General features: G+C 47.2%; 2 protein-coding genes across 3 annotated transcripts; both read right to left on the bottom strand.

Annotated features, from left to right (window-relative positions):
• Window positions 1–1,615: 1,615 nt before the first annotated feature.
• Window positions 1,616–57,613, bottom strand: LOC129693576 (immunoglobulin superfamily member 1-like). 2 transcript variants are annotated; one of them, XM_055630375.1, is made up of 10 exons: window positions 57,167–57,613; window positions 56,118–56,411; window positions 42,567–42,860; window positions 40,110–40,403; window positions 38,585–38,878; window positions 35,818–36,111; window positions 16,347–16,640; window positions 10,956–11,249; window positions 8,771–8,884; window positions 1,616–5,963 (listed from the first exon to the last, which is right to left on the bottom strand). In XM_055630375.1, exons 1-10 carry the CDS (start codon window positions 57,480–57,482, stop codon window positions 5,896–5,898), a joined length of 2,556 nt encoding a protein of 851 aa, XP_055486350.1. In that variant the 5' UTR covers window positions 57,483–57,613; the 3' UTR covers window positions 1,616–5,895. The 2 variants fall into 2 exon arrangements, with proteins under 2 accessions (XP_055486350.1, XP_055486351.1); XM_055630376.1 differs by lacking the exon at window positions 40,110–40,403.
• A 10,140-nt stretch (window positions 57,614–67,753) lies between these two features.
• Window positions 67,754–107,496, bottom strand: LOC129693579 (deleted in malignant brain tumors 1 protein-like; the record flags this gene model as incomplete). The annotated part of the gene is made up of 6 exons (XM_055630378.1): window positions 67,754–71,008; window positions 73,314–73,772; window positions 76,279–76,756; window positions 102,178–102,489; window positions 104,708–105,019; window positions 107,247–107,496. Coding segments are annotated over 6 exons (2,274 nt in total), but the record flags the coding sequence as incomplete, so codon positions are not given.
• Window positions 107,497–107,500: the final 4 nt, after the last annotated feature.

Here is a 107,500-nt window from a genome sequence, read left to right as displayed (position 1 = left end):
AGCGTCGATCACAAGCCTATTGCGTACCTTCGTTTTCAGAGTCACCATGACTGAGAATCCAGCGATAAGTTGAGGAGTCGACCAATAGGGTCAAGGCTCTCTTTGAATGAATAGGACAGTCCTTTATTTTCAGCCAAAACGTGGTGAGCTCTTTTTCCATTAAATCAATCCTGAGTTACGCATCGACACGAAGGAGCACTTCTCTGGCTTGTTTAAAGGAGGAGGACTGGTTGAACCGTGTTGTCTTCCACCAAAGTGAAGAATGCTGTGTGTTAAATTTCATTGTGTATTATGTGTTCTTTTTAAGAGCTTCGCTGCTGGCAAATCAATTCCATTGCACCTTCGGGTGCATGTGACGAATAGAATTTACGTTGGCTTTGAATACTTAGCCTGGCCAAACCCACAAGACTTTCCTGAGACATTGCAGAGCTTAAATAATTCTTAATCAGCTTGGGTTTGCTAAATAACCTCTCTGCAGAAGTTATTGTTGCTGGAATTGTTAATAGTATTCTTAAGCTAACACAAACATTTGGAAACAGGTCACCAAATCTATACTGTGTTAACATTCAGCAGATCGAATGGTTTTTAACTGCATTTTCAAAATTCATTTCACCCCTCCCACCAACACACACACACAGACACACACTCACACACACACACACACACACCACACACATGCACACACACACACACACACACACACACACACACACACACACACACACACACACACACACACACACACACACACACACACACACACACACACACACACACACACACACACACACCCACACACACACACACACACACACACACACACACACACACACACACACACACACCCACACACACACACACACACACACACACACACACACACACACACACACACACACACACACACACACACACACACACACACACACACACACACACACACACACACACACACACACACACACACCCATCCACACACACACACACACACACACCCACACCCACACGCACCCCCACACACATCACACACACACCACACACACACACACACACACACACACCACTCACACACACTCCCCACACACACACACACACACGCACACACACACACACACACAAACACACACACACACACACACACACCCACACACACACACACACACACACACACACACACACACACACACACACACACACACACACACACACACACACACACTCACACACACACACACACACTCACACACACACACCATCCACACACCACACCGCACAAATCACCCACTCATACACACCCACACCCAGTCAGGCCCGGACCATTAAAACCGCTACGGGTGCCGAGTCTCACCACCTCCACCCCAGCCACTGTCGCCGACCTTCACTGTCTTCAGAAAGCCACCGATGCTGATGCCCATATCTCTTCTCCAGCTCCACACGGACCTCCACCGGCGACTCAGCCGACCCTCTCCTCTCCTCTCCACCGGCCACCAGCGGGCCAGAGCCGTCACCCCACCAGAGCTCCCGGCGCTGCACCAGGCCCACAACCTCCACCATGCAGACAGTACGTGGTCTGTCTCTGCTGGGTCCCAGTGCCACCCCCCCCCCCCCCCCCTCCTACAGGCAAGACACATATGTAGTGATGATTCTGCTGGGTCCAAGCGACCTCCATCCTACATGGAAGACCCATACAGAAAATGCCAGTCCCCCTCCCCTCCTTTGGCTCCCGGGCGCCCTTTTGGTCTCCGGGCCCGGATACGATGTACCCCCTGCACCTCCCTCTTTAGGTTATGTGTATATACGCGAACAAAATAATGTGTATGGTATGTACCTTTGTTAGGTTCCTAATAATGGGCTCAACAAATTGATGTTATTTACAACCCCTTCATGACCCCCGGAAAAACACCAAACGACCCCAAGGTTAACCCACTGATCTAATGTGTTATAATCTCATGTTAGTACCTAGCCTTCACTGATCTTGTCCAGTAAAGTCACCATACATTCCCTTTATTTTTCGTTGCCTGCACTTTGTGCTTTTGATACTACAACTTATTGGTGCTGGACAACAATACGGAATCTACTCCTCTAACTATAGGTGGTAAAATTAAACATACTCATATTGTTGACGGTCGTCCAGTGTAGTATTCTGCTGACTACGCCAATTGCAGGAGGGAATCGTGTGCGATATTTTGGGAAACCCGTACCTATATCTGACTTTAGTCAAATAGGCACAGACACAAAATAGAACGGCTCGTAGATCAGTGATGATTGTATCGAACATGTGCATTGTTCCAATGCTCACCTGGATAAGCCGGGAAGCACTGTGAGAGTCATGTTTGTTTACTTCTCCAGTACTTTTATTACGACCCGCCCTGCACTGCTAGGAAGCAAATTGACGAAGATACGGGTGGATGCTCCATTAGTGTCCTGGATCACCAATTACCTGACGGGCCGACCACGGTCTGTCAGGCTATAGAAGAACTGTCTCGGACATGGTGGTGAGCAACACAGGGGACCCTCGGGGGACTGTCCTATCTCCTACCTATTCATCATTTACACCTGGGACTTTAGATATAACTCAGTCTCCTGCCACCTACAGACGTTTTCAGATGAATCTGCAATTGTGGACTGGTCCAGAAACGCAGAGGCCCTGTGCAAGAAGGGGCAGAGCCGGCTGTAATTTTTCACTACGCTCGGCTCCTTCGACGCCAACAGTAAGATTCTGCAGACGTTCTTCCAATCTGTGGTAGCCACTGTCACCTTCTTCGCTGCTGTGTGCTAGGGCAGCAGCGAAGGCTGCGGACGGTAATAGGATCAAGAAACTCACCAGGTAGGCTGGCTCTGACCTGTGGGAGGAGTTGGATTCATGCTAATTGCGGAGAATCCTGGAGAACACAGCTCACCCCTCCATGACACAATGGTTAACCTGAGGAGTACGTTCAACAACAGAATGGTTCCACGAATATGCAGGACAGAACAACACATGAAATTCTTATTCCCTGTGGCTACAAAACTTTACAACTCCAACCCATTCTGTCGTGGGGTAGACTGAGACTGACCCCCCCCCCCCCCCCCCCCACAATCTTTGCACACCGCCAAAATCTTTTCACTTTTCCTTTTACATTTTGTGTTTCATGTATTTAATGCTTTTAATGACTGTGGCAGATCAATTTCCTTCCAGGGATAAATCAATTGTATCGTATCGTATTCCCATGTGTCTGCAGTTATCAATTTAATTTGCGTACAAATAGTAGAGATTAGCAACATTTAATGGAGATGTTATTAACAGTACAATTAAAATACTGAACAAAGCGTTGGTCAAATGAATGTGATATGTTGAAGAAATCACAGCGAATTGTGGACGCAGCCCAGACCACCACACAAACCAATCTCCCTTCCATTGACTCCATTTATACCTCACGCTGCCTCGGCAAGGCCCCCAGCAAATCAAAAATGAGTCGCACCCTGCCACCCTCTTCTCCTCTCTCCCAACGGGCAAAATGTACATAATTGTGTAGAAGCTCACTTACAGATTCAGGGGCAGTATCTTCCCAGCTGTCATCAGGCAACTGAATCGTCGTACCACGAGTAGAGAGCGGTCCAGAACCACAATCTACCTCATTGGTGACCCGCGGTCTATCTTTATTGGCTAAACCTTGCAGTAAAAGTTATTCCCCACGATGTATCTGTACACTGTAAATGGCTCGATTGTAATCATATATTATTTCCAATGATGGGTTAGCACGCAATTAAAGCTTTTCACAGTACCACGGTATGTGTGACAATAAACTGAACTCAACTAATATCACGTTAAAAGAAAACTTAGATTAATGATAACTCTTTAAATACATAAAGAGATAATATTGTCAATCCGCTGACTGGAAGGCATGCAAACAATGCTTATCACTTCAGTGCAAAAAATAAACTAAACTGAACATATTGTTCTTGAAGGAAAATATTGCTAACAAGCCTTAATTAGTAAGGGCAAAGGTCAAAGAGTACGGGTTCAAGGAAAGAGAACGGGGTTGATATGGAAAGATAAATCAGTCATGAATGAATGCCGGAGTAGACCCGCGGTCTATCTTTATTGGCTAAACCTTGCAGTAAAAGTTATTCCCCACGATGTATCTGTACACTGTAAATGGCTCGATTGTAATCATATATTATTTCCCACATCCCTCTGCCTTGCTAAACTCCCTATATACCGGTGATGGGAAACTCCCTATCTACCGGAGTAGACTCTATGGGCTAAATGGCCTCATTATGCTCCTGTGTCTTTTGGAAAATTGCGGGAAGTTTTGGACCCGATATGTTTGCTGGCGAGGGAGGGGGTCTAGAGAATGGTTTCAGTACTGATCCCAGGGATGATTGGGTTGACGTTTATGAGCGTTTAAAGGCACTGGGCCTTGACTCACTAATGTTTAGAAGCATGAGGAGGGTCCTAATTAAAGCGTACCCAATAATGGAAGGACTGGATGATGTGAATGTGGGGAGGGTGTTTCCAGTTGTGGGAGAGTTTAGAATCAAATGGCAGAACCTCAGAATAAAATGAAATTTCTTAAGAAAGGTGAATAGGAATTTATTTGCCAGAGGGCGTTGATAATGTCGAATTAATTGCCACAGCCGGCAGTGGAGGCCGAATCAATAGGTATATTTAATAGCGGAAATTGATAGGTTATCACTTAAGAATGGCGTCAACGGTTCCGAGGAGAAGGCAGGTGAATGGGGATGAGAGGGAAATCTAGATCAGCCATGATCAAGTGGCGAAGAAGACTTGATGTGCCGAACGGTCTCATGATGCTCCTAGGTCTTGTGGTCGTCTGTTTAAAAAAATGTGGATATTGGAAAGGTGAATTAAAGTAACTTACATGAGCATTACATCAAATCAGGTCAAGAGCTTCATAGTGAATAGCAGTGTCCTGGAGCAGAGTTTGTGAGCAGAGGGATCTAGGTGTGCAGGTACATGGTTACCTGAAAGTGGCATCACCGGTAGATAGGGAGTTTAGCAGAGCAGAGGGATGTGGGTATATAACTCCATGTTATGCATCACCAGTTAGGGAAGCCAAGAAGATGTTTGGCACTTTGGCCTTTAGCAGTCAGAGTATTGTTTATACAAGTTTGTGTTTCATGTTGCAGTGGTATAAGACGTTGGTGAGACTGCATTTGCAGTATTGTGTTTGGTTTTCGTCATCCTGTTACAGGAAATATATCGTCAAGCTGAAGTGGGTGGAGATAAGTCTTACGAGGATGTTGCCAGGAATTGAAGGCCTGAGCTATAGGGAGCGGTTGAGCAGCCAATGACTTTATTCCTTGGTGGACGGGAGGATGAGGGGTGATCTTATTAGAGTGTGTAAGATCATGAGAGGAATCGATATGGTAAAATGCACAAAGTATTTTACCCAGCGTTGGGAATCAACAACTAGAGGACATAGGTTAAAGGTGAGAGGAGAAAGATTTAATTGGAACAGGAAGGACAACTTTTTTCACACAGAGAGTGGTGGGTCTGTGAAATGAGCTGCCAAATGTGGTTGTTGATGCAGGTACTATCACAATGAATAAAATACATTTGGACAGGCACATGGAGAGGTTTAGAGAGATATGGGCCAAACGTAGGCAGATGGGACTAGTGTCGATGGAACATGTTGGTTGGCGTGGACGAATTTGACCAAAGGGCCTGTTTCCATGCTGTGTGCCTCTATGACGTTATTGACTCTGGTTAGCTGCATGACTGCTTGTGGTTTATGGCTTAACGAGTCTTGAGCGGCCTTTAAATTCTTGAAGGCAGGCAGATGTGATTGTGGTTTCAAGCTGGAAAGGGTGCAGTTGGGCCGAAGGGCTTTTTTTCCACGCTGCATGACTATGAAGTAGAAAAATCCCATCAAATTGCACTTTCATGTTTCATAAGGTTGTCTCTGCCGAACATGGAGTATTAGTTGCGTTTAAGTCGTAAAAATGGACTTCATTCCCTGCACAAAACAAAATATATTATTAATATTAGGCAGAAATTATGTTCATGTTCATAAGTTCAGGAGCAGAATTAAGCATTTTTGCCCATCAAGACCACTCCGCCATTCAATCATGGTTGATCAATCATTCTCTCCCCACCCCATTCTCTTGCTTCCTGTAATCCCTGACACCCGTACTAATCAAACATCTATCTCTTCGCTAAAAAATATCAATTGACTTAGCCCCCACAGCCTTCTGTGTCAAATATTTCCACAGATTCACTGGCCTCGAGCTAAAGAAATTCATTTTCATCTATTCTATAAAGGTACGTCCTTTTATTCTGCGGCTGTGACCTCTGGTCCTAAACTCTCCCACCAGTGGAAACATCCTCTCCACATCTATCCAGGACTTTCACTATCGATAAGTTTCAATTAGGACCCCCACTCACCATTCTAAACTCCAGCCGAAATATTTTCATCATACGGTTTCGAGGGATATGGGCCAAACGTGAGCAGGTGGGATTATTGTAGAGGGACCAAGTTGTTCAGCGTGGGCAAGTTGGGTTATAGGGCCAGTTTCTGCTCTGTATGACGGGCGTCATAGTATCATAGAGTCTTACAGTGTGGAAGCAGACGGTTCGGCCCAACTTGGCAGCACCATTCAACATGCCCTATCCATATTATTCCTACCTGCCTGTGTTTAGCGTTTTAAATGTTGGGGTAGTCCCTGCCTCAACTACCTCCTCTGTAAGTGCGTTCCATACAACCACCAACCTTTGTGTGAAAAAGTTGGCCCATGTTATCGGAAAGCTGTTGTAAAGCTGAAAAGGGAGCAGATACGATTTACGAGGATGTTGCCAGGACTCGAGGGTTGTGGCAACATCTTCAACATGTTCCATATCTCTCTATATCACTGTCTATATCTCTCGGTTCCCTCACATCTGACTACGTCTGAAGAAGTGGCTAGAACCGAACCGTCACCGATTCATTTTTTCCGTCACCCATTCATTTTCTCCAGAGATGCTTCTGACCCGCTGAATACTCCAGCTTGTTGAATCTATTATCAGTATAAACATTGATTTATTTAACTTCAAGTAACCTTTGCTTTCCCTCTCCCCGTCCCTCCCCATTTCTAGTTCTCCAAAAAGTTCAACTGTCTTCTTGATTAAATATTACGGAATATTTGCCTCATTGTCACCTTACCCTCAGCTAACTATGTACCATTCTAGATGTCCCTTGAGCAGCATCCCCTTTGATCTGTGTCTTCACACAGTAACCTTCCATCTATCCAGTTTCCCTCTCCCCTGACTCACAGTCTGAAGAAGGGTCTCAACCTGAAACGTTACCCATATAACCATATAACAATTACAGCACGGAAACAGGCCATCTCGACCCTTCTAGTCCGTGCCGAACACATAATCTCCCCTAGTCCCATATACCTGCGCTCAGACCATAACCCTCCATTCCCTTCCCATCCATATAACTATCCAATTTATTTTTAAATGATAAAAATGAACCTGCCTCCACCACCTTCACTGGAAGCTCATTCCACACAGCCACCACTCTCTGAGTAAAGAAGTTCCCCCTCATGTTACCCCTAAACTTCAGTCCCTTAATTCTCATGTCATGTCCCCTTGTTTGCATCTTCCCTACTCTCAGTGGGAAAAGCTTTTCCACGTCAACTCTGTCTATCCCTCTCATCATTTAAAAAACCTGTATCAAGTCCCCCCTTAACCTTCTGCGCTCCAAAGAATAAAGCCCTAACTTGTTCAACCTTTCTCTGTAACTTAGTTGCTGAAACCCAGGCAACATTCTAGTAAATCTCCTCTGTACTCTCTCTATTTTGTTGACATCCTTCCTATAATTAGGCGACCGAAATTGTACACCATACTCCAGAATTGGCCTCACCAATGCCTTGTACAATTTTAACATTACATCCCAACTTCTATACTCAATGCTCTGATTTATAAAGGCCAGCACACCAAAAGCTTTCTTTACCACCCTATCTACATGAGATTCCACTTTCAGGGAACTGTGCACAGTTATTCCCAGATCCCTCTGTTCACCTACATTCTTCAATTCCCTACCATTTACCATGTACGTCCTATTTTGATTTGTCCTGCCAAGATGTAGCACCTCACACTTATCAGCATTAAACTCCATCTGACATCCAAACTCCACCCATTCAATATCTCCGGAGATGATGCCTGTCCCGCTGAATTACTCCAGCATTTTGTGTCTATCGTCGGTGTAAACCCATCATCTGGATTCCTTCCTACATAGGACGCCATGGTGGCGCAGCTGTGGTGTTGCTACCTTACAGTGCCAGAGACTGCGTTTGAGCCACACTATGGGTGCTGTCTGCACAGAGTATGTGACCTGCATACAGGCATTCTCGGGCATTTCCAGTTTCCTCACATACTCTAAAGTACATTCATTGGCTTATTACAATTGTAAATTGTCCCTTGTTTTGGTAAGATAGTGTTTGTGTTTGGAGATCGTTGGTCAGCGTAGGCTTGGTGGGAAAAGTGCCTTTTCTCCAGAAATGCTGTCTGAACCGCTGACCTGCTTTCCGGGGTAAACCGGGAACGGGGTACTGATTCTGGATGATCAGCCATGATCATATAGAATGGCGGGGCTGGCACGAAAGGTCAAATGGCCTATTCCTGCACCTATTTCCCATGTGTCTATGTTTCCAGGCTGTATATTTCGATTAAACTAAACACACTATAATATGGAGGGCAGAAGAGTTTGTTTCCACGCTGCATTACTGAACTAAACTCGTGTTGGGGCAATTGTTTTATTTTAGTTAATGGTCATTCCGTTACCTTTTTTCCTCTTGATTATAATTGCAATAGGAATTACAGCAGCTGTGAACAGCAGTAAAATCCCCACAGCAATCACCGGGCTGTATTGTGTCATTATCTTAATCCACACATTGTCTGTAAAATAAAGAGTAGTAGTGTTAGATGATAATTAATTGTAAACATATTTTGAAAGACATATGACGTTGGTGAGGCCGCAGTTTTCCTGTGTATTTTCTCGATTTGAAGAAGGGTCCTGACCCGAAATGTTACCCATCCTAGTTACCCAGAAATGCTGCCAGACCTGATGAGTTACATCAGCGCTTTGCGGCTTTTCTTGATCTGAAGATGTCCCGACCAGAAACCACACATCAATGCTGTCCACAGATTCTGCCTGGCCCGCTGAGTGAATCCAGCACACTGTGTCGTTTCATTGGTGAAATACAAGGAAATGCAGATTCTAGTCTTCAAAAAAACACAAAGTGCTGGAGTAATTCAGCATCCACCAGCAGTATCTGTGGAGAACATGGATAGGCAAATATTCAGGTCGTGACCATTTATCATACTGATTGCAATAGGTGGGGGAGCTGTAAAAGAGTTGAAGAGGATGAGTGATAGGTGAATACGTGACGTGGGGGGGGGGGGGGGGGGGGGGGGGGGGGGGGGGGGGGGTTGGAGTTGATAGGCAGATGGCAAAGGCCAGAGATGAAAAGACTAAGGTGTGAGGTAGAACAAGTGAGAATTGTGAAGTCAGTGAAAGTAATACAAGGAGAAACCAGGATCTGCAAATTCTTGCAGCAAAAACACACCAAGTGTTGGAATCTCAGCAGGTCAGGCAACATTTCTAGTGACCCTGGTAGTATTTTCTGTGTTCTATATTCAATGTGCTATGTTCAACGTTCAATACTCAACGTTATATATTTCCACTATATTCTATATTCTGTGTTGTATGTTGTATGTTCTGTCCTGTACATTATGGAAACAGGTCCTTTGGCCCACAAAGACCATGCTGAACAGCGACCCCCATACACCTTCACTTTCCAGTCGTATACAAGTTGTGTGGAAATGTTGCATTTGTACAAGACCTTGGCGAGGATACATTCAGAGTATTGTGTACAGGATTGGGCACCATGTTGGAGGAAAAATGTTGGAAAGCTGGAAACGGTGCAGATAATTTTTACGAGGTTGTTGCCAGAACTCGAGGACCTGAGCTATATGTAAAAGGGGAGCAGACTGGGATTCTATTCCCTCGAGCGCAGGAGGATGAGGGGTGATCTTTTTGAGGTGTATATAATCATGAGGGGAATACATCACAAGTCTCTTGCCCAGAGTGGGCGAGTGGAGCACTAGAAGACATAGGTTTAAGGTAAACGAGGAAAGGCTTAATTGTAATCGGAGCGGTAACCTTTTGTCACGGAAAGGGAGGTAGTTGTTTGGAACGAGTTGCCAGAGGAGATATATATATATAGTATGGAAACCTTCCACCCACCAGGTCTGCACCGACCAGCGATCATCCACACACGCGTTTAATTTAGAGCTACGGCGTGGAAACAGGCCCTTCGACCCACCGAGTCCGTAATGACCAATTATCATCGATTCACACAAGTTTAGTTTAGTTTAGAGATACAGTATGGAAACAGGCCCTACCAGCGATCCACACACGATAACATTATCGTACACAGCATTCCAGCGACAATTTTTATCAAATCAAAATAAGCTCCAAACCTGTACATCTTTGGAGACTGGGTGGAAACCGAAGCAGCCGTGGAAAACACAATCAGTCATAGAAACGTAGACACATAGAAAATAGGTGCAGGAGTAGGTCAATCGGCCTTCCAGCCTGCACCGACATTTAATATGATCATGGCTGATCATCCAACTCAGTATCCCGTACCTGCCTTCTCTCCATACCCTCTGATCCCTTTAGCCACAAGGGCCACATCTAACTCCCTCTTAAATATAGCCAATGAACTGGCCTCAACCACCTTCTGTGGCAGAGAATTCCAGAGATTCGCCACTCTCTGTGTGAAAAATGTTGTTCCCATTTAGGTCCTAAAAGACCTCCCCCTTATCCTTGAACTGTGACCCCTTGTTCTGGAAGTCACAGGGAGAAGGCACTATCTCCGTACAAGCAGCACCCGTGTCCCAAACACTGTGAGGCAGCATCACCTTGCCCCGCTGCTGCATTGCGTCAGTGAGCCGTCCTTACCTTTTACGGTCACCCGCTTACGTGCTCTGGCCGCTGACGTTAACACCTTTCCGTTGACGACTAGTCTACACACGCATGAGTATTCCCCTCCATCGGAGAGAGTCACGTTGTCCATCTTGAACGTCAAAGAGCCACCCTTCCCCAAGACCTCCCAGCCGTCTGAGACATCTTCCCCAGATCTCTGCAAGACGGCGGTAGTCTCCGTATGGACCTCCGAGCAAGCGCACTCGAAGGTGATGCTACCTCCGACCTCAACATCGGGGGAGTCAACACTAAAGAGCGGATTTGACAGTTCTGTAGGAAGGAAAAAGAGTCATAGAGCCATAGTCATATAGCCATTGAGCAGAGCATAATAAAACTGTTCAGCATGAGGGCTACGTTATATATTTGGCACATGTTTGCGGACCGTAGAAAAAATAAATAAAATGTCACACACACACACTGACATACACACATTGACACACACACACACTAACACATACACACAGTGACATACACACATTGACACACACACACGCACACACTGACACATACACACACTGACATACACACACATATCGAAACGCACATGCACACGTGGACTCAGACATGGACCCGCACACCGATACTCACACACACACACACACACACACACACACACACACACACACACACACACACACACACACACACACACACACACACACACACACACACACACACACACACACACACACACACACACACACACACACACACACACACACACACACACACACACACACACACACACACACACACACACACACACACACAGCCAAACAGACAGACACAGACACAAGCTCAAACTCACTCTATCTCTCTCTCCGTCACACATACACACATCTCCCTATCTCTAAATCTCTCTCACTCACACATACACATGCACTGTGATCACCCCTCAGGCATATTAACAAAATCAACGAACGCATGATGCTCACCCATCGGGCACACAAATACACAAACATAGAAGCGGTTATCGATCCGCCGATCTCCACGGCGAGAGAGAGAGAGAGAGAGAGAGAGAGAGAGAGAGAGAGAGAGAGAGAGAGAGAGAGAGAGAGAGAGAGAGAGAGAGAGAGAGAGAGAGAGAGAGAGAGATGGAGAGAGAGATAAAGTGGAGAGAGAGGGGGAGCGCGGGAGAAGCTGGAAGAGGGGGGAATGAAAGGGTGAGAGCGGGAGACGGGGTAGAGAGACAGTCAGAGGGAAAGAGGGGGAGAGAGTCAGATAGAGGGGGAGAGAGACAGGTAGATACGGAGGGATAGAGAGAGAGAAAGAAAGATGAAAAAGCATTCCCCTGTCTGCACCGTGACGCGGTCCAAGTCAGTGTGGCTCCACGGGGCGGAGCAGTTCACGGGTCACCCTCACGGGCGGAGACCGCAACACACCAACCCTGGCCGACCCTGCGGTCAACTAGTCTGACCGTGGTGTTTGGAGGAGGGAGACGTGGCACAGACCTGCGCTTCATCCGCAGCCAGGATCGATCCCGGCCGGCTCTCCGGCACTGTCCCGTCCCCACCCGTGTGCCCCCCCCTCCCCCTAGCTCCACTCATCGGGTGGCCGGGAGGTCGGCAGAAAAGATCCTCCGCTATATTTTTGGTCGGCAGTCAGACGAGCGGAGCAACAGCGCTAAACCCAGCTATCTCTGCCTGTCCCGCCAGGTGAACTTACAACTCTTCCTGGACAGCGTGGAGAAGCAGCGCTGGTATCTCGTCAGTCCAGACAAGGCTGTAGTTAACCCTTGAACCCGCAGAGGGTAGTTGAGGCCAGTTCATTGGCTATATTTAGTGGAAAAGCTTTTCCCACTGAGAGTAGGGAAGATTCAAACAAGGGGACATGACATGAGAATTAAGGGACTGAAGTTTAGGGGTAATATGAGGGGGAACTTCTTTACTCAGAGAGTGGTGGCTGTGTGGAATGAGCTTCCAGTGAAGGTGGTGGAGGCAGGTTCGTTTTTATCATTTAAAAATAAATTGGATAGTTATATGGACGGGAAGGGAATGGAGGGTTATGGTCTGAGCGCAGGTATATGGGACTAGGGGAGATTATGTGTTCGGCACGGACTAGAAGGGTCGAGATGGCCTTTTTCCGTGCTGTAATTGTTATATGGTTATATGGTTATTTAAGAGGGAGTTAGATGTGGCCCTTGTGGCTAAGGGGATGAGAGGGTATGGAGAGAAGGCAGGTATGGGATACTGAGTTGGATGATCAGCCATGATCATATTGAATGGCGGTGCAGGCTCGAAGGGCCGAATGGCCTACTCCTGCACCTAATTTCTATATAACCCGGTGAGACAGGCAGAGTAGAGCTGCTATCAGCGTTGGATTGAGCCTCCGAAGCCTCACGCACGCGTGTGTGTGAGTGTGCGCATGTGCGCGCGGTCGCCCCCCCGTACCCTGGTCCCCTCCATATTTGACAGCGGTTTCCGTCTCTTTCTGCGGGTGCTATGGTTTCCTCCCACACTCCACGTTTGCAGGTTAATTGAATTTGTCCCGAGTACGTGTAGGATAGTACTAGTGCACACGGGCATCGCTTCGCCGGGTTGTAGAGTTTTAGAGACTTACAGTAATAGAGTAATTCGAGTCACGGAGACGTGAGGTTTTGGAGACATGGACACATGCGTGTGCGGACGTGACGTCGAAGGGCGAGAAGCCGAATCAAAGAAGTGGAAGCCAAATAACCGAATGGAAAGAAAGCCGAAACGCCAATTGACCGAAAGGCCGCTCTGCAGAAATGCCAAAAAAGTCAGATAACGGACATGATGTAGCCGGGGTGGGGGGGGGGGGTATGTGGCGACACTTCTCAGCGATTGGTCCAGAGCCCCGCATCCATCACATCACTGGCCGATGGAGGTTCATTATACCACACGCCAGACATGACTGGGCACCGTGAACCCGAACACCAAGTTGTAAGCGGCCGAGTGAGCGCATCCCTTGGGACTGTCCCCACTCTCCCACGACCATGGCCGCCCTCCGCCTCGTCTCCCACGTGCGGCCGCACTGTGACGGGCTGTGCGTCGGCAGCGCCGGGTGGAGGAGAGGTGTGGGACAGGCTGGTCCCTCCGCACACCTAGAGTGACTGACTGCGATGCACCGCCATTGGCCCCAACCCCCAAACCGAGTGATTCACCCGGTCCGCGGGGACAAACGGCTCGGGGAATTGTCAGCCATAGTAAATCGCATTTAAACCATGGGGGGGGGGGGGGGGGGGGGGCACAAATTCCCTGGCGGGCCGATGACAAGTGTCCATGCCAACGAGCAATTGTGTCTCCTCCCACTCCACCCCCCCCCCCCCCTTGACAACAAGAAGAACTTTTTATTGACTGTTGCCAGCATGCGGTATTATTGTGGACACAATCTCCCACGCTCAAAACACCAGCTAATCTGTACTCTGTTTTAACCGAAGATCGACACAAAATGGACCTAGTAACTCGGGTCAAGATCATTCTTTAGACCTGAATGGGCTCAGCGGATGAAATGAGACAACTGTCACACCAAAGATGGACACAAAAAGCTTGAGATCTGAAGAATTGTCTCGATCCGAAACGACACCCATTCCTTTTCTCCAGAGATGCTGCCTGTTCCGCTGAGTTTCTCCAGCTTTTGTGTCCATCGTCGGTTAAACACATTGCAGATATCTGGTGTTTTGAGCGTGGGAGCTTGTGTGTGTTACGCGGGCAAACAGACGGTATTACTGTGTTTCAACGACAAATAAAACATGCTTCTTGTTGTCATGTGGGAGTGGGAGGAGATAAAATTATTCGTTGTCATGGACACTTGTCATCGGCCCGGTTTGGGGGTTGGAGCCAATGGCGGTCAGTGACTCTCGGTGGGCGGGGGGACCAGCCTGGCCCAGACCTCTGCTCCACTCGGCACACAGCCCGTCACAGTGCTGCCGCATGTGGGAGACGAGGCGGAGGGTGGCCTTGGTCGAGGGCTGTCCCAAGGGATGCGCTCACTCGGCCGCTAACAACTTGGTGTTCGGGTTCACCTATGGCTTATGTGGGAAAATGACCCCCACCCACCCGCCTCCATCGGCCAATGATGTGATGGATGCGGGGGTCTGGCAAGCCCCGCCCCCCGTCGACGTCATGTCCGTTATTTGACTTTTCGGCAGTGCAGCCATTAGGTGAGTTGGCTTATAGGCGACGCACCCTTTCGAGATGGAGACATGTAGTCATGGGGACATGGAGTCATGATGAAATGGAGGCAAGGAGGTCTGGAGCCATGGAGTCATGTAGACATGGAGTCATGAAGATAAGGAGGCATGGAGGCATGGAACATTGGAGGCATGGATACATGGAGTCATGAGGACATGAAGACAATGATACATGGAGTCATGAAGACCTGGATCCATGAAGATAAGCAGGCATGAAGACATGAAGTCATGGATACATTGAGTCATGGAGTCATGTAGTAATGGAGACATGGATACATGGAGACATGGATTCTTGGAGGTCATGGAGATATGGAGACATGGAGACATGAAAACTTGGAGGCATGAAGATATGGCGACATGTATTCACAGTCATGGAAACACGGAGACATGGGGACATGGAGTCTTGGATTATTGGAGTCATGGGGTCATGGAGACTTGGAGGCAGTCACCTTAAACCTATGTCCTCTGGTTCTCGATTCCCCTACTGGGAAGACTCAATGCGTCTACCTGTTCTATTCTCACAATTGTATACACCTCTATAATATCAACTCTCATGCTCCTGCGCATCAAGGAATAGAGTCCCAGCATGCTCAACCACTCCCTCAGGCCCTCAAGTCCTGGCAACATCATCATAAAACTTCTCTGCACCCTTTCAAACTTGACAACATCTTTCCTAGAACATGATGCCCAATACTGAACACACAAATATAAATGCAGCCTCACCATTCATATCTATTGCAACGTGACCTCACAATTTCTATCGTCAACCTGACTGATGAATACCATTGTGCCAAATGCCCTTTTGACCACCTATCTACATGTGATGCCACTTTCAATGATTTATGTGCATGCTCTCTTAGATATCTCTGCTCTACAACATTCCCCAGGTCCCTACCATTCACTGTGCAGGTCCTGTCCATGTTAAAAGTCCGAAATTGCAACACCTCACATCTCTCCATATTAAACTCCATCAACCATTCCTCAGCCCACCTGTCCAACTGATCAAGATCCTGCTGTAATTTTTAACAACCATCTTCACTATCTATAATACCACCGACTTCAGAGTAATCATGGTAAAGTCATCATGACTGTAGTGTCATGAGTTTAGAGCTGTGATGATACTTGGTATCATATTCGGAACGGACTTTATGGACTGAAGGGCCAATTCCTGTGCTGTACTGTTCTACAACACAAGGTGGGAACATGTTACATACCTGTGACAATGATTCGAAGTGGTTGACCGACGGGGGACCTTATCCATCGACCGTTGACTTGAGTCAGGAAAAAGCACGCATAGTTTCCCACGGTGCTTCTGTTGATTTCTACCATGTGATAGGTGAAATGGCTTTGCACTTCTGTGCTGTTAGTAAGAGGCATGGAATCTTTCATCAATAGGAACAGCCCAGCCTCGCCCAGTCTCCCAACTCTGCACGTCATTGTAATTATTTCCCCAGGGAAGTAAACTAGATGATCTGGACTCTTGGAGATGATAGGACGAGAAGGTGGATCTGAAACAAAAACGAGGTTGAGACGGACGTTGAGGTAAGACTTAGACAATAGACAATAGGCACAGGAGTAGGCCATTGGGCCCTTCGAGCAAGCAGCGCCATTCAATGCGATAATGGCTGATTATCCCCAATCAGTACCCATCTCCTGCCTTGTCCCCATATCCCCTGACTCCGCTATTTTAAGTGTCCTATCTAGCTCTCTCTTGAAAGTATCCGGAGTACCTGCCTCCACCGCTCTTTGAGGCAGATAATTCCACAGACCCACCATTCTCTGTGTGAAAAAGTATTTCCTTGTCTCCGTTCTAAATGGCTTACTCCTTATTCTTAATCTGGGGCCCCTGGTTCTGGACTCACCCAACATCGGGAACATGCTTCCTGCCTCCAGCGTGTCCAAGCCCTTAATAATATTTTATGTTTCAGCGAGATCTCCTCTCATCCTTCTAAACTCCAGAATGTACAAGCTCAGCTGCTCAATTCTCTCGACATATGGCAGTCCTGCCATCCCGGGAATTAACCTTGTAAACCTACCCTGCACTCTCATAATAAATTCCTTCCTCAAATTAGGGGCCCAAAATTGCACACAATACCCAGGGTGTGGTCTCAGTAGTGCTCTGTACATCTGCAGAATTACCTCTTTGCTCCAATATTCGATTCCTGCTGTTATAAAAGGCAACATGCCATTCGCTTTCTTCACTGCCTGCTGAACCTGCATGCTTACTTTCATAGACTTCCACTTTTCCCCACTTGACGCCATTTAGATAGTAATCTGCCTTCCTGTTTTTGCCAGAAAAGTGGATAACCTCAGATTTATCCGCATTAAACGTCATCTGCCATGCACCTGTCCACTCCCCCAACCTGTTCAAGTCACCTTGCATTCCCATAGCATCCTCCTCACAGTTCACACTGCCACCCAGTTTTGTGTCATCTGCACATTTGCTAATGTTATTTGAATCCCTTCATCCAAATCATTGATGTATATTGTAAATAGCTGCGGTCCCAGAACCGAGCCTTGCGGTACCCCACTAGTCACTGCCTGCCATTCTGAAAGGGACCCGCTATTCCCTACCCGCCCTCGGGCTCCTCCTCCTCCCTTTTTCCTTCCCCCCCCCCCCCCCCCCCACCCCCTATCAGTCTGAAGAAGGGTTTCGGCCCGAAACGTTGCCTATTTCCTTCGCCCCATAGATGCTGCTGCACCCGCTGAGTTTCTCCAGCATTTTGTGTACCTCCGCTATTCCCAACTCTTTGTTTACTGTCTGCCAACCACTTCTCTATCTATATCAGCGCTCTACCCCTAATACCATGTGCCTAATTTTACCCACTAATCTCTATGAGGGACCTTATCAAATGCTTTCTGAAAGTCAGGTATACTAGATCTACTGGTTCTTCATTGTCCATTTTCCTAGTTATATAGTCAAACAATACCTGAAGATTAGTCAAGCATGATTCCCCCTTCGTAAATCCATGCAGACTCAGACCGATCCTGTTACGTTTATCCAAATGTGCTGCTATCTCATCTTTTATGATTGAATCCAGCATCTTCCCCACCAACGATATCATGCGGTCTGGTCTATAATTCCCTGTTTTCTCTCTCCCGCCTTTCTTAAAAAAGTAGGATAACTTTAGCTACCCTCCAATCCACAGGAACTGATCCTGAGTCTATAGAACATTGGGAAATTATCAACAATGCATCCACGATTTCTAGAGCCACTTCTTAAGTACCCTGTGACTTGATTGAAGTGTACACAATTATGCGGCATAGATAGGGTAGACAGTCAGAACCTTGTTCCCAGGGAGAGAGCGCAGAAGAGCTTTACCAGAACGTGGCCTCGATTTAAGGGGTTCAGCTACAGGGAGAGGTTGGAGAGGGTGAAGAGATGGTTTACCAGAAGGCTGCCTGGAATAGTGGGTGTCAGCTGCAGAGAGAGATGGACAAGACTCGGATTGTTTTCTCTGGAACATCGGAGATTGAGGGGTGACCTGGCAGAACACTAGTTTAGTTTAATTCAGTTTACTTAAGATATAGTACGGAAACAGGCCTTTCGGCCCAGCAGGTCTCCGCCAACCAGCGATCACTCATACACTTGTTTACTTTAGTTTAGATCAGTTTAGAGATACAGCGTTGAAATGATCCTTCGACACAATGAGTCTGCGCTGACCATGGATCGCCATTCAGACATTTTTAGTTTAATTTAGTTTAGAGATAGTGTGGAAATAGGCCTTTTGGCCAGCGAGTCCTTCCCGACCAGCGATCCCCGTACACAGCAGGCAAATTTAACAATGTTATTGAATCCAATTAACCAACAAACCTGTACGTCTTTGGAGTGTGGTTGAAAACCGGAGATCCCGTAGAACAGCCACGCAGGTTACAGGGTGAACATACAAACTCTGTTCTGAAACCCAGGTATCTGGCACAGTACGGCAGGAAATCTACCTCAGCGCCACCGTGTTGCCTTGGTGTTGGACATTTCCACCCTGAGCGGAAAAGAATCTAACTGTCTACCCTATCTATGCCCGTCTCGGATAGACACAAAAAGCTGCAGTAATTCATCATGTCAGTCAGCATGATAGAAAATACTGTGCTTGTATTCACATGAGTTTAGAAAGGGGGGGGGGGGGGGGGGTCTTATAGAAACATATAAAAGTATAAAAGGGCTGGGCAAGCTAGATGCAGGAACAATGTTCCCAATGTTGTGCGAGTCCAGAACCAAGGGCCACAGTCCTAGAATAAAGGGGAGGCAATTTAAGACAGTGAGAAACAACTCTTCACCCAGAGAGTTGTGAATTCAGCGACAGCCTCATCAGTGACAACGGTGAGTCGGCCTATAGGAAGGAGGTCCAGCTCCTAGCAGCATGGTGCGCTGACAACAAACCTGACCCTTAACTCCAAGAAGACCAATACCATTGTGGACTACAGAAGGTCTAGGAATGACACGCACACCCCCATCCATGTTAACGGGACGGAGGTGGAACGTGTTTCCAGCTTTAGGTTTTTGTGGGCTCAACATCTGTGATGACCTCTCTTGGACCCACAATACCTCAACACTAGTCAAGAAGGCTCACCAGCGTCTCTTCTTCCTGAAGAGACGAAAGAAGGTCCATCGGTCACCTCAGATGCTGGTGAACTTCTACCGCTGCACCATTGAGAGCATCCTTACAAACTAAGTCACAGTATGATATGGCAACTGCTCTGTCTCCGACCGGAAAGCATTGCAGAAGGTGGTGAAAACTGCCCAACGCATCACCGGTTCCTGTCTCCCCTCCATTGAGTCTGTCCAAAGCAAGCGACGGCCAGGGCAGTTTACTCTTCAGGATGTCAGACGTGGGAGGTCATGGAGTCTGAGTGCCCTCCAGACGTCCACATCTGCGCCAGGAGCGTCGAGATGGGGCTCCTAAGAGACCGTGTTAGGAACTTGGAACAGCAACTCGATGACCACTGTCTGCTCAGGGAGAGCGAGGAGGTCATAGAAAGGAGTTACAGGGAGGTGGTCACTCCAAGACCACGGGAGACAGAAAAGTGGGTAACAGTTAGGAAGGGCAACGAGCAGAGGCAGGGACTGGTGAGTACCCCGGCGGCTGTACACCTTGGAAATAAGTACTCATGCTTGAGTAAGGGTTGGGGAGACAGCCTACCTGGGGGCAGCGACAGCGGCTGGGCCTCTGGCACAAAGACCGCTCCGGTTGCTCAGAAGGGTAAGGAAAAGAAGGGGAGGGCAATTGTAATAGGGGACTCTATAGTCAGGGGGTCGGATAGGCGATTCGGTGGACGCAGACAGGAGTCCCGGATGGTAGTTTGCCTCCCGGGTGCCAAGGTCAGGGATGTGTCTGAACGGGTCCAAGAAATCCTGAAATGGGAGTGAGAGGAGCCTGAGGTTGTGGTGCATATAGGTACCAACGACATAGGGAAAAAAAGAGAAGAGGTCTTGAAAGAAGAATTTAGGGAGTTAGGTAGAGAGTTAAGGAGAAGGACTGGAAAGGTAACAATCTCAGGACTACTGCCTGTGCCACGTGACAGTGAGAGTAGAAATGGAGTGAGGTGGAGGATAAATGCGTGGATGAGGGACTGGTGCAGTGGGTATGGATTCAAGTTTCTGGATCATTGGGACCTCTTTTGGGGAAGGTGCGGCCTGTACAGAAAGGACGGGTTGCACTTGAACTCGAGGGGGACCAATATCCTGGCGGGGAGATTTGCAAAGGCTACTGGGGAGACTTTAAACTAGCATGGTTGGGGGGAGGGACTCAAATTGGGAACGCTAGCAGTCAGTGTGTGAGGCAGGAGGCAGAGAATGGTAGCATTCTGACCCAAAATGTAGGGGAGAGAGAAGAAAAAGCCAATAAACAGAGAATAAGAGAGGGTGGGTTTCTTAAATGTGTATATTTTAATGCTGGGAGCAGTTTAAGAAAGGTGGATGAACTTAGAGCCTGGATTGACACCTGGAAGTATGCTGTTGTGGCGATCAGTGAAACATGGTTGCAGGAGGGCTGTGATTGGAAACTAAATATTCCAGGATGTCGTTGCTTCAGGTGTGATAGAATTGGAGGGGCAAGAGGGGGAGGTGTTGCATTGCTTATCAGGGAAGATAGTACAGCAGTGCTTTGGCAGGATAGATAATTGGCGAGGGCTCGTCTAGGGAGGCTATTTGGGTGGAACTCAGAAATGGGTAAGGGGTAGCGACACTTATAGGGGTGAATTATAGACCGCCAAATGGGGAGCGAGAATTGGAAGAGAAAATATGTAAGGATATTGCAGATATTAGTAGTAAGCACAAGGTAGTGATTGTGGGAGATTTCAATTTTCCACACATAGATTGGGAAACACATCCTGTAAATGGGCTGGATGGGTTGGATTTTGTAAAATGTGTGCAGGATAGTTTTTTGTAACAATACATAGAAGTACCTTCTAGAGAAGGGGCGGTGCTGGACCTCCGGTTAGGAAATGAGACGGGTCAGGTGGCAGAGGTATGCGTTGGGGAACAGTTCGGGACCAGTGATCACAATACCATTAGTTTCAATATAATTATGGAGAGGGGCAGAACTGGACCTAGGGTTGAGATTTTTGATTGGAGAAAGGCTAACTTTGGGGAGATGCGAAAGGAATTAAAAGGAGTAAATTGGGACATTTTGTTCTATGGAAAAGATGTGGAAGAGAAATGGAGTACATTTAAAGGTGAAATTTTAAGAGTACAGAATCTTTATGTCCCTGTTCGGTTGAAAGGGAACAGTAAAAATAGGAAAGAGACATGGTTTTCAAGGGAAATTGGACATCTTGTTCGGAAAAAAAGGGAGATCTACAATAATTCTAGGCAGCATGGAGTAAATTAGGTGCTTGAGGAGTATAAAGAATGTAAAAAGAATCTCAAGAAAGAAATTAGAAAAGCTAAAAGAAGATATGCGGTTGCTTTGGCAAGTAAGGTGAAAGTAAATCCAAAGGGTTTCTACAGCTATAGTAATAGCAAAAGGATAACGAGGGATAAAATTGGTCCATTAGAGAGTCCGAGTGGACAGCTATCTGCAGAGCCAAACGAGAAGGGGAAGATATTGAACAATTTATTTTCTTCGGTATTCACCAAGGAGAAGGATATTGAATTATGCGAGGTAAGGGAAACAAGTAGAGTAGCTATGGAAACGATGAGATTCAAAGAAGATGAAGTACTGACACTTTTGAGAAATATAAAAGTGGATAAGTCTCCAGGTCCGGACAGGATATTCCCTAGGACATTGAGCGAATTTAGTGTAGAAATAGCAGGGGCTATGACAGAAATATGTCAAATGTTATTAGAAATGGGAATAGTGCCGGAGGATTGGCGTACTGCGCATGTTGTTCCATTGTTTATAAAGGGGTCCTAAAGTAAACCTAGCAATTATAGACCTGTTAGTTTGACGTCAGTGGTGGGAAAATTAATGGAAAGGATACTTAGAGATAATATATATAAGCATCTGGATAAACAGGGTCTGATTAGGAACAGTCAACATGGATTTAACCATATAACCATATAACAATTACAGCACGGAAACAAGCCATCTAGGCCCTACAAGTCCGTGCCGAACAACTTTTTTTTTCACCACCTGCCTGCACTCATACCATAACCCTGCATTTCCTTCTCATCCATACGCCTATCAATTTATTTACATAACCAATTTATTTATTTGTGCCTGGAAGGTCATGTTTGACTAATCTTCTTGAATTTTTTGAAGAGTTTACTCGGGAAATTGATGAGGGCAAAGCAGTGGATGTTGTATATATGGACTTCAGTAAGGCCTTTGACAAGGTTCCTCATGGAAGGTTGGTTAAGACGGTTCAATGGTTGGGTATTAATGGTGGAGTAGCAATATGGATTCAACAGTGGCTGAATGGGAGATGCCAGAGAGTAATGGTGGATGGTTGTTTGTCAGGTTGGAGGCCAGTGACTAGTGGGGTGCCACAGTGATCTGTGTTGGGTCCACTGTTGTTTGTCATGTACATCAATGATCTGGATGATGGTGTGGTAATTTGGATTAGTAAGTATGCAGATGATACTAAGATAGGAGGGGTTGTGGATAATGAAGTAGATTTTCAAAGTCTACAGAGAGATTTATGCCAGTTGGAAGAGTGGACTGTAAGATGGCAGATTGAGTTTAATGCTGATAAGTGTGAGGTGCTACATCTTGGCAGGACAAATCAAAATAGGACGTGCATGGTAAATGGTAGGGGATTGAAGAATGCAGGTGAACAGAGGGATCTGGGAATAACTGTGTCCATTGTTCCCTGAAAGCGGAATCTCATGTAGATAGGGTGGTAAATAAAGCTTTTGGTGTGCTGGACTTTGTAAATCAGAGCATTGAGTATAGTACTTGGGATGTAATGTTAACATTGTACAAGGCATTGGTGAGGCTAATTCTGGAGTATGGTGTACAATTTCGGTCGCCTAATTATAGGAAGGATGTCAACAAAATAGGGAGAGTACAGAGGAGATTTACTAGAATGTTGCCTGGGTTTCAGCAACTAAGTTACAGAGAAAGGTTGAACAAGTTAGTGCTTTATTCTTTGGAGCGCAGAAGGTTAAGGGGGGACTTGATAGAGGTTTTTAAAATGATGAGAGGGATAGACAGAGTTGACGTGGATAAGCTTTTCCCACTGAGAGGAGGGAAGATGCAAACAAGGGGACATGACTTGAGAATTAAGGGACTGAAGTTTAGGGGTAACATGAGGGGGGACTCCTTTACTCAGAGAGTGGTGGCTGTGTGGAATGAGCTTCCAGTGGAAGTGGTGGAGGCAGGTTCGTTTTTATCATTTAAAAATAAATTGGATAGTTATATGGACGAGAAAGGAATGGAGGGTTATGGTCTGAGCGCAGGTATATGGGACATGGGGAGAATACGTGTTCGGCACGGTCTAGAAGGGTCGAGATGGCCTGTTTCCGTGCTGTAATTGTTATATATGGTTATATGGTTATATGTCTGCGAAGGGCGCGCAGCATCGCACACACCCCAGCCACAGACTGTTTACCATCCACCCATCCGGGAGGCGCTACAGGTATTTCTGTTGCCGTACCAGCAGGTTCAGGAACTGGTTCTTCCCTGCGGCTGATACAATACTTAACTCTGCACATTGGTGATTGCCAGTATCCTCCCACCCCCCCACCCCGGACACGCCTTCCCCCAGAAAAAATGCACTACTGCTACTGTTTGTAAATATATATATATATATATATATATTACTACACACACATATATGTTTATATATATATATATATATATATATATATACACATTAATCTATGTTCGCTCTTCTGGGCGAGATGCTAACTGCATTTCGTTATCTCTGCATAATGACAATAAAGATTGAACTGAATCTGAATCAGAATTTGTAGCATTCACTGCCACAGAGGGCAAGGGAGGCCATATCACTGGATGGATGTTAGATTGAACTCTAGTGGCTAGTATAATCAAGGGATATGGGGAGAAGGCAGGCACGGATTATTGATTGGGGACGATCAGCCATGGTCACAATGAATGGCGGCGCTGGCTCGAAGGGCCGAATGGCGTCCTCCTGCACCTATTTATATGTTTCTATATTTCTATGATGAATGCCATTGTCAGCTAAGTGTGAGGTGAAAACGAGTTACAGACAACGAGATTCAAGAAGACGACTTTGAAGCTATACAACGAAGGGTGGGGGAGAGAGAGGGGATGCAAGGGTCAATTGCAGTTAGATAATTCAAAATTAAGCTGAAAGCAATAAAATGCCCAGGTGAAATATGAGGTGCTTTTCCTCGAATTTGTATTTTTCTTCACTCTGACAATGAAGGAAACTAAGCAGAAAGGTCAGTATGGGATCGGGAAGGGAAATGGAAGATAGGTTTAAACCAGCGTCTGCTGTTTCTTCCTACACACTCTGTTTATCTAGGTCCTGTTTCGGTGCTGCTGGAATCCATAACTCAGAGGGCTAAAACAGAGCCGTAACGTGGAAACTAGATTCCACAGTAACCTACGAAAATGAAGCAAACAGATTGACTTTGGGGGGGAATAATCCATCGACCAGAGACTGGTTTCAGCAAGGGACAGGAGTAGTTGCCTGCCCTGCTCTCCGTAAATCCTCTAATATGCTGCGTGAGGCTTCACTGGTCACCAGTGGTGTTCAGAAGTCCAACGGATTATTTCCTCGATTGGAACATCCCACTTTCACCGGGATGCCCAGTGATGCAGGTAATGGTAACCGATTTACCAGTAACGTAGACGGGATGATGAGACTCTTAATGATTTTAGGTTGAGACATATGATCTGAAACGATTAGGTCGGTGGTTTGGAGATACAGCGCTCAAAGAGACCGCACCGACCATCGATTATCCCTGCGCTAGTTTAATTTAGTTTAGCTATACATCACGGAAACAGGTATTCGGCCCACCGTGTCCGTGCCAACTAGCAATTACCCATACAGTTGTTTAGTTTAGTTTTGAGAAACAGAAAGAAACAGGCCCTTCGGCCTACCGAGTCTACAACGACCAGCAATCCCTGTACCTAGCCCATGTGGCCACCGAATTTGCGTTGACCAGCGACCACCCATACACTAGTTTAGTTTAGTTTAGAGATCCAGAGTGGAAACAGGCCCTTCGGCCCACCTAGTCCACACCGACCAGCGATCCCCCTGCAGTTTAGTTTAATTTAGTTTAGGGATACAGTGAGGTAATAACCCTTAAAGTCATATGAATCCATGCCGACCATCGATCACCCATATACTAGTTTAGTTTAGAGATACAACATGGTAACTGTCCCTTCGAACCTCCTAGTCAGCGCCGACCAGCAGTCCCCGCACACTAACTCTATCATAAACACGACGAGCAATTTACAATTTTACCGAAGCCTATTAGCGTAAAAATCTATACGTCTTTGGTGTGTAGTTGGAAACCAGAGATCCAGAAGAAAACCCACACAAGTCATGGGGTGACTACACTACCTATGTACAGACAGCACCAGAGGCCGGCAGCACTCTACCGTTGCGCCACCGTCCCTCCCTGGTGTTTGGAATATTCACCCTGAGGGGAAAAGATTATAACTCTATACCCTAGGTATGCCTATGTAACATAGGCGCAAAAACTGGAGTAACTCAAGGGGCCCTGCCTCTTCAGCATCCCTGCGGAAAAGGAATAGGGTGACGTTTCGGGTCAAGACCCTGCTTCAAACTGAGAGTAAGAGGGTAGGGAAACTAGAGATATAGATGGCGATGTAGAGTGATATAGAACAAATAAATGATAGATGTTTAAGAAGGAACTGCAGACGCTGGAAAATCGAAAGTACACAAGAATGCTGGAGAAATTCAGCGGGTGCAGCAGCACGAAAAGGTGGTGTTGATATTTATTTCCATTTTTGGGATGTTCATAGATGAATTGATCAATAGAAAGATACAGCGTGGAAAGATCCACCTTGGCCCAGCATATCCACACCGATCATCGATCCCGGGTTCATAGTAGTTTTATAAAAAAACTAACAACATCTGTAGTTCCTCGTTTCTACAGTTAAACGTAGAACATAGAGCCATGGACAGTGGAAACAGGCCTTTCAACTCAAATTGCCCATGTCTACCATGATGTCCCGTCTATGCAAATCCCACGTGCCTGCATTTGTTCCATATCCATATCAAACTTTCCTCTTCATTGACCTGACCCAGTGTCTTTTAAGTTGGGTAATGGTTTGGGTTTGAGTCAAAACCCTGCTTTTAGAAATATGTCATTAAGCTGCAATGGATCCTGAGAAGATTTACGAGAATGTTTCTAGGGAATCGGGAAGGGAGCTAAAGTGTTTGCAACCGGGAGGTCACATTGGCCGAGGCAGACTGAGCGGAGGTGCTCGGTGAAATGATCAGCGAGCCTCCGCTGGGTCAGGCTGATAACGGAGCTGGTGACTGTACCACTGCCCTGTAACGACAATGAGGGCCGAGCAGCTAATGGGCGATTTATTCCAACGCAGGGAACGTGTGTGAATAATGTACACACATGGTCTCCTGCCGATCCATCGTTGACAGCTCTAATTTGGAGGGTGAATGTTCCATGGTCTCCAGTGCTGTTGAGAGGAGGGACAGAGTCTTTCTACAACTGGAAAACCCCAAGTTCACCAGGAGGTCCCACGCCGCAGGTAATGTTGATCATTTACCCGGTCACGTAGACCGGATTATTAGGAATCTTGTGGATAGTGGGTTGAGATGGTGGATCTAACAGGAACAAAAGTAAAATCTTTCATGAGGGGTGGCACGGTGGCGCAGGGGGTATAGCTACTGCCTTACAGCACCAGCGAACCAGGTTCGATCCTGACTATGGGCGCTTGCATGTACGAAGTTTATACAATGTCCCCTTGGCCTGCTTGCGTTTCCTCCGGGATCTACTGTTTTTTCCCTCGCTCCAAGACGGAGAGGTTTGTAGGTTAATCGCTTGGTATACGTGCAAGTGTAAATTGTCGCAACTGTGCTAAGGATTATCATATGTGCAGGGATTGCTGGTCGGCACGGACTTGATGGGTCAAAGACCTGTTTCCGCACTGTATCTCTAACCCGAACTAATGATGTTCTGTAAGTTCATAGGTTCATCAGTGATAGAAGCAGAATTAGGCCATTCGGCCCATCGCCCTTTAATCATGGATGGTTTATGTTTCCCCTTATCCCAATTGTTCTGCCTTCTCCCCATAATACCTGACACGTACTAATCAAGCAACTATCTATCTCTGCCTTAAAATATCCATCGACTAAGCCTCCACAGCCTTCTGAGGCAATACATTCCACAGATTCACCTCCCTGACTACAGAAATTCATATTCATCTCCTTACAAAATAAATATCCGTTAATTCTGACGCCGTGCCATCTGGTTTTAGACTCAACCACTAGTAGAACAATCCTCTCCACATCCACGCTATACAGGCCTTTCCGATTCGGTAAGTTTCAATGAGGTTTCCGCTCATCCTTCTAAACTCCAGCGACTAAAGGCCCAGTACCGTCTAGTGATCATCATATGGGATCGTTACTGGGATCATTCTCATAAGCCTCCTCTGGACCCTCTCCAGCGCAAGCACATTCGTATTCAGATATGGAGCCTGAAACTCTACAGGTGTTTGGAAGAGAGCATATTGCATGGTTGTATTATGGCCTGGTTCAGCAACTCGAATGCCCAGCAATGAAGAATACAAAAAACGATTCAGTTAAAGGCACCATGTTACAGGAAATAAATTGGTAAGCTAGAACTAAAGGATCTAAATTAAACAGTAATACATTGAAGTCAACTAAACTGGATTCAATTACGCTAAGCCAAATAACCTAACATGAATTGAACTAATCAAAATTAAAGTGAAGTATACTAAACTAATCAAAATTAGAGTAGACTAGACTGATGTACGTGTCTCGACCGAATTGTCACCCATTCCTTCTCCCCAGAGATGCAACTTGGCCCGCTGAGTCATTCCACCATTTTGTGTCTGTCTTCTAAGGTTAGTGAAAGTAAAGTAAACTAATTTATGTAAACGAATCCAAACTGAATTAAACTAACCTGATTTGTAGCTCAACCAAGATAATATAACGGTACTTAATTACATTACCCTAAAGTGAATGAACAAAGCAAAACAAAGAAGCACAATCTCACTAAACTAGTTTAACTGAACTAAACTGAATTAAACTGAAGTAAACTAAACTGGGTTAAATAAAACTACATCAAACTAAACTCAAGCCTAATAAATTAAAGTGAACTGAACTGAAGTAAATTATACTCAAATGCACTAAACTGGACTAAATTATACTAAATCAAACTAAACTGAGCATAATAAACTAACGTGATCTGCACTATACTAAATTAAACTGAATTATGCCAACCTAATCAATCCTAAATCTGAATTTTCTTTAGGTATGTAAAAAGGAAAAGATTAGTGAAGACGAATGTAGGTCCCTTACAGTCAGAGATAAGTGAATTTATATTGGGAAACAAGGAACAGTTAAACGAGTACTTTGGTGTTGCTTTCACCAAGGAAAACATAAACGATCTCCTGAAATATTTGGGGACCAGCAATGTAGTGGGAGGGAGGAACTGAAGGGAATCCACAATAGTCCAAAAATGTTGTTAGGTAAACTGTTGGGACTGAAGGCCGATAAATCCCCAGGGCCATTTGTTTTGCATCCCAGAGTACTCAAGGAGGTGGCACTAGAAATCGTAGATGGATTGGTTATCATTGTTCAATGGTCTCTCGATTCTAGATAATTTCCTGTGGACTGGTGGGTAGCCAATGTAACTCCACTTTTTATGAAAGGAAGGCATGTGGAATTATAGATCAGTTAGCTTTACGTCGGTAGTGGGAAGATGCTGGAGTCTATTATTAAAGATGTTACAGCAGCGCATTTCGAAAGCAATGATGGTCAAAGGCAGCTTAGATTTATGATGGGGAAATCATGTTTGATTAATCTTTCGGTATTTTTCAAGGATGTAACAAGTATAATGGATAATGGAGAGCCAGTAGATGTGGTGTATCTGGACTTTCAAAAAACCTTTGACAAGGTACCGCACAAGAGATTAAAGTGCAAAATTAGAGCACATGGTATTGGGGGTAGCGTATTGACATGGATAGCGAACTGGTTGGCAGAGAGGAAGCAATGAGTTGGAATTAACGGGTCATTTTCGGAATAGCAGGCAGTGACTAATGGGGTGCCGCAAGGCTCGGTGCAAGGATTCCTGTTGTTTACAATATATATTAACGATTCAGGCGCTGGAAACAAATGTAACATCTCTAAGTTTGCTGGTGACACAACGCTGGGTGGCAGTGTGTGCTTCGAGGAGGATGCTATGAGGTTGCAAGGTGACCCCTGGTTGCGGGGTGACTTGGATTGGTTGGGTGAGTGGGCAGAAGCTTGGCAGATGCAGTATAATGTGTATACATGTGAGGCTATCCACTTTGGCAGCAAAAACAGGAAGGCAGATTAATATTTGATTGGTGCCTGGTTATGAGAAGGGTAAGTGTAACAAGACCTGGGTGTGATTGTACATCAGTCAGTGCAAGTAACCATGCAGGAACAGCAGTCAGTGAAGAAAACTAATGACATGTTGGCCTTCATTGCGAGAGGGTTTGAGTTTAGGAGCATGGAGGTCCTATTGCAGTTGTACAGGTGAGACCGCACCTGGAGTATTTTGTGCAATTTTGGTCTCCTAATATGAGGAAGAGTATTCTGGCTATTGAGGGAGTGCAGCGGAAGTTCACCATGTTAAACCCCGGGATGGCGGGACTGACGTATGATGACAGGATGGTTCGACTGGGCTTCTATTCACTGGAATTTAGAAGTATGGGAGGGGATATTATTGAAGCATATTCATTCTTAGAGGAATACACAAGGTAGATGCAGGAACAATGCTGGGGGTATCCAGAACCAGGGGTCACAATTTGAAAATAAGGGGTAGGCCATTTAGGGCTGAGATGAGGAAAAACGTTTTCAGTCAGAGAGTTGAGAATCTGTGGAATTCTCTGCCACAGAAGACAGTGGAGACCAATTCACTGGATATTATCAAGAGAGAGTTTAATTTAGCTCTTTGGGGTAAGGAAATCTAGGGATATGGGGAAAAAGCCGGAACAGGGTACTGAATTTGGATGATCAGCCATGAACAAATTAAATAGGGGTGCTGGCATGAGGGGCCGAATGGCCTACTCCTGCACCTATTTTATTTGCTTCTATGTTTCTAAAGTAGACTTGACTAAACTAAAAACCAGATTTATTTTCCAGCTCCACCACACTAAACACTATAACCCCCCTCTGAATTAGTCGCATGACGATGGCGTGTGTGACTGACCTGTGACACGTATGTGGACCGCTGAGCTCGGGGGGAAAGGGAGCCACCGAGCAGAGTCGTGCACAAACGTGACACATGTATAGATGCTGTTCATATCTGCCCTTAAGTCTGTGATGCGGTGTGAAATTCGTGCGAATTCCCGTGTTGTTGATGAGAAGGATGGAGTCTTTCATCAACTGAAACCTCCCCGCAGTGTTTCGCCGTGAACTAGCGCAGGTAAGAATGATGGATTCTCCTGGCACGTACACGGGATGGTCAGGATTCTTGGAGATAGTAGGCGGAGGCGGTCGTTCTGGAATGAAAAATATTTCCCTAAAACATTTACATGCACAGAAAAACGTGAGGTGTTGAGTTATTGAAAGTCCAACATGGGCAGATCCTGCACAATGAATGGTGGAGCTCTGGGCAGTGTTGTAGAGCAAAGGGATATCTGAGTGCAAGTACATAGGTAGACAGGGAGTGCTGTAGGGCAGAGGTGATCCGAACTGAACAAAACTGGAAAACATTATACTAAATCAGACTGAAAAATTCCAAACAAAACAAAAATAAATCTAAACTAAACTGGAATAATTTAAACTAAATCAAACTAACCTAAGCACAATACAATAATGTTTAATGTATATATACAGCGCCCACCGAGTCCGCACCGACCAGCGAACCCTGCACATTAACAAGACAGTTAATGTGCCTAAACACACTGGGGACAATTTACACTTACACCTAATATACAAACCCAAGCCTACAATTAATCTACACATCTGTATGACTTTGGAGTGTGGGAGGAAACCGAAGATCTCTGATAAACCCCACGCGGTCACGGGGAGAACGGACAAACACAAATCGGGATCGAACCCGGGTCTCTGGCACTGCAAGCGCTGTAAGGCAGCAACTCTGCCGCTGCGCCACAGTGCCGTGAGCTAAAGTGAGCTAAACTAACCAAAGTAAACTGAAGTAAACTAAACTAATCAAAACTAAAGTAGACCAGACTAGTGTCATGGTCTCAACGCTAAAAGTTACCAATTCCTTCTCTCCAGAGATGCCGCCTGCCTGATTTACTCCAACATCATCCAAACTTAATTAAGACAACCTAAACGATAGCAGTGACGTAGCAGTACAGTTGCTGCCTGAGCTTGTACAGTGCTAGAGACACGAGATTGATCCCGATTACAAACCGTCTGTATGTAGTTGGTGCGTACTCATTGTGACAGCGTGGATTTTCTCCAGGTGCTCCAGTTTCCTCCCACACTCCAAAGACGTACAGGTTTGAATACGATTTGACTGGTATAAGTGGCAAAAGACGCAAATTATTTTTTTTTAAATGCAGTTTTTTACTAAATTTGCAGATGATTTCAAGGTAAACATTGACCATAGAGTGTGTAGGGTAGTGTTAATTTGCGGGGATAGTTGGTTGGCACAAATTCGGTGGACCAAAGCGCTTGTTTGGTAATTTTTCTGGTTGGCTGCAAGTGACTAGCGGAATTCCACCTGGGTTGATACAGCGGCCGCTACTCTTCTCGTTGTATATTAATAATTTGGAAGAGGGGATTGAAGGCGTTATGACCAGATTTACAGTTGATACAAAAATAGGTGGAGTGAAAAACAGTGTAGAGAAAGCAGGGACTCTGCAGAAGGACTTGGACATGTTTGGAGAATGGACATAGAAATGGCAGATAGAACACAGTGCAGTAAATTGTGGTGTTTTACATTTTGGCTCCGAGGAATCAAGGCATGGACTAATATCCAATTGAGCAGAAAATGGATGTGCATTGAGCAGAACTAGGGATGCTGGTGCAAGATTCCCCAAAAATTCATTTGCAAATCGAATCAGTTGTAAGGAAGGTGAATGCGAAGCGAGCTTTTATTTCAAGAGCTTTTGAATACAAAAAAACACGGATATGCAGTCAGAAACAGGTGAGTTGACCATGGGGAACAAGGATATGGCGGACCAATTGAATAACTACTTTGGTTCCGTCTTCACTAAGGAAGACATAAATAATTTGCCGGAAATAGCAGGGGACCGCGGGTCAAAGGAGTTGGAGGAATTGAGTGAAATCCAGGTTAGCCGGGAAGTGGTGTTGGGTAAATTGAATGGATTAAAGGCCGATAAATCCCCAGGGCCAGATAGGCTGCATCCCAGAGTACTTAAGGAAGTAGCTCCAGAAATAGTGGATGCATTAGTAATAATCATTCAAAACTCTTTAGATACTGGCGTAGTTCCTGAGGATTGGCGGGTAGCAAACGTAACCCCACTTTTTAAGAAGGGAGGGAGAGAGAAAACGGGGAATTACAGACCAGTTAGTCTAACATCGGTAGTGGGGAAACTGCTAGAGTCAGTTATTAAAGATGGGATAGCAGCACATTTGGAAAGTGGTGAAATCATTGGCCAAAGTCAGCATGGATTTACGAAAGGTAAATCATGTCTGACGAATCTTATAGAATTTTTCGAGGATGTAACTAGTAGCGTGGATAGGGGAGAACCAGTGGATGTGGTGTATCTGGACTTCCAGAAGGCTTTCGACAAGGTCCCACATAAGAGATTAGTATACAAACTTAAAGCACACGGCATAGGGGGTTCAGTATTGATGTGGATAAGAGCTGGCTGGCAAACAGGAAGCAAAGAGTAGGAGTAAACGGGTCCTTTTCACAATGGCAGGCAGTGACTAGTGGGGTACCGCAAGGCTCAGTGCTGGGACCCCAGCTATTTACAATATATATTAATGATCTGGATGAGGGAATTGAAGGCAATATCTCCAAGTTTGCGGATGAAACTAAGCTGGGGGGCAATGTTAGCTGTGAGGAGGATGCTAAGAGACTGCAAGGTGACTTGGATAGGCTGGGTGAGTGGGCAAATGTTTGGCAGATGCAGTATAATGTGGATAAATGTGAGGTTATCCATTTTGGTGGCAAAAACAGGAAAGCAGACTATTATCTAAATGGTGGCCGACTAGGAAAAGGGGAGGTGCAGCGAGACCTGGGTGTCATGGCGCACCAGTCATTGAAAGTAGGCATGCAGGTGCAGCAGGCAGTGAAGAAAGCGAATGGTATGTTAGCTTTCATAGCAAAAGGATTTGAGTATAGGAGCAGGAACGTTCTACTGCAGTTGTACAGGGTCTTGGTGAGACTACACCTGGAGTATTGCGTACAGTTATGTTCTCCAAATCTGAGGAAGGACATTATTGCCATAGAGGGAATGCAGAGAAGGTTCACCAGACTGATTCCTGGGATGTCAGGACTGTCTTATGAAGAAAGACTGGATAGACTTGGTTTATACTCTCTAGAATTTAGGAGGTTGAGAGGGGATCTTATAGAAACTTACAAAATTCTTAAGGGGTTGGACAGGCTAGTTGCAGGAAGATTGCTCCCGATGTTGGGGAAGTCCAGGACAAGGGGTCACAGCTGAAGGATAAGGGGGAAATCCTTTAAAACCGAGATGAGAATAACTTTTTTCACACAGAGAGTGGTGAATCTCTGGAACTCTCTGCCACAGAGGGTAGTCGAGGCCAGTTCATTGGCTATATTTAAGAGGGAGTTAAATGTGGCCCTTGTGGCTAAGGGGATCAGAGGGTATGGAGAGAAGGCAGGTACGGGATACTGAGTTGGATGAGCAGCCATGATCATATTGAATGGCGGTGCAGGCTCGAAGGGCCGAATGGCCTACTCCTGCACCTAATTTCTATGTTTCTATGTTTCTATGATGCCAAGGCTCTAAGGCACGGATCAGGCCGCATTTGGAATATTGTGAGCTATTTTTGGGCACAATATCTGAGGAAGGATGTGTTGGCTCTTGAGAGGGTCCAAAGCAGGTTTACGAGAACGATCCCAGGAAAGAGTGGGTTAACATAAGATTATTGTTTGACTGCACTGGACTTGTACTCGCTGCAGTTTAGAAGAATGAAAGGGCACCACATTGAAACGTATGGAATAGTGAAAGGCTTGGATAAAGTGGATACGGAGGATGTTTTCACTAGTGGGAGAGTCCAGGACTAGAATTCATATCCTCAGAATTAAAGAAATTTCCTTTCGGAAGGAGATAAGGAGGGATTATTTTCATCAGCGGGTGGTGAATCTGTGGAATTATTTGCCAAGGAAAGATGTGGAGGCCAAATCAATGGATTACAATAGATATTTTTAAGGCAGATATATATAAATTCTTGATTTATACAGAGTTCAAGCGTTATGAGGGGGCAGGTCGTTGGGGTTTGGAGGTAGAGAAGGATCAACCGTGGTCGAATGGCAGAGAAGACGTGATGGACCATCGTCCACCTGCTCCATCTTTCCGATGCTCACCTGGATAAGTCGGAAAGCACTGTGGGCGTCATGCTTATTCAGTTACATATAGTGATGCCAGGGGATATGGGGAGAAGGCAGGAACGGGGTACTGATTAGGGATGATCAGCCATGATCACATTGAATGGCGGTGCTGGCTCGAAAAGCTAAATGGCCTATTCCTGCACCTATTGTCTATTGTCACTTCTCAGTGTTTTCAGCACTGACTCCTCTTCGCCATCCGCCCCCAATCTTTGCACATTCCCAATACTGGACTTACCACTCATCACTTTATGTTTCGTGTATCTTGTTGTGTTTTATGACTGTTGGCAAACCAACTTGCCTTCTGGGATGAATACATTTCTATTGTATCGTAAGGCGTCGTATCATAAAGTGAGCTGAACTGAACTAAATTAAACTGAAATAAACTAAACTGCTTTAAATTAAACTACACTAAGCTGAAGAAGCTAATGTGAGCTAAACTAAACCAAATTAAACTGAAGTAAATTAAACTAAAGTAAACTAAATTAGACTGGTCAAAACTATAAACCAGGTTTATTTCACAGAACCATTACACTAAGCACCATAATCCCCCCTGAATACATCCCATGACGGTGGCGTGTAAGACTGACCTGTGACATGAATGTGGATCTCAGGGCTCGGAGGTGACGAGAGCCACCGAGCGTAGGCGTGCACCAACATGACACAGGTATAGTTGTTATCCACGTCTGCCCTCAAGTCTGAGATGCGGTGGATGAAGGTCGTGCGACTTCCCGTGCTGCTGGTGAGAAGGTTGGAGTCTTTCCTCAGCTGAAACCTCCCCGCCGTGTCCCGCTGTGAACTGGCGCACGTGATGTTGACGGATTCCCCAGGCACGTACACGGGATAGTCAGGAGTCTTGGCGATGGTCGGTGGCTGCGGAAGTTCTGTAACAAACAAATATGGCCATAAATCATTCACATGCACAGAAAGACGTGCGGTGTTCCATTTTATAAAGGCCTAATGGGCAGGACTTACACAGCTCTGGAGAGTGTTGTAGAGTAGAGGGATTGAGGCGCACTGGCATATAGTAGGTATGTTGCAAAACGTACCTTCAGTGGCACTGCAGTTCTGTCGATGCCCGTGTGCGCGACTTTGGCGCCTTTGAGATGAGGGTGGGTTTAAAACGCGATTTTCTCTAGGCTATTGAAATCGAGGTTGATCAGCCTGCTTAGTTGCTAACGAAAAATCGCTGCGACATTCGTTCGCTGCAGGTATTTTTGAAGTAATGGTGGCCCAAACAAACCCGCAGTATCTTTCATGCCGCATATGGGCTTCAAATCCACCGCAATGGCAACTTTCTAAACCAGCGCGTTCCAGAAAAAGCCACTCGCAATCCGATTTAAATGGCCATTAATTTACAGCAATTGAACACTAAATCCCTTCCATTTGGCCTATAAATTAATGTCAATGAGATTTAAAAATCATGTTTTATTGTGAATTCTTGTGTGAATGTTCTTTGGACACTTAGGTTATTTAAAATTGTCAATCTTTTCTTAACACGTGGATAGACGTTTGGATCTAGTACCTGTAATTGAATTTTGGATTTAGCTACAATTGGGTAACTAACTAATTATGTGCTTTAATGTCAGGTCATCCAAGTAAGATTGTTTAATATTTGTTTCAGAATGCTTCAATCTATAATAACTGAACATTTCTTTCAGATCTCTTAATTTTTTAATAAAGTTATAGCCATTTGACTGTCGTCGATCACAACTTTTGTGTCAAGTTAATGGAATATCAATATGGAAAAAGATGCTAATTTCCGAGTATGAAAATGACCATAAACATTTTTTAATACTTAAGATATGAAAGTGAATTAGGTGTCAAATTAAACTTCTCGTTATGCTCTATCTGATGGGATAAATTGCAGACTTGATATTTAAAATCTCAAACTTTTGTAACATTGCTACATATAGTTCCCTGAGTGTGGAACAATGGTTAAAAAGCAGAGGGATCTCGGAACGCAGTTGGGTGTTGTGGACCAGTGGGATATAGGAGTAATTGGATACAGTTCACTGAAAGCGGTATCACAGGTAGGTATGGAATGTTGTTGAGTAGAGAGATCGAGGAGCACAGGTACATATTTCACTAAATGTACCATCACAGGAATATAGGGAATGTAGTAGAACAGAGGGATCTTGAAGGCCAGGTACAGCTGTCACTGAAAGTGGTATCATAGGGAGTGTTGTAGAGTAGATGGATCCCGGAGTGCAGGTACATAGTTCCCTGAAGTTGGAGTCACATCTCGATTGGGACTGGTGTTGTACAGAGGGATATGAACCAGTTGTATTAAATTAAAGTAAATCAAATTGAATGAAGCCAAACAAAATAAAAGGAGCTAAACTAAACTAAACAAACTGAAGTAAACTAAATAGGATTAAATTAAACTGAAGCAAATTAATGTTAGCCAAATATTCTAGCAGAGCTGTACAAACACCACCCACGCAAAGCCGCGTGGCCCGATGTTATCAGGCCTTGGGTACTCAACCCGTGTGCCAGCCAGTTGTGGCGAGTCCTCCAGCATAGCTTCAAACTCAACCTGAGCCTGGAGAGGGATCATGTGATGCGGAAGACATCCGGCTTGGTTCATGTACCAAAGGGGACGTGTCCCAGCTCCTGCGATAAGAGTAGACCGGCGGCGCTGATATCACACATCATGAAATCCCTGGCGAAGTTAGTGCTCACGCACCTGCTACAACTGGTTAAACCCAACCTGCACCGCCTGCTGTTCTCTGACCTAGGCTAGGTCGCCTAGCTAAGATGGCGGTGGAGGACGCCATAATCCATCTGTTCCATCGTTCACCAGATTAGCCGGGAAGCACTGTCAGAGTAATGTGTTTTGACTGCTACAGTCCTTTTAACACCATGCAGTCTGCAGTGATGGGGAACAAACTGACGAATATGTGGGTGTGTGATCCATTGATGTCCTGGCTGCTGACTCCCGTTCACCCCCTCCCCCATTCTCCCTTCCCCTACCTCTCCAATCTTTGCACATTCCCAATCCTAGACTTTTCACTTGTCACTTTAATTTAATGTATCTTATTGTGTTTCATGATTGTGGCAGACCAATTTCCGTCTCCACGTTCTATCGTGTCACAGCGTAACAGAAAGTGAGCGGAACGGAACTAAATTACACTGAATTAAACTAAACTGGATTCAATTAAAATAGAACATTCTAAACCAAGTCGTAGAAACAAATGTCAACTGAACTAAACTAAATAAAACTGAGGTAAGCTAAACTAATCTAAATGAAAACGGTCTGGACAAATCAACACAGGTGTGTTTCCCAGCTCCATCACACTAAGCACTACAATCCCCCTCTGTATAAATCCCATGACGATGGCGTGTGTCACTAACCTGTGACACGTATGTGGATCGCTGGGCTTGGAGGGGACGGGAGCCACCGAGCGGAGACGTGCACCAACATGACGCAGGTGTAGGTGTTGTCCGTGTCTGACCTTACATCTATGACGCGGTGGGTGAAGGTCGTGTGATTTCCCGTGCTGCTGGTGAGAAGGTCGGAGCCTTTCCTCAACTGAAACCTCCCCGCCGTGTCTCGCCGTGGACTAGCGCACGTGATGGTGACGGATTCCCCAGGCACATACACACGATAATCAAGGGTCTTAGAGATAGTCGGTGGACGCGGGCGTTCTGGAATGAAAAACATCGCCATTAAATATCTACATGCACAGATAAACGGGCGTTGTTGCGTTCTGGGAAGTCCAACCTGGGCACGTCCTACATGGTGAATGATAGAGCTCTGGGAAGTGTTGTAGAGCAGCTATGGGAAGTGTTGTGGAGCACTTCTGGCGAGTGTTGTAGAGCAGGTGGATCTAGGAGCGCAGGTACATTTTCCTCGAAACATAGAAATAGGTGCAGGAGTAGAGGCCATCCGGCCCTTCGAGCTTGCACCGCCATTCAATATGATAATGGCTGATCATCCAACTCAGTATCCCGTACCTGCCTTCTCTCCATTCACCCTGATCCCTTTAGCCACAAGGGCCACCCCTAACTCCCTCTTAAATATAGCCAATGAACAAGCCTCAACTACCTTCTGTGGCAGAGAGTTACAGAGATTCACCACTCTCTATGTGAAAAATGTTTTTCTCATCTCAGTCCTAAAGGATTTCCCCTCTATCCTTAAGCTGTGACCCCTTGTCCTGGACTTCCCCAGCATCGGGAACAATCTTCCTGCATCTAGCCTGTCCAACCTCTTAAGAATTATTTGAGTTTCTATAAGATCTCCCTACAAGATGAAGGTGGCATTGCAAGTAGATTGGGAGCTTTGCAGAGCAGAGGGATCTAGGAGTAAATGGACACGTTTCCTGGACGTAGCAGCACATGTAGATTGGGGGTATTGTGGGGAAGAGGGATATTGGAGTGCAGGTTCTTACTGCCCTAAGAATGTGTCACAGGATGTCTGGGTGTGTAGATGAGCAGAGGGATCAGGAAGTGCAGGTACATCTTTCCCTGAATGCCGCGTCATTGTTAGATAGGGATTATTATAGAGCAGAGATATATAGCAGCGCAGGCACTTCGTTCCCTGCAGCCGGCGTCATAATTAGATAGGGAATATTATGGAGTACTTGGAATACAGGAGAGCAGGTACCTAGTTCCCTGAAGGTGGAGTCACAGCTCAGTACGGAGAGGTTTGCTGGAGAGGGGTCAGAACAGTACTCAACTGGATTAAATTAAACAACATTCAAACTAAAGAAAGCCAAACAAAATGAAAGGAACTAAACAAAGTTAAATTGAAGTAAACTAAACTACACTAAAGTGGGCGGGACGAAACAATAACCCAGGTTTATTTCCCAACTCCATCACACTAAGCACCAGAATCCCACTTTGAATGCATCCCATGACGGTGGCATGTGTGACTGACCTGTGACACGAATGTGGATCACAGGGCTCGGAGGTGACGGGAGCCACCGAGCCGAGGCGCGCACCAACATGGTACAGGTGTAGGTGTTATCCACGCCTGCCATTAAGTCTGTGATGCGGTGGGTGAACGTCGTGTGATTTCCCGTGCTGCTGGTGAGAAGGTTGGAGTCTTTCCTCAACAGAAACCTCCCCGCCGTGTCCCGCCGTGAACTAGCGCACGTGATGGTGACGGATTCCCCAGGCAGGTACACGGGATAGTCCGGAATCTTTGAGATATTCGGCGGCGACGGACGTTCTGTAACAACAAACATTGCCATAAAACTTTCACATGCACAGAAAACATGAGGTGTTATATTTTGAAAATTCCAAGATGGGCAGGACCTACCAGCTCAGGCATATAGTTCCCTGAAAATTGACAAATAGGTAGATAGGAATTGTCGTAGAGCAGACGGATCTAGAAGCGCAGTTACATATTTCCTTGAAGCTGGCATCAGAGATGGATCGATATTGTCGTAGAGCAGACGGATCTAGGAGCGCAGGCACATATTTCTTTGAAGGTGGCGTCACAGGTAGATAGGGAGTATTGTTTAACAGAGGGATCTACGAACGCAGGCACATAGTTCCTTCAAGGTGGTGTTGCTGGTAGATAGGGTGTTGTAGATTAGTGGGGCATAAGAGTAAATGGACGCAGCTCCCTGAAAATGATATCACAGGTACTCTGGAAATGTTGTTGAGCAGAGAGAACTTGGAGTACAGGTACTTCTTTCACTGAAAGTTGCATCATAGGGAGTGTTGTCGAATAGATGGATCCAATAGTACAGGTACATAGTTCCATGAAGGTGGAGTCACAGTTCGATTGGCAGTGGTGTAGTGCAGACGGATATAAACCAAACTAACCTGGATTAAATTAAACTAAATCAAACTGAATCAAGGCTAACAAAATCAAAGTAACTAAAGTAAACTAAAGTAAATTAAATAGGATTAAATTTAACTGAATCAAACTAAAGTTAGCCTAATAATGGTATCAGCCCTTGGGAACTCAAGCCGTGTGCCAGTCAGTGGTGCAGAGTCCTCCACCATTGCCCCAACTTGATGCTCGGCCTGGAGATGGTTCCTGTGACGTGGAATACTTCTTGCCTAGTTCATGTGCCAAAGTGGACGTGGCCACCTCCTCCAATGACAATAGACCGGTGGCGCTGATTTCCCACATCATGAAGTCCCTGGCGAAGCTAGTGCTCACTCACCTGCGACCATTCTTTAAACCCTACCAGGACCCCCTGCAGTTCGCTGGCTTAACAACGATGGGGGTGGAGGACGCCATCATTTACCTGTTCCATTGTTCCAATGTTCAACAGGATAAGCCGGGAAGCACTGTGAGAGTCATGTGTTTTTACTTATTCATTACTTTGAAAACCATCCAGCCTGCAACGCTTGGGAGCAAACTGACGAAGATGTGGGTGGGTCCTCCACTGGTGTTCTGGATCACCAACTACCTGACTGCACGACCACAATATGTCAGACTACAGAACTGTGTCTCGGACATGTTGCTGACCAACACAGGGACCCCAAAGAGAACGGCCCTCTCTCTCTTCCTATCCTCGGCCTTCAGATGCAACAGGGACTCATGACACCTGGAGATGATTTTGAATAACTCTGTCATTGTGGGCTGCATCAGTGAGGGGAGGGAAGCTGAATACAGAGATATAGTCAATAACTTTGTTGAGTGGTGTGGGCTGAATCACCTGCAGCTCAACATTGAAAATACTAACATGTGCCACTGTATAAGAAAGGTTAGAGCCGTCTGTATTTTCTGAGGAGGCTCTTCAATGTCTGCAATAAGATGCTGCAGATGTTCCATCAATCGGCGATGGCCAGTGCCATCTTCTTCGCTTTCATGTACTGGGCTAGCAGGGCGAACGTGAGGAGCACCATCAGCACTAGACTAGATCCACCAAGATGCAGAAGAAAATGCCACTGTCGATCCGTTTTACCTGTGGATATCAATCTATACAACTCCACCCCCTCCTGCCGTTGTGTTTATTGACTCCCCTTCACCTGACAGCCCCCCCCCCCCCTCCCAATGTTTGCACAGCCTCAATCCTCAATCCTGGACTAATCACTCGTTACATAACTTAATGTATCTTATTGTGTATCATGATTGTTGGCAGACCAATTTCCCTCTCAAGGATCTATTGTGTCGCATCGCAACAGAAAGTGAGCTGAACTAAACTAAATTACACTGAAGTAAACTAAACTGTATTAAATTAAACTGGAACATACTAAACTAAGCCGCAGATACTGTGAGCTGAACAAAACTAAATAAAACAGAAGTAAACTCAACTAATCTAAATGAAAGCAGTCTGGATTAAACTACCCAGGTTTGTTTCCGAGCTCCATCACACTAAGCACTATAATCCCCCACTGAATAAATCCCATGACGATGGCGTGTGTGACTAACCTGTGACACGTATGTGGACCGCTGGGCTTGGAGGGGATGGGAGCCACCGAGCGGAGACGTGCACCAACATGATACAGGTGTAGGTACTGTCCATGTCTGCCCTTAATTCTGTGATGCGGTGGGTGAAAGTCGTGTGGCTTCCCGTGCTGTTGGTGAGAAGGTTGGAGTATTTCCTCAACTGAAACCTCCCCGCCGTGTCTCGTCGTGGACTAGCGCACGTGAGGATGATGGATTCTCCAGGCACATACACAGGATAATCAGGAGTCTTGGAGATAGTCGGTGGACGCGGGCGTTCTGGAACGAAAAACATCGCCATAAAATATCTACATGCACAGAAAAATGGGTGGTTTTGCGTTTTGGAAAATCCAACATGGGCACGTCCTACATAGTGAATGGTAGAGCTCTGGGGAGTGTTGTAGAGCAGCGATGGGACGTGTTGTAGAGCTGCGCTGGGGAGTGTTGTGGAGCAGCGATGGGACGTGTTGTAGAGCTGCGCTGGGGAGTGTTGTGGAGCAGCGATGGGACGTGTTGTAGAGCAGCTATGGGAAGTGTTGTAGAGCTGCGCTGGGGAGTGTTGTAGAGCAGCGATGGGACGTGTTGTAGAGCTGCGCTGGGGAGTGTTGTAGAGCAGCTCTGGGTAGTGGTGTAGATCAGTTCTGGGGAGTGTGATAGAGCAGGGAGATATAGGAGCGCATGTACATTTTTCCTTGAAGGTGGCGTGCAGGTAGACAGGGAGTTTTGCAGAGCGGAGGGATCAAGGAGTAAATGGTCACAGTGGCCTGAAAGTTGCAACAGAGGTAGATTGGGAGAATTTTAGAGCAGATGGATATAGGAGTGCAGGTACTTTATTCCCGTAGAATGCGTTACAATACGTTTGGGAGGGTAGGAGAAAAGAAGGATCAAGGGGTGCAGGCATGTCGTTCCCTGAAAGTGTCGTCATTGGTAGATAAGTATTTTTATAGAGCAGAGATATATAGGAGCGCAGGCTGCTGCTGGCGACACAATTAGATGGGGAATGTTATGGAGTAGATGGATTCAGGAGTGCGGGTACTTTGTTCCCTAAAGGTGGATTCACATCTTAATACAGAGAGGTGTGGTGGAGAGGGATCAGAACAGGACTCAACTGGATTAAATTAAACACAAATCAAACTCAATGAAGCCAAGCAAAATGAAAGAAACTAAATTGAACTGAATTAAACTAAACTAAACTAAACCAAAGTAGGCCGTACGAAATTATAACCCAGGTTTCTTTCCCAGCACCAATACACGAAGCCCCATAATCCTCCCTGAATAAATCTCATGATGGTGGCGTGTGTGACTGACCAATGACACGAATGTGGATCGCACGGCTCGGAGGGGACGTGAGCCACCGGGCGGAGACTTGCACCAACATGACACAGGTGTAGGTGTTGTCCACGTCTGGCCTTAAGTCTGTTATCCGGTGGGTGAAGGTCGTGTGACTTCTCGTGCTGCTGGTGAGAAGGTTGGAGTCTTTCCTCAACTGAAACCTCCCCGCCGGGTCCCGCCGTGAACTAGCGCACGTGATGGTGATGGATTCTCCAGGCACATACACGGGATAGTCAGGAGTCTTGGAGATAGTCGGTGGCGACGGAAGTTCTGAAACAACAGATTTGGCCATAAAACATTTACATGCACAGAAAACATGAGGTGTTACATTTTGAAACTTCCAAATGGGCAGGATCTACACACCTCTGGGGAGTGTTGTAGAGCAGAGGGATCTCAGTACGCAGTTACCTAGGTCCATGAAGGTGGTGTTGCAGGAAGATGGATGTTGTATCTAAGACTTTTGCCTCCATCACAGTGAGGAGGTGCTAGGTGGACTCACTGTGGTGGATGTTAATATGTGTTTATTGTTGTTTTTTTATTATATTGTATGTGTGTATGACTGCAGGCACGAAATTTCGTTCAGACTTCGGTCTGAATGACAATAAAGGAAACGTGTAAACCTGTACACCAGTGGGACATAGGGGTAATTGGACACAATTCCCTGAACGCGGTGTCACAGGTAGGTACGGAATGTTGTTGAGTAGAGGGATCTTGGAGTACAGGTACATATTTCACCAAATGTACCATCACAGGAAGATTGGGAAAGTAGTAGAACAGAGGGATCTTGAAATGCAGGTAGAACTTTCACTGAAAGTGGCATCATAGGGATTGTTGTAGAGTAGAGGGATCCGGGAGTGCAGGTACATAGTTCCCTGAAGGTGGAGTCATATCTTGATTGGGAGTGGTGTTGTACGGAGGGATATAGAAACATAGAAATTAGTTGCAGGAGTAAGCCATTCGGCCCTTCGAGCCTGCACCGCCATTCAATATGATCATGGCTGATCATCCAACTCAGTATCCCGTACCTGCCTTCTCTCCATACCCTCTGATCCCCTTAGCCACAAGGACCACATCTAACTCCCTCTTAAATATAGCCAATGAACTGGCCTCGACTACCCTCTGTGGCAGAGAGTTCCAGAGATTCACCACTCTCTGTGTGAAAAAAGTTCTTCTCATCTCGGTTTTAAAGGATTTCCCCTTTATCCTTAAGCTGTGACCCCTTGTCCTGGACTTCCCCAACATCGGGAGCAATCTTCCTGCATCTAGCCTGTCCAACCCCTTAAGAATTTTGTAAGTTTCTATAAGATCCCCTCTCAATCTCCTAAATTCTAGAGAGTATAAACTAAGTATATCCAGTCTTTCTTCATAAGACAGTCCTGACATCCCAGGAATCAGTCTGGTGAACCTTCTCTGCACTCCCTCTATGGCAATAATGTCCTTCCTCAGATTCGGAGACCAAAACTGTACGCAATACTCCAGGTGTGGACTCACCAAGACCTTGTACAACTGCAGTAGAACCTCCCTGCTCCTATACTCAAATCCTTTTGCTATGAAAGCTAACATACCATTCGCTTTCTTCACTGCCTGCTGCACCTGCATGCCTACTTTCAATGACTGGTGTACCATGACACCCAGGTCTCGCTGAATCTCCCCTTTTCCTAGTCGGCCACCATTTAGATAATAGTCTGCTTTCCTGTTTTTGCCACCAAAATGGATAACCTCACATTTATCCACATTATACTGCATCTGCCAAACATTTTCCCACTCACCCAGCCTATCCAAATCACCTTGCAGTCTCCTAGCATCCTCCTCACAGCTAACACTGCCCCCCAGCTTAGTGTCATCCGCAAACTTGGAGATATTGCCTTCAATTCCCTCATCCAGATCATTAATATATATTGTAAATAGCTGGGGTCCCAGCACTGAGCCTTGCGGTACTCCACTAGTCACTGCCTGCCATTGTGAAAAGGACCCGTTTACTCCTTCTCTTTGCTTCCTGTTTGCCAGCCAGTTCTCTATCCACATCAATACTGAACCCCCAATGCCGTGTGCTTTAAGTTTGTATACTAATCTCTTATGTGGGACCTTGTCGAAAGCCTTCTGGAAGTCCAGATACACCACATCCACTGGTTCTCCCCTATCCACGCTACTAGTTACATCCTCGAAAAATTCTATAAGATTCGTCAGACATGATTTACCTTTCATAAATCCATGCTGACTTTGTCCAATGATTTCATCACTTTCCAAATGTGCTGCTAGCCCATCTTTAATAACTGACTCTAGCAGTTTCCCCACTACCGATGTTAGACTAACTGGTCTGTAATTCCCCGTTTTCTCTCTCCCTCCCTTCTTAAAAAGTGGGGTTACGTTTGCTACCCGCCAATCCTCAGGAACTACTCCAGAATCTAAAGTGTTTTGAAAGATTATTACTAATGCATCCACTATTTCTGGGCTACTTCCTTAAGCACTCTGGGATGCAGCCTATCTGGCCCTAGGGATGTATCAGCCTTTAGTCCATTCAATTTACCCAACACCAATTCCCGGCTAACTTGGATTTCACTCAATTCCTCCAACTCCTTTGACCCGCGGTCCCCTGCTATTTCCGGCAAATTATTTATGTCTTCCTTAGTGAAGACGGAACCAAAGTAGTTATTCAATTTGTCCGCCATATCCTTGTTCCCCATGATCAACTCACCTGTTTCTGACTGCAAGGGACCTACATTTGTTTTAACTAATCTCTTTCTTTTCACATATCTATAAAACCTTTTGCTGCTTTTTTTGGCTAATTTATACGCATCATCCTTCGCTTTGATACTATTCCTGATTTCCCTTGTTATCCACGGATGTACTACCTTCCCTGATTTATTCCTTTGCCCAAACTGGGATGTACAATTTTTGTAGTTCATCCATGCAGTCTTTAAATGTCTTCCATTGCATATCCACCGTCAACCCTTTTAGAATTAATTGCTAGTCAATCTTGGCCAATTCACGTCTCATACCCTCAAAGTTACCTCTCTTTAAGTTCAGAACCATTGTTTCTGAATTAACAATGTCACTCTCCATCCTAATGAAGAACTCAACCATATTATGGTCACTCTTGCCCAAGGGGGCACGTACAACAAGACTGCTAACTAACCCTTCCTCATTACTCAATACCCAGTCTAAAATAGCCTGCTCTCTCGTTGGTTCCTCTACATGTTGATTTAGATAACTATCCTGCATACATTCCAAGAAATCCTCTTCCTCAGCATCCCTGCCAATTTGATTCACCCAATCTATATGTAGATTGAAGTCACCCATTATAACCATTTTGCCTTTGTCGCACGCATTTCTAATTTCCTGCTTGATACCATCTCCAACTTCACTACTACTGTTAGGTGGCCTGTACACAACACCCACCAGCGTTTTCTGCCCTTAGTGTTTCGCAGCTCTACCCATATCGATTCCACATCCTCAAAGCTAATGTCCTTCCTTTCTATTGCGTTAATCTGCTCTCTAATCAGCAACGCTACCCCACTTCCTTTTCCTTTCTCTCCATCCCTCCTGAATATTGAATATCCCTGGATGTTCAGCTCCCAGCCTTGGTCACCCTGGAGCCATGTCTCCGTGATCCCAACTATATCATAGTCATTAATAGCTATCTGCACATTCAACTCATCCACCTTATTACAAATGCTCCTTGCATTGAGACACAAAGTCTTCAGGCTTGTTTTTACAACACTCTTACCCCTTATACAATTATGTTGAAAAGTGGCCCTTTTTGATTTTTGCCCTGGTTTTGTCTGCCTGCCACATTTACTTTTCACCTTGCTACCTATTGCTTATTTTCACCTTGCTACCTATTGCTCATTTTACACCCATCTGTCTCTACGCTCACACATTTAAGAAACCCTTTCCCTTTAACTCCATCCTCCACTATCCCATTCGGCACCCCACCCCCCTTACTTAGTTTAAAACACCCGTGTAGCAGTGGCAAACCTGCCTGCCAGAATGCTGGTCCCACACCTGATAAGATGCAATCTGTCCCTTTTGTACAGTTCCCCCTTACCCAAAAACTGATCCCAGTGATCTAAGAATCTAAATCCCTGCCCCGTGCACCAGTTCCTCAGCCACACGTTCAGGTCCCGTATCTCCCTGTTCCTGCTCTCGCCAGCACGAGGAGCTGGAAGCAAACCGGAGATAACAACCCTGGCGGTCCTGCTTTTCAACATTTTTCCGAGCTCTCTAAAGTCACGCTGCAGAATATTCATCCCCTTCTTTCCGAAATAGAAACATAGAAACATAGAAATTAGGTGCAGGAGTAGGCCATTCGGCCTTTCGAGCCTGCACCGCCATTCAATATGATCATGGCTGATCATCCAACTCAGTATCCCGTACCTGCCTTCTCTCCATACCCCCTGATCCCCTTAGCCACAAGGGCCACATCTAACTGCCTCAAGGGCCACATCTAACTCCCTCCCTGATGCTTTTGGTAAAGACCCTTCTTCAGACTGTGTCAGGGAAACGTCCATTAATTTATCCTAAGTACCGTCTACATCCCTCATTCCCCTTTCCCCTGACTCTCAGACTTTCAGTCAGAAATCGTTTGTGCCGACATGCACTACCACTTCCGGATGTTCACCTTCGCCCTTGAGGATTTTCTGCACTCTGTCCGTGACATCATGGATCCTGGCACCGGGAAGGCAGCACACCATCCTCGCATCCTGTCTGTTGCCGCAGAAACCCCTGTCCGTACCTCTCACAATGGAGTCTCCCACTACAATGGCCTTGCCTGCCTTAGGCCTTTTTGGTTTTGGCTCAACAGCCCTATTTGCATCGCTAGCCAGTCCACCGCTCAGTGTAAACACGTCTTCTGTCCCAACAACTTCTAAGCGGATGAACCTGTTCACAAGAGGTACACCACCCGGGGACGTTGGCATTCCATGCTTCCCTCCCTTTCTCACTGTCTCCCACCTTCTCTCTTCCAGTACCTTAGGTGTAACAATCGTACTGTAGGACTTGTCGAGGAACGACTCCGTTTCTCGGACGAACCGGAGGTCATCCACTTGCTTCTCCAGTTCCCCAACACGGCCCTTCAGGAGCTCTACCTGGATGCACCTCTCGCATTTGTAGCAGCTAGAGGCACCAGCGGTGTCCTTGACCTCCCACATACTGCAAGTATCGCACTGAATTAGCTTGCCTGACATCTCCTTCTTTCGTCTCTACCTCTCAAGCGTATTGCGTGGTCTCCTCTCCTCAGCCTCCTCGCCGAAGACTTTCGAGCCAAAGACTCACACTTTTCTCACAGGGCACTTCCCTCACTGCCGCTCGCTAAGAGCCGTCTTGCTTAAATTGACTGATAAATTGCCTGCTTTACCAATTTACAAACCAAATTCCTCGGTTTTCAACTGTTTTCCACCCCTCTGACTCACTTCTCTCCTCCCACTTGGGCTAGAGCCAATCAGTCGTATCTCTTGCTAATCTTTTGCTGCTGTTGCTCCCAAATCTGCAGCCGTTCTGAGTGAAATCTGCCTGTCCTTGGCCTTTACTTGAACTGTTTTCACCCCTCTGACTCACCACACCTCCCACTTGGGCTAGAGCCAATATGAACCAAACTCAGCTGGATTAAATTAAACTAAATCAAATTGAATGAAGCCAAACAAAATAAAAGGGGCTACACTAAATTAAACAAATTGAAGTAAACTAAGAGGATTAAATTAAACGGACTCAAACTGATGTTAGCCAAATATTCCAGCAGAGCTGTGCAGACTACACCCACGCAAAGCCGCGGGACCCGATGGTATCAGCCCTTGGGTACTCAAGCCGTGTGCCAGCCAGCTGTGCAGAGTCCTCCAGCATAGGCCCGGGACCGTTGGAGAGTGTGGAGGAGGGTCAGGGCGGTGAGTACTTAAATCGGGTGCGGGGCTTGCGTTCACAGAGGCCCGGGAGCGTTGGAGAGTGTGGAGGAGGGTCAGGGCTTTTACCAAAATCCGTAACGTTCCACACTCCATAAGGAGGGTTCTGGTGGAAGCCGTTGATTGGCGGAAGCAGACTAGAGGAAGCAGCTGATTGGGTGCAACCTCAGGTTAGCATTTCGGCTTTCTGGTTAAAGGTTTGGTAAAGGCACAGTGAGCCAAGGGTACAGTGGGTTAAAGGTACAGTGCTTTAGTCAAGGTACAGAGGGCTAAAGGTACAGTGCTTTTTGTTTATATAATAAAGGGCAGTTTAAAGGGCACGAGGGAGCAGCTGTTGTGAGTCAGATACCCGCTGATTTCTCCCAGCAGTTTCTATTGTATTATACTGGTATCGGATCCAGGGTAAGGCGGGAGAATGACAGTCAGGGCAGTTTACTGTTCTGGATGTCAGATGTGGGAGGTCATGGTGTCGGATGGCCCTCCAGACGTCCACATCTGCATCAAGGTGCAGCGAGATGGGGCTCCTAAGGGACCGTATTAGGATCCTGGAGCAGCAGCTCGATGACCTCGCTCTGATCAGGGAGAGTGAGGAGGTCATAGAGGGGAGTTATAGAGAGGTGGTCACTCCAAAACCACGGGAGAGAGACATGTGGGTCACGCTAAGGAAGGGCAAGGGGCAGAGGCAGGAACGAGTGAGTACTCCAATGTCGGTACACCTTGCAAATAAGTACTCCTGTTTGAGTACGGATGGGGGTGACAGCCTACCCGGGGGTAGCGACAGCGGACGGGCCTCCAGCACAGAGACCGGCCCTGTTGCTCCAAAAGCTAGGGAACAAAAGAGGGCAATAGTAATTGGGGACTCTATTGTTAGGGGGTCGGATAGGCGTTTCTGTGGACGCAGTTGGGAGACCAGGATGGTGGTCTGCCTCCCTGGTGCCAAGGTCTCGGACGTGTCTCAACGCATCCAAGATATCCTGAAATCAGAGGGAGAGGAGCCTGAGGTCGTGGTACATATAGGTACAAATGACATAGGTAAAAAAAGGGAAGAGGTCCTGAAGGGAGGATTTAGGGAGTTGGGAGGAGAGTTAAGGAAAAGGACCAAAAAGGTAACAATCTCAGGATTACTGCCTGTACCACGCGAGAGTAGGAATGGAGCGAGGTGGAGGATAAATGCGTGGCTGAAAGACTGGTGCAGAGGGCAGGGATTCAAGTTTCTGGATCATTGGGACTTCTTTTGTGGAAGGTGGGAGAAAGGATGGGTTGCACTTGAACCCGAGGGTGACCAATATCCTGGCGGGGAAATTTGCAAAGGCCACTGGGGAGACTTTAAACTAGAATGGTTGGGGCGAGGGACTCAAATAGAGAAAGCTAGCAGACAGAATGGGAGGCAGGAAGCAGAAAAGGGAAGCACTCGGACACAAGAGGAGAAAGAAAAAAAAGGAAATAAACAGAGAAGAAGAGACGGGGGGTTTCTTAAATGTGCATATTTTAATGCTAGGAGCATTGTAAAAAAGGTGGATAATGATAATAATAATAATTTTATTTATAGAGCACTTTAAAAACAATCATAGCTGCAACAAAGTGCTGTACATCACTAATCATTGACAAAAAAGTTAATACACACCAATAATAACAATCAAAAGAAATAGTAGGAAAAGACATGTAAAATAAAGAAACATTAAAAACAATAAAAACAGAAGCAAAGTCTCACGCATGGTCAAAAGCCAGGGAGTACAAATGTGTTTTAACACTGGATTTGAAGATGGACAGTGAGGGGGCCTGTCTGATATGCAACGGCAGGGTGTTCCAGAGTGCCGGAGCAGCAACAGAGAAGGCTCTATCCCCTCTGAGCCGCCGACTAGACCTCGGTACCTCCAGGAGCAACTGACCAGCTGACCTGAGGGACCGGGCAGGAGCGTATGGGTGGAGCAGCTCAGAGAGGTAAGGCGGGGCGAGCCCATTCAGAGATTTATAAACAAATAATAGTATCATAAAATAAACTCAAAAGTGCACCGGGAGCCAGTGGAGGGAGGCCAGAATTGGCGATATGTGCTCCCTCTTTCGAGTCCCTGTTAAAAGGCGAGCAGCAGCATTCTGAACCAACTGGAGACGAGCCAGTGAAGAACGAGCAACACCAAAATAGAGTGCGTTACAGTAATCCAGCCTAGATGTAATAAAGGCATGGATTACTGTCTCAAAATGCTGCCGCTCGAGAATGGGCTTCACCTTCGCCAGCTTCCTTAGGTGAAAGAAGCTGGACTTAACCACCGCGCATATTTGGCGATCCAATTTAAAGTCACTATCCATCCTAAAACCCAGGTTCACAACTGTTGGCTTCACGTACCGTGACAATGGACCTAAATCAACAAATGGAGGTTCACGGCAGTCATTGGGATCAAATAAAATCACCTCTGTCTTCTTTTCATTAAATCCAAGAAAGTTTAGGGCCAACCAGGACTTAATGTCATCAAGACAAGACAGAAGCGATTTTACAGAAAAGGCGTCTTCCCCCCTCAGCGGCAAATAAAGCTGGGTATCATCTGCATAACAGTGGAAAGAGATGCCATGCTTTCTAAGGATGGAACCCAGAGGAAGTATGTACAGCGAGAAAAGCAGGGGCCCCAGAATCTAACCCTGTGGAACCCCATATGACAGGGGAGCGGAAGAGGATTCAAACCCAGCAAGGCTAACACACATGGTTCTGTCTGCCAGATAGGACCTGAACCATCCCAGGGCACTGCCGCAGATGCCCACTATCTGCCGTAGCCGAGATAACAAGATATTATGGTCCACCGTATCAAAGGCGGCAGGACAAGAACCACACAATCTCCAGAATCATTAACTAGGAGGATGTCATTAAAAACCCTTAGCAATGCTGACTCCGTGCTGTGCATGGTTTTAAATCCAGACTGGAAGATCTCCCGAATATCATGCTCCTCCAGGAATAGTTTCAGCTGAGCATAAACAACTCTCTCCAGTAATTTAGAAATAAAAGGCAATTTCGAGATGGGTCTAAAATTGGCCAGAACAGATTGATCCAGGCCAGGTTTCTTAAGTAGTGGTTGTACTACCGCATGTTTAAAACTCACGGGCACAACCCCAGAACACACGCTGCTGTTAATAATGGTAAGAACCGACTGCCCAATACTAGGGAAAACCTCTTTAAAAATATGAGGAGGGACCGCATCACAAGGAGAACCCGATGGCTTAATATGGGAAACCACATCCTTTAAATACGATATAGTCACAGGCTCAAACTTGTCGAATACCACCAGGCAAGGGACCGAAACAGAAGGGTCAGAGGCAGGAGCTGAAATGAGAGCCCTTAAGGAAACAACCTTATCAACAAAAAAGTGCAGGAAGTCATTACACATTTCAGGTGAAGCTTCCAGACAGACAGGCTGCGGGGCATTTAGAACAGAGTCGATGATTTCAAATAGCACACGTGGGTCATGACACTTTGACACAATAATTTTAGACAGGTACTATCTTTTGGCCTTTTTAACACTGTTCTGGTAGTGACGCCAACAGTCCCTTAGAATTTGGATGAGCTTAGAGTCTGGATAGACACTTGGAAGTATGATGTTGTGGCGATCAGTGAAACATGGTTGCAGGAGGGCTGTGATTGGAAACTAAATATTCCAGGATTCCGTTGCTTCAAGTGTGATAGAATTGGAGGGGCAAGAGGTGGATGTGTTGCATTGCTAGTCAGGGATGATATTACAGCAGTGCTTTGGCAGGATAGATTGGAGGGCTCATCTAGCGAGGCTATTTGGGTGGAACTGAGAAGTGGGAAAGGTGTAGCAACACTTATAGGGGTGTATTATATACCGCCAAATGGGGAATGAGAATTGGAAGAGCAAATATGTAAGGAGATAGCAGATATTAGTAGTAAGCACAAGGTAGTGATTGTGGGAGATTTCAACTTTCCACACATAGACTGGGAAACACATTCTGTAAATGGGCTGGATGGTTTGGAGTTTGTAAAATGTGTACAGGATAGTTTTTTGCAGCAATACATAGAGGTACCTACTAGAGGAGGGGCAGTGCTGGACCTCCTGTTAGGAAATGAGATGGGTCAGGTGGCGGTGGTATGCGTTGGGGAGCACTTCGGGTCCAGTGATCACAATACCATTAGCTTCAATATAATTATGGAGAAGGTCAGAACTGGACCTAGGGTTGAGATTTTTGATTGGAGAAAGGCTAACTTTGATGAGATGCGAGATGATTTAAAAGGAGTGAACTGGGACATTTTGTTTTATCGGAAAGGTGTAGAAGAGAAATGGAGGACATTTAAAGGGGAAATTTTCAGAGTACAGAATCTTTATGTTCCTGTTCGGTTGAAAGGAAACAGTAAAAATTGGAAAGAGCCCTGGTGTTCAAGGGAAATTGGACATCTTGTTCGGAAAAAGAGGGAGATCTACAATAATTATAGGCAGCATGAAGTAAATGAGGTGCTTGTGGAGTGTAAGGAATGTAAAAAGAACCTTAAGAAAGAAATTAGAAAAGCTAAAAGAAGATTGACGAGGGTAAAGCAGTGGATGTTGTCTATATGGACTTTAGTAAGGCCTTTGACAATGTTCCTCATGGAAGGTTGGTTAAGAAGGTTCAACTGTTGGGTATAAATGCAGGAATAGCAAGATGGATTCAACAGTGGCTGAATGGGAGAAGCCAGAGGGGTAATGGTGGATGGTTGTTTGTCGGGTTGGAGGCAGGTGACTAGTGGGGTGCCTCAGGGATCTGTGTTGGGTCTTTTGTTGTTTGTCATGTACATCAATGATCTGGATGAAGGTGTGGTAAATTGGATTAGTAAGTATGCAGATGATACCAAGATAGGGGGTGTTGTGGATAATGAAGAGGATTTCCAAAGTCTACAGAGTGATTTAGGCCATTTGGAAAAATGGGCTGAAAGATGGCAGATGGAGTTTAATGCTGATAACTGTGAGGTGCTACACCTTGGCAGGACAAATCAAAATAGGACGTACATGGTAAATGGTAGGGAATTGAAGAATACAGCTGAACAGAGGGATCTGGGTATAACCGTGCATAGTTCCTTGAAGGTGGAATCTCATATAGATAGGGTGGTAAAGAAAGCTTTTGGTATGCTAGCCTTTATAAATCAGAGCATTGAGTATAGAAGCTGGGATGGAATGTTAAAATTGTACAAGGCATTGGTGATACCAAATCTGGAGTATGGTGTACAATTTTGGTCGCCCAATTATAGGAAGGATGTCAACAAATTAGAGAGAGTACAGAGGAGATTTACTAGAATGTTGCCTGGGTTTCAACAACTAAGTTACAGAGATAGGTTGAATAAGTTAGGTCTTTATTCTCTGGAGCGCAGAAGGTTAAGGGGGGACCTGATAGAGGTCTTTAAAATGATGAGAGGGATAGACAGAGTTGATGTGGACAAGCTTTTCCCTTTGAGAATAGGGAAGATTCAAACAAGATGACATGACTTCAGAATTAAGGGACAGAAGTTTAGGGGTAATATGAGGGGGAACTTCTTTACTCAGAGAGTGGTAGCGGTGTGGAATGAGCTTCCAGTGGAAGTGGTGGAGGCAGGTTCATTGGTATCATTTAAAAATAAATTGGATAGGCATATGGATGAGAAGGGAATGGAGGGTTATGGTATGAGTGCAGGCAGGTGGGACTAAGGGGAAAAATTTTGTTCGGCACGGACTTGTAGGGCCGAGATGGCCTGTTTCCGTGCTGTCATTGTTATATGGTTATATGATTATAGCTTCAGCCTCAGCCTGAGCCTGAGCCTGGAGAGGGTTCACTGTGATGTGGAAGGCATCCGGCCTGGTTCATGTACCAAAGGGGACGTGCCCCAGCTCCTGCGATAAGAGCAGACCGGTGGCGCTGACTTCACACATCACGAAATCCCTGGGGAAGCTAATGCTCACGCACCTGCGACAACTGGTTAAACCCAAACTGCACCGCTTGCAGTTCGATGACCTAGCAATCTGTGGGGGTGTAGGACGCCATCTTCCACCTGTGCTATCGTTCCAATGTTCATTATTGTGGCAGACCAATTTCGCTCTCTACGTTCTATCGCATCGCATCGTAACAGAAAGTGAGCGGAACTGAACTAAATCACACTGAAGTAAACTAAACGGGATTTAATTAAACTAGAACTTACTAAACTAAGCCGTAGATACTAATGTGAGCTGGACTCAACTAAATGAAACTGAAGTTAACTAAAATAATCACAATGAAAGGAGTCTGGTTTGTTTCCCAGCTCCATCACACTAAGCACTATAATCCTCCCTGAATAAATCCCATGACGACGGCGTGTGTGACTAACCTGTGACACGTATGTGGACCGCTGGGCTTGGAGGGGACGGGAGCCACCGAGCGGAGACGTGCACCAACATGACGCAAGTGTAGGTGCTGTCCATGTCTGCCCTTAACTCTGGGACACGGTGGGTGTAGGTCGTGTCGCTTCCCGTGCTGCTAGTGAGAAGGTCGGAATCTTTCCTTAACTGAAACCTCCCCGCCGTTTCTCGCCGTGGACTAGCGCACGTGAGGGTGACGGATTCTCCAGGCACATACACAGGGTAATCAGGAATCTTGGAGATAGTCGGTGGACGCGGGAGTTCTGCAACGAAAAACATCGCCATAAAATATCTACATGCAGGGAAAAATGGGTGGTGTTACGTTCTGGAAAGTCGATCATGGGCACGTCCTACATAGTGAATGGTAGAGCTCTGGGGAGTGTTGTCGAACAGCTCTGGGGGGATGTTGTAGAGCAGAGGGATCTACGAGCGCAGGTACATTTGTCCTTGGAGGTGGATAGGGAGTTTTGTTGTGCAGAGGAATCTAGGAGTAAATGGACACAGTTGGGAGTATTGTAGAGCCGAGGGATCTCGGAGCGCAGTTACTTACATCCCTAAAAACGCGTCACAGGATGGTTGGGAATGTAGGAGAGCAGAGTGATCGAGAAGTGCAGGTACATCGGTCCCTGAAAGTATCGTAATTGATTGATAGGGATTATTATAGATCAGAGATATATAGAAGCGCAGGCACATCGTTCCCCGAAGCCTGCTGTACAATTAGATAAGGAATGTTATGGAGTAGAGGGATCCAGGATGGCAGGTACTTAGTTCCATGAAGGTGGAGTCCCAGCTCAATACGGAGAGGTGTTGTGGAGAGGGATCAGAACAGAACTGGATTAAATTGGAAAGCCAAGCAAAATGAAAGGAACTAAACTAAATTAAACTGAAATAAACTAAACTAAACTAAACTAACGTAGACGGGACGAAACTATTACCAATGTTTCTTTCCCAGCACCATCACAAAATGCACCATAATCCCCCCTGAATATATACTATGATGGTGGCGTGTGTGACTGACCAATGACACGAATGTGGATCGCACGGCTCGGAGCGGAAGGGAGCCACCGAGCGGAGACTTGCACCAACATGACACAGGTGTAGGTGTTGGCCACGTCTGCCCTTAAGTCTGTTATCCGGTGGTTGAAGGTCGTGTCACTTCCCGTGCTGTTTGTGAGAAGGTTGGAGTCTTTTCTCAACTGAAACCTCCCCGCCGTGTCCCGCCGTGAACTAGTACACGTGATGGTGACGGATTCCCCAGGCACGTACACGGGATAGTCAGGAGTCTTGGAGATAGTCGGTGGCGGCGGAAGTTCTGGAACAACAAATATGGCCATAAAACATTCACATGCACAGAAAACATGAGGTGCTACATTTTGAAAATTCCAAAATGGGCAGGATCTACACAGCTCTGCGGAGTGTGGTAGAGCAGAGGGGTTGAAGAGCACAGGCTGCAAGTGGAGAAATAGGTAAATAGGGATGTTTGTAGAGCAGAAGGATCTAAGAGCGCAGTTACATAGTCCCTTGAAGGTGGGATCACAGGTAGATAGAGTTTGTTTTTGAACAGATGGGTCTCGGAGCGCAGGTACATCATTGGCGTCACAGTTAGATAGGGATTATTGTTGAACAGAGGGATCTAGGAGCGCAAGTACATCGTTCCTTGAAGGTGGGATCACAGGTAGATAGGGTCTTGTAGACCCGTGGGACCGAGGAATAATTGAAAGTCTCTGAAAGTGGTATCACAGGTAGGTAAGGAATGTCGTTGAGCAGGAGGAACTAGGAGTACAGGCAGTGATCGAAATGGGGGGGGGGTACGCAGGGGGACGGCGTTCCCCTAGTTTTCACTTTCCATCCTGTGCGTGAATTCGCAGCTTTATCGTGCGCTACTTAATCCAAGGGCGAGCGAATGAGCGGACAGACGGACGGAAATATCGATCATAGAGAATAGGTGAAATTTCGCGTCGAGACGCTTCTTTAGACTGAGCCAGGGGAAAGTGGAACACGATATATAGACGGTACTAAGGACAAAATAATGAAAGATAAGCCTATATTTCCTGTTTCCCTTTCCCTTGACTGTCAGTCAGAAGAAGGGTCTCCACCCGAAATGTCACCTATTCCGCCCTATTTTGTAAGTTTCTTATAGAAACTTACAACATTCTTAAGGGGTTGGACAGGCTAGATGCAGGAAGATTGTTCCCGATGTTAGGGGAGTCCAGGACAAGGGGTCACAGCTTAAGGATAAGCGGGAAATCCTTTAAAACCGAGATGAGAAGAACTTTTTTTCACACAGAGTAGTGAATCTCTGGAACTCTCTGCCACAGAGGGTAGTTGAGGCCAGTTCATTGGCTATATTTAAGAGGGAGTTAGATGTGGCCCTTGTGGCTAAGGGGATCAGGGGGTATGGAGAGAAGGCAGGTACGGGATACTGAGTTGGATGATCAGCCATGATCATATTGAATGGCGGTGCAGGCTCGTAGGGCCGAATGGCCTACTCCTGCACCTATTGTCTATGTTTCTATGATCGATACTTTCGTCCGCCTGCCCGCACTTTCACTCGCTCTTGGTGCCGCCGCCTCTCCGCTCCGCCAAACAAACACACACGCACGGACAGCATGTCCGGTACATCGGTGCGGGCCGAGGCCAGCTGCACGTCGAAGGATGACATCAAACGGGTCAAGACCGCTATCGACAAAGTACGGTAAAGGGTAAGGTGGAAATAAAAGAAAACACCCGAAGGAAATAGGTGTTTAACCAAAAAAGGTGGGGCCGGCGATCGCTCCGTGTCCGTGTCGGAGGGAAGTGTGGGTGTGGGGGTGGGGATGGCGTGAGAGGGTGCAGGGGATTCTGGAGCTTCTTTCAAATGGCAATATTTTGTAGTAGACTAAGTGGAACCCGTTGGGTCCCATGCTCACATGGGAGGGCTGGTCCCCCAATGCAATATTGTGGGCCGAAGGGACTAGTTTCCAGAGGTCTAGTGTGGACATTGTGGGTCGTATGGATTCTACGGCTGGCAGCTCAGTCACTCAGGCCTGGTGGGCTGGCAGCTCAGTCACTCAGGCCTGGTGGGCTGGCAGCTCAGTCACTCAGGCCTGGTGGGCTGGCAGCTCAGTCACTCAGGCCTGGTGGGCTGGCAGCTCAGTCACTCAGGCCTGGTGGGCTGGCAGCTCAGTCACTCAGGCCTGGTGGGCTGGGTTCTCAGATGAAAGACTGTGAGTGAGAAAGGGGACAGGGTGGTGAATGGATTTTAGATATGTTTTATCTTTTTCTGCAGCTTACAGCATTGAAGGAGGAACGTATATCATGGCCTGTATCTCACATCGAGCCAATGAAGGGAGGGAGAAAATATTGGGGTGAGGTTTAATAATTGCAGGGGGAATACTTACTGATGGACCGAAGGGACTCCTTCTTGGTTACTACAGGTCTGATGGGCCAAAGGACTCTTTAAAAACATCTGTGAAATCTCAGTGAAAGGCATTTTTCTGGACTTTTCCTAGCCTGGCACGGGTCTTTTGGGCCAAAATGTGTCTCCTGGACTAATGTGGCATTTTGGGAAAATGGGTTTGGTTTCCCGGCATTGTGGTCAGAAATTAGTGGTTTCAGGCAATCCAAACAACATTTCATAGCATTTCCATCTCACAGTCAAGCACAGGGCAGGCCAAATAGCTCATTGCATTTTCACTTCATTTCCATTTCCATTGCAGTATCAAGCACAGAACAGGCCGAACAGCTCATTGCATTTTCATTTCATTTCCATTGTCTTTGCAGTTTCAAGCACAGGGCAGCCCAAGCCAAACAGCTCCTTGCATTTTCATTTCACTTCCATTGCCATTGCATCTGCGTTTCCTTCCTGTTTGTGCAGTGGGGAGAATCCTGGCCCGTGGCGTCTCCTTGTCCGTTCCCTCCGCGGATGCTGCCTGGCCAGCTGAGTTCCTCCAGCACTCTGTGCACAGACCTTTTATACGTAACTGCCAACGGGACATCAACCGCCTCAACCCCAACTCCCCCGTCTCACTCTAACCTCTCCCCATGAACGTACAGCTATCGACTCACTCCGCAACAACCCAGACCGGGTGATCAAATCGCCAACAAGGGAGGTGCCGTGGTAGTTTGGCGCGCTGATCTCTACAAAGCTGAGTCTCCGCGTCAACTCTCGGACACCTCCTCCTACTTATTCCTGGACCATGACACCACTGACGAGGACCAGGGCACTATATTTAGCACCATCACTGATTTCATCAACTCCGGCTCCTTGCCCCCCAAGCCCTCAACCTCATCGTTCGCCAGCCCCGCACGGCACGATTTTACCCTCTTCCAAAAATCCACAAACCTGACAGACCTGGTAGACTCATTGTCTCTGACTGTTCGTTCCCCAACCGAACTTATTTCCACATACGTCGACTCCATCCTATCCCCCCTGGTTAAACCCCTACCGAACTATATCAAGGCACCTCGGACACTCTCCGTCGACTCCGGGCATTACATTCTCTGGGACCCCGTCCCCTCATCTTCACCATGGACGTCCAGTCACTCTACACCTCCATACTCCGCTAGGCGGGTCTCAAAGCCCTCCGGTTCTTCCTCGACCGGAGAACCAACCAATCCCCATCAACAGATATTTCCTCCGTCTAGCGGAGAAAGTGGACGACCTCAGAAATCGTGTCGTTCCTCGACAAATTCTACAGTAAGATTGTTACACCTAAGGTACTGGAAGAGAGAAGGTGGGTGGCGGTAATAAAGAGCTGGAAGCATGGAATGCAAACGTCTCTGGGTGTTGTACCTCTTATGAACAGGTTCACTCACTTAGAAGCTGTCGGGGCAGAAGACGTTATTACACAGAACGGCGGACTGGCTTGCGAATCAAAAAGGGTTGTTGAGCCAAAACCAAGAGGCCAACGTCAGGCAAAGTCATTGTAGTGGGAGACTCCATTGTTAGAGGTATGGACAGGGGTTTCTGCGGCAACAGACGGGATGCGAGGATGGTGTGCTGCCTCCCTGGTGCCAGGATCCAGGATGTCACTGACAGATTGCAGAGACTCCTCAAGGGCGAAGGTGAACATCCAGAAGTGGTAGTGCATGTCGGCACAAACGATGTCGGAAAAAGGGGGATGAATATTCTGCAGCGTGACTTTAGAGAGCTCGGAAAAATGTTGAAAAGCAGGACCGCCAGGGTCGTTATCTCTGGTTTGTTCCAGTTCCTCGTGCTGGCGAGAGCAGGAACAGGGAGATACGGGACCTGAATGTGCGGATGAGGAACTGGTGCACGGAGCAGGGATTTAGATTCTTAGATCACTGGGATCTGTTTTGGAGTAAAGGGGAACTGTACAAAAAGGACGGATTGCATCTTAACAGGTGAGGGACCAGCATTCTGGCAGGTATGTTTTCCACTGCTACACGGGTAGTTTTAAACTGAATAAGGGGGCTGGGGTGTCCAATGGGGTAGTCGAGGGTGGAGTTAATGGGAAAGTGTTTCTTAAATGTGTGAGCAGAGAGACATAGGGGTGTAAAATGAGGGTTGAAAGCAATAGGTAGCAAGGTGAAAAGTAAAAGTGGGAGGCAGACAAAACCAGTGCAAAAATCAAAAAGGGCCACTTTTCAACATAATTGTATAATGGTTAAGAGTATTATAAAACAAGCCTGAAGGCTTTGTGTCTCAATGCAAGGGGCATTCGTAATAAGGTGGATGAGTTGATTGTGCAGATAGCTATTAATCACTATGATATAGTTGGGATCTCGGAGACGTGGCTCCAGGGTGACCAAGGCTGGAAGCTGAACATCCAGGGATATTCAATATTCAGGAGGGATACCAGAAAGGAAAAGGAGGTGAGGTAGCGTTGCTGTTTAGAGAGAAGATTAACGCTATAGAAAGGAAGGACATTAGCTTAGAGGGTGTGGAATCGATATGGGTATAGCTGTTAAACACTAAGGGGCAAAAATTGCTAGTGGGAGTTGTGTACAGGCCACCTAACAGTAGTAGTGGAGTTGGGGATGGCATCAAACAGGAAATTAGAAATGCGTTCAACAAAGGTAAAATAGTTATAATGGGTGACTTCAATCTACATATAGATTGGGTGAATCAAATTGGCAGGGGTGCTGAGGAAGAGGATTTCTTGGAATGTATGGGGGATAGTTTTCTAAACCAACATTTGGAAGAACCAACGAGAGTGCAGGCCATTCTAGACTGGGTATTGAGTAACGAGGAAGGGTTAATTAGCAGTCTTATTGTGCGTGGCCTCTTGGGCAAGAGTGACCATAATATGGTTGAGTTCTTCATTAGGATGGCGCGTGACATAATTTTTCAGAAACAAGGGTTCTGGACATAAAGAAAGGTGACTTTGAGGGTATGAGACATGAATTGTTCAAGATAGACCGGCAATTGATTCTTAAAAGGTTGACGGTGGATATGCACTTGAAGGCATTTAAAGACTGCATGGTTGAATTACAACAATTGTTCGTCCCAGTTTGGCAAAATAATAAACCAGGGAAGGTAGTGCATCCGTGGATAACAAGGGAAATCAGGGATAGTGTCAAAACAAAAGATGAAGCATATAAATTTGACAGGAAAAGCAGCCTACCAGAGGACTGGGAGAAATTCGGAGACCAGCAGAGGAGGAAAATAGCTTAATTAGAGAAAATATAATATGAAAGAAAACGGGCAGGGAACATGAAAACTGACTGCAATTTTTTTTTATAGATATGTGAAGAAATAAAGATTAGTTAAAACAAATATAGGACCCTTGCAGGCGGAAACAGCTGAATTGATCATGGGGCACAAGGACACGGCAGACCAATGGAATAACTACTTTGGTTCTGTCTTCACTAAGGAAGACATAAATAATCTGCCGGAAATAGCAGGGGACCGCGGGTCAAATGCGATGGAGGAGCTGAGTGAAATCCAGGTTAGCCAGTGTTAGGTAAATTGAATGGATTAAAGGCCGATAAAATCCCCAGGGCCAGATAGCCTGCATCCCAGAGTACTTAAGAAAGTAGCCTACAATATTTGATGCATTATTGATAATTTTTCAAACCTCGTTAGGTTCTGGAGTAGTTCCTGAGGATTGGAGGGTAGCTAATGTAACCCCACTTTTTAAAAAGGGAGGGAGAAAGAAAACGAGGAATTACATACAAGTTAGTCTGACATCGGCAGTGGGGAAACAGCTAGTCATTTATTAAAGATGGGATAGCAGCACATTTGGAAAGTGGTGAATTCATCGGACAAAGTCAGCCTGGATTTATGAAAGGTAAATCATGTCTGACGAATCGTATCGAATGTTTCGAGGATGTAACTTGTGGAGTGGATAATGGAGAACCAGTGGATGTGTTATATCTGGACTTTCAGAAGGCTGTCGACAAGGTCCCACATAAGAGATTAGTATGCAAACTTAAAGCACACGGTATTGGTGGTTCAGTATTGATGTGGATAGAGAACTGGCTGGCAGACAGGAAGCAAAGAGTAGGAGTAAACGGGTCCTTTTCACAATGGCAGGCAGTGACTAGTGGGGCACCACAATGCTCAGTGCTGGGACCACAGCTATTTACTATATATATATATATTAATGTTTTGGACGAGGAAATTGAATGCAACATATCCAAGTTTGCTGCTGACACGAAGCTGGAGGGGCAGTGTTAGCTGTGAGGAGGATGCTAGGAGACTGCAGGGTGATTTGGATAGGCTGGGTGAGTGGGCAAATGCATTGCAGATGCAGTATACTGTGGATAAATGTGAGGTTATCCACTTTGGTGGCAAAAACAGGAAAGTAAACTAGTATTTGAATGGTGGCCGATTAGGAATATGGGAGATTCAGCGAGACCTGGGTGTCATGGTACACCAGTCATTGAAAGTAGGCATGCAGGTGCAGCAGGCAGTGAAGAAAGCGAATGGTATGTTAGCATTCATAGCAAAAGTATTTGAGTATGGGAGCAGGGAGGTTCTATTGCAGTTGTACAGGGTCTTGGTGAGACCACACCTGGAGTATTGCGTACAGTTTCGGTCTCCTAATCTGAGGAAATACATTCCTGCCATAGAGGGAGTACAGAGAAGGTTCACCAGACTGATTCATGGGATGTGAGGACTTTCATATGACGAAAGACTGGATAGACTCGGCTTTTACTCGCTAGAATTTAGAAGATTGAGGGGGGATCTTATAGAAACTTACACAATTCTTAAGGGGGTGGACAGGCTAGATGCAGGAAGATTGTTCCCGATGTTGGAGCAGTCCAGAACAAGTGGTCACAGTTTAAGGATAAAGGGGAAATATTTTAGGGCTGAGATGAGAAAAACATTTTTCACACAGAGAGTGGTGAATCTCTGGAATTCTCTGCCACAGAAGGAAGTTGAGGCCAGTTCATTGGCTATATTTAAGAGGGCGTTAGATGTGGCCCTTGTGGCTAAAGGGATCAGGGGGTATGGAGAGAAGGCAGGTACAGTATATTGAGTTGGATGATCAGCTATGATCATATTGAATGGCGGTGCAGGCTCGAAGGACCGAATGGCCTACTCCAGCACCTATTTTCTATGTTTATATGTCCTTATCCTCAACAACTTTTCGTTTGACTCCTACCATTTCCTCCAAATACAAGGCGTAGCTATGCACACGCGCATGGGCCCCAGCTACGATTGCCTTTTTGTGGGTACGTCGAGCTATCCTTGTTCGATACCTAACAGGGCCCCATCCCCGAACTCTACACCGATTGCATTGGTACTACCTCCTGCACCCACACACAACTCACTGACTATATCAACTTCAACAGTACATTACATCCGGCACTTCTATAACCATATAACAATTACAGCACGGAAACAGGGCATCTAGGCCCTTCTACTTCATGCCGAACACGTATTCTCCCCTAGTCCCAAATACACCTTGACCATTTCCGACACTGGCCTACCATTTCTTGACCTCACTATCTCCATCGCAGGTGATACACTTCTGACCGATATCCACTATAAAGCCACTGACTCACCTGGCTATAACCATATAATAACCATATACCATATAACAATTACAGCACGGAAACAGGCCATCTCGACCCTTCTAGTCCGTGCCGAACACATAATATCCCCTAGTCCCATATACCTGCGCTCAGACCATAACCCTCCATTCCCTTCCCATCCATATAGGCTATATATACTACATTTCTTCCCACCCTTCTCTCTGTAAGGACTCCATCCCCTCCTCCCAATTCCTCCGTCTATGCCGCAACTGCACCCATGATGAGGTGTTCCACACATGGCATCGGAAATGTCCTAATTCTTCATGGAACGGAGGTAACCTCCCCTATTATGTATGAGGCTCTCACCAGGGTCTCTTCAATACCCTGCAACTGCTCTCTCTCCTCACCCCACTCGGAACAAGGGCAGAGTCCCCCTAGTCCTCACCTTCCACCCCACCAGCCGTAACATACAACAAATAGCCCTGCAGGCACCTCCAACGTGATCCCAACGTGATCCCACGACTAGCCACATCTACCATCTCTCCCCATGTCTGCTTTCCGCATTTTAGGCACCACCGTAACTCCTTGGCCAATTTTTCCCTTCCCAACCGCACCATCCCCTCCGCGGACAATTTCTCTTCCAACAGCAGGAGATGCTACACTTGTCGCTTTACCTCCCCCCTTGACAACATTCAAGGACACAGGTAGTCGTTCCAGGTGCGACAGGGGTGCACCTGCAACTCCTCCAATCTCACGTATTGCATCCGCAGCTCTAGATGTCAGCTGATCTACATCGGTGGGACCAAGCGTAGGCTTGGCAACCGTTTCGTCGAACACCTCCGCTCGGTTTACATTAACCAACCTGATCTCCCGGTGGCTCAGCACTTCAACTCCCCCACCCACTCCGAATCCGTCCTTTCTGTGCTGGGCCTCCACCATGGCCAGAGTGAGCAACACCGGAAATTGGATGAGCACCATCTCATATTCCACGTAGGTAGTCTCCTTCCCTTCCCAGCTCTCCCTCAGCCCTCTTCCTTTATACTTCCCGCCTCCCCCCACCCCCACCCCCACCAAACTGCATCAGTCTGGCCAAGGGTTTCAGCCGGAAACGTTGCCCATTTCCTTCGTCCCATCGATGGTGCTGCACCCGCTGAGTTTCTCTAGCACTTTTATCTCCAATCGATTTTCCAGCATCTGCAGTTCCTTCTTGGAACTCTGTTTTTTGTTTGTTTGGTTCCGAAGTTGAAGGTGGCCACGGGGGTGTGGACTTGGTTAGCTCAGTGGGACGGGCGGCAGCTTGGGGGAGTGGGTGGAATTTCAGGTCGAAACCCTTCTGCAGGCTATCACAAGTACTCTCATCGACGAGAGTTCAGTTCAGTCACAAGAAGTGTCTTCTCTCCAGAGTCGCTGCCTGTCCCCCTGAGTTACTCCAGCTTTATGTCTAACTTCAATTTCAAGATTTAAAAAAAAAACACAGAGTGCTGGAGGAACTCAGCGGTTTAGGCGGCATCTGTGGAGGGAACGGATTAGGAGTTCTTTCGGGCCAGGGTTCTTCAACAGGAAGGATCTGCATATCAAAGATACTAGAGCGGATACTAGTATATTTGCTGCAGATCAGGCATAATATTGTTCCGATTTAAATCGGAATTCCGCTTTTTTTTTGTTTTCCCATGTGTCATTTTTTTGTGTGCCTATTATTTGGCGGCCAATCAACCCCTGTCTCTAAGAGGGTTGCGTCAAATCACCGACCCGCTTCCCTTAAAATTCCCGTCCAATCATCAAATCGGTCTCCTCCCATCCAATCAGCCGCTGTCTCCGAGGGCATTCTGTCCATCACATTATGCGCTGGTCACTCGGCATCCAATCAGACAAACTCTCCGAGGTGCCTTTTGATCAATCACCGACCTGCTTCCCTCACCGAGCAGACGATGGCTGCAGCCAACACATAGATAATAGAGAAAGAGAGGGAGAGAGAGAGAGAGAGAGAGAGAGAGAGAGAGAGGAGAGAGAGAGAGAGAGAGAGAGAGAGAGAGAGAGAGAGAGAGAGAGAGAGAGAGAGAGAGAGAGAGAGAGAGAGAGAGAGAGAGAGAGAGAGAGAGAGAGAGAGAGAGAGAGAGAGAGAGGAGAGAGGAGAGAGAGAGAGAGAGAGAGAGAGAGAGAGAGAGAGAGAGATGCAAGAAAGCAGCTATGATATATCATACACATTAGACGATATTTTAAATTCAAAATACAAGTTATTCATTATTGTACTGTTTCATGGGTGTGACCGCGCATACCCCCCCCCCCCCCCCCCCCCCCCCCCCCCCCCCCCCCCCCCCCCCCCCCCAATCTCAGCCTCACTGACCTCAGTGTGTCCCTAGTTCCTAAAACCCATTTCCATTATTTGGGTTGAGAAGTTTGGACAGTTGAACGGGTAACTCAAAGACTGGTGTGGAAGAGTGGGTTTGAATTTGTGGGGCATTGGCACCAGCATTTATGAAGGAGGGAACTGTTCTAATGGGATGGACTTCACTTGTATCTGGCTGGGACCAGACTCCTGGCAAAGCATATAGGCATGTCTGTGGATAGAGCTTTAAACAATATAGTAGTGGGGGGGTGGGATTCACACATTGCAAGTGTATGGTGGAGTTCAAGGGAAAGAGAGCGCAGAAAATATTACAGGCGTCACCAGAAGTAATAGGACGTAAAGTTTAAGAAGGGATAAGAGAGTCCGGTAAAATGGTGGCCGGTGCGAGAGGAGGAGAGGTGAACACCAAATTAAAGGTGTTGTATATGAATGCACGTAGTAGTAAGGAACAAAGTGGATGAGCTTGGAGCACAGTTAGAAATTGTTGGGTATGAAGTTGTGGGCATTACAAATATGTGGCTGAAAGAAATGACCGGAGCTCAGAGCTGAATAGTCAAGGTTACAGGTCCCATCAGAAAGACAGACAGCTTGGGGTAGTTCTGCTGGTAAGGAATTAGATTCAGTCGTTAGCAAGGAGTGATATAGAATCAGACGGAGAGTCATTGTGGATAGAGTTGAGAAATTACAAGTGTAAAATATACCCTAATGGGAGTTAATTACAGGCCTCCAAACAGAAGCCAGGATATAGGGTACAAGTTACATAAGGTGATACAATCCGCATGTAAGAAAGGCAATGCTACGATAGGTGGTCATGAGAGATTTCAATATGCAGGTAGACTGGGAAAGTCAGATTGGTACTAGAACCCAAGAGAGGAAATTCGTAGAGTGCTTCTGAAATGGTTTCTTGGATCAACTTGAAGTGGAGCCAACAAGGGAAAAGGCAATTCTGGATTTAGTGTTGTGTAATGAATTGGATTTAATAAGCGGGCTCACGGTAAAAGAACCACTAGGAGGTAGTGACCACAATATAATAAGATTCAACTTGCAATTTGAAAGGGAATGGTGAAATATGTAATGCCGGTATTACAGCTGAGTGAAGGGGATTACAGAGACATGAGGGAAGAGCTGGCCAAAGTTGAGAGGAAAGGGACGTAGCAGCAATGAAGGTGGAAGAGCAATGGCAGGAATTTCTGGGAATAATTCAGAAGATGCAGGATCTTTTCATTCCAAAGAGGAATAAAGATTCTAGGGAGAGAATGAGGAGATGGTTGGTGACAAGGGAAGCCAAGGACAGCATCAAACTAAAAGATAATGTGTGGGAAAGATCAATGGGAAGCCAGAGGAATTGGGAAAACTTTTAGAGAACATAAGAGGGTAGCTAAAAAGGCCATATGGAGGAAAACAACAATATGAACGTAAGCTCGCCAAAAGAAGATCGCAAGAGTTTCTTCAGATACATAACGAGTAAAAAAAGGTTGGACGATTGGACGATGGACAGCTGGAAAATAATGCAGAAGTGATAATTTAGAATAAAGAAATGGCAGACGAATTGAATGACATTTTTGCATCAGTCTGCACACAGCAAAGTGCCTGAACTTCAAGAGAGTCATGGGGTGGAAGTTGGTGGAGTAGCTAAACTAAGGAGAAGGTGCTTGGGAAGCAGAATGGACTAAAGTTAGATCTCACCTGATTAGATGTACTGCACCCCAGTGTCTGAATGAGGTGGCTTCAGAGACTGTGGAGGCATTAATAGTAATATTTAAAAAAATCACTAGTCAGGAGTGGTTCCAGCCGAGTGGAATAATACCCCATTGTCCAAGAAGGGAGAAAAGCAGAAGAGTGGAAAATACAGGCCGGTTAGTCTGACCAGTAGTTGGAACGATTTTAGAGTACAATACAAAGGATGAGGTTACGGAGTACTTAGAACCTCATGATCAAATGTGGCAAAGTCATCATGGCATTGCGAAGGAGATATCTTGCCTGACAAATCTGCAGACAAAGGATAATCAGTGAATGTTGTTTACCTAGATTTTCAGGAAGCCCTATATAAGGTGCCAGACGTGAGTCTGCTGAGGAAGATGAGAACTCATGGTATAAAAAGGCCAAATACTAACATAGATAGCAGGTTGGCAAAACTCTTCTAAATTCTTCTAAGCTCCAGCGAGTACAGGATTAGTGCTGACAAACGCTCATCACATGTTACCACACTCATTTCTGGAATCATTCTTGTAAACCTCCTCTGGAAACTCTCCAGCGCCGGCACATCCTTCCTCAGATATGGTGCCTAAAATTGCTCACAATATTCCAAACACGATTTGACCAGCATCTTATAGAACTTTAGCATTCCATTCCTATTTTTGTATACACGCCTTCGTGAAATAAATGTTAGCATTGAGTTTGTTTTCTCTACTACCAATTCGACGATGATTAACTTTTTGGGAATCTTTCACCAGCACTCCCAAGTCCCTTAGTACCTCCGCTATCTTAACCATCTCTACCTTTAGAAAATAGTCTACCTCTTTACTCAGAGAGTGGTAGCTGTGTGGAATGAGCTTCCAGTGAAGGTGGTGGAGGCAGGTTCGTTTTTATCATTTAAAAATAAATTGGATAGTTATATGGATGGGAAGGGAATGGAGGGTTATGGTCTGAGCGCAGGTATATGGGACTAGGGGAGATTATGTGTTCGGCACGGACTAGAAGGGTCGAGATGGCCTGTTTCCGTGCTGTAATTGTTATATGGTTATATGGTTATATGGTTACATGTTTATTCCTGCTTCCAAAATGCATGTCTCCACACTTTGCGTTACTATATTCCATCTGCCACTTCTCTGTCCACTCTCCCGACCTGTCTAAGTCATTCTGCAGAGTCCCAGCAATCTCTACACTAAATGCCACTCCACCTTTTTTCGTATCATCCACAAACCTGGCCACAAAGCCTTCAATCCCCGCGTCCAAACCATTAATATACACCGTGACGAGTGACGGCCCCAGCACCGACCCGTGCAGAACTCCAATAGTCAATGACAGCCAACCAGCAAAAGTCCCTTTATTGCCACTGTTTGCCTTTGGCCAAGCCCTTTTGACCTGCTATCCATGTATCTGCCCGTTGATGCCCTGGGCTCTCACCTCCCTAGCAGCCTCGTGTGCGGCACTTTAATAAAAGCTTTCTGAAAGTCTAGGTAAACACCATTTACTGGTTCTCCTTTGTCTGTCCTGCTATTTATTTCTTTTGGTTTTACAGCGTACTTGCCTTCAGTGCATTGGACTCCCGCATCTTCAGTATGATCACAGTTGTTTATTTCCCATCCAGGGAAGGAACATTGCGAAAGAGATGTTTCGTTTCCACGGCAAACTACATTGTCCATCCAAATGCTCCCGCTCCCCTCGCCAAACTGCTCTCCCGTGAATGCCGTGGCGCTGGGGCCGCAGTTTAGTTCACGGCAGATGACCTCGGCATCTCTAACGTCCCAGCCGTCATCACAAACCGTCCCCCACTGTCCATTGTACTTCACCTCCACTCTACCCGAACAACGATCGCTGCCTCCCGCGAGCCTTACGTCGAACTCTGAAGAATAAACAGTAAGACATTAAGACCGGGTAAATCAGGGCAGATAGGTTGGTCAAGAAGGCAAGACACTAAGTTCTGGAGTTACTCCGTGGGTCAGGCGGCAGCTCTAAAGAACATGGATAGGTGACCATGTTGGGTCAGTACTACTTGCAATTAGGGTCCTGACCCAGAACGTCACCAGCTATCCATGTTCTCGATTGTTTCACTGAACACCTTCGCACAGTCTTGAGTTACTCTGTCTGTCTGTCTGTCTGTCTGTCTGTCTGTCTGTCTGTCTGTCTGTCTGTCTGTCTGTCTGTCTGTCTGTCTGTCTGTCTGTCTGTCTGTCTGTCTGTCTGTCTGTCTGTCTATCTATCTATCTATCTATCTATCTATACCTATACCTATACCTATACACATTACTAGAACTCTCATCCTGAACACTTCCTGTCGGCGTTGTAATTAAATCGGCCAAAGCACAACGAATATTCGTCAAATTACTCACCATTCTCCTCTTCTGCAAGTCAAATAAGTCTAGTTCCGATCGGTAAAATAGTACAAAGGTTATGAAGGTTTTGAAGATTCCCCCTCCCCACATCCCCCGTCCCCCATAGCCCCAAGTTCACTAACACCCCCCCCTCTCCTACTCCTCCCCACCCCAACACCTCTCCCTCCCCACACTTCTCCCTCACCCACACCCTCCCTCCACCACACCCTCTCCTCCGACGCCCATTCTCACCCTATTCCCCGCTCCCATACCCCCTCATACACACCGCCCTCCCCCGCACCTCCCACCCCCACTCCCACCCCTCCTCCACTCACCGCTCCCGACCCCCCTCCCTCTCCCACATCCCCCACACCCCCTCCCACATACCCCCCTCCCCCACAACCCCCTCATCCACACCCCCTCCCCCACACATCCCCTCCCCACTCACCCCCTCCCCAGAGTGGTGCAACATTGCTTTGGGGAGCGGGTTGCGTTGGGGGAACAGGTGATTTTTGGAATATGGCGTTGGGGAGTGGATTGCGTGGGGGGGGGGGGGGGGGGGGGGGGGGGGGGTGCAGGCCTGCAGTGTGACTGCGACCAGCGGTCCCACTTAGTTTAGTATACCTATAAAGCACTCATCTTGTTCTCTTCTGGATTGTGTTGTTTTTACATTTGCGCAAAAACGGCACCCGATAGCACTACGATTTTCCACCACCTTATTAAAGACAAAGGATAATCAGTGAATGTTGTTTACCTAGATTTTCAGGAAGCCCTATATAAGGTGCCAGACGTGAGTCTGCTGAGGAAGATGAGAACTCATGGTATAAAAAGGCCAAATACTAACATAGATAGCAGGTTGGCAAAACTCTTCTAAATTCTTCTAAGCTCCAGCGAGTACAGGATTAGTGCTGACAAACGCTCATCACATGTTACCACACTCATTTCTGGAATCATTCTTGTAAACCTCCTCTGGAAACTCTCCAGCGCCGGCACATCCTTCCTCAGATATGGTGCCTAAAATTGCTCACAATATTCCAAACACGGTTTGACCAGCATCTTATAGAACTTTAGCATTCCATTACTATTTTTGTATACACGCCTGCGTGAAATAAATGTTAGCATTGAGTTTGTTTTCTCTACTACCAATTCGACGATGATTAACTTTTTGGGAATCTTTCACCAGCACTCCCAAGTCCCTTAGTACCTCCGCTATCTTAACCATCTCTACCTTTAGAAAATAGTCTACCTCTTTACTCAGAGAGTGGTAGCTGTGTGGAATGAGCTTCCAGTGAAGGTGGTGGAGGCAGGTTCGTTTTTATCATTTAAAAATAAATTGGATAGTTATATGGATGGGAAGGGAATGGAGGGTTATGGTCTGAGCGCAGGTATATGGGACTAGGGGAGATTATGTGTTCGGCACGGACTAGAAGGGTCGAGATGGCCTGTTTCCGTGCTGTAATTGTTATATGGTTATATGGTTATATGGTTACATGTTTATTCCTGCTTCCAAAATGCATGTCTCCACACTTTGCGTTACTATATTCCATCTGCCACTTCTCTGTCCACTCTCCCGACCTGTCTAAGTCATTCTGCAGAGTCCCAGCAATCTCTACACTAAATGCCACTCCACCTTTTTTCGTATCATCCACAAACCTGGCCACAAAGCCTTCAATCCCCGCGTCCAAACCATTAATATACACCGTGACGAGTGACGGCCCCAGCACCGACCCGTGCAGAACTCCAATAGTCAATGACAGCCAACCAGCAAAAGTCCCTTTATTGCCACTGTTTGCCTTTGGCCAAGCCCTTTTGACCTGCTATCCATGTATCTGCCCGTTGATGCCCTGGGCTCTCACCTCCCTAGCAGCCTCGTGTGCGGCACTTTAATAAAAGCTTTCTGAAAGTCTAGGTAAACACCATTTACTGGTTCTCCTTTGTCTGTCCTGCTATTTATTTCTTTTGGTTTTACAGCGTACTTGCCTTCAGTGCATTGGACTCCCGCATCTTCAGTATGATCACAGTTGTTTATTTCCCATCCAGGGAAGGAACATTGCGAAAGAGATGTTTCGTTTCCACGGCAAACTACATTGTCCATCCAAATGCTCCCGCTCCCCTCGCCAAACTGCTCTCCCGTGAATGCCGTGGCGCTGGGGCCGCAGTTTAGTTCACGGCAGATGACCTCGGCATCTCTAACGTCCCAGCCGTCATCACAAACCGTCCCCCACTGTCCATTGTACTTCACCTCCACTCTACCCGAACAACGATCGCTGCCTCCCGCGAGCCTTACGTCGAACTCTGAAGAATAAACAGTAAGACATTAAGACCGGGTAAATCAGGGCCGATAGGTTGGTCAAGAAGGCAAGACACTAAGTTCTGGAGTTACTCCGTGGGTCAGGCGGCAGCTCTAAAGAACATGGATAGGTGACATGTTGGGTCAGTACTACTTGCAATTAGGGTCCTGACCCAGAACGTCACCACCTATCCATGTTCTCGATTGTTTCGCTGAACACCTTCGCACAGCCCTGAGTTACTCTGTCTGACCCGCTATGTGTTAATCTATCTGCCTATCTATCTATCTATCTATCTATCTATCTATCTATCTATCTATCTATCTATCTATCTATCTATCTATCTATCTATCTATCTATCTATCTATCTATCTATCTATCTATCTATCTATCTATCTATCTATCTATCTATCTATCTATCTATCTATCTGTCTATCTATCTATCTGTCTGTCTGTCTGCCTGTCTGTCTGTCTGTCTGTCTATCTCTGTCTGTCTGTCTGTCTGTCTGTCTGTCTGTCTGTCTGTCTGTCTGTCTGTCTATCCGTCCGTCTATCTATCTATCTATCTATCTATCTATCTATCTATCTATCTATCTATCTATCTATCTATCTATCTATCTATCTATCTATCCCTATACCTATACCTATACACATTACTAGAACTCTCATCCTGACCACTTCCTGTCGGCGTTGTAATTAAATCGGCCATAGCACTACGAATATTCGTCAAATTACTCACCATTCTCCTCTGCTGCAAGCCAAATAAGTTTAGTTCCGATCGGTAAAATAGTACAAAGGTTATGAAGGTTTTGAAGATTCCCCCTCCCCACATCCCCCGTCCCCCATAGCCCCAAATTCACTAACACCCCCCTCTCCTACTCCTCCCCACCCCAACACCTCTCCCTCCCCCACACTGCTCCCTCACCCACACCCTCCCTACACCACACTCTCCCCTCCGACGCCCCTTCTCACCCTATTCCCCGCTCCCAAACCCCCTCATCCACACCGCCCTCCCCCGCACCTCCCACCCCCACTCCCACCCCTCCTCCACTCACCGCTCCCGACCCCCCTCCCTCTCCCACATCCCCCACACCCCCTCCCACATACCCCCCTTCCCCCACAACCCCCTCATCCACACCCCCTCCCCACACATCCCCTCCCCACTCACCCCCTCCCCAGAGTGGTGGAACATTGCTTTGGGGAGCGGGTTGCGTTGGGGGAACAGGTGATTTGTGGAATATGGCGTGGGGGGAATGGATTGCGTTGGGGGGGGGGGGGGGGGGGGGGGGGGGGTGGTGCAGGCCTCCAGTTTGACTGCGACCAGCGGTCCCACTTAGTTTAGTATACTTATAAAGCACTCATCTTGTTCTCTTCTGGATTGTGTTGTTTTTACATTTGCGCAAAAACGGCACCCGATAGCACTACGATTTTTCACCACCTTATTAAAGACAAAGGATAATCAGTGAATGTTGTTTACCTAGATTTTCAGGAAGCCCTATATAAGGTGCGTGACGTGAGTCTGCTGAGGAAGATGAGAACTCATGGTATAAAAAGGCCAAATACTAACATCGATAGCAGGTTGGCAAAACTCTTCTAAATTCTTCTAAGCTCCAGCGAGTACCGGATTAGTGCCGACAAACGCTCACCACATGTTACCCACTCTCAGTTCTGGAATCATTCTTGTAAACCTCCTCTGGAAACTCTCCAGCGCCGGCACATCCTTCCTCAGATATGGTGCCTAAAATTGCTCACAATATTCCAAACACGGTTTGACCAGCATCTTATAGAACTTTAGCATTCCATTACTATTTTTGTATACACGCCTTCGTGAAATAAATGTTAGCATTGAGTTTGTTTTCTCTACTACCAATTCGACGATGATTAACTTTTTGGGAATCTTTCACCAGCACTCCCAAGTCCCTTAGTACCTCCGCTATCTTAACCATCTCTACCTTTAGAAAATAGTCTACCTCTTTACTCAGAGAGTGGTAGCTGTGTGGAATGAGCTTCCAGTGAAGGTGGTGGAGGCAGGTTCGTTTTTTATCATTTAAAAATAAATTGGATAGTTATATGGATGGGAAGGGAATGGAGGGTTATGGTCTGAGCGCAGGTATATGGGACTAGGGGAGATTATGTGTTCGGCACGGACTAGAAGGGTCGAGATGGCCTGTTTCCGTGCTGTAATTGTTATATGGTTATATGGTTACATGTTTATTCCTGCTTCCAAAATGCATGTCTCCACACTTTGCGTTACTATGTTCCATCTGCCACTTCTCTGTCCACTCTCCCGACCTGTCTAAGTCATTCTGCAGAGTCCCAGCAATCTCTACACTAAATGCCACTCCACCTTTTTTCGTATCATCCACAAACCTGGCCATAAAGCCTTCAATCCCCGCGTCCAAACCATTAATATACACCGTGACGAGTGACGGCCCCAGCACCGACCCGTGCAGAACTCCAATAGTCAATGACAGCCAACCAGCAAAAGTCCCTTTATTGCCACTGTTTGCCTTTGGCCAAGCAGCTAACCTGCTATCCATGTATCTGCCTGTTGATGCCATGGGCTCTCAACTTCCTTAGCAGCCTCGTGTGCGGCACTTTAATAAAAGCTTTCTGAAAGTCTAGGTACACACCATTTACTGGTTCTCCTTTGTCTGTCTTGCTATTTATTTCTTTTGGTTTTACAGCGTACTTGCCTTCAGTGCATTGGACTCCCGCATCTTCAGTATGATCACAGTTGTTTATTTCCCATCCAGGGAAGGAACATTGCGAAAGAGATGTTTCGTTTCCACGGCAAAATACATTGTCCATCCAAATGCTCCCGCTCCCCTCGCCAAACTGCTCTCCCGTGAATGCCGTGGCGCTGGGGCCGCAGTTTAGTTCACGGCAGATGACCTCGGCATCTCTAACGTCCCAGCCGTCATCACAAACCGTCCCCCACTGTCCATTGTACTTCACCTCCACTCTACCCGAACAACGATCGCTGCCTCCCGCGAGCCTTACGTCGAACTCTGAAGAATAAACAGTAAGACATTAAGACCGGGTAAATCAGGGCAGATAGGTTGGTCAAGAAGGCAAGACACTAAGTTCTGGAGTTACTCCGTGGGTCAGGCGGCAGCTCTAAAGAACATGGATAGGTGACATGTTGGGTCAGTACTACTTGTAATTAGGGTCCTGACCCAGAACGTCACCAGCTATCCATGTTCTCGATTGTTTCGCTGAACACCTTCGCACAGTCCTGAGTTACTCTGTCTGACCCGCTATGTGTTAATCTATCTATCTATCTATCTATCTATCTATCTATCTATCTATCTATCTATCTATCTATCTATCTATCTATCTATCTATCTATCTATCTATCTATCTATCTATCTATCTATCTATCTATCTATCTATCTATCTTTCTATCTATCTGTCTGTCTGTCTGTCTGTCTATCTGTCTGTCTGTCTGTCTGTCTGTCTGTCTGTCTGTCTGTCTGTCTGTCTGTCTATCTGTCTGTCTATCTATCTATCTATCTATCTATCTATCTCTATACCTATACCTATACCTATACACATTACTAGAACTCTCATCCTGACCACTTCCTGTCGGCGTTGTAATTAAATCGGCCAAAGCACAACGAATATTCGTCAAATTACTCACCATTCTCCTCTGCTGCAAGTCAAATAAGTTTAGTTCCGATCGGTAAAATAGTACAAAGGTTATGAAGGTTTTGAAGATTCCCCCTCCCCACATCCCCGTCCCCCATAGCCCCAAATTCCCTAACACCCCCATCTCCCCACCCCTCCCCCACCCCAACACCTCTCCCTCCCCCACACTGCTCCCTCACCCACACCCTCCCTACACCACACTCTCCCCTCCGACGCCCCTTCTCACCCTATTCCCCGCTCCCAAACCCCCCTCATCCACACCCGCCCTCCCCCCGCACCTCCCACCCCCCACTCCCACCCCTCCTCCACTCACCGCTCCCGACCCCCCTCCCTCTCCCACATCCCCCCACACCCCCTCCCACATACCCCCCTTCCCCACCAACCCCCTCATCCACACCCCCTCCCCCCCACACATCCCCCCTCCCCACTCACCCCCTCCCCAGAGTGGTGGATCATTGCTTTGGGGAGCGGGTTGCGTTGGGGGAACAGGTGATTTGTGGAATATGGCGTTGGGGAGTGGATTGCGTTGGGGGGGGGGGGGGGGGGGGGGGTGCAGGCCTCCAGTGTGACTGCGACCAGCGGTCCCACTTAGTTTAGTATACTTATAAAGCACTCATCTTGTTCTCTTCTGGATTGTGTTATTTTTACATTTGCGCAAAAACGGCACCGGATAGCACTACGATGTTTCACCACCTTACTCGCCATTCGCATGTGCTGCCATTGCAACACATTTTGTTCCGATCGGTGAAATAATACAACAGTTATGAAGGTCTAAAACACCCGCTATCAATCATCGACGGCGTGGACAATAAAGTTGAATGGCCGGAGTGAGCAGAGTGTGTTGAGCAAGTGCAGAGTGAGCAACGCGCGGAGAAAGCAGCATGCGCATTGAGCAGGGCGCGGACTGCTTCTGCGGCGACCAGCACGATCGGGAGCCGCTGATTGGAACCGGGAGCCGTAGAGTGAAGCCGGAGCAGGACCGGTAGCCATTGAGTGAGGCCTAAAGATGAAGTAGCGGGTTGTGCAGTGTGCTGTGTGAGAAAAGCGACCACAACCACCCCCACCCACAAACCCTTCACTCTCTCTCCCCCCGCCCACAGACCCTTCTCCCTCTCCACCTCCCCCACCCCCCCCCCCTTCCCCCACAACCGCTCACCGCACCCCCCGTCGCCCTAACACACCCTCCCCCCCGTACACACCCCTATCCCCCCCATCCCTCCCCCACCCATCCCCCCACGCCATCCCCCCCCCCCCCCCACACATCCCTCCCTAACACCTCACTCCGCCACACCACCCTCCCCCACACCCTCCCCCCCCCCACAAACCCCCCCTCCCCATACCACTCCTCCCCCTCACCCCCTTCCCCCCTCCCACACAACCCCTCCCCCACAAAACACCCACAGGTACAGCAGGAAGTGAAGAAAGCGAATGGCATGTTAGCCTTGATAACAATTGGAATCGAATATAGGAGCAAGAGGTCCCTCTGAAGTTGTACAGAGCCCTAGAGAGACACCACCTGGAGTATTGTGTGCAGTTTTGGTCCCCTAATTTGCGGAAGAACATTATTCCTATTGAGGGAGTGCAGCGTAGGTTTACAAGGTTAATTCCCGGGATGGTGGGACAGTCGTATGCTGAGAGAATGGAGCAGCTGGGCTTGTACACTCTGGAGTTCGGAAGGATAAGTGGGGATCTTATTGAAACATATACGATTGTTAAGTGTTTGGACACGCAGGAGGCAGGAACCATGTTCCAGATGTTGGGAGAGTCCAAAACCAGTTTAATTTTACTTCGGAGTCACGTGAGTGACTACGTGAAGAACCCCGCTTACGACGCATGCGTGTCATATCGCTACACGCATTGCAACTCGTCGTTGTTGGGAGGAAGGACGTTCCTCCCAAACGGCAGGGTTTTCGAACCTGCAATAGAAAGGTAAGGGAACATCGTTTATTTCCTTACCTTTTCCTACAGGAAGGCTGTTTAAAGCTGGCAAGGGAGGAATCTGCAAGCAGCTGGTAGCCAGCAAACGGCCACTAGCATGATAGTCCCTTCGGGAGTTGGTGCAACTTCAGCTGGGGGGGGGGGAGAGGGGGGAGAACGCCGACAGGAGTACCCCGCAGCTGTCAGCCCAACATCTCGGACAACAGCCCAAGGACCTACGCTACAGGGTCCGTGGGGCTGCGGGAGGAAGGACGTTCCTCCCAAACGGCAGGCTGAGAACCAGCACAGGTAAGAACATTTTTCCTTACCTTTTCTTTAAAGACGTCACTGCCGTTTCTGAACAGCAGCAGGCAGCCAGCAACGGACGTCAGCACAGAGCTACAGACGTCGCTGCCGTTTACTGAACAGCAGCAGCAGCCAGCAACGGACGTCAGCACAGAGCCACAGATGTCGCTGCCGTTTACTGAACAGCAGCAGGTCGCTGCCGTTTACTGAACAGCAGCAGGCAGCCGCAACGGACGTCAGAGCCACAGACGTCGCTGCCGTTTTCTGAACAGCAGCAGGCAGCCATAACGGACGTCAGCACAGTGCCACAACGTTTACTCAGCAGCAGGCCAACGAATGTCGGGTAGAGCAAGTGCCAAACTTCACCCCCCGGGTAGAGTACCGTGAGTACCGGGACCGTGAGGAGCGGCATGGTTATATCGGGTGGCCCGGAGCGACCAGTGCCCGTAGGCATGAGGACCGGCTGCAGGAGAAACCGCATGCGACTAGTGGCCGAGAGCACCAAGATCGGCAGGAGCGGTCGTATAATTTAAAGCACCCGCGATCGACTAGTGCCCGAGAGCATGAAAGTCGGCTGGAGCGGTTGCTGGAGGAAATTCTCCAGAGTGACAGGACCCGGGATATGGAGGATAGCCACAGTGGGCAAAATATAAGTCCCACAGCAGATTCCCATAAAGGGCTGCATGACATATCATACTCCTCTGAGGAGGGTATTGAAGGTCTGACTGGGTCAGAATCTGAACAGGTGATGGAGCCACCTTCCCCTATTGAAGGGGAGAAAAACAACCTGCTGGACATGGTGGGCCAGTACTTCCAGCAGGAACAAACTGGGAAGTATCTCGAGGCCAGGATGGCTGCCAGTATTGAATATATGTCCACCCATCAACTTCAAGCCAATACTTTTGCTGAAGTGTTGGCAAGGCATTTACCCCTGGGCAATTGTGGTGCTCTTAATGTAGCCAGTGTCAACCGGTGCATTTGGAGACATGTTGGGCAAGCCATTAGGAGTCAGGATATTAAATGCAAAATGCCCTGAAAGATCTCACGGCGGGCATAACAGCCTTGGGCCGCACGTTAGAAAAGGAGGACGTGACTAGTGACCACAAGGATGCCTTAGCACTATTCTGCAACGTGCAGTTTGAACTGAATATATTAGAAAGGGGGCCATTCAGCCAGCTCTAGATCCTAAGTTCGCTATACTATGTAAGCAAAGGGCTATAGACCCCAAACCCTGTTATTTGGGGGAGACCTGTCCAAACAGGTTAAAGATTTGGATGAGGAGGCCAAGACTTTGGGGCTGATTAGAGCATCCAAAGGATTTCTGGGGAAAAGATATCAACCTTATGGGCCTCCTAAGAAAGGTAGTTTTTATACTATTAGTGCAAGGGATTGGAGTGAGGCCAGAGGTACCCAGCAGCAGCATCCTTTTTTAGGGTTTGGCCCGGGACGACCACTGTGGAAGATGCGAAAGCCTCTACTGCAGCATCTACCCCAACCTCAACCTCAAGGCCCTCCACAACCACGAATGAAACCAAGAAATTAACTCAGTTACCACCGATAACCATGGAGGTAGGTGAATCTGGGGCTCCAGAATTAATAGGGAGCACGGAAGTTGGAGGGACATTGCAACTTCATTTGGAAGCATGGTGTAATATAACTATGGACAGATATATCCTTAGCAGTATTAAGGGATATCTGATAGAGTTTCTACACAAACAAAATCCTCCAGTACAACATACACCGGACAGAATATACATGCTTACTAAATTGGAACAAGCTAAAGCTCACATAGAACGACAAAGATTATTCACTAAAGGAGTAATTGAACAAACCAAACATGAATAACAGGAATTTGTCTCAAACATATTTATTAGAACTAAGAAAGATGGGGGTTGCCGTATTATTATTGATTTATCAACACTTCACAACGTTGTGCAATATGTTCATTTTAAAATGGATACTTTTAGCACTACTAAAGAGTTAGTTTCAGCAGGCTACTTTATGGCAAGTATTGATCTTAAAGATGCTTACCATACAATACCCATCAGAGGTAAAATTCTTAAACCAGCTTTGGCATTACCGCAACAACAAAAACATAGAGTAATGGCATAGTTGGATGATATACTTATTGTGGGAAAAACTTATGAATTGGCATGTTAGGCAGTGGTTGCCACAAAACAATTGTTTGAAGAGCTCAGATTCATTATCCATCCAATTAAGTCAAAATTGACACCATTAACACATTTAATATGCTAATGACTTTACCAATAGGGAAAGCCACAGAGTTACAAAAGGATTAGAGCACTCAAAATTAATAGAGGCCATTTTTTGATCGGCCAATGGAGCTAACAATTGAAGCCATAAAATAATTACAATGGTGGGAACACAATGTTAAGTATTGCTCCAACCCAATAGTTATTGACAACCCGTCTGTGGTATTACAAGCCAGTGCAATTGGTTGGGGTGCAACTGATACCATCTCGAGCTGTGGGGGAGATGGAATATACAAGAAGCTAACCTACTTAACACTAAGGGTATAAATTACTTAGAAATTGCGTTTAATGGGCTAAAATCTTATTGCTCAGGAATGAAACAGCAGCATGTTAGATTGCAGATAGATAATACCTTGATGGTGGCATATATAAATCATATGGGTGGAAATATATCAATATCTTGTGATGAATTGGCAAACCCAATTTGGCAATGGTGTGTCCAAAGGAATATTTGGTTATCGGCTACGTATCTACCAGGGATACTAATTCAGTGGCAGACACCAGGTCACGAAAATTTATTGAAAATACTGAATGGATGTTGGATAGAACGGTATTTGCTGAAATCACAGTAAAGTATGGAAGGCCGATATTGATTTTTGCATCCAGGTTAAATCACCAGTTACCGAGGTATGTATCATGGGAACCAGATCCTGGGGTAGAAGCTACAGATGCATTCTCACTGCACTGGGGGAAATGGTTCATTTATGCATTTCCTCCTTTTCTGCCTAATCAATGGGGTACTAAGGGAAATTCAACAGGATTCGGCATCTGGGATTCTCATAGTACCTGATTGGCTTACCCAACCATGGTTCTCGGAGGATACAGGACATGGTGCTGGAACCATGTATAACTTTAAGACATAGTCCTAAGTTGCTGGTGCAACCAGTAACTCAGGATAGCCACCCATGCCATAAAAAATATTGATTTATTGGGTTGTAGACTCTAAAAGACCCGCTACGGGACATGGGGCTATCAAAAAGAACTGTGGACATGATCACAGCAGCACAAAGAAGGTCTACACAAAAACAGTATTTATGTCATATTAGAGAATGGACTAATTACTGCCATAATAACCATCTGGACCACAGAAATAAGGATGTTCCGGCGGTGCTAGAGTTTTCTCACCAACCTGCACTATGAAGGACTTAGTTACAGCACTGTGAATAGTGCCAGAGGTGCATTGTCAAGTTATTTGTGGCAAGGAACAGAAAGACAGTCTGTGGGATCACATCCTCTGGTAGTTAAACTTTTAAGAGGCATCTTTAGGCGGCGCGACTCTGGTCAGCAGCGGCCTCTGCAGCCTGTCCGCGTTTTTATTATTTTTGTCTGTGTTTTAATGTAGTTTTTGTTATTTATGTTGGGGGGTGTGTGTGTGTGTGGGGGGGGCGGGGGTGGGGGTGGGAGGGGGGGGGGGGGAAACTTCTAAATCTCTCCCTGCACTGGAGACCCGACATTTTCTTGTCGGGGTCTCGGTTGTCGTTGAGGCCGCAACGAGGAGCGGCCTCCAACAGGAAGAAGCCGGGGACTCTGGTGCCGACTCACCTCACCGTCGCGGAGCTGGCCGAGACCGGAGCGGGTGGAGCGGTGGAGGAGCGCTGCCGCTGCTGCTGCTGCTGCTGCTGCCCGACCTCCGGAGATTGGGAGGCTGCTGCTGCGGGTCTGCGGACGGCGGCACCGGGAGCCCGCGGGTCCCTGGAGAGAGACCGCTTTTCGGGGCTCCTGCAACGGCGACTTCTCCCGCCCGAGTTGCGGGGTCGAAGAGCTCCTGGAGCGGGGCCTAGCACCACTGCCCCGCGCGGCTGGAATGGCCGCGGGACTCTGCGAGCGCACGCCGGGGTCTTTAACACCAAGACCCGGTGTGCGACCTTGCATCACCCGGAGTGGCTTTAATGGCCGCGGGACAATCGCCATCGCCAGCCGGGGGCTTTGACTTTGACTCTGACATCGGGGGGGGGGGAAAGGGGGGGGGAGGGGGGTGGGGGGGGGGGGGGGGGGGGGGGGGGGGGGAGTGCAGTGGAGAGATAAGTTTTTTTGGCCTTCCATCACAGCTATGTGATGGATGTTTATGTAAAATGTAATTGTGTTGTGTCTGGGGTCTATTTGTGTGTACTGTATGGCTGCAGAAACGGCATTTCATTTGGACCTCCAGGGGTCCAAATGACAAATAAATAGACTATTGACTATTGACTATTGACTTTAACACCAAGCCACCCATAACAAGATACAACCAAATCTGGGATGTAAGTGTGGTCCTGACCATGGTAAGGAATTGGTCGCCAGCTACAGCATTAACTCTGGACAAACTAACTAGGAAAATGGTAATGCTGATGGCGCTGGTCACAGCGCAAAGGGTCCAGTTATTGCAAATATTAAGACTGGATGGCTTGACTATGGCGGCAGGAAGTTTGTTTTTTGTGATCCAGGACCTTATTAAACAAAATAGACCAGGATCAGCGGGGCAGGTCGTAGAATTTATGGCCTACCCGGAGGACGAACGTCTCTGTATAGTGAAGCACGTTTTGTTATACATTGAAAGGACAAACGCTATCAGAGGCAAGGAAATGGCTCTTTTAATCAACCATAAGAAACCGTACCGTAGAGTGTCAACTCAGTCCATTTCGCGGTGGCTGAAATATGGGCTAAGAAAGGCGGGAGTGGACACTAACATATTTAAATCTCACTCCACCAGGGCTGCAGCTACATCCGCAGCAAAACGCCTTGATGTATCCATGGACCAAATCCTCAGGACTGCAGGATGGTCGTTGGAGAAAACGTTTCAGAAATTTTATAACAAACCAGTTAGGAGTATAGGAACGTTTTCGGGAAAAAAATTAAGTTCTGTATGATAATTTATCCCTGAAGAATACATGGGTTATGATTTGAATTAATAAGATATTATTTATCATTTACGTTAAATAATTGGTATGAATGTTTTGAATATCATTAACAATTTCTCCCAAACTACCAAGGCAGTTGTGGAGCATGGCCTCGTTCCACGGCATGAGGTCACAGAGCTTTGAAATCTTCACGTAGTCACTCACGTGACTCCGAAGTAAAATAGTAAGATTAAACGAGAACTTACCAGTTTGAAGTTTGATCTTCATTTTATGAGGAGGAACGTTGAGGGAATACGTGCCCTCCGCTCCCACCCTCGTATGGTCATATCTTAAACTGGTATCTCTTTAATAATCTTACTATCTTAGGTCATTATAGTGTATCTGTGACCTCACACCGCTGCTTTGAAGGATGACACACATGCGTCGTAAGCGGGGTTCTTCACGTATTCCCCCAACGTTCCTCCTCATAAAATAAAGATCAAACTTCAAACTGGTAAGTTCCCGTTTAATCTTACTATTATATGGAGTAAGCCATTTAGAACGGAGACAACAAAACACTTTTTTCTCACAGAGAGTGCTGAGTCTGTATAATTCTCTGCCTCAGGTGGAGGCAGGTTCTTCAGATGCTTTCAAGAGAAAGCTAGATAGGGCTCTTAAAATAGCGGATTTAGGGGATATTGGGAGAAGTCAGGAACGGGGTACTGATTTGGGATGATCTGCCATGATCACATTGAGTGGCGGAGCTGGCTCGAAGGGCCAAATGACAGACTCCTGCACCTATTGTCTATTGTATATTGTCTAAACCCCTTCCCCATAGCAACCTCTCCCCTAAACCACCCACCCCACACTCTTCCTCCTCCACATACTCCCCCTCATACCACCGCTACCCCTCACCCACACCCCCGCCTCCCCGACACACACCTCTCCCCCAAATACCCCCTCCCACACACACACACCATGAAGTCATGGAACTAGTCATAGTCGTAGACGCATAGTCATTGTCATATAATCATAGAGGCATAGTCATAATCATGGTCTTAGAGAAAGTTGAAAGATTTGAAAGTCACAAAATGGATTCTGCTTAGATTGGTGGTTACACTACCACTGCTAAGAAGAAAAAATGTTTCGCCCTTCTTCCATAACACTAGCGAGATAACATAAAAAACTTGAATGTTTTGCTCTATGATATAAACAATCAGAAGAATGTTTAGGCACTTGGCTCTTACTCATTAATCTACAAGATTATAATATGCGTCAACAAGGCAAAAAAAAAACCCAAGTGATTCTGCAGCTTCTGCAGCATAACCATATATGGGCTAATCTTTCCTCTCTCGGGAGAACGTGTCAATCTTAACAGGCAAGAGGTTGTACACTACAATGGTCTATAAGATAAATAATTGCTGAATCGCTGATTGTTGGGGTACAAATATATCAGAATGAACATTACCTCTTTGTGTGGGGATAGAATGCTACTGTACTGTCTGCATTATACATAGTGTAAGAGTGACGGTCAGACCAGACTGGGCGAAATAAAGACTTTACTACTTGATTACCAATTTTATTGCGTTTTGTCTGTTTGAAGTGAAACAAACCTTTGCACTATGACTATTATTAAGACTATGTTTCTGTGACTCTGTGATTGTGACTGACTCTGTCTCTATGACTCTATGACGATGTCTCCATGTCTCCATGTTTCCACGCCTCCACGCTTCTACGCCTCTACGCTTCTACGCCTCTACGCTTCTATGCCTCTACGACTCCATGTCTCTGACTGTGACTCTATGATTTTGACTCTATGGCTCTATGTCTCTATGTCTCTAAGACTATGACTATGAGTCTAAGACGTCGTGACTATGTATCTATGACTATATGACTATGAATTTGTCTCTATGTTTCTATGATTATGACTATGACCATGGCTCTATGACTCTAAGACTATGACCCTATGTTCACCTCCATCATCCTAACTGCGATCTACATCACACCAGTGACGTGCGGTGAGGTCAATGGCTGCGGAGGCCCTGGCTATAATCAGTGGCTCGGCCCTCCATTTATTTATCACCGCGTGTCCCCGAGAGAGAGGAGGGTGGAGCCGTGGCTGGGGGAGGGAGGAGAGGAGAGGAGGAGAGGGGAGAGGAGAGGAGGAGAGGAGATAGGTGGGGCGAGAGGAGAGAGGAGAGAGGAGGAGAGAGGAGAGGGAGGGAGGGAGAGGAGGAGAGAGGCGAGGAGAGGAGAGAGAGAGAGGAGAGGAGAGGAGAGGAGAGGAGAGGAGAGAGAGAAGGAGAGAGAGGGAGAGGAGAGAGGGAGAGAGAGGGAGAAAGGGAAGGGGAAAAGGGCGGGAGAAGGAAGAAGAGGGGGGGGAGAGGAGAGGAGAAAGGGGGAGGGAGAGAGTGGAGAAGGGGAGAGAGAGGAGAGAGAAAGAGAGAGAGGGGAGGAGAGAGAGAGAGGGAGAGGATGAGAGAGAGAGAAGAGAGAGAGATGGGAGGAGATGGAGAGAGAGAGAGAGAGGAGAGGGAGGAAGGGAGAGGGGGAGAGGGGAGAGGAGAGGAGAGGAGAGCGGAGAGAGGAGAGGAGGAGATGGAAGGGAGATGAGGAGAGAAGGAGAGAGAATGGAGAGAGAATGGGGGAGGGAGGAGAGGGGAGAGAGGAGAGGAGGAGAGGGAGGGGGAGAGGGGAGATGGGAGAGCAGGCTGGAAGAGGGGAGGGGGGAAAGAGAGGAGAGGAGAGGGGAGGAGGGGAGAGAGGGGAGAGAGAGGAGGGGAGAGAGAGGAGGATAGAGAGAGGAGGGGGAGGAGAGGAGAGGGAGGAAGAGGAGGAAGGAAGAGAGGGAGAGAAAGGGGGAGGAAGAGGGAGAGAAGAGATCCCCAAGAGACCAAAGGAGGAGAAGAGGAGGGAGGGAGAAGAGATGAGGAAAGGAGGGAGAGAGGGAGAGGGAGAGGAGAGAGAGAGGAGAGGAGGAGAGAGGAGGGAGAGGAGAGGAGAAGAGAGAATGGAGAGGTGAGAAGAAAAAGAGAGAGAGAGAGGAGAGGAGAGAGAGAGAGAAGAGGAGGAGGAGAGAGAGAGGAGAGAGAGTGAAGACGGAGAGGGATATGAGAAGGAGAGTGAGAGTAGAGAGAGAGAGTGAGGAGAGAAAAAAGAAAGGGGAGAGAGAGGGAGAGGAGAGGAGAGGGAGAGAGAGGAGGAGAGGAGAGAGACAGGAGAGAGAGAGGAGAGGAGAGAGAGAGGGAGAGAGGAAGAGAGATGAGTGGGAGGAGAGGGACTAGAGAGAGAGGAGAGGAGAGAGGAAGGGAGAGAGGAGAGGGAGCAGGAGAAGAGCGACAAGGAGAAAGCAGATGGGAGGGGAGGAGGAAGGAGAAGGAGAAAGGGGAGGAGAGGAGGGAGGTAAAAAGGGAAAAGGGGAGAAGAGACAGAGAGAACTAGGGAAGGGGGAGGAGAGGTGGGGGGAGAGAAGGGGGTAAATGTGAGAATGGAGAGAGGGGGGGAGAAGAGAGAGGACTGAGAGAGGGGGAGGGGGAGAGCAAGGGGAGGAGAAGAGAGAGGGGAGGAGAGGAGAGGGAAGAGTCTAAGGTGTGGGGAGGAGACAAGAGGGAGGTCTGCCTAGGAGAGGGGGGAGAAGAGAGAGGGCTCTCCTCTTGGGAGGGGAGATCCAAGAGAGAGGGGAGGAGGGAGGAGAGGGAGGAGAGAGAATCTCAGAAGAGAGAGGAAGAGAGAGAGAGAGGAGGGAGAGAGGGAGTGGGAGGGAGAGGAGGGAGAGGAGAGGAGAGGAGAGGAGCGGAGAGAGAGGGAGGAGAGGAGAGGGAGGAAGGAGAGGAGCAGGGAGAGGAGGGGAGAGAGAGGAGAGGAGGGAGAGAGGGGAGAGTCTGGAGAGGAGAGGAGAGGGGAGGTGGAGAGGAGAGAGAGGGGAGGGGTTAGAGAGAGAGGGAGAGAAGAGGAGAGGAGACGGAGGAAGAGGAGGCAAAAAGGGAGGAAGGAGAGGGAGAGGAGAGGGAGAGAGCCCAGAGGGAGGATAAGGGTGTGTGGAGAGAGGGGAGAGAGGAGGGAGAGAGGGGGAGGAGAGACGAGAGAGGAGAGGGACGAGGGGAGAGAGAGGTAGGAGAGGGGAAGGGTTAGAGAGAAGATGGGAGGAAGAGAGAGGAAAGAGAGGGGAGAGAGAATGAAAGCGGAGGAGGGAATAGAGAGAGGAGAGGAGAGAGAGAGGAGAAGAGGAGAGGGAGAGGGGTGGAGAGGAAGGTGAGGGGGAGAGAGAGTGGGGAGAGAGAGGGGGAGGAGAGGAGTGGAGTGGAGAGAGGAGAGGGAGGAATGAAGAGAAGGGAGGAGGGGAGGGGAGGAGGGAGAAAGGTGGAGGAAGAGGAGAGGGGAGGTGAAGAGGGGGAGAGAGATGGAGAAGAGAGAGAGACGGAGACTGCGAGATAGAGAGGGGAGAGGGCTCGGAGAGAGGAGAGAGGGGGGGGATGAGAGAGAGGGAGAGGATGAGGGGGTTTATGACGGAGAGGAGAGAGAGAGAGGAGAGGAGAGGAGAGAGAGGAGAGGGGAGAGAGAGGAGGAGGAGAGGAGAGAGAGGAGAGAGAGAGAGAGAGGGGAGGGAGAGAGAGGAGGGGAGAAGGGGAGAGAGAGAGGGAGGAGGAGAGAGAGAGAGAGAGGAAGAGGAGAAGGGAGGAGAAGAGAGGAGAGATGGGGGGAGGAGGGAGAGAGAGGAGAGGGGAGGAAGAGCTGAAGGAGAGGGGAGAGAGAGTAGGGGAAGGGGGGAGGAGGGAAAAGGATGAAGGGGGGAGGGAGAGGAGAGAGGAAGAGAAGGGAGGGAGAGAAGGGAGAGGAGAGGGAGAGGAAGAGGGGAGAGAAAAAAAGAGGGAATGAGGAGGAGAGGGAGAGGGAGGAGAGAGCGGAGAGGAAAGGGAAGGAGGAAGGGAGGAGAGAGAGGGGAGAGGAAGGGAGAGAGGAGTAAGGAGGAGGGAGAGAAGGAAGGGGATAAGAGAGGGGAGAGGGAGAGGAAAGAAGGGGAGAGAAGAGGAGAGGGAGGAGGGGAGAGGAGGGAAGAGAGGGGGGGGAGGAAGAGGAGAAAAGGAGAGAGGGAGGGAAGAGGAGGAGGGGAGGGGAGGAGAGGAGGGAGAGAGGGAGAAAAGGAGAGGTGGAGAAAGGAGAGAGGGAGAGGAGAGAGGAGGGAGAGAGTTAGTGGGAGAGAGGGGAGAGAGAGGAGGAGAGAGGGGGGAGGGTAGGGAGGGGAGGGGGGGAGAGGAGAGAAGAGAGAGAGGGAGGGAAAGGAGGAGAAGAGAGGAGAGAGGAGAGAAGAGGAGGAGGGAGAAAGAAGAGAAAGAGGAGAGAGGAGAGGGAGAGGGGGAGAGAGCGAGGGGATTAAAAGGGAAGTGAGGAGAGAGTGAGGGAAGGGAGAAGGAAAAAGGAGAGGAGAGCCAGGAGGAGAGAGGGAAGAAGGAGGAGAGAGAGAGAGGAGAGAAAGGGAGGAGGAGGGGAAGAGAGAAGGGAGGGAAAGAGAGAGAGGGGAGGAGGGGAGGAGGAGGGACGGAGAGAGAGAGGGAGGGGGGGAGAGGAGGGGAGGGGGAGTGAGGAGGAAAGAGAGAGAGGAGAGGGGAGGGGAGAGGAGGGAGGAAGAAAGAAGGAAGAGGAGGAGAGGAGAGAGAGGAAGGGGAGGAGGGGGAGGAAGAGAGGAGGAGAGGAGAGGAGAGGAGAGAAGAAGAGAAAGAGAAAGGGGAGGGAGGAGGGAGGAGAAGAGAGAGAAAGAGAAGAGAAGAAGAGAGAGTAGGAGAGGAGGGAGAGGAGAGAAGAGAGGAAGTGGGAGAAAGGGGAAGGGGAAGAGAAGGGAGAAAGGGAGAGAGGGGAAGGGAGAAGGGAGAGGGGAGAAGGGGAGGAGAGAAGAGGGGAGAGTAGTGAAGGAGAGGAGAGGAGGAAGGAGAGAAGGGGAGGAGAGGAGAAGGAGAGAGGAGAGAAGAAGAGGGAGAAGAGAAGAGAGGAGGACAAGAGATGGAATAAAGGGAAAAGAGAGGAGGGAAGGAGGAGCGAGAATAGAGAGGAGGAGAGAGAAAGAGGGGAGAGAGGAAAGAGAAAAGGAGAGAGAGGGGGAAGAGAAAGAAGGAAGGAGAGAGGGGGGGGGAGAGAAGGGAAGGAGAGGGAGGGAAGGAGAAGAGAGGGAGAAAGAAGGAGGAGAGGGGAGAGAGGAAGAGGGAAGAGAGAGAGAGAGAAGAGAGAGAAGGGAAGGGGAGAGGAGGGAGAGAGGAAGGGAGAGGAGAGAAGAGGAGAGGAGGAGCGAGGGGAGAGGAGAGGGGAGGAGTGGAAGAGAGGGAGAGGGAGAAGAGGGAAGAGGAGGAAGGAAGAGAGAGGAGAGGAGAAAGAGAAAAGAGGAAGGAGTGAAGAGAGAGAGGAAAAGGAGAGAGAATGGAGGGGGGGGAGAGAGAGAGAGAGGAGGTGGAGGAAGGATGAGAGAGAGAGGAGAGAGGGAGAGAGGAGAGGAGAAGAAGGAGAAGGAGAGGGAGGGGGGGAGGGAAGAGAGGGAGGGGAGAGGAGGAGGAGAGGGGAGGAGAGAGAGAGGAGAGAGAGGGTGAAAAGAAAGAGGAGAGATGAGAAGAGAGGGGGAGAAAAGGAGGGGAGAGGGGGAAGGAGGGGAGAGGGAGGGAAGGAAGGGAAAAGGAGAGAGGGAGAGAGGGAGAGGAGGGAGAGGAGAGGAAAGGAAAAGGAAGGAGAGGGGGAAGGAGAGGAGAGGGAGAGAGGAGGGAGAGAGGGAGGAGGGAGAAGAGAAAGGAGAGGAGAGGAAGAGGAGAGGGGGGGAGAGGAGAGGAGAAAGGGAGCGAGAGGGGAGGGGGGGGGGAGGGAGAGAGAGGGGAGGGAGAGGAGGGGAGGATAGGGGAGAGGAGAGGACGGGGCGGAGGAGAGGGGGGAGGAGAGAGGGGGAGGGGAGGGGAGAGAAGGAGAGAGAGAAAGAGAGAACTCGGAGGAGAGGGGAGAGAAGGAGAGGGGGAGAGAGGAGAGGGACGAGAGAGAGAGAGGAGGAGAGAGGGGGAGAGAGAGAGAGAGGAAGAGAGAGAGAGAGAGGGAGAGGAGGGAAGGAGAGAGAGAAAGGAAAGGAGGAGAGAGGGAAGGAGAGAAAAGAGAGAGAGAGGGAAGGAAGGAGAGAGAGAAAAGAGAGGGGGGGGAAGAGGAGGGGAAGGAGGGGAAGGAGAGGGGGAGGGGAGAGGAAGAGGGAGGAAGGAGGATCGAGGGACTCTGAGAGGAAGAGAAGGAGGAGGCAAGAGAGAGGAGGGGAGGAGAGGAAAGGGGAAGAGAGAGAAGAGAGGGAGAAGAGGAGGGAAGAGGGAGGAAGAGAAAGAAGAAGAGGGGAGGGGAGGAGTGGGGAGAGAGGAGAGGAAAGAGAGAAAGGGAAGAAGAGGAGGAACAGAGAGGAGGGGGGTGGAGAGAGAGAGAAAGAAGGCGAGAGAAGGGAGAGGAGGGGAGGAAGGAGAGGGAGAGGAGAGAGAAGAGGAGAGAATAAGAGAGAAGACCAGAGTAAAAGAGAGGAGAGAGGGGAGGAAAGAGGGGAGAGGAGAGGAGAAGGAGAAGAATAGAACAGGGGAGGAGAGGAGAGGGAGGAGAGGAGAGAGGGAGAGAGGAGAAGGAGACGAGAAACAGAGAGAGAAATCGGAGAGGAGCCCCCCAGATACAGAGAAGGGACAGGGGAGTTTAAAAAGAGAAGGAGGGAGAGAGGGAAAGACAAAGAGGGGAGAGAGGAAAAAAGTTCCCTGAAAGAGTTGGTACTGAGACTAACTACCCCTGTTCAGTTAAACCCTATCCAGTTAAAACCCTGACTGGCCACAGATCAATACTGATCCCCCAATCACCAGTTAGAGAGTATGCGGCCACTTTTTGACAGATGAGGTTGAAACAGAGGTGCACTTCCTACTAAAATGCAAAGAAGATGACAAAACAAGGAAAACATTATTTGACAAGCTCAGGCTGGCAACCCCTCATTTTAAAGAACTAGATGATTCATAAAAACTGAGAATTATCCTGGCGAAGGAAATACGGCACAATACGTAACAGCATGCCATAACCTGAGACACGGTGAATTACCAACATGCACATATGTACGCGCACACTAATTGACATTAACTGACACAAAAACAAATTAAACTGCTAAACTTGCTAATCTGTTGTACTGCTTACAGCTGCAAGAAGTCAAGTCAAGTCAAGTCAAGTCAAGTTCATTTGAAAGTGGCAATGCTCGCGGACTTTTGTAGCATTCAATAAAGGGCTATATGCCTATTGCGAGTTTATGTACAAGGACATATATATCCATGCCCTGTATACTTGTTTTTATACTAATGCGTTTTACATAGGTATCTCATGTTTTATACTGGCAATATAACAATGCATTTTTTATCATGACAATAAAGTTTTTTAAAGGGAGAGAAAGTGAGAAGGGAGAGAGAGAGAAGGGAGAGAGAGAGCAGTGGGAAGAGAGAGAAGGGAGAGAGAGAGGTGAGAGAGAGAGAAAGGAAAGGAGAGCGAGAAGGAGAGAACGTGGAGAGAGCTAATGGGAGAGAGAATGGGGAGAGAGATAGAATGTGGAGATAGATAATGGGGAGAGAGAGATGGAGACAGAGAGAGAATTGGGAGAGAGAGAGAACGAGGAGGGAGAGAGAGAATGGAGAAGCAGAGAGAGGGAGAGAGAGAGAGAGAGAGAGAGAAAGAAGAGAGAGAGAGAGAGAGAGAGAGAGAGAGAAGAGAGAGAGAGAGAGAGAGAGAGAGAGAGAGAGAGAGAGACAGAGAGAGATGGAGAGAGAGAGAGAGGGAGAGAGAGAGAGAGAGAGAGAGAGAGAGAAAGAGAGAGAGAGAGAGAGAGAGAAGGGGGCGCGATAAGGGAGCGAGAGAGAAGGGAGACAGAGAGAGGAGAGGAGAGAGATAATGGAGACAGTGTGAATAGGGGAGAGAGAATGGGGAGATATAGAGAATGGGGAGTGAGAGAGTGGGGAGAGAGGAGAGGGAGGAGAGGAGAGAAACAAGAAGAGATTGAGAACTGATAGAGAGAGAGAATAGAGAGAGAATGGGGAGAGAGGGGAAAGAGAGAAAGAGAGAGAGAGAGAGAGAGAGAGAGAGAGAGAGGGAGAGAGAGAAGGGAGAGAGAGAGAGAGAGAGAGAGAGGGAGAATGAGAGGAGAGAGAGAGAAGGGACATAAAGTGAGAGAAGGTTGAGAGAGGAAGGGAAGGGGAGAGAGAAGGGAGAGAGATAAGGGCGCGAGAGAGGAGAGTGAAAGATAAGAGGAATAGAGAGGGTGTGAGAGAAGTGGAGGCGAGAAGGGAGCGAGAGAGAGAAGGGCGAGAGAGAAGCGGAAGAGAGAGAGAGAGAGAGAAGGGTGAGAGAAATGAAATAGAGAGAGAGAGAGATAGAGGAGATTAAGAGATAATGGGGAGAGCGAGAATGAGGAGATATAGAGAATGGGGAGAGAGAGAGAGAGGGGGAAGAGAGAGAAAGGAGAGAGATATAAGGGAGAGAGGAACGATGACACGTTATAAACCGCAGCCTTCCCATTCTGACCACCACCGAAAATCCGACTTCTTCTTCCAGCCTACAGGGAGCAATTGAAAAGAGCACCCCAGAGGTGAGGACTGTACAGAGCTGGTCGGCGGTGGTGGTGGTGGGGCGGGGGGGGACGTGCTGTGGTGGAAGGGGAGGGGGCGGTCAGAGGAACAACTCCAGGACAGCTTGGAGTCTGTAGAATGGGCAATGTTCAGAGACTCGGCAACCGACCTGAATGAATGCACCACAGTGTTTACATAATTCATAAAGAAATGAGAGGAGGCCTCCTTCCTAACAAAAACTTCCCGAGTGTTTCCTAACCAGAAGCCTTGGATGAGCGATAAGATTCGCATTCTTCTGAAGACGAGATCCCGGGCATTCAGGTCTGATGATACAGAAGTCTACAAGAAGTCCAGATGCGACCTTTGTAAGGCCATCATCAAGGCCAAGAGGGATTTCTGCTCCAAGCTTGAGGATGAGACAGATGTGCGGCAGCTGTGGCGGGGCTTGAATGCCATCAGCTTCTACAAGACGTAATCAGGAGGCAGCTCAAATGTCAGCAGCGCATCACTCCCTGACAGGCATAATGCGTTTCGCACACGCTTTGATAGGGCGAACACTGATGTGCTTGGCCAAGCCCCCATTCGCTGTGATGGTATTTCAGTCACAGTCACAGAGGCCGACGTTAGAATATCCTTCAAGAGTCTGAACCCCCGAAAAGCACCTGGACCTGATGGTATACCCGGTCGTGTTCTGAAAACATGTGCGGACCAACTGGCTGGAGTTCTTAACGGACATTTTCAACCTCTCAATTCAGAGGTCTGAGGTTCCCACCTGCTTTAATAGGGCATCAATAATACCGGTGTCAAGAAGAACAAGGTGACGTGCCTGAATGGCTATCGACCAGTGGCACTAACGTCTGTGGTGAGGAAGTGCTCGAGAGGTTGACTAATACGCATATCAACTACTACCTCGACAAGACCCTCGACCCACTGCAGTTTCCTTACCTCTACAACAGGGCAACGGTGGTTGTGATCTCACTGAATCTCCACGCCGCTGTGGGCCACTTGGACAACAATACATGGCCGGCTGTTATTCATTGACTACAACTCGGCATTTGATTCAATCCCCTCCAATCTGGGTACCATGCTCTCACATCTGGGTCACTGCGCATCCCTCTGCAATTAGATCCTCGACTTCATCATCCACAGATCACAGTTTGTCCGTACTGGTGGAAACGTGTCAGCCACGATAACAATCTGCACGGGAGCACCTCAAGGCTGCGTGTTTATCCCCCTGCTGTACTCACTCTGTACTCATTTCTGCGTAGCCGGACATAGTGCGAACTCCATCGTCAAGTTCGCTGACGACACCACTGTTGTGGGACGAATCACTGATGGTGATGAGTCAGAGTATAGAATTGAAGTGATTGAACAAATGGTGCCAGCACAACAACCTGGATTTCAACACCAGCAAAACCAAGGAAATGTTTGTGGACTTTGGAAGGGGTAGGATAGGGACCCGTAATCCCTTTTATTTCAACGGTTGAGAGAACTTCAAATTTCTGGTAGTGCATTTTTCCGAAGATCTTTGCTCGGCCTAGCACAATGATGCGATTATAAATAAGGCGCCTCTACTTCCTGAGAAGGTTATGGAGAGTCGGTATGTGAAAGAGGACTGTCTCGAACTTCTACGTGTGCACAGTAGAGAGCATCCTGACTGGTTGCTTCGTGACTTGGTTCGGCAACTTGAACGTCCAGGAGCGGAAAAGAGAGCAAAACGTTGTGACCACTGCCCAGTCCAACATCGGCTCTGACCTCCCCACCATCGAAGGAATCTATCGCTGTCGCTGCCTCAAAAAGGCTGCCAACATCATTAAAGACCCACACCATCCTGGTCACACACTCGCTTCTCCGTTGGCCATCGGGAAGAACGTACAGGAGCTTGAAATCTGGAACATCCAGGTTCAGGAACAGAAACCTCCCCTCAGCCATCAGGCTATTAAACACAACATCAAATCAACTCTGACCAATAACAGCCTATTGCAATTTATCAGTTTAATTATTGTGTATATATGTGGTCTATGGCATGTAGACACACTGAACATTTATCTCCTGTTCTGTATTATGTTTACACATTCTGTTGTACTGCAGCAAACAAAAATGTCATTGTCCTATCTGAGTCAAAGGGGAATAAAACTCTCTTGACTTGACTTCTTGAGTCTTGTCTATGACTTTATGTTTTGTGTCTCTATGTCTGTATCACTCTATGACTATGACTATGACTCTGTGACTATGACTCCATGACTGAGTCTATGACTATGCCTACATGACTCCATGACTCCATGACTTTAACTGCATGACTCTATCACTCCATGACTATATGACGATGGCTCTACGACTATGACTCTATGTCTATGACTCCACGACTCCGTGTGCAGACGTGTCGCCGACGGACGTGAAGCCGAAGCAAATAAGTGGATGGCAAATACATGAATGGAAACGAAGCCGAAAGGCCAATATTTCCGAATGGAAACGAAGCCGAAACGCCAACTAAGCAAAAGGTTGGGATGTTTAAATGCACACTAAGTGAAAGGCTGCATCACCTAAAAGCAAAGTCATCGATTGGCTGCTTTGACGAAACACCGACTAATCCGAAAGACGGCGTCACCTACAAGCCAACGGAACGAACGCCGCTCAACAGAAAAGTCAAACAACGGGCATGACGTTGCCTGGGGCCGGGACTTGTCAGCGATTGGTCCAGACCCCCGCGTCTAACACATCACTGTGGAGGGATGAACGTTGTCCCACACCTCCGCTTCACCCGACCCACAGCCCGCGGCTGGTGGCTGTGGGAGAGTGGGGCTGTCCAGAGGGATGCACAACTTCGGCCGCTTACAACATGGTGCTTGGGTTCAGATTGCCCAGTCACCTATGGCGTGTGTGGTAAAATGTTACCCACTCTCCCGTCTCCCCTTATCTCTCTCTTCTTCCCTCTCTCTCCCTTCTCTCTCTCCCCTTCTCTCTCTCCCCTCCCCTATCTCTCCCCGTCTTTCTCCCTTCTCTCCCCTCTCTCTCTCTCCTGCTCTCTCACCACGTCCTCTCTCTCCATTTCCTCTCTCCCCTCTTTTTTGTCGACCCTCTTCTCTCTCTCCCCTCTTTTCTCTTCCCCATTCTCACTCTACCCCCTCTCTCTCTCCCACCCCCCCTTCTCTCTCCCCTTTCTCTCCCCTCCCCACTCTCGCTACACCCTCTCTCTCCCCCTTCTCCCCTCTCTCTTTCTCTCCCCTTCTCTCTTTATTTCCCCATTTCTCCCCCCACTCTCCCTCTCCTCTCTCTACCCCACTTATGCGGAAGTCTTCAGGTCTGAAGAATGGTCTTGACACGAAACGTCACCCATTTTCTTCAGTTATGCTGCATGTCCCAATGTGTTACTCCAGTTTTCTTTGTCCATGTTCGGTTAAAACAATGTATCTGGTATTTTGTGCGTGGGAGCTTGTGTGCGTTCCGCAAGCAACCCGATGGTAATGATAAAATGTGCTTATTGTTGTCAAGGTGGGGGGGGGGGGGGGGGGGGGGAGTGTTCGGAGATAAAAATGGTTCGTTGTCATGCACCCTTGTCATTCGTGTGAATGTGTGTGCGCCCCCTCTATGTTTAAAATGCGATTTATGCCCTGTCTGTCCCCGCGGCCGGGGAGGGGGTGAATCACCCGGTGTGGGTGTCAGGGTCCGGGGATCGGCGGGGGGGGGGGGGTACAGACGGCCCGGGGCATAGTAAATGCGGAACGCACACCACACAAGCTTCCACGCTCAATACACCAGCATCTGTAAACTGTTTTAACAAAAGAGTAACTCAGCGGCACACGCAGCATCACTGGATCGTATGAATGGGTGATATTTCGTGTCCAGACTATTCTTCAGAACTGAAGCCTGGTTCAGAAGAGTTTCGACCAGAAACGCCACTCATTCCTTCTCTCCAGCGATGCTGCCTGTCCCACTGAGTCATTTCAGCATGTTGTGTCTATCTTTGCTGTTAGTGCCAGTTTCCCAACTTCCATAGCCGCTCTACATAAGTGGGTGAGAGAGGGGAGGGGGGAGAGAGAAGTGAGAGAGAGAAGGGAGAGAGAGGACAGCGGAGAGAAAGAGAGAAGGGGAGAGAAATATAAGGGATGGAGTGAAGGGAGAGAGAGGGGGGAGTGGAGAGAGGGGGGAGACGGGTGAGAGGGAGAAGAGGGAAGATACAGAGAAGGAGAGAGATAATTGATAGAGGGGGAGAGGAGGGGGAGATAGGAAGAGAGAGAAGGGAAATTAGAGGGGGAAGAGAGAAGGGCAGAGATAATGGAAGGGAGGGAGCGAATCGAGCGAGCGAAGGGAGAGAGAGGGGGCAGGGAGAGAAAAGGGGAGATAAAAAAGTAGAGAGAGATAGGGGGGAGAGAAAGATAAGGGGAGAGGGAGAGGGGAGAGAGGAGGCGGAAAGAGATGAGGAAAGAGAGAAGAGAGAAACGCGAGATTCTGGACCAATTACAGACAGATCCCGCCCACCGTTAACGTCATGCCCCTTAGTTCACTTTTCTGTTGAGCGGCATTCGTTCCGTCGGCTTGTAGGCGACGCCGTCTTTCGGATTAGTTGGTGCTTCGTCAATGTAGCCATTCCGTCAGTTTGCTTTTAGGCGACGCAGACTTTTCGTTAGTTGGCTTTTAGGCGTCCCGGCCTTTCGGTTAGTTTGCATTTAGCCGTCTCACCCTTCGTTTCCATTCGGCTATTTGGCGTTTCGGTTTCGTTTCCATTCGGTTATTTGACTTCCACTTCTTTGCTTTGGACTCTTGTCCGTCGACCCCACGTCCGGGTACCCTATGATTATGCCTCTGGGGCTCAATGCCTCTATGACTCAAACACTATGACTCTCTAACCCTAAGGCTCAATGTCTATGGCGATATGGCTATACGGCACAATTTCCATAGCTCTATGAAGATGACCATTATGACTCTATGACTGTGCTTCCACGGCAACAAGACTCTCTTACTATGACTATGTCTCTATGCCTTTGACGATGCCTATAGCTCTATGGCTGTCTCTATGAATGTATGACTCATTATCTCTATTTCTCACCCTCTATTACTATGACTATCCATAGGTCTCGATGTCTGAGCATGTCTCCGTACTCCCTATGTCACCTGTGACTGCACACGAGTACATGGTACTAACACCATATCTCTATATGCAGATGATACTACGGTGATTGGCCTCATCAGCAACAACGATGAGCTGGCCTACAGGGAGGAGGTCTCAGTCTATAGCAGCATGGTGCGCTGACAACAACCTGGCCCTGTAACTCCAAGAAGACCAAGGAGCTCATTGTAGGAGGAAGTCCAGACTATGGCACGCTGTGACCCCCATTGACTCTGTGTCTCTGTGGTGGAACGTGTCTGTGACTCTCAGTGACTGTGGGAGTTGACATCGGTGATGATGTCTCTTTGTCCCGTAATACCTGTCTCTCTGATCAAGAAGTCTCTCAGCGTCTCTTCTTCCTGAGGAGACTGTTTCTATGACCATGTGTCTCCTCAGATCTGGTGTCTCTACCGCTGCACCATCGAGAGCATGTACCAACTGCATCACAGTATGGTATGGCTCTGCTCTGTGTGTGTCTCTATGGCTCTGCAGACTCTGGTGAAAATCTGTCTCAACGTATCCGGGTCTCTATGAATTGATCTGTAAGTATCTGCTGTCTGCGGAGGTCTCTCAGCATCTATGGACTGCTCTCATCCCTATGACTACGCCATGGACTGTTTACCCTCCTACCATCCGGGAGGCGCTACAGGTCTCTCCGTTGCCCTGTGACAGTCTAGGTCGAGGAACAGTCCCTTCTGGTCTCTCGGTCTCTGTGTCTCTGACTAAACTGTGTCTCTATGTCTATATGTCTATATGTCTCTATGTATCTGTGTATCTGTGTCTCTATGTCTCTCTCTGAATATAATTATGTATGTCTATGATTCAATGGAGATGGCTGTATGACCATAACGTTGTGTGTATCTCTGTCTATGACAATGACAATTACTATGAATCTGAATCTGAGAGACGCAGGATTCTGGACCAATTGCAGACAGATCCCGCCCACCGTTAACGTCATGCCCGTTATTTCACTTTTCTGTTGAGCGGCATTCGTTCCGTTGGCTTGTAGGCGACGCCGTCTTTCGGATTAGTTGGTGTTTCGTCAATGTAGCCATTCGGTCAGTTTGCTTTTAGGCGACGCAGCCTTTTCGTTAGTTGGCTTTTAGGCGTCCCGGCCTTTCGGTTAGTTTGCATTTAGCCGTCTCACCCTTCGTTTCCATTCGGCTATTTGGCGTTTCGGTTTCGTTTCCATTCGGTTATTTGACTTCCACTTCTTTGCTTTGGATTCTTGTCCGTCGACCCCACGTCCGGGTAACCTATGACTATGCCTCTGTGGCTCAATGCCTCTATGACTCAAACACTATGACTCTCTAACACTAAGGCTCAATGTCTATGGCGATATGGCTATACGGCACAATTTCCATAGCTCTATGAAGATGACCATTATGACTCTATGACTGTGCTTCCACGGCAACAAGACTCTCTAACTATGACTATGTCTCTATGCCTTTGACTATGACTATAGCTCTATGGCTGTCTCTATGAATGTATGACTCATTATCTCTATTTCTCTACCACTCTATTACTATGACTATCCCTATGTCTCGATGTCTCCATGTCTCCGTGCCCCTATGTCGCTGTGACTACTTGAGTCTATGATTATGAGTATATCTCTATATTTCTATATCTCTATGTCCCTGTATCTCTGTGTCGCCATGACGCTGTGACTGTTATCTGTCTCTGTGTCTCTGTGTATCTGTGATTATGACTGTGGTTCTGTGACCCTGTGTCTCGTGTAAGTGTCTCTGTGATCTATGACTTGGTTTTTTGAGCACTGTGACCTGTATGTAGACGTGGTGTTTCTCTATGTCTCTGTGACTCTTCACCTCATTGAACTCTGTTTTACCGATTAGTGAAAGGTCTGGAATGCGAATGTGGAGAGTATGTTCTCACCGGTCTCTGTGTCTATGTCTCTAGTCACTATGACTCAGAATAACTCTGTATCTATGAATCTGTGAGATAAGAAGGAATGTATTTTGTCTCTGTGAGGTGAATCTGTGTCTCTGTGTCTCAGAATGTCTCTGGATGTCTCTATGTCTATTTATGTCAGCGTATGACATATTTCTGTGTCTCTGTGTCTCAGATGTCTATATGCGATCTATGATCTGTTGTCTCTGTGTCTCTGATATATCATGTATCTATATGTCTCTATGTATCTGTGTCTCTGTGTCTCTATGTCTATATGTCTCTATGTATCTGTGTCTCTGTGTCTCTATGTCTATATGTCTCTATGTATCTGTCTCTATGACTATGACTCTATGTCTCTGTCTCTATGTATCTGTGTCTCTCTCTGTGTCTCTGTGTCTCTGTGCCTCTGTGTCTCTGTGTCTCTGTGTCTCTGTTTCTCTGTGTCTCTATGTCTATATGTCTATATGTCTCTATGTATCTGTGTCTCTGTGTCTCTATGTCTCTCTGAATATAATTCTGTAACTCTATGATTATGACTATGGCTATGGCTGTATGACCATGACTTTGTGTCTCTCTGTCTATGACTATGGTTATTACTATGTATCTATTGCTCCATGCCTCTATGCCTCTATGCCTCTATGTCCCTATGTCTCTTTGACTCAAAGTCTCTATGACTCTTTGACACTAAGTCTCTGTGACTATGGCTATACGTCTCTATCTCCATAGATCTGTGACTATGAACGTTATGACTTTACGACGGTGTTGCTACGGCGCTGTGGCTCTCTAACTATTCTTGCACAATTACTCTACGACTATGACTCCATGGCTCCATTGTTATGCGCCTCTATGGCGCCATGACTATTAGCTCCATACCTCCATCACAGGTAACGCCAACATCTTCGGCGTGCGTGCAATCGTGAACCTCCCATCCTGAGAAGGAACAGGCCGACAAGAACATTTCGGAACCATTGCAGGCAACCTGGTCCATCCAGATCTTCCCACTGCCTGCCACAAAACTGCCACCCACTTGTGCAGTGTTGGCCGACGGGCATCCAACTTGTCGGCAAACGACATTCGCATCTTTGATATCCCAATCATCGTCACAAACCGTTCCCCAAATATCATTGTGGAGGATTTCCACTCTTCCAGAGCATTTACTTCCGTCCACCAATCTCACGTCCACACCTGGAATTAAATGTATGGATAACTCCTTGAGGATTGCTTTTAGTTTGAGTGTAGTTTTACCAATTTTACAGAATAAAAGTACGTTCCTTTAAAAAAAAAAGGAGACGAGGGGGAATTCCTTTGTTCAGAAAGGTATGAATCTGTAGAATTCCTTACCACAGTTGACTGTGGAGGCCAGTTCAGTGTATAGTTTTAAAGCGGAGATTGATAGATTCTTGATTTGTAAGGGTTTCAGGGATCCCAGGAAATGGTTAAGTGGGTTAAAATATGTTGAACATTTGAAAGCATTAGACCTGTATTAGCTGGAGTTTAGAAGGATGAGTGGGTACCTCATTGAAACTTACCGAATAGTGAAAGGCCTGGATAGAGCGAATGTGGAGAGGATGTTTTCACCGGTGGGAGAGTCTATGACCAGAATCCATAGACTCAGAATAAAAAGATGTATCTTAAGAAAGGAGATGAGAAGGAATGTATTTTGTCAGAGAGAGGTGAATCTGTGGAATTCATTGCCACAGAAGGCTGTGGATGTCAAGAAAATGGATATATTTAAGGCAGCGTTTGACAGATATTTGATCAGTAAGGGTGTCAGAGGTTATGAGGCGATGGCAGGGGAATGGGGTTGAAATATAATTATAGTACAGCAATGATGGGCCAAATCGCTTAATTATGCTATGAGAACTGATGTTCGTGATCCAAGGAATACATGACTGTACGGCTATGAATATGATACTATGACTTGGAACATATGATTAACTTTGTGACTGTGGCTCTTATGTGACTCTGTGACTGTGGCTCTGTGACTGTGGCTCTGTGAATGTGGCTCTGTGACTGTGGCTCTCTGTGACTGTGGCTCTGTGTCTGTGGCTCTGTGAATGTGGGTCTGTGACTGTGGCGCTGTGACTGTGGCTCTGTGACTGTGCCTCTGTGACTGTGTATCTGTGACTGTGGTTCTGTGACTGTGGCTGACTGTGGCTCTGTGACTGTGGCTCTGTGACTGTGGCTCTGTGACTGTGGTGACTGTGTGGCTCTGTGACTGTGAGCTCCTGTGACCTGGAGTCTGTGTACAGTTTAATACTGTGACTGTGGCTCTGTGAAGGGCATTATTGTGACATATGGCTCTGTGACTGATTCAGTGACTGTGTGGCTGTGACGCTGTGAATGTGTTTCTCTGTGTACCTGTGACCATGGGTCTGAGACCATGGCTATGACTGACTCTATGGCTGATTGTGTATGATTCTGTGAATGTAGCTCTGTGAATGTGTATCTGTGACGGTGTATCTGGGACTGTGGCTCTGTGACTGTGACTGTGGCTCTGTCTCTGTGTCTCTGTGTATCTGTGATTGTGACTGTGACTGTGGTTCTGTGACCCTTTGACTCTGTGTCTCTATGTCTCTGTGACTCTTTGACTGTGATTCTTTGACACGGTGACAGTGAATGTGACGTTGTCCCGTATCTCTTTGTCTCTGTGTCTCTACTTTTCAGAGAGTGATCTCTGGAACTCTGTCTGCTACAGATCTGTAGTTGAGGCCAGTCTATTGGCTATATTTGTGTCTAGATGTGGCCCTTGGGCTAAGGGGATCAGGGGATATGGAGAGAAGGCAGGTACTGTGGCTCTGTGGCTCTGTGTCTGTGGCTCTGTGACTGTGGCTGTGTGACTGTGGCTCTGTGACTGTGGCTCCGTGACTGGGGCTCTGTGACTGTAGCTCTGTGACTGTGGCTCTTTGACTGTGGCTCTCTGACTGTGGCTCTCTGACTGTGGCTCTCTGACTGCGGCTCTGTTTCTCTGTGTCTCTATGTCTATTTGTCTATATGTCTCTATGTATCTGTGTCTCTGTGTCTCTATGTCTCTCTGAATATAATTATGTAACTTTATGATTATGACTATGGCTATGGCTGTATGACCATGACTTTGTGTCTCTCTGTCTATGACTATGGTTATTACTATGTCTCTACTGCTCCATGGCTTTATGCCTCTATGTCCCTATGTCCCTATGTCTCTTTGACTCAAAGTCTATATGTCTCTTTGACACTAAGTCTCTGTGACTATGGCTATACGTCTCTATCTCCATAGATCTGTGACTATGAACGTTATGACTTTACGACGGTGTTGCTACGGCGCTGTGGCTCTCTAACTATTCTTGCACAATTACTCTACGACTAAGACTCCATGGCTCCATTGTTATGCGCCTCTATGGCGCCATGACTATTAGCTCCATACCTCCATCACAGGTAACGCCAACATCTTCGGCGTGCGTGCAATCGTGAACCTCCCATCCGGAGAAGGAACAGGCAGACAAGAACATTTCGGAACCATTGCAGGCAACCTGGTCCATCCAGATCTTCCCACTGCCTGCCACAAAACTGCCACCCACTGGTGCAGTGTTGGCCGACGGGCATCCAACTTGTCGGCAAACGACATTCGCATCTTTGATATCCCAATCATCGTCACAAACCGTTCCCCAAATATCATTGTGGAGGATTTCCACTCTTCCAGAGCATTTACTTCCGTCCACCAATCTCACGGCCACATCTGGAATTAAATGTATGGATTACTCCTTGAGGATTGCTTTTAGTTTGAGTGTAGTTTTACCAATTTTACAGAATAAAAGTACGTTCCTTAAAAAAAAAGATGAGGGGCAATTCCTTTGTTCAGAAAGGTATGAATCTGTAGAATTCCTTACCACAGTTGACTGTTTGTGTATAGTTTTAAAACGGAGATTGATAGATTCTTGATTTGTAAGGCTTTCAGGGATCCCAGGAAATGGTTAAGTGGATTAAAATATGTTGGACATTTGAAAGCACTAGACCTGTATTAGCTGGAGTTTAGAAGGATGAGTGGTTACCTCATTGAAATTTACCGAATAGTGAAAGGCCTGGATAGAGCGAATGTGGAGAGGATGTTTTCACCGGTGGGAGAGTCTATGACCAGAAGTCATAGACTCAGAATAAAATGATGTATCTTAAGAAAGGAGATAAGAAGGAATGTATTTTGTCGGAGAGAGGTGAATCTGTGGAATTCATTGCCACAGAAGGCTGTGGATGTCAAGAAAATGGATATATTTAAGGCAGCGTTTGACAGATATTTGATTAGTAAGGGTGTCAGTGGTTATGAGGCGATGGCAGGGGAATGTGGTTGAAATATAATTATAGTACAGCCATGATGGGCCAAATCGCTTAATTATGCTATGAGAACTGGTGTTCGTGATCCAAGGAATACATGACAGTACGGCTATGAATATGATATATGACTTGGAACTTATGATTTTTGCTTTGTGACTGTGGCTCTGTGAATGTGGCTCTGTGACTGTGGCTCTGTGACTGTGGCTCTGTGACTGTGGCTCTGTGACTGTGGCTCTGTGACTGTGGCTCTGTGACTGTGGCTCTGTGACTGTGGCTCTGTGACAATGGCTCTGTGACTGTGATTCAGTGACTGTGACTCTGTGACACTGTGAATGTGATTCTATGTGTACCTGTGACTATGGGTCTGAGACCATGACTATGACTGACTCTATGGCTGATTATGAATGATTCTGTGAATGTAACTCTGTGAATGTGTATCTGTGACGGTGTATCTGTGACTCTGTGACTGTGACTCTGTGACTGTGGCTCTGTGACTGTGACTGTGGCTCTGTGACTGTGGCTCTGTGACTGTGGCTCTGTGACTGTGGCTCTGTGACTGTGGCTCCGTGACTGTGGCTCTGTGACTGATTCAGTGAATGTGGTTGTGACTGTGGCTCTGTCTCTGTGACTGTGGCTCTGTGACTGTGACTGTGGCTCTGTCTCTGTGTCTCTGTGTATCTGTGATTGTGACTGTGACTGTGGTTCTGTGACCCTTTGACTCTGTGTCTCTATGTCTCTGTGACTCTCTGACTGTGACTTTTTGACTCTGTGACAGTGAATGTGACGTTGTCCCGTATCTCTTTGTCTCTGTGTCTCTATCACTCTGATTATAACTCTGTTTCTATGAATCTGTGTATCTGTGTCTCTATGTATCTGTGTCTCTATGTCTCTGGTCTCTGTGTCTCAACGTCTCTATGACTATGACTCTATGTCTCTGTCTCTATGTATCTGTGTCTCTCTATCTCTATGTCTCTGTGCCTCTGTGTCTCTGTGTCTCTGTTTCTCTGTGTCTCTATGTCTATATGTCTCTATGTCTCTGTGTCTCTGTGTCTCTATGTCTATATGTCTCTATGTATCTGTGTCTCTGTGTCTCAACGTCTCTATGACTATGACTCTATGTCTCTGTCTCTGTGCCTCTGTGTCTCTGTGCCTCTGTGCCTCTGTGTCTCTGTGTCTCTGTTTCTCTGTGTCTCTGTGTCTCTGTGTCTTTGTGCCTCTGTTTCTCTGTGTCTCTATGTCTCTATGTCTCTATGTCTCTGTGTCTCTGTGTCTCTATGTCTCTCTGAATATAATTCTGTAACTCTATGATTATGACTATGGCTATGGCTGTATGAGCATGACTTTGTGTCTCTCTGTCTATGACTATGGTTATTACTATGTATCTATTGCTCCATGGCTCTATGTCTCTATGTCCCTATGTCTCTATGTCTCTTTGACTCAAAGTCTCTATGACTCTTTGACACTAAGTCTCTGTGACTATGGCTATACGTCTCTATCTCTATAGATCTGTGACTATGAACCTTATGACTTTACAACGGTGTTGCTACGGCGCTGTGGCTCTCTAACTATTCTACGACTATGACTCCATGGCTCCATTGTTATGCACCTCTATGGCGCCATGACTATTAGCTCCATACCTCCATCACAGGTAACGCCAACATCTTCGGCGTGCGTGCAATCGTGAACCTCCCATCCTGAGAAGGAACAGGCCGACAAGAACATTTCGGAACCATTGCAGGCAACCTGGTCCATCCAGATCTTCCCACTGCCTGCCACAAAACTGCCACCCTCTTGTGCAGCGTTGGCCAACGGGCATCCAACTTGTCGGCAAACGACATTCGCATCTTTGATATCCCAATCATCGTCACAAACCGTTCCCCAAATATCATTG

Source organism: Leucoraja erinacea, unplaced genomic scaffold (assembly GCF_028641065.1).
Source record: "Leucoraja erinacea ecotype New England unplaced genomic scaffold, Leri_hhj_1 Leri_353S, whole genome shotgun sequence".
In the NCBI taxonomy this organism is placed as follows: domain Eukaryota; kingdom Metazoa; phylum Chordata; class Chondrichthyes; order Rajiformes; family Rajidae; genus Leucoraja; species Leucoraja erinaceus.
Note: the sequence above shows the minus strand (reverse complement) of the source record. Positions and strands in the feature narration are given on the sequence as shown.

Coding starts and splice junctions, on each gene's coding strand:
- LOC129693576 (XM_055630375.1), bottom strand. CDS start 57,482: ATGGCCATATTTGTTGTTCCAGAACTTCCGCCGCCACCGACTATCTCC. Junction 42,861..56,117: donor GGTCCACATACGTGTCACAG/GTTAGTCACACA, acceptor TTTTCGTTCCAG/AACGCCCGCGTCCACCGACT. Junction 40,404..42,566: donor GGTCCACATACGTGTCACAG/GTTAGTCACACA, acceptor TTGTTGTTACAG/AACGTCCGTCGCCGCCGAAT.